Raw genomic sequence first — 144,179 nt, 5'->3', positions numbered from 1 at the left:
TTTGCATCGTCTGGTCGATCCACAAGTTCCCAAACTAAATTCCGGTTGAATTCATTGAGTTCTTCTTACATTGCGATGACCCATTGAGTGGATTTCAGAGCTTCTTCAATGTCCTTGGGCTCTGTAGATGATAAGAAACAGCTGAAGTTCTTATCTTCGTTGATGCAGTTCTGGTTGATGTCGAAGACGAGGTTGCACATTGATCTTCGAGTCTTCACACCGTCTGATGGTTCTCCGATGATGTTCTCTTTTGAGTGGAGTTCAAACCATCTTCGATACTTCTTGATCTCTTCTAGCGAGGATGGAGGTTCTTCAATCAGTATGGTTCTGAGTCCTTCAGCAGTTTCTCGAGCAGGGGAGTGTTGAACTGGTGTTGCTTCAGCAGGTTCAACTTGTTCTTCGGCTGTCGGAGTTCCCCTTGACTGATGCCATCTGCAGCGGCTCCAGTCTGAGCTTCTGACCTTTAACTGATCTTCTGATACTGAAGCTCCAGTATCCTCTTCTTTTCCTGGTCCCCACACCAAGACTGTAGAAGGTTCGGTGTTTTTCATTTCAGTTCTGGAAACTTCAGTGTTCTCAACACTTCTTTCAGTTTCCTATTTCCTGATATCATCAGTAGACTCATCAAAAATAACATGTGGTGTTTCTTCAACACAAAGAGTTTGAGAATTACACACTCGATAGGCTTTGCTGGATCGTTCAATTCCAGAGTATCTAAGAAAGATTCTTGGATCAGCTTTGCTATCAAATGTGTTTAATTTTCTTTTGTCATTGTTGTGAATGAAACACCGAGAATCGAAAGCATGAAAATATGAGATTGAAGGCTTCTTGTTCTTCCATAGCTCGTATGGAATTTTCCCATGTCTTTGAGTGAGGAATGAGCGATTTTGCGTGTAGCATGCGTTGTTAACTGCTTCGGCCCAAAACTTCAAAGGGAGTTTTGATTCGGCTAGCATCGTCCTTGCTGCTTCCTTCAAAGACCTGTTTCTTCTTTCTGCTACTCCGTTTGCTGAGGAGTTCTTGCTGCAGAAGTTTGATGACTGATTCCTCGTTCCTCGCAGTAGTCACAAATGACGACATTGAGGAATTCAGTCCCTCGATCTGATCTGATGCTGATGATGCTGACTTCCTTTTCAACGATAAGTCTTCTCAGCAGCTTTGGCAATTCCAGCAATGTCTCTCTCTTGTTGTAGAGAAAGATGACCCAAGTATATCGAGAATAGTCATCCACGACAACTAAGGTATACTTCCTACCGTTGTAACTTCTGGGATAGATTGGGCCAAACAAATCCATGTGAAGTAGTTGAAGAATTCATCCAGAGGAGTGTCCTGACTTTGACTTGATAGACGTCATTGTTTGCTTTCCTCTTTGACATGCTTCATATTCTTGCTTCTTCTGGAACACAATAGAGGATAAGCCCTCTACCAGTTGATGTTTAGCAAGCTTGTTGATCGTTTTGAAGTTGAGGTGGTTGAGTCTTCTGTGCCACAGCCAATTGAGCTCCGAACTGCTTTTGCTAATGAGACATGTTTTTGGAGGGTTGTCTTCCCATGAGACGACGTAGAGACTTTCTTGTCCGATCCCTCTCGAAACCACCTTCCTCTGACTGTTCCTGAAAGTGAATTCATCATTTTTGATCTTCACTGCGAATCCGCTGTCACCAAATTGACTCAGACAACAAATTATGTTTTAGTCCAGAAACATAGCTAACATTACTGATACTGGCATTACCCATGTCGAGTACACCATAGCCTTTTGTTTCTCCGATTGAGTTGTCTTCGAATGCAACTTTTGATCCAGCTTTTTCAACATATTGAGTTAGATATTCTTTGTAGCCCGTCATGTGCTTCGAATCAGCCGCTATCCAGGTACCATGTTCTGATTAAGGCTTTAGCATCTTCCTTCTTTTTATGTTTCCTGTTTTTGCCCTGCAAGGAAGAGTTAATTTAGGTACCCAATCAATGTTTGGGTCCTTCATTTTTAGCTCGTGTTCCTTTTGCAACCCATATCTGCTTCAGAACTGGTCTCGGTGTTGATCTCTTGCGCTTTGCTGGTTGTCTGACTGAAGTAGTTGGTGCTTCAGTTGGCACATGAGCGATCTTTGTTGAGTTTTTCTTTTGGGAGCCTCACTCTTGTAAAAGCTTTGTCTGGTGCGGTACTGAGGTCTCATTTGCTCCATTGAGTATCTTCTTTGAGATACGTGAGTCATTCTTGACTGATGGAGACTTGACTAATGATTTGGAACATGAGTCTTATGATGTCCAGTTGCTTGCTGTAGTGGTTGACATTTGGCTCGTCTGGACTTATCATAGCTTTGTCTCCATAGATATTCTTCTATTCGGAACTGAACTGATTTCAGTTTCTGACTGCTACTGTTGTTCTTCCCCCTGGACTGGTGAGGAAGATTCTGCTTCAGTCCCGATGTTCCTTCCCCATTCTTTGACTGAAATCTACTTTCCAGTCTTCTCAGTAGAATGAACTGGTTGGGGACCTCCTTGGCTCGTCTGTAGCTTTGTGGAGGAGGAACATTTCTTCTTGCCATCAGTCTTCGCTTCCGAGTTTCTTCCATATCATGATCTCTTGACTCTTCTGAAGTGTTGTCTTTAGAAGCGTCAGTTGCTTCTTTGATCACGATATTCTTTCCTTTATCAGCAGGAGCAACCTTTCCTCCGATGCTTTCAACAAGGGCTTTTGAAGGAGAAAGTTGGTCATCATGGGAGATTTCATCATGCAGTCCTTCACAGTTTCTTCCAATTTGTGATTGAGCCTCTTGATTTCATGAGACTCTCTGTCACATTCTGATGAAGAAATTCTGAGCTTTTCTTCCAGTCGACTATTTTCCATGATCAGTCCATCAAGACAAGTTTCATCCAGAAAGTAGATGATTGTCTGATTCTTGATTCTTTCTTCATTGATCTCCTTTTCTATTTTTTGATTCTGCTTGAGGAGATCTTCGAACATTTTCCTTAACTGACAGTGATCAGTCATGAGCTGATCGTACTCGTCAGTTTCATCGACTGAGCTTTCTCCAAATTCTGAGAGATCTCCCGTAAACACCAAGGAGTTATCAGTATAAGGAGTTTTTGAGTAAGAGTTTACCTCTGGCCCATTCATTCCGTTGTCGTAGCTGTTGTCGACCACGCTTTCGGTATCATTGGCCATCAGGGCTTGGCTCTCATCATCTGAGCTGGTAGAGTTGAAGCCGGATGATTCTGATGCATCTTCGGAAGATCCTGCATCGTCAGCAACCATCGCTTTCTTCTTCGCATATTTGCTTTCTCTCTTGGCTTTCAGCTTGTTACGCTCAGACTGCGTCAATTCAGGGCATTTAGATCGATAGTGCCTTTTCTTCTTGCATACAAACCATTCCACATCTTTTAAGTCAAAAGCGGTTGACTTTCTTTCTCCGCTTCTGTCTGTGGAATATTTGGACTTGCTTTCTCTTTCTTTTCCTTTGTAGTGCTTCTTGTGGAACTTCCTGTACTTGCGAAACTTAGACTCCATCTTATTGAATCTTTCAGTCAACAAAACATATTGACTGAAGAAGTCTTCGGGTTTGAGTTTCGCTGGTTTCTTTGACTGCTTCTTGCTTTATTTTGCTGAGGCCTTCAGCGCAGCTCCTTTTGAGGTTGATGGACCATCTTCGTCTGATACTCCAGCCTTCTTCGTTCCAAGATTTCTCTGAATGTTGAACTCATTTGCCAAGAGATCAGAGTAAAGCTTGTTCGTCGGGAGTCGATTGAATCCTGGCTTGTTCTGATGAGCGATTGAGTAGATCTGCCAATCTCCTCGCGGAAGTGCTCGTAGAATCTTCAGGTTGATTTCTCGTTGTGTGTACTTGTCTTTCGAGATGGATTGAACTTCGTTCAGGATCTGGTTGAATCTGAGTTCCATCTCGTCGACAGATTCATTCTTGAGCATGAGGAAGGAGTCGAATTTTTGACAAGCTATAGATAACTTGTTCTCCTTTATCTCCTCGGATCCGATGCACATTCCCTCAAGAATGTCCCACATCTCCTTTGCAGTTCTGCACTTGATGATCTTGGTGATGTGCTTGTCTGGAACTGTGCCGGAGATGATGCTTTTGGCGAGGTTGTCAAGCTCATCTTGCTTACTTTCTTTTGTGGTGAAGTCAGCCTTTGGCTTGATCTGGACATCATCAAAGGGATCTCTAGATGGGTCTAGAGGAACTCATTTGACTACCTCAGTGATGATGATAGGTCCACTGGTGATGACATCCCACATTCGGCAATGTTGGGCGGTGAGAAAGCTTTCAAGCCGAAACTTCCATATGTCGTATTTTTCAATACTAAATATAGGTAGAGAAGATACTCTGTTGTGGTTAGTCTCCATATAAAAAGAGAGAACAGAAAACAACAGATAGCCTGTGAGTTAAGCACGTTGTCAGTCTTTAGGTTTCTCTTTGCGATTAATCAGTTTTCAGTTTACGAAGGGAAGAACACAAGTAAGAGACTAAATACTGAAAGCTGTAAATAACACAGAGATTTTTACGTGGTTCGGAAAACACTTCTTACATCCACGGTCGGTTGATCAGGTCAACAACTTCACTGGCAAGTGCTTACGGGTGCACTGCAAACCGATGCTCGTGCTTACGGGTGCACAACAAACCTAAATGTATGCTTGCGGGTGCACACAACCGAAACAACCGAAGATCCAATCTTCAGTACCAACACACCTTGTTGGATTTCTCACTCCTAGCACACACTGGGCACTAGGACCTCACGGAGATAGAATACCTTTCTGAACTCCTTTTTCACACAAACACTCATTTCGGTCGGTTGAAGAGAGGTTTGAAAACTTGCCAGCTAAACTTCAAAGAACAAGTTCTTTGTAGTTAGTTTGACCTAGGCTTTGGATAAACAAGGTTTGCCTAAGGTCTAAGAGAATATGTGTAATCAGCAGTGATTGATTTTTGGCTTTGGGATTCTCTTCTTTGATTCAAACTTTGGAGAGTTTAGGCTCTGGGCTGAGTAAGGATTTTGGCAGCGTTTCAGTTTATGTTGTTGAATCGGTGAAGATTGAAGTGATCCTCGAGCGCTATTTATAGGAGAAGTCTTGAATAGATCCGTTGGCGGAGAAGGTCTTCAAGATTTCTTCCGTTAGAGAGTAATTTGAACTTGGGCTGAGGCTTCAATCTTCGAGGTTTTTGATTGGTGAGAATGGCTACTTTGAAGAGCAGGAGATGCGACATCTCTGAAAAGGTAATCACCAAAAAGGAATGGCCTCTGCAGAGAAAGGATGATCCTGAGATCTCTGCATTTAATGCGGTTGTACTCCTGGAGTGTGTGGCTTCCTTTGAACTTTGGAGGTTCAGTCCGAGAAAGAATGTTTAACTGATACTTGACTTTAGTATCAATCCGCTGATTCCACGTGGCACGCATTAAGTAATCAGTCAAAACTGATTCTTCGACTGATGCTTCAGTCGGCAACTTCAGTCTTCAGAACAGCAACTAAACTAGAAAAAGAACTCTAACACTTGAGCTCAAGCAATTCTAGTCTATTACAAAAGAAACCTAATGATTTTGGTATCATCAAAACAAGGATTAGGATATTTCAATAAGTTCCCAACAGTTCCAATACAATACAAATAACTTAAGAATGGATAATTGGCGATCTAATTGTTTCTATTTGAAAACTTAAAGAATGACAATTGATTTCGACGTGTACTCATCAATAATCCAATATCTATAAATTTAATTGTGTCTTGATGCGACGAGTTGACAATATTCCCTTGAGGTTTATTGTACTAGAACCTGTTAGTTGGAATTTATTCTAAGTACAATAATAATGTTAGAGCATTTTAACTATTGGATAATATATTCATTAATTAAAGTTGTAAGATAAGCTTGAATTAATTAATGGATATGGACACGAAAAATAATTAATGAAAATGAATCATATTTGTAATATGGATAAGGATATAGAGTGCAGTATTAATCCTTTATAATGAAATTGATTAATCTTGATTGACTTGAATTTAAGTTATGATAGACTTATATTTATTCAAGCTTATCAGGAGGTCTTATCCTAATTATCATAGTAATCCCTAAGCGTAGCCCATCAACACCTATAAATAGGAGATAAGAGAGAACACAATTTCGTCACCTTCACCCCCTATACCTAGGGATCGAAGAACTGTGCTCTCTCCAGCTCTAGAGGATTTTGTGCTTCTTTGTTGGGAACTTAATGGAATATCCTAATCCTTGTTTTGATGGTACCAAAATCCATAGGCCTTGATTGTAATAGATTAGAACTGTTCGAATTCAAGTGTTAGAGTTCTTTTCTAGTTTAGTTTGCTGTTCTGAAGACTGAAGACTGAAGTTGCCAACTGAAGTATCAGTTGAAGAATCAGTCCGAAACTGATTACTTAATGCGTGCCACATAGATTCAGCGGACTGATACTAAAGTCAAGTATCAGTTAAACATTCTTCCTCGCACTGAACCTCCAACGTTCAAAGGAAGCCACGTACTCCAAAAGTACAGCCACATTAAATGCTGAGATCTCAGGATCATCCTTCTCTGCAGAGGTCATTCCTATTTGGTGGCTACTTTATCGTAGACGTCACATCTCCTGCTCCTCAACATAGCCGTTCCTACCAAACTAGGAACCTCGAAGATTGAAGCCTCAGCCCAAATTCAAAAAGCTCTCCAACGAAAGAAATCTTGAAGACGTTATCCGCCAATGGATCTATTCAAGACCTCTCCTATAAATAGCGCTCGATGATCACTTCAATCTTCACCGATTCAACGACATAAGCTGAAACTCTGCCAAAATTGTTTCTCAGCCAAAGCTTAACATCTCCAAAGCTTGAATCGAAGAAGAGAATACCAACGCCAAAAATTAGTCACTGCTGATTACATATATTCTCTTAGACCTTAGGCAAACCCCTGTTTACCCAGAACCTAGGTCAAAACTAACTCCAAAGAACTTGTTCTTTGAAGTTTAGTTGGTAAGATTTCAAACCTCCCTTCGACCGATAAAATCGAGTGTTTGAGTTGAAAAGGAGTTCAGGAAGGTACTCTGACTCCGTGAGATCCTAGTGCCAGTTCGTGTTAGGAGTGAGAAATCCAACAAGAGTGAAGTTGTTGGTACTGAAGATTGGATCTTCAGTTGATTCGGTTGTGTGCACCCGGCTAAGCACACGGATAGGTTTGCAGTGCACCCGTAAGCACTTGCAGAGTGAAGTTGTTGGTCTGATCAACCGACCGTGGATGTAGGAAGTATTTTCCGAACCACGTAAAAATCTATGTGTTATTTACAGCTTTCAGTTTTACTTTCCTACTTGTGTTCTTACATTTGATAAACTGAATACTGATTAAATACAAAGAGAAACCTAAGACTAACAACGTGCTCAACAAAGGCTATTAGGAAACAAAAGTATTTTCGTTGCGTATGTTATCAGTCTGACTGATCTATCATCTGATAGTCAGGAAGATTTATAACATCTCTGTTTTAGCAAACTCGACTGAAGCCTTAACGTGCATCAGTTAAGTTCCAGTGACTTAACTGATAACTCATTACTGAAGAGTAATTCAGTATCAGTCGTCAACCCTGTTTGGTCAAAACTTTTTTCAGTAAACAGGCGTCTTAGTTTGTGTGTAAAGTTTCGTTTTGATCTCTATCTTGAGATCCCTCTAATTTCTTAAAAATAGCCTATAGGTGTATTTCCCCCCCCTCCCATACACCTATTCGAGACTCTCCGGACCTAACAATTGGTATTAGAGCAGGTTGTTCGCAATAACATTCTATTTTTGATTAGGTTCTAATTGAACTAGATCCTTTTTCTCAAAGGTCTCGAAAAACTTTTCTCTTTCTATGAGCGATGACTTTGTTCAAACCTAACGAGATTGTGCCCAGACCATGTCATCTTTATTTTTGATGTTTTCTTTGTTTTATTTTAGCTTCTAGTTTATAAGCAAAGTCTTTTGTTTCTAGCGCTGTGACCAAAGTGATACACCAATTAAAGTGATTGATTATGAACGTGACAAGAGAGAATAATACACCAACTACTCATGGGATCGACTCTGTACTTACCACTAACGGTATGGGTTGAGAAATTATCGTCACTTAATCACGTCACATTCTCTAAATTTCAATCACCATCAATCCCTATGTTCAATATCAAATAGAAAAGCAAAAAGATAATCTTCAAAAAAATAATTTCTAACTATAGCATATATGTAAAATTACGAAAATACCCCTATAAAAATTGCAAAATTTCAAGGGGGGCCAGTGACCTCATTGCCCCCGGCTCCATCCATGGGTCCAACCATTCAACCTCTTCAATATTTAATTAATTTATCTCTCTTCCACATCATTAATATTCTATCCAACCAAACCACATTTATTTTTATGGTTTATCAATGACCACTTCAACCACCTAAAACCATAACATTTTACATAATTTTTTTTATTACTTATAATTACTCTCTCCGTCTAATTCTAATAGGTTCATTTTTTTAGCACAGAGATTAAAATACTTACTTTTTTCGAGGAAAGTGGTGTGGTCCATATCAATTAAGTACATTTTTTTACTCAAAATGTAAAACGAGCCTATTCTAGTGGGATGTCCCAAAAAAAAAGACGAGCTTACATAAATTGAAAAATTATAAAAATAAAAAAATGACAAAATACTAAATATTCAAACATTACAAATTAAGAATGAAAATTACAACAATCGAAATACGAAATTAAAAATTTATAACCCATTCTTCAAACAAATGAAAAACTACATATTTAATTACCATGTGGCAGTATCTATAATTTAATGTAACATACAAATCCATTTAAAATAATAATAAAATTTAATAATTATAATAGAATAAATAAAAGAGAGAGAAAACAAGCAATGATCAAAGAAAATAAAATAATTAAAATATTACAAACGGACAAAAGGTAAACAAAAAGAGGATGGTTGGTCACTTATGAACCATGGGTGGTCTCCTATCTTGCATTTTTCATTTTTCTTTTTTTAATGTTTTCCCATGTAGCGGTCACATGAAAAAAGCTCGTTGTTACACATAATCTTAGAAAGTTCACTCAAATTTGAGCATTGGATCAAGTTTTTCATAATTTATATAGAGCATTTTTAATATAAACTTAACAATGTGGACATTTTTAAGTATTAACACTTGATATTATTATTATTATTATTATTATTATTATTATTATTATTATTATTATTATTATTATTATTATTATTATTATTATTTTAGTTACTCTTGTGGTATACTCCCTACAACCCATTATTGTTATCTCACTTACCATTTTGGGCTGTTTCATTATTATTGTCTCATTTTCAGAGAAGGTACTTACAATTAACTCTTCAAAAGGTACGAGTCCTATCACTTTTAAACAATTTTACACTTTTTAAATATGTTATGTAATTACAAATTAGTGTATTTTTTTATTGCAAACTAAAACCCCAAATTAACAAAAGTAGAAGCTTAAATTCAAAAAATTAATTAAATTAGATGGAGGCCAACTTAAAAGGACCAAACTAGATGGAGCCCAAACTTAAATGGAGACCAACCTAAAAATTAAATGGAGCCCAAAATCAATGAAAAAAGAAAAAAAAAAAAAAAAAAAACTAATGGAGGCCTAACTAACGAGGAAAACCTAATAAAGCCCAAGATAAAAAATAAAAAACTAAAAATAAAATAATCCAACTATAAAAGGCAAATGAAAGCCGCCCTAATTTTTGTTTTCAATAAATTACACAAATAAATAAATAAAAATTAAAGACTGTACGACAATGGACTCAAATCTATAACTTCAGGTCTTGGGTATTAATCACCTACCGCTAGACCAACACACGCACACAAGCCGTCCTAAATCTTTCTTCTTCTTCAACATGCGCTTCACCTCTGCATTTCTTCTTCCTCTTTTTTTTTTCTTTCTCTTCTGTATCTTTCTTCTACTGCTTGGGTCTTCTTTTTCCTCTATCTTTTTCTTAATTTCTATGAACAATAGGGATGAGTTTGCAATTTCTAAAAAAATAACAAAGTGAGTTGAGGAGATGAAGAATTGTCGACGCAAAATGGTATTGTATTGTTCAAAATGTGGTTCCAAACTCATTTTGAATTTGAGTTAGCATCACTATTAGAGCAAATTTGATATTGCAAAATGAGTTTTACAGTACCATTGAAGATGATTTTAATATCTTCACCTTAATTTAACAATAAAACACACATTTTTATAAATTTTCACATCAACTACAAATTATTTTCAGCTTATTCCTTACCTCCCTAATAAAAGTTGATTTTTAGTTGGGCTACAAAAAATCCTAGCGGATCAAATATATTCTAGCCCACCATGGGCGTGTTTCAGTATTTTGACACCTTTAGCGGTGCATATTTGTATTTCTGTTTTTTTAAGAAGATTAATAACATTTTTTTTATTTTCCTCCATAATGACTTGAAATTTCGATTTAATAATCGGAGTGAAAGCATAAATAAGTTATGTTTTGTTGTCAAAAAATTCTACTAACTTATACTCTTTTCGTCCCACTTATCTTGGCATATTTACTTTTGACAGGGAGATTAAGAATAAAAGGTGATGAGTGTAAAGTGTGCATGAACCACTTATTTTATGTGTGTAGTACTATTTTTGAAAAGTGCTATTGTAAACGGAACAAGGTAAAAAAGGAAAGTATGTCAAGATAAGTGGGACGAATAGAGTAACTTATATATTTCCCTTATGAACCCTTTATATATAGATCTCCTATAAATTATACTTAATTTAAAAATGATGAAAGATAAAAGGTAAGACTAAAAAATAATTATTAAAATTATTTGAAAATATATTTTCCTAAAGACAAATATATCTAAATAACTCAATTAATGTGAGCATAAAACAGATTCATATTATCGTTATTATCTAAAAGTTTCAAACATGCTGGTGTTGCTCTTTGGTCTACCTTCCCCTTTCTTGGTTGTGTTGGTTTGGTTTGCTGTAGTTTTTCTTGTTTCTGGTTTGTGTGGCCAGGCCTCCTAAAGGCAATGGTTCGGCCGGAGCTTCTGAGGGGCTTACTCCGCTCACCGCCAGTTCTCTTTTTCCTCTTTAAGGGATCCTCCATTGGGTTTACCTTAAAGAGGTTTTAATGAGGTCCGGCCCTCAGTTGCGTCTGTACTCTCATGGGTTTAGGTTCACATTTTAGTTTTTTAATAAAATTTCTATTTAAGCAAAAAGTCTCAAACAATATTTTTTACTTGAATATGATATTAATTAGTTTGTCACGAATGTAATCGTTAAAATTGGCTAAACCGACCCAAGCTAGTCTACATAGAACGTGTTTGATTTTACTTATAAGACACTATTGATAAAATAATTCACTTTAATCAAGTGTTTGTTTTGTATGATTGGGCTTGTGATCATCTAATAGGGTGATTCTAAAATTGAGTGAATTATTTAATCACCTCTCCAGACTTATCTATCTCATCCAGAAAACCAAAAGCCCCTTATACAATGTGGCACTCTCATGGGTATAAATTCAAACGAATAACCTAGGGGAAAAATGAGCTTTTAGTTTTAATATATGTTCTTTTGTATTGTTCAATTATATTATCTCTTCTTCTTATTCTCTCTCTAAACTCTTTGTCTTTTTCTCATCTTCTTTTGATATATCAAAGTTTTTATGAAGGAGAAGACCGCATTTTGAGAAACATTGTAAATTTATTTATATCGATTTCGATAAAAAAGGATAACTCTATCCATAAGCCCCCATTTTACTCAGTATATTCCACAATAATAATAATATATAATTATATATTTACTACTTAACCATATAGCACATATCCCAAGCTAAATACCTAAATGATATCTCATAGCCCCAAATAATGAATAATGTCATCGTTTAGTACTAATACGACTGATTAGATCTGAAGCTTCATCTCGTCGGAATCATCGAAACCACATTCGGCATGGCGAACCTCCTCGCCCATCCCTTTGACGGATTTGTTTCATATTACATCATCCAAATATTCAGAAATGTTGGGTCCCGGAGGATCACTGAACATGTGTATGGGGGGGAATACACCTGTAGGCTATTTTTACCAAAAACCTAACTTTTACAAATAACTGAAGAGTATCGACTGATACTGAAAAGGTTGACTGATGTGAGTAGTTAAAGAATACTTCAGTTGTAAAGTGGTTGTAGACTGATACTGAAGTAACTTCAGTATTTTGATTCGGTCAAGCATAGATTTTTAACTGATATTCACGTCAGGCTTCAGTCTAGATTTCATAAACAGATGAGTGTTACGAATCTTACTGATTATCCGAAGATTTATCAGTTAGACTAATAACACTAGCAACGGAAAATAAAACTTAGTTCAAATAGCCTTTAGAAAGTTTGTCACTTAAAGAAATCCTTAGTTTCTCTTTTCAGTTAAGCAAGTTCAGTTGTAAAGCAATTTTAGTATAGATAAAGAATAACTGAAAGCAGATAAAGAACACAAGGATTTTTACGTGGTTCGGAACAAGTTCCTACGTCCGCGGCCAGCTGATCAAACTGACAAACACTCTGGGCTTGTGCTTACGGGTACACAACAAACCTTAGACTGAAAATACTAATTTTCAGTACCAACGCACTGGGTTGGATTTCTCGCTCTTCTCTTAGCACGCTAAGACAACAATGTCTTTGCAGCGCTTAGCTAAGATCTCTGAGTCAGAACACTGGTCAGAACTCCTCTCCTCTCAAACTCTCTTTTCGCTCGGTTGAAAAGGGTTCGAAATACCAACTAAATCGGGGACTTAGGTTTTGGATTTTACAAAGTATTTTCCTAAGATACTAAGAGAATATATGAAACAAGTAAACTGATTTTGGCTTTGAAAATTCTCTTCTTCGATTCAAACTTTTGAAAGTAGTGAAAGGCTGAGTTGCAAATTTGGCAGAGGTTCAGCTTGTGCGTTCGAATTGGCGAAGATTGTGGTGTGCCTCGAGCTCTATTTATAGGCGAAGTCTTGAATAGATCTGTTGACTGAGATGGTCTTCAAGAATTCGTCCGTTGTGTGAGTAGATTTGAATTTGGCTGAGGCTACAATCTTCGAAGTTCCTAATGTGGGGAAGAACGACGTCTCAGGTACAGCAGGTAAGGCGCCTCTGAAAAGTTTGCACCAAAAAAGAATGCCTCTGCAGAGAAATGACGATCTTCAAAATCTCTGCATTTAATGCGGCTTGTACTTGTGTGTACGTGGCTTCCTTTTAACTTAAGAGTTTCAGTCCGAGGAAGAATATCAACTGATACTTGACTTGAGTATCAGTCCGCTAAATCCACGTGGCCAGCATTAATACTTCAGTCATAACTGATACTTCAGTGAGACTCTCGTTCAGTCAAAACATCAGTATTTGACTTGGTCTTTTCTCAGTTATCTTCAGTTGGGGTCTTCAGTCTTCAGTCCTCTGGTGTTCAGTCTTTAGAACTGCAGTCTAACTACAAAACATGAACTCTAACACTTGAATTCGAAGGTTCTAGTCTATTACAGGAAGATCTAACAGTTTTGGTATCATCAAAACTAGGGATATGATATTTCATTAAGTTCCCAACAAGGAACGAGAGGAAGATTGTGGATGTTGCAGAGCCACTTTCGAGGTAATCCTTTTCGTCTCTAGGAGATCGCAGGGAGTCATCTCCAAGTTTGCCGACGTAGGAAAACTTCGGATCGGGATTTACACATTTGCTCTTTTTCTCAAGTTCAAAATACACGGCGGATGGGTTGTAGTATATGGGGATAATTATACTATATTGCACTTTGTCGGTCATGTTGGTGCATTTCCCGCGATGGGGAAGCATGATTCTGAGCAATACACTATTTGAAGATTACGAGGTATCATCTAATTTGGGATCTGAATTATAGGAGAAAATAATAAATTTATAATTACTCCCTCCGTCCACGAAATAAAGGCCTACTTGCCTTTTTGGGATGTCCACAAAAACAAGGCCTACCTATTTTTGGTAAGTTTTTATTCATATTTTAATTGGTGGGTCCCAATAATCAATACACTTTTTCTCCACTCAACTAATAAATAATACACTTTGTGGGTCCCTTTCTCCACTCAATCAATAAACAATACATTTTGTGGGACCCTTTCTCCACTCAACTAATAAAAATACACTTTTTCTTAAAACCCGTGTTTTGACATGTAGGCCTTTATTTCGTGGACGGAGGGAGTATTTATTATTATTATTTTAGATGAGGGGCTATATTTAATAAAATGAAGGGCCGAGAATAGAATATATTCCTATAAAAATAGTTAAAAGCAAGTTCTTGATCCAAAATTAAATTATACTTCAATAAAAAAACAAGTTCCATTTAAATCCTACTTCATGCAGCAACCACAATATTCCAAAAGCCATTGGGGCCTAAACAAAATTAAACGTAAGGCTTCAGCACGTTATTATGTTTCAGAAGTCCAAAACTTCCCAAGCCCACAAAAGTTATTCTCCAAATAAAAAGTTATATTTTGCCCAAAACTAAAACTCAATTTTCTTAGCAGGGGGTAAAACTCAAATTTCAAAAGTTAAGGCCCTAAAATAAACTCCAAATTTCGTTTCTCTAAGTAGGGGGCATAACTACAGGCTCCCTCAAATTCAATAATATAAAACTAAGCATGAAAATTAAGATAGTATTATTTTATTTTATTTTTTACTTGAGGAGGGGGAGTGCGGTGGGGTTTGAACCATAGACCTCACTGTTCGTAGATTGGAGTTCGCACTGTTTGGTGTTCTCTTGGGGACAAAATTAAGATAGTATTATGCTTCAAGTTTTGTTTTATGTTCTTATAGTCGACAATGGAGTTAGCGAATTTCTTTGATTTGGACCTTTTATTATCATTTCTTTTAATTTGACGTGCGAAGTCTATTAGTTAAAATATCTACTAAATATCCATAGTAGAGAACTAATATGGGCTCTTAAAAATAGTTCCCATAATTTAGAGGGTGTTTGAGTGAGCTTATAAGCTCTTCAAAATAGCTTATAAATTGTTTAGAAACTTATATGTTTTTTCAAAGTGTTTGACAAAATAAGCTCCTAAGCAGCTTATAAGTTCCAAAAATAAGTTCCAAGAGCTTATAAGCTCCCCAAAAAATAAGTTTATTTACCCCAACTTATTTTTTCCTAATCTTCTATGCAACAATAATTTTTCAAATGTTTTTCAACTATAATTTATTATTTATATCATAAATCATTCAAGTTCATTTCTCTTCGATTTTCTCTCTCTAAAAACATATTTTCTCTCTCTAGCTTATAAGCTCAATTATCCAAACACTTTCATAACTTATAAGCTCTTAAGAAACTACAACTTATAAACTCTTGAAACATCTTATAAGCTATTGGACTTTATAAGCTTAGCCAAACAGCCTCTTAAGAGTCTTTACCACTATACGGGAGAGCGGATGAGAGAGCCTCCATCCGGGTTCTTAAATTTTATTTTCTATTTTATCTTTATTTTTAATGTTACTTTTAATTAAATTTTAACATTAAATTTAATAATATAAATTTCATAAATTTAACACATTCAAAAAATAAAACAAAAAAATTAACACATTGAAAAATTTAATAATTTTCATTTCTATTTTATCTTATTTTAAATGTATTTCTAGATTAAAAATAATTAAAAAGTGAAGTGAAAAGTTAGAATTAAATTTTTTTGGAAACTGCATTAAATTGATATTATATTGAATCTCACATTGAAAAATATATGATTCTGTACAATGTGTAGTACACTATAAATAATGAAGTTACATTATGCTCTTATATTATTTGATAGGTAGTATGAAATAATGTGTGATATATTTGATTGAGATATTTTTTTATTATATATTATATTTGATATATTGTATTAAAATATTTGAAATATATAGTTCATTGTTTGATATAATGTAAATAATGGTATAATTTTGATTTGTATTATGTGTATCATCTCCATAGATGGTATACAAAATCACTAAAATCTATATAATATTTTCGGACTTTTAATTTATAAAAGCATGTCTATTTTGTACCAAACAAGATATTATGATGTTATACATCTTATATTAAGGGTAAGCCTTCGGGCGGTGATCATTATTTTATTAACAATGAAAACTGCAACTCACACGGCGCAATTATAGTAATAAATAGCAAGTAGAGTATCGTCTTCATAGGGACTCATAAGCGAAATAGCTCTGAGTACTATCAATTTAAACTATCACAGTAGATAGTCAAGCAGAATAGGAAGTAATGAATTAAGATAAAAACAAAATGAACGAAAATCGAATATAAATTTAGAGAATAAAAATCAAATGATAAAACGACTGATCATAGGGAAGTAAAGTCATTAACCAAATTCACATAATCAATTTATTAATTCTATTTACCAGTTTAATGTAGTTATGATGAGAGATCACACATTTAATCAAATATTCTCGTCAGAGCAACAAAGATCGTAGATTAATAAATTATCTATCTTCGCCAGGTCTCAAGAAAATCTACTAACTCCCAAAAGCACCTAAGAATAGCTCCCTATGATCCACCTAACTCCGCCATGTCTCAATGTTAAAATCATATCACACATTCATGAATCCGCTAAACAGTTATCTCCGGTAGGCCTCAAACCAAATAGCTAAACATGCAAATTATTGATCAGACAATCCACAAAAAATTAAGCACCAGAAATTATGAATCATAAACTGGAAGGCAAAAAGGTATTAACAAATTAATCACATGAGTTCAGTTAACTATTTACAAACCCTAGAATCACATTAAAAATCTAGCCAGACATCAGAAAATAAATCAAAAGCATAATAAATAAGAAAGCAATAAAAATAAATAAACTTGATAAAATCCAGAAAGCAATCTGAACAACAGCTTGAATGCAGAAACCATCAAATTATTTCCTATAAATTAACATCATAAGAATATTAAAAACCATGGAAAAATGAGTGTTATCAGGCGGTTCAATTTGACACTGAACCGAACTCGAAAAACTCGAAACCTGAAGTGGGTCTAAAATATCAAACAAAACCGCACCACCAAACTGCAATTTTGTTATTCGGTTTGGCTAAAAGTGTTTTTTTTAATACAATACAATATTTATAACATCAATACATATTTCTAAATCAGTAAACTTTAAAATTTTAATTCTTATTTTTTATAAAAAATGATATTAATAATTAGAATATACATAGATATATATGAAAAACGGTTTGAGGTTTAATCCGAACTCGCTCAAATTATATATATATATATATATATATATATATATATATATACACACACACACAGATTAGATATGTTGAGTGCTTTTTTGAGCGACAATCTTAAGCACCAATCTTTATTCTATTTTAATTTAATTCCTTATCTTTTTATTCTACTTTTTATTAATTTCCTTTATTATTAATAATACATATCTTTATAGTTGATATGCAGATATGATATCTAATTCGTGGTCTTCTTCTTTTTTTCTCTTGACGCGCGCCGCCTCATCATACTCCTCTCTCCCAATATCGCCTGTCTCCATCTTGTCGACGATCACGACTCATTATTGGATGTGATACCGACCCCCCTCAGTACTCCTCACCTTCACCCGCAACAACGAAGCTTGACGTAGGAGATTTCTCTTCGGAGGCCCTGCTCTGCAGCGAAACTTGATGACAGATTCTTTCTGTTCTAGGTCTGTTCTGCAGCACAAGTTTGTCATTTGCTTTCTATTTTATTGTGATCTTTCTTTTATTTTCTTAAATTTCAAGTATGATGGTTAAACATGATTTTTTCACAATAGGATTGTTAGGTCCTGAGGGTCTCGAATATGTGTATTTGGGGGGGGGGATACACCTATGGGCTATTTTAATAAACTCCTCAATCAGAGGGATCTCAGACATGGATCTAAACGAAACTTTACACGCATACAAAGACACCTGTTCAACTGAAAACAGTTTTGACCAAACAGGGTTGACGACTGATACTGAAAACTCTTCAGTAGGGAGTTATCAGTTAAGTTGCTGGAACTTAACTAATGCACGTAAGGGCTTCAATCGAGTTTGCTAAAACAGAGTTGATAACACTCTTCCTGACTATCAGAAGATAGATCAGTCATACTGATATCATACGCAGCGGAAATTAAACTTAGTTTCGCAATAGCCTCGGTGGAGCGCGTTGTTGGTCTTTAGGTTTCTCTTTGCAGTTAATCAGTGTTCAGTTTATCAATTGAAATAACACAAGTAAGAAAATAAAACTGAAAGTTGTAAACAACACAAAGACTTTTACGTGGTTCGGAAAAACCCTTTCCTACATCCACGGTCGGTTGATCAGACCAACAATCCACTCTGCAAGTGCTTAACAGGTGCACTGCAAACCAAACCGTGTGCTTGCCGGGTGCACACAACCGTACCACTGAAGAAAACCCTTCTTCAGTACCCACGCTTCACTCGCGTCGAATTTCTCTTGCTCAGCACAACCCGTGCTAAGACTTCTCACTCAGAGTCAGAGTACCTTCCTGAACTCCAAATCACTCAAACACACTTTTGGGGTGGAGGTTTGAACGAGTGCCAACTATACTACAAAGAACAAGTTCTTTGAAGCAAGTTTGACCTTTGGCTTCTGGGTAAACAGAGATTTGCCTAAGGTCTAAGAGAATATGTGTAATCAGCAGTGACTGATTTTGGCTTTGAAATTTTCTTCTTCGATTCAAGCTTTGGGGAGGTTAAGCTTTAGGCTGAGTAGCAATTTCGGCAGAGCTTCAGCTTATGTCGTTGAATCGGTGAAGGTTGAAGTGATCCTCGAGCGCTATTTGTAGGAGAACTCTTGAATAGATTCGTTGGCGTAGAACGTCATCAAGATTTCTTTCGTTGGAGAGCAATTCGAATTTGGGCTGAGGCTTCAATCTTCGAGGTTCCTTATCTGGGTGGAAATGGCTCTCTTGATGGACATGATATGTGATGTCTCTGAAAAGTAACCACCAGATAGGAATGACCTCTGCAGAGATAAGATCCTAAGATCTCTGCATTTAATGCGGCTGTACTTTGTGAGTACGTGGTTTCCTCTGAACGTTGGAAGATCAGTCCGATGAGGAATGTTCAACTGATACTTGACTTTAGTATCAGTCCAATGCGCGCATTAAGTAATCAGTTCCTAACTGATTCTTCAACTGATACTTCAGTTGGTATCTGCAGTCTTCAGTCTTCAGTCTTCAGTCTTCGACACCGCAAGCTAAACTAGAACTGAACTCTAACACTTGAGTTCAAAACAATTCTAGTCTATTACAAATACGACCGATGAATTTTTGTATCATCAAAACAAGGATTAGGATATTCCACAAGGTTCCCAACAATTTCCCCCTTTTTGATGATGCCAAAACCACACATCTGTTCTAGACAACAAAAAGACTGAACTCACAGTAGAAGTTCTAAAACTGGGGTGAAAACAGTTCCCCCTTAACAATAGAACCTAAAAACTTGTACTTAGAGTTAAGAACGAAACAGTTCTAAAACAGAACAAGGAGAAGATAGAAAAACATAATCAGAGCCTGGACAAAGAGTCATTGTCTTAAGGTTGAGATCAAAAAGAAGTTCTTTTCATTAATAAAATACTGATAAGCCATCAGTCGAGGTACAGAGCAAGACTTACATTGGAGTAAAAAAGAAAAACAAAAACAACATGGGAAACCCATGGACTCCAGCAGTCTGCTTGGCTGCGCCTTGAACTTCTTGATCTTCATCTTCTGTCTTCGTGTTTTCATGTTCCTAAGCTTGTTCCACTCTCACTTGTTTTCCGTTGAGTTGAGGTCTTTTCCTTTTGGGTAATCTTCCTCATGATCATCGGATGAAATCAGATGATCATGTTGCTTAACCAACTTAAGTTCGGTTCAGAAGGTTTTTCTTTTTTCCCCCTTTTTGGCAACATCAAAAAGGAAGGACGAACCTAAGAAGGAAGCGAAGAGCATGCTAAGGTAAGTTTGTATGAGGAAGATATTGGGGTTATTGGGGATGCAGAAGGCGAAGGCTTAGAAGGAGGTTAGGAAGAAGAGTGAGATGATGAGGGAGACAAGAAGAGAAGCAGAGGTTTTGAGAGGTGAGGAAACATCAATTCAGTGGTAGTTGTGAGGGTTCCACTGTTGACGTAGCGCCGGTTGACAACGAGCTCCTGCTCATTGTTGTTGCTCCGCATCGAAGCTTCACAAAAGGCGAGAGGCCTTTCGGAGAAGTCGATGAAGTCTGTCCTATTTCAGACAGGTACTTCAAACCGATGCACCGGGCATGAGGATGGAAGACACTCGCTTCGCTAGATACAAGTGAGGGTAGAGCAAACTTTGACGTCGGAGAGACGTTGAGATCCAGTGGAAAGGTCCGGTGAAGACCAAGTATGTGAGCGTCATTCTCCCACTCCATGACTTTGCAGTCATAGATTTCTCCTTTAGTCGGAACAAAATTTCTCTGCAACTTTGAAGGTTTGAAAATATTCTCACAGTGAAGGCTGTGGAGAGTTGTTAGTTTATGCAGAAAAAGAGTGAAGACAACATGGTATAAAAAGACAAGATGTGTACCACGTAAGAAGATGAAAAGTTTTTCGAAAACTGTGCCTAAAATGTTTTTTAAAGAAATTTTCATGTCCGCCGTCACTGCAGGGGACTGAGACTTCAAAAAGGTGAGAGGCATCATTGCATTCTGTCATGTCAATGAGGTTCTCAAGAAATTTTATCACAGAGGCAAAAGGGGTTGGAAAGATTTTTGGCAAAAGATCAGGACAAGTTCAATCAAAACAGATTTTCCCTTTTTAAAAACACTTGTCCTTCAACTGTTGGACTAACCACAGGAGTTGTGAGCAGCAGCTTCCGGCAGCAACATATTCAGCTTCAGTTGCGGAGGTGGCGACTGAAGTCTGCTTCTTTGAAAACCATGAGATGAGCTTGTTGCCTAGGAATTGACATGTTCCGGAGGTTGATTTGCGATCAAGCTTGCATCCACCGAAGTCTGAGTCTGAGTATCCGGTGAGCTTGATGTCGTCGTCTGCTGGATACCACAATCCTAAATTAGGTGTGCCTTTGAGATATCGATGTATACGCTTTGCTGCATCCAAATGAGCTTCCTTTGGATCTGATTGATATCTTGCACATACTCCGACTGCAAATGAGATGTCTGGTCTGCTCGCAGTCAAATACAGCAAAGATCCAATGATTTTTCTGTACTTTGTCGAAGAGACAGATTTTTCTTCTGAACCTGGATCAACTTTCCAGTTTGTGTTCATTGGGATCTTGACTGATTTCATGTGCTGAATACCGAACTTGGCTATTAGTTCCTTGGCATACTTGGACTGACTGATCAGTATTCCTTCGTTGGTCTGCTTGACTTGCAATCCGAGAAAGAAATTCATTTCTCCCATCATGGACATTTGGAACTTGTTGGTCATGATGTCAGCAAACTTCTTGCACATGCGTTCGGATTTGGATCCGAAAATTATGTCATCGACATAAATCTGAACAAGCAAGAGATCTTCTCCTTCTTTGAGAGTGAACAGAGTTCTGTCCACAGATCCTTTCTTGAAACCTTGTTCAACAAGATACTCCGAGAGAGTATCATACCACGCTCTTAGTGCTTGCTTCAATCCATAGAGCGCTTTCTTCAGCTTGTACACCTTTTCTGGTCCTGCAACCTCAAAGCCTGGAGGTTGTTCCACATAAACTTCATCTGTGTGCACTCCATTGAGAAATGCACACTTGACATCCATTTGGTGTACCTTGAAACCTTTATGAGCTGCGAAGGCTAAGAAGAGTCTAACTGCTTCCAATCTGGCAACTGGAGCGAACGTCTCGTCGTAGTCGATTCCTTCTTCTTAACTGTATCCTTGTGCTACAAGCCTTGCTTTATTTCTCACAATGTTTTCTTCTTCGTCTTTCTTGTTTTTGAAAATCCATTTCAAACCAATCACCTTTGCATCGTCTGGTCGATCCACAAGCTCCCAAACTGAATTCCGGTTGAAGTCATTGAGTTCTTCTTGCATTGTGATGACCCATTGAGTAGACTTCAGAGCTTCTTCAACATCCTTGGGCTTTGTAGATGATAAGAAACAGCTGAAAATCTTATCTTCGTTGATGCAGTTCTGATTGATGTCAAAGATGAGGTTTCACATTGATCTCCGAGTCTTAACGCCATCTGATGGTTCTCCAATGATGTTTTCCTTTGAGTGGAGTTCAAACCATCTTCGATACTTCTTGATCTCTTCTGGAGATAGTGGGGCTTCTTCGGTCATAATGGTTCTGAAGTGTTGAGCACCTTCTGGAGCAGGGGAGAGTTGAGCTGGAGCTGCGTCTGCATGTTCAACTCCGAGGAGGAATGTTCAACTGATACTTGACTTTAGTATCAGTCAAATGCGCGCATTAAGTAATCAGTTCCTAACTGATTCTTCAATTGATACTTCAGTTGGTATCTGCAGTCTTCAGTCTTCAGTCCTTCGTTCTTCAGTCTTCAGTCTTCAGTCTTCGACACCACAAGCTAAACTACAACCGAACTCTAACACTTGAGTTCAAAACAATTCTAGTCTATTACAAATACGACCTATGATTTTTGGTATCATCAAAACAAGGATTAGGATATTTCACAAGGTTCCCAACAAGGATCAAAAGGTATCTATCTTATTTACTTTCTAAACAACGATTGTTGAGGTTTTCTAATTTTATTTCCATGTTTTTATCCCTTTTTGTCTTGTAATGTGAACTTTAGAAAAGTCTTCCTACGATGAACTTAGTTTAATTCAAGTAGTTATATCATATTGGTAAAATGAATGCTTTATACATTTAGAGTAAAATTGATTGACATCTTATTAATTTGTTTGTATTATTGTGCAGCAATGGGAGAAAATATTAATAATGATGAGTTATATATTCCTCAAGTTGCGGAAGATAGAATGCCAAAAGCGGGAATGAAATTTTTATCAGTGTTGGCGGCATTTTCATTCTACAACCAATATGCACGAGAAGCGGGCTTTAGAGCTAGAATAAGCAATAGCAAGAAGAATAAGGTGACAAATGAAATTTTTTGGAAATAAATTGTTTGCTTCAAAGAAGTCCATACAGATCAGTCGCAATCTAATAAACGAGAGGTAAATGGTCAGCCAAAAACGGTAAGAGCTCGTGGAGAAGTTAGAACTAATTGCAAGGCAAAGATTTCTCTCATCAAACAACAAACTGGATCTGATTGGATTATCAATAATTTCGTGGAAGCTCATAATCATGCACTTTGTAGTCCTTCAAAAGTGCATTTGCTACGCTCCCATCGCAGTGTTTCAATTGCAAAGAAAGCATTGACTCAACAATTTTCAGAAGCCAATATACCAACTTGTCAGCAAATGCGATTATTAGAGATAGAGTATGGTGGACCTGAACATGTAGGTTGCACAGAAAGGGATATTAGAAACATTGAGCAAGAGTTACGAGATGAATAGAAGGGAGTCGACGCCCAAACTTTGATTGAGTTCTTTGCATTTGAAAAAGATAAGAATCCGACATTTTTCTTTGACTATGAGACTGATTCGAATAAGAAGTTTTATGAGGTGCTTTTGGGCATATCCTAAATCAAGAAGGCAATATAGTGTATTTGGTGATGTGGTTGTCTTTGATTCCACATATAATACCAATAAATACGGGATGATTTTTGCGCCGTTGGTAGGAGTTAATCATCATCACCGAACAATTGTTTTTGGTTGTGGGTTTTTAAGTGACGAGAAGACGAAATCTTTCATTTGGTTGCTTAATAAGTGGATGGAAGCTATGCCAACAGGTGCTCCGAAAGTAATAATCACTGATTAGGATCCTGCTATGACAAAAGCAATTGCACAAGTTTTGCCGTTTACTGTTCATCGATATTGCTTGTGGCATATCTTGAACAAATTCCCAGACAAAGTTTCCCCAGTGACTTTACGAGATCATTATCAAAACATAAAGAATGTTATAATGAATTCTACCTCTGCCGATGAATTCGAGCAATCTTGGAAAGATGTGATTAAGTGTGCTAATTTGGAGCTAAATGATTGGATATCATTGATGTATGGTCTACGTCAAAAGTGAGTTTCAATATATTTTAGTCATGTGTTTTGTGCCGGTATGTCAAGCAGTCAGAGAGCTGAAAGTTCACATGCTTTTTTCAAAAGGTATGTCTCAAATAGAAACTCATTGATGGATTTCATCACACGATTCAATAGGGCTCTAAGAAATCAAAGGCACAATGAGTTGATTGCTGACCACATTTACATGAATGAACGTCCAAAAATCAGGACAAATTGGCCCATGGAAACTCAAATGGTTCAAGTATATACAAAAAAGAAATGGTTGGAGTTCCAGAGTGAAATTAGTCAAAGTCATGGCTACTATGTGCAGCAGACATCTACAACAGATGAGTTAGTGATTTATAATGTGTTTGGTTCTCAAAGTTGGTCGTCCTCCTTACCAAGGCTGCTTACAAATGACAAAAGAAGAGACCATATATCATGTAGTTGTAGGAAATTTGAGTTTGAAGGTATTCCGTGCTGACATATGTTAGCTTTCTTTCGGATTACCCAAGTATTTGAGGTACCTGAAAAATATATACTGAAGCGTTGGACACGAGAAGCAAAGATTGGTGAAATATATGCCATAGATGACCAAAATATTAATGATACTCCAATGAGGTCTTTAATGTCGCGCCACTCTATGTTACTATCTAAAGCTTCTTTTTTAGTTGATGATGCATCTTTGACAGATAAGGGTACAAGATTTTTGGATGAACAGTTGAATCTCTTACAAAGTAACATTAAAGAGACGAACATTGCTCCAAATTTTACTGAAAGAAGTCAAAGGAGGACAAGTTTAGAAAGAGATAAATAATATTAATGACCCGTCTGAAATAAGAACAAAAGGATGCGGGAAGAGGCTTCAATCATCAAAGGAGAAATCAGCTTCAAAATCTAGGGCATGTCATGGATGTGGGCATCGCAGAGTTTCACATGATAAAAGAAATTGCCCAATTTTGCATGATGGGTATGTGAAAAGTAATTATATTTTACTGTTTATATTTATTAGTTAATTAATTTTGCTACAGTTTTGTCATATATAGAAATTTGATGTTTTTCAGGTCAAATATATATGATCATCACAGCAATAATGACAATGCAAATTAATGAAGAAGATTTTGTGTGCATGGCTGGTATAATTTATATGACTTGCATATTATTGATGATCTCTTTATAGGATTATAAATAATGATAATTAGAGTGATTAATTATTTTATTACCATGTGCAGGGTGTATATGTAGTTGCTCCTAATGAGGGAAGTTGAAGCTGAGAATTTGGTATGAGTTTGAGATTGTCACTGCTTGAAGAGATCAAGGCTCTTTATTTAAGATAAGAATTGACAAATTCAAGACTCTGGATTAGTCTGAGAAATTAGTTACAAAGACACTTGCAGCACGTAATGGTTAAAATGGGCAGTCTTTATGTAGTTGATTATTCTTGCAATCTGTCACGGTTATCTTTAAGTAACAATTCAACGGTCCTCGTATCACAACACGCACTATTGTTGCTCCCCTAGAACGGTTGAAACTTTTACTTCAAGTTGTCATGAAGGCTACTCGGTATGCTTGATTTCTTTTACATGTGCCATAGTTTGCTTCAGTTTGGTTATCAACTACACCAACATACTAAGAATTCAGACAATGCTAATTAATTAGATTTTCTAGGAATCCTTACAAAGACTTGCTTTAGTGTAGCAGAAACGGGTAGTGCAGAGAGTTTTTGCTTATATTTGCTTAAAGCAAAATACTTTAGACTTGTTTCTCCCACTTTTAACTCATATTTTTGAACTACAAAAAAGGCTCATTAATGCAGACTTCTTTTCCTTAAACATAATGATGAATTTTGAGTTAGTTAAACTAAAGTGAAGTTCATGTCACAAAATCGCCACTTGTGTTTTGGTTATCTTCTACCTAAATTGCATCTGGACCAGCCTATTGAAGAATAAAATTAGTTTTTAAATATCTTAGGATTAATGACCAAAACATTAAGAACTGCATTAGTGAATGAAATGATTGTAGCAATATCTACTGACTAAACACTAGCAAGAGCTAACAACTAATGATAGCACGAACTTCTCTTTCGGATAAAAGAAAAATGAACGATGAACGACGGTGATTAAAAAGCAAATAATTGAAATTTTATTAAGAAACAGAAAACAAAAGGCCAAAAACACTTGAAGGTTGCGGCACACAACCACAACTTGCACAAAGGCTTCAATCTAATTAATTAGTATATCAAATTTATTGCGTACGCCAAGTGATCGACAAAAGGCCTCAAAGAAAAATTTCCAGCAACTTCAACACCCTTGAAATGAACGACCCAACTCAGCCACAAAAAATCTTAATCAGCTACGTCATCTCTAATGCCACCCATCCCATGACAAACAGGACCTGGAACAGAAAGAATCTGTCATCAAGTTTCGCTGCAGAACAGGGCCTCTGAAGAGAAATCTCCAACGTCAAGCTTCGTTGTTGCGGGTAAAGGTGAAGAGTACTGAGGGGGGTCGGTATCACAGCCAATAATGAGTCATGATCGCCGCTGAGATGGAGAGAGGCGATATTGGAGAGGAATATGATGAGGCGGCGCGCGTCAAGAGAAAAAAAGAAGACCACGAATTGGATATCATATCTGCATATCAACTATAAAGATATGTATTATTAATAATAAAGAAAATTAATAAAAAGTAGAATAAAAAGATAAGGAATTAAATTAAAATAGAATAAAGATTGGTGGTTAAGATAGTCGCTCAAAAGAGCGCTCAGCGCACACACACACACACACACACACACACACACACACACACACACATATATATATATATATATATATATATATATATATATATATATACATGCATCGGTTTGATTTGGTTTGACGATTTCGGTTCAAGTTTGTCCATCCCTAAGAGCATCCGCATTGGTGTTACATGATAGCTTACTTTATGAGGGAGGGACCACATGGTGTAAAGAGGCTGCATTGGGGTTACATGATAGCTTACATGATAGTTTTAGTTTTGATTTTTCCATTTTTCATTTAAGTTTAATTTCATAAATTTAAATTACACAATTTACTTCAAATTTAAATTGCATTAATTTTGAAATCCTAAAAAAAATTCAAAATTCAAATATTCAATTTTTTTTTAAAGGGGCGTGTAAAACACGCGCCTTATTTTCAACGGTTGTGAGGGCTACACATTAGAACGTGTAGCCCTCGTGTAAGTGTTTGCTGCATCGGTTACACGATAGCAGCCTTACACGTGTAGGCTGCTATCGTGTAACCGTTGCAGATGCTCTAATAATCATTCGTACCAAACAAACTTTTATTTTCCAATTACAGATAAATAATTTTATTTGTCTTATTTATTTTTGGATTAATGGCATGCAAAATCACGAACTTGGGCATATTTAGGTTTTAACCTCTAATAAAATATTCTGCTTATAAAATCTTGAACTTTTAGTTGTTTATGATTTTAATCTCTAACAAAATATTATGTCTGTGAAACCACAAACTTTTTCTAGTTTTAATTTATAACAAAAGATTATGCCTGTAAAACCACAAACTTTTTTTTTTTATTTTAACTACGAGAACAATATCCGATCACATACATGATATGTTAATCTTACGTGACTTATAACTAGCTGATGTGGCTAATAAATGTTGAACGACGTCGTTTCATACTTTAAAATGAATAAATTAAATTTACCCTAGTTGCAATCACACAGAATGTACACTAATTAAATCTATGTACGTGGTTGGATATTGTTCACATAGTTAAAATCATAAATAATTATGTTAACTAGTGATCATGCATGCAACTAAACGGAGAAGTATTTTACAATTATTAAAGCTGGAGGGACTTATATGCAAAGTCAGATAAAGGCTGTTGCAAAGCTACAGAAATACTATCTTGTTGGGAACCTTGTGGAATATCCTAATCCTTGTTTTGATGATACCAAAATTCATAGGACTTAATTGTAATAGACTAGAATTGTTTTGAACTCAAGTGTTAGAGTTCGTTTCTAGTTTAGCTTGCGGTGTCGAAGACTGAAGACTGAAGAACGAATGACTGAAGACTGAAGACTGCAGATACCAACTGAAGTATCAGTTGAAGAATCAGTTGAAGACTGATTACTTAATGCGCGCAATGGATTGATACTAAAGTCAAGTATCAGTTGAATATTCCTCCTCGGACTGATCTTCAAACGTTCAGAGAAAGCCACGTACTCACAAAGTACAGCCGCATTAAATGCAGAGATCTCAGGATCTTATCTCTGCAGAGGTCATTCCTATCTGGTGGTTACTTTTCAAAGACGTCACATCTCCTGTCCATCAAAGAGAGCCGTTTCCACCCAGAAAAGGAACCTCGAAGATTGAAGCCTCAGCCCAAATTCGAATTGCTCTCCAACGGAAGAAATCTTAAGGACGATCTACGCCAATGGATCTATTCAAGAGTTCTCCTACAAATAGCACTCGAGGATCACTTCAACCTTCACCGATTCAACGACATAAGCTGAAGCTCTGCCGAAATTGCTACTCAGCCTAAAGCTTAACCTCTCCAAAGCTTGAATCGAAGAAGAGAATTCCAAAGCCAAAATCAGTCACTGCTGATTACACACATTCTCTTAGACCTTAGGCAAACCTCTGTTTACCAGAAGCCAAAGGTCAAACTTGCTTCAAAGAACTTGTTCTTTGTAAGTATAGTTGGCACTCGTTCAAACCTCCCCCCATAAGAGTGTTTTGAGTGATTCGGAGGTCAGAAGGGTTTTCTGTCTCTGAGAGTCTTAGTGCGGGTTGTGCTAAGCAAGAGAAATCCGACGCGAGTGAAGCGTGGGTACTGAAGAAGGATTTTCTTCAGTGGTACGGTTGTGTGCACCCGGCAAGCACACGGTTCGATTTGCAGTGCACCTGTTAAGCACTTGCGGAGTGGATTGTTGGTCTGATCAACCAACCGTGGATGTAGGAAAGGATTTTTCCGAACCACGTAAAAGTCTCTGTGTTGTTTACAGTTTTCAGTTTTACATTCTTACTTGTGTTATTTCAATTGATAAACTGAACACTGATTAACTGGAAAGAGAAACCTAATAACCAACAACGTGCTCCATCGAGGCTATTGCGAAACTAAGTTTAATTTCCGCTGCGTATGATATCAGTCTGACTGATCTATCTTCTGATAGTCAGGAAGAGTGTTATCATCTCTGTTTTTAGCAAACTCGACTGAAGGCCTTACTTGCATCAGTTAAGTTCCAGCAACTTAACTGATAACTCTTTACTGAAGAGCTTTCAGTATCAGTCGTCAACCCTGTTTGGTCAAAACTGATTTCAGTAAAACAGGCGTCTTTGTTTGCATGTAAAGTTTCGTTTTGATCTCTGACTGAGATCCCTCTGATTGAGGATTTGATTAAAATAGCCCATAGGTGTATTTTCCCCCCGCCCCATACACCTATTCGAGACCCTCAGGACCTAACATATCTATTGCGACAGTTTTTGGAGCTCAATAGCTTAGTCTTCAAGCTAGCTTTTAGGAGAGTCTTTTATCTATATTTGTAGTCTGATCTTCAGAGTATAAGTAGGTGTATTTTACTTCTCATTTAGTTTTGTTGGTTGTAGAGCAAGAAGAGCGAAACTTAGGTTACTTGAGAGCTTTGAGAAAGAGTGTTCTATCTGCGATTTGAGAGTTTCTTTTCATTGCTGATTTTGAGAGATTGTAGAGTGATTTTTTTCCTCATTTGTTCATATCAATAAAGAGATTGTGTTGACCTGCCCGTGGACGTAGATTAGAGAGGATCGAACCACGTAAACAAGTGTGTTCTTGTCTTTCAATTTTTGCCACAAAGTTTACTGTTTCATTGAATTGCTGTGAAGATTTCTTCGGTTTACAAATTGACGCCGTCTGTGGGAATCACTTGGAACGAACCAGAGCTGAAGAAATTTTGCGATGGCGGTGCGATTTGATGTGGAGAAGTAATCTGGAAAGAATGATTTTGGTCTTTGGCGCATAAAGATGAAAGCTATGCTTATCCAACAAGGTATGGCCAGTGCGTTGAATCCTGATTTGGCAAAGAAAGAAACTGATGTCAAGATCGATCAACAGATGAAGGAGATGTTGGAGAAGGCGCATAACACGATCATTCTATGCCTAACTGATAAAGTCTTGAGAGAAGTCTCAAGAGAAACCACTGCAGTTGGTGTGTGGAACAAGCTAGAGAGATTGTATATGACTAAGTCATTAGCAAACCGGCTGTTCATGAAACAAAAGCTCTATTCCTACAAGTTCTTGGAGGACAAAGGAATCAGTGAGCGGCTTGATGAATTCAACAAATCTTTGGATGATTTGGAGAATATATATGTGAGTCTAGAAGATGAAGATAAGGCAATCATTTTGTTCAATGATCTGCCTAAATCTTTTGATCAACTAAAAGATGCAATGATCTATGGTAGAGTGGACTCAATCACACTGGAGGAAGTTCAGTTGGCACTCAAAGCCAAGGAACTACAGAAATTGAACACCAATGTTCAAGATCCCAATGCCCAAAGCTTAAATGTGAAGAAGTTCAAGGGAAAAAAGGGCAAGAAAACTGGTGCAGACAACAATAAGCAAGGCCAATCAAAGCAAAAAGAAGCTGATCAGAAGGAAACAAGAACATGTCACTGGTGCAAGAAGCCTGACCACCTCAAGAAGAACTATTTTGCATGGAAAAAGACTCAGGCTGAGAAAGAAAATGCAAGCTCTGTTGATGTTGCAGAAGGAATAGAGACTGCAGAAGTTCTGAATATCATTGAAGGGCCCATTGAAGACTCATGGATCATGAATCGACTCATGGATCATGGATTCAGGATGCAGTTTTCACATGTGCCCTAGCAAGTCATGGTTCCAGCAGCTCATTGAGGAAGATCAAGGATCGGTTCTTCTTGGAAACAATCAGGTTTGCAAGGTGAAAGGTATTGGCACTATCAAATTAAGAATGCATGATAAATCTATAAAAATATTGTCTGATGTTAGGTTTATACCTGGTTTGAAGAGAAACCTGATTTCTCTTGGCATGCTAGAATCAAAGGGTTATTCATTCCTGTCTGAAAATGGTCATTTATCTGTTATTAAAAACTCTAATGTGATTATGATAGGGAATAGGAAGAATAGCCTGTACTACCTAGATGCTGAAACTATTCATGGAAATTCTCATGCTATTGAAAATCTTGATTTATGGCATAAAAGATTAGGCTATGTTAGTGAATTAGGCATGAAAGAACTGAATAAACAAGGACTTATTGATATAGATAAACATCATAAACTTGAGATATGTGAATCTTGTGCTCTTGGTAAGAGCAAGAAAGTTTCTTACCCCACTGGAAAACATACATCCAAAGCCCCACTAGAATATGCTCATAGTGATCTGTGGGGGCCTTCACAAACTACTAATGTAGGTGGAGGTAGATATTTCTTGAGTATCATTGATGATTACTCAAGAAAACTTTGGATATATGTTTTAAAGGATAAAACATAAGCTTTTGATAAATTTAAGGAATGGTGCAAAGAAGTGGAGGTGGAAAAGGGAACTAATTTGAAATGTTTAAGGACTGACAATGGTCTTGAGTTTCTTTCTAAGAGTTTTCAGGTTTTCTGCAAAGAAAAATGAATGAAAAGACACAGGACTGTACCAGGCCATCCCCAACAAAATGGAATGGCTGAAAGAATGAACAGGACAATCTTAGAAAGGGTAAGATGTATGTTGTGAATTATGGGCTGCCCAAGAAGTTTTGGGGTAAAGCAGCATATACTGATGTTGTCTTAATCAACAAATGTCCCTCATCATCAATCAATAATGAACACCTGACTTCAGGTGGTATGGCAGTGCAGGTAACTATTCTAACCTTAAACTTTTTGGTTGTAAAGCCTATGCTCATATTAAACAGGATAAACTAAAGGCTAGAGCTCTCAAGTGTGTGATGTTTGGTTTCCAAAAGGGTGTTAAGGGCTATAGATTATGGTGCATGCATAGAACCAGGAAAGCAGAAAATCATCATAAGTAGAGATGTTAAAGTTCAATGAGGATGACATGTCATTCATAGATAAAGAGAAAGTTAAGCTTCTACCAAAGGACAAGGAAATGAGAATATCAGTGTGAAGGTCGAGCTAGCTGACTCTAATGAAGGAGAGTCATCTGATATAGAACAAGAGAATGATCAAGGAAACAATGGTGATGATATTGATGATCTGAGGGATTATAAGTTGGCTAGAGATAGAAATAGATGAACTATCAAACCTTCATCTAGATATGCAGAAGCAGACATGATACACTATGTTTTTAATGTTGCTGAGGAAATAGAATATTCTGAGCCAAGTAGTTATAAAGAAGCAGTTACTTGCAAAGAGAAAGATAAATGGATAGAGGCTATGAATGAAGAGATATCTTCATTACTCAAGAATGGAACCTGGATACTTGTGAAAAAGCCAAAGTCTCAAAAGGCAGTTAGTTGCAAATGGATTTTTAAAAAGAAGGTTGAGACTAGTAAAGTAACAAGGATAAGGTATAAGACTAGATTAGTGGCTCGAGGTTTCACTCAAAAGGAGGGAGTTGACTTCAATGAAGTGTTTTCTCTTGTAGTTAAGCATAGTTTCATTAGGATTATTCTTGCAGTGGTTGCTCAGAATGACTGGGAATTGCAACAATTGGATGTAAAAATAGCTTTTTTGCATGGAGATCTAGAATAAACAATTTATATGATACAGCCTGAGGGTTTCATCATAGAGGGTGAAGAACATAAAGTGTGTTTGCTAAAGAAGAGTTTATATGGTCTTAAGCAAAGTAGCAGGCAATGGTATAAAAGGTTTGATGATTATATGACTAGAATTGGTTTTAAAAGGTTTGATTATGACAATTGTGTTTACATAAAGGAAAGAAATGGTTCTATTGTAGCTTACTTATTACTATATGTAGATGATATGCTTATTGCAGGAGCCAATAAAGATGAGATACAAAATTTTAAACAAGATTTGCAGAATGAGTTTGACATGGAAGATTTAGGTGATGCAAAGAGGATTCTTGGCATGGATATACTGAGATGTAGAAAGAAGAAAGAGTTGAAGCTTGTTAAACATGATTATATTCTGAAGATAGTTAAAAAGTTTAGAATGATGGAAACAAGATCAGTTTCAGTTCCTATAGCTCAACACTTCAAGCTATCTACGGATCAGAAACCTAAAACTGAAGAAGAAAGAAAGGAGATGAGTCATATTCCTTATTGCTAACATAGTGGGTAGTATTATGTACACCATGATTTGTACAAAGCCTGATTTAGCACATGCAATCAGTGTAGCTAGTAGGTATATGTCAGATCATGGGAAGACTCACTGGCAAGCATTAAAGTGGATACTTAGGTACATGAAAAGAACTGCAGGATATGCTATAGTTTTCAGAAGAAATGAGGATTATAAGCAAGATGCTCTCATTGGTTTTTGTGATTCTGATTATGCTGCAAATCTTGATACAAGGAAATCTCAATCTGGATATGTTTCAACATTTGTGGATCAGCTATAAGTTGGAAATCATCACTACAGTCAGTTGTTGCTCTATCAACAACAGAGGCAGAATATATTGCTCTTACAGAGACAGTTAAGGAGAGCATATGGTTAAGAGGCATTATCAAAGATTTTGGTATTGATCAAAGCTCAGTTGTGATAAATTGTGACAGCCAAAGTGCTTTATATCTTTCCAAACATCAGGTATTTCATGAAAGGTCCAAGCACATTGATGTTAGGTTGCATTTTATAAGAGATGAGATAGAGAAAGGTGTTGTTAAGGTGAAGAAGGTTGCTACTGAACACAACGCAGCTGATATGCTTACTAAGTCACTCCCAGCTACCAAATTTAAATATTATTTGGAGCTGATAGGAGTTTTACCTCAATAAGTTTTTTTAGGGGGTGCTCTGTAATGGAGCTTATCTGGCAGGGAAGCTCTGATTTGCTTTATTGATGTTCCATGCATGCTCAAGGTGGAGATTTGTTAACTGGTGACCATGCATGCAACTAAACGGAGGAGTATTTTACAATTATTAAAGCTGGAGAGACTTATATGCAAAGTCAGATAAAGGCTGTTGCAAAGCAACATAATTTCTGTTATCTGCTGCGACAGTTTTCGGAGCTCAATAGCTTAGTCTTCAAGCTAGCTTTTAAGAGAGTATTTTATCTGTATTTATAGTCCGATCTTCAGAGTATAAGTAGGTGTATTTTACTTCTCATGTAGTTTTGTTGGTTGTAGAGCAAGAAGAGCGAAACATAGGTTACTTGAGAGCTTTGAGAAAGAGTATTTTATCTGCGATTTGAGAGTTTTTTTTCATTGCTGATTTTGAGAGATTGTAGAGTGATTTTGTTTCCTCGTTTGTTCATATCAATAAAGAGATTGTGTTGACCTTCCCGTGGACGTAGATCCGAGAGGATCAAACCACGTAAACAAGTGTGTTCTTGTCTTTCAATTTTTGCCACAAAGTTTACTGTTTCATTGAATTGCTGCGAAGATTTCTTCGGTTTACAAATTAATTGTTCATGATTTTACACGAATTTTTTTGTTAAAGGTTAAAATCAAAATGTATCTAAATTTTATGATTTTACATAAAGAATGTTTTGTTAAAGATTAAAATTTAAATATGCCAAAAAAAAATCGTGGTTTTACGACCATTAACTATCTTTTTTGACAAATTTTAGACATTTCAACCTTTGCGATTTTGGGCTCAGTATATCCTACACTCAACTACCTATACTTCATATATTAAGATGATGACACATGTACACTCTTAATTCCTATTTTCATGTAATATCAAATTGACCCCTCATAATAACAGATAAACACAAGAACCCTCATACAATTTTCAATATAGACAGAAAAACCCAACATCATTTCTCTATAATTATAAAATCATGCAATTAATAAAATATGGCCCAACATGCTTCCGTAACACTTCAAAATAATTCAAGACATAAATCAACAGTATACCTTCTGACTAATGGTCGCCTTCAGGAGTCAGTTCTCTTCGCGTTTTACGGACCTTCCGCCCTCCAGGCTCTTGTCCAACCACGCACTCGCAAGAGATGGTTGCAACCTTTCTCCTTCACTGTGTTTCGTCGTCGAATATTTTTGTTGATAAATGAAAAGAAAATATTTTTACTAAACCGAAAGTTGGGCAAAACAAAGCGTTAAAAGAGGAATTATAAAATACTTAATTTATTTCATAATAATCTCCTTTAGGGAGGAGACTAACTTGTTTAGCTACTCATTGGTAGCTAATACTTGTATACATAAAATAAAAAGAAACTAAAACTAGAATTGAAAAATTTTGAAAAGCAAAATTGAAAAATACAAGGATAATTTTCTAGAGAGAGAGTGTGTTGTGTGAGAGTGTTGATGATTTTCGATGATCTCTTCTCTCCAGAGCCTTTGTTTATATAGAGGTTTGATCCCCTCTATAATTGCTTGGTAGTTGGCCTTGGATTCCTTCTTCGTGGCCAGCTAACTTGGATGGTGACGGCTACCTTCCTTTGTCGGCCATAATTGCCGACACTAGTTAGTGCCTTCACATGGAATTGAACCTTCCTTTATCTTTTTGTGATAATGGTTGGTGAGGTCCAGCTACTTTTTTCTCCACTCGGCCTTGTCTTTCGCTTTCGGTGAGTGGTGCTTTTCTGGTCCCATACTCCATTATTCAGCTTGATAATGATGTGAGGGGCCAGCCTGCAACTTTTCCACCATCCTTTGTTTTCTTTTGATGAGTGGAACTTCTGTAGAATTACCCACTTTGGTCAGTGGGTAGTTGGCCTGCATTATTGTCCACCCACTTTCGTCGTTTCTCTTTTAGTGGGTGGTCCTCCTGTCCTGAGTCACATGACTCCCTTTTCTTTGTCGGGCCCCTTACTTTTTTGGTGCTCGCGGTGCTCGTCCATGTGGAGTCTTGTGCTCCTGATACTCGTCAGACCGGAACTTCTTTTTGTTAGGCTTTGGAAAGAAGCCTTTGCCGAACTCCGGTTCCTTCTGCGTGGGACACTCCGTGCAGATATGGTCTACCCAATGGCCTAGATGAGCCATGTTGCAGAACTTGTTGATAAAAATGCATTTTTATCTCTTGGTGTGTCATTTTTGATGCTTAGTTGTGAGGATTTTGTGTGTTTGATGGTCTATTTGAGCTTATATTCGTTTATGGTAAAGAACTTGTTACTTGCTTGTGTTTGAACGAATTTTCAGAAATAATGAAGCAGAATTTGGAAGAATTGGCTGAAATACAAGTTGTAGTTCGTCTTGAGAGAAGTTCGTGAGCGCAAACGGATCATAAATCGGAGTTCGGACGAGAGAGAACGAGCCAAAACAAAATTGCTGCGCAAAGCTGTCAGGAGTTCTGTTTCGTCACGCGGGCCAGCCATGCGGCCGCGCGACGTGGCCGCGCGAGTCGCCATATTTCCACCCAAAATTCATTTTTTTTTAGCGATTTTGGGTATTTTTGAGAGCTACAAGACCTAGGGCATATAAATACTCCCCGAGAACTTATTCTCTGCAACCTTTTATCACTTTGTATCATATTTTACTTTTCCTGAGAGCTGAGAGAGACGGAGAACGGAGCGAGAGCAAGAACTGAAGATTCTCAATTCTACTACGGTTTTTCTTGTTGATGTTTATTTGTTTTATTGAGATATTGATTTTTAGTCATATGTCTATGTGTGGCTAGAATCTCTTTTTCCCAGGGTTTAGAGAGTAAACATGATTTGAATTTCTGACTGTTTGATTCAATTAATTGAGATTGTTATTCCTTTTTATGTTCTTGTTATTATTGTTTGCTTTATTGATTGGCCACCAATTTAGCATAATCATAGGTTTTAATTTGAGATCGGGAGATGATAATTATTACCTGAACTAAGAACATAGAACACATATATTTAATTCTAAAGGGAATTGATATTTGTGAGGGCGTTAATCCTATGAGCTTTTAGGAGTTGCATGTTAGAAGTGCGATCCGAGGACGGTAGCCTTGCATGTAATCAACGGTTTGTATGCCACGGGAGTGGGTATAGACTAGTTTTGAGATTGCCTTAGGAATCATCTGATTAATTGAATTGAACATGTTAGTTAGGAGAATCTGTTGAAACCTTTACCTTGGGAAATATTCTCTTATCTGTTTTTCTGTTTCAAAGCTTGATTTATTTTGTTTCCAGTATTTATTTATTTTTTAGTTTTAAAAACAAAACTCTTAATTTCGATTATCCAGATAAAGGATTATAATTTAGGATAGGAATTGGTTAAATCAGTCTCTGTGGAATACAACCTTGCTTGCTACTGTACACAATTGCACCCGTACACTTGCGGCGTGTTAAATAAAATAGCGAACACTTGTGACGGGTTTCTTTGCTTCCCGCTATCTTGTTTCGCCAGAGTGTCTGCCTCTTTTCTTCGAAGGCCTTCTCCGCGAAGCTTGTAGTTTTTCCTGTCATTGAATTTAACAAGAAAGATCCAAGTCCTGCGTTATGAGAGAACTTGAATTGGTACTTTACTTTGTCCATCTCTGTGAGACAGACCCATAGTCCCCATGCACGTCTTATGGAGATTTGATCCTCCGTAAATGTCGTGACGATGGAAACTTCATGATCAGGTGCCTTAACTCGGTTTAAGGCCTCCGTATCAGGTCTCCGAAGCTTAATGAAATGGAAAGCTTCATGATTCCCTTTGCCTGCTGGTTCTGGAGCTGCACTGAGAAAGTATAACTCCAGGACGTCTCCCCTGTTTAGAGACGGATTGTTTGACCAAGCATCATATACCGTTTCTTGGATCCACTTTGGTAGACCCCTGATCTCGCTGAATGCTGGCGATATAGTATAAACTGAGGCTAGTGCCCCAAATTCATACCACTCCTTGACCTCCTGAGGATTGGTTCCGGTGGTCATCCATACCCGAGGATATTTTTCTCTGACATCAACCCGACAATAGCTCGGATTAAGTCCCTTTCTGGTGTTGAGTTTCTCCCACCTGGACTGATACATCTGCCAAACAGGAAAAATTTCAATAATATTAGTATCAATCTTAGATTTGCCCGTCAATGGCCTAAGATTGATCTCTCCCTCTTTTTCCCCAGAGGTGGAGGGTTGACATGTTGGTTCGGGCTTTGAAGCCTTAGCAACAACTTTTCCTTGAGGATCTGGTTTTGACACCTTCGCCTTAGGACTCGTGCTAGGGGTATTTGAATCCCCTGCTACAGGTAATCCGGCCTGTACGGTAATGCCTGCTTCGATCATGGGAGCCATGATCCCGCGCAGGAGCGGCTTGTGGGTTGCCTCATTAAGACTTAACATCTTTTTGAGACATTCTCGTATTCGGTTGGGCACTTTGGATACATCATCCGTTTGTATCCTTCCCGCTTGTTTGGCATGGAGTAAGCACTCTTGCCATTCTTGTTGTAGCATCTCCAGGTCGTCCAGGAGCTGCCTCTGGTTTTCCATGATGGCGTCAACCTCAGTTGGCTCCATCCCTTGTTAAGAAATCTGCAAGAACATTTTCATCAAATTTCAAAATGACAATATTAAAATCATAATATTGGCACTCAGCTTGCCATCTAAGTAATCTAGCATTTTCAGGTTTAGATTCTATTTTCTTGGTTAAAAAAGCCTTAACATTAGTGTTATCGACTTTCAAAGTAAATTTCTTTGCTAGTAAGAACAGCGGCCATTTTTCGAACGCCTTTCTGACTGCATAGAATTCTTTCTCGTTGATGTGCCATCGCACAGCTTCACTGTCGAAAAAGAGACCGCTACAATATCTGCAAGGTTTTTCTCCATAAGGGGTGATTTTTGTGAGCACGGCCGCCCACCAAGAATCACTCGCGTCAGTGTAGAGGACCAGGTCATCCTCGTCTTGTAGTATTGAAAGTTTTAGGAGATTTTTGCAAATCTCCTATAACTTCTTCATACCCTCCTGATGCTCCTCCTTCCATATGAATGAAACATCTTTCTTCAGTAGTGGACTGAATATTTTCCTTTGCTCCGCAAGATTCTTAATAAACATTCCTGCAAAGTTAACAACTCCGAGAAAACTTTGGAGCTGCTTCTTTTCCTTGAGATCCTCCGGGAAATTCTGAACCTTTTCCACAATATGATCTTGTAGAATTATTCCAGATTCATCGATCTCAATCCCCAGAAACTCCATCTTCTGGGTGGTTATGACTGCCTTCTTTTCAGACAGCACTAGTCCTTCTTGTTAACAAACATCTGCAAAGATCTCCAGATGCCTGACATGTTCATGAATGTTCTTTGATGCAATAAGAATGTCATCAATATAAACAAACATAAACGAAGAATAATCCTTGAAGAGATTATCCATCTTTCTTTGGAATATCTGAGGCGCGTTGGCTAACCCCATTGGCATGACATTCCAGACATAATGTCCTTGTGGAGTTGAGAAGGCTGTGAACTTCTTACTCCCTTCCTCCATGCGAATCTGGTAAAATCCTGATTTGCAATCGAACTTTGAGAATACCCTTGCACTTCTGATGCAGTTGATAAGGTGTTCTCTGCTTGGGATAAAATATCCATCAAACTCAAGAATGTCATTAATCCCTTTGTAATTAATGACCAATCTCGGTTTTCCTCGCTTGATCTCCCCATGATTTCGTACTAGAAATCCAGGACTGCTCTAAGGCGAATTCCCTGGTTCGATCAACTTCAAATCAAGGTGTTCCTTGATTATACTTCTCATATCCTGTTGATCTTGAGTGTTCATCAGGATAGGTCTGAACCTCACAAACTCATGCTCCTTTCCAGTTTTAACTTTCAAAGTAGCTTTGAGTTGATTCTTGTCCCACCATGCCAAAGGATTCTCATGGTAACACTTCTGGATCCTCCTTTTGACGTCGGCTATGGACACATGTTCTTCTTTATTGATATCTTTGTGTGATATCAGGGAGACTTTGAGGATTTGAGTTTCCTCCTCGGAGAGATCTGGGAATCCCTCGGTCCTGCATTTGAGCAAAATATCTCTGAATCTCCGTTGATCCTTCATTTGTTGTCTCCGGAGTCTGCCATCATCACCACGCTTGCTGCGGAATTTTAATGGCATCGAGCGATTAAAAGCTCCTTCGAGCCTTTGCACAATGATCTTGTGGTCACAATTGGTTGTGAACACTAGCCTTCTGGCCTCATTGTCCTGTGTGTACCGCTTGAAGTTTTGCAGCAAATTATTCCCGAATAATATATCTGCGCCGATATCATGGAAATATATCAGTGGGGTCTTGACCTTGTACCAAGGTGTCTGTCCTGCGCCTCCGATCAATATTTCCGTCTGTTTTACTCCCTTTGATAGGAGTAAAATCTTTTTGGAGAAGTCCCTTCCCGCAATTCGAGGCAGTTCTTCTTCAACTACTGCTGGAAAGACTCCTCGTTTTGCTGTACAGATTCCTACTCCTGAATCCACATAAGCAGCAAAATATTCTGCTTTGAATTTCTCATATAACATCCCTACAGAGATGTATATAGAGAATGGACTTGTCATTGGATCATCAATCTTTTGCGTCCGATTGTGATCTCCATTCCGCCTGCTTTCCATGACCAAGGCTGATATTTGTCAAGGAAATCTCGTCCTAAGATCAGGACGTCAGCTTCTTGCCCGGCTTGGCCTTCGACTTGGATTTCAAAGCCTCCGACCTCCAGAATTCCGATATATCGGTTGCTTTCTGGATTCGCCAAATAATACAACGTGCTACAAGGAAACTGATTTTCCCTGTTAGTAGTATCAAATCTTGTGGAAACCCTTCTCCATCCTTCGGGGCATTTGAGCTTGACTCTTATGTCCGGAACTGGTGTTTCCTGAATTGTCCTTCTCTCATATGAATGAGAGAAACTTCTTGTTATAGGCCCTGAAGTTAGCCTATTTCCCTAGAATGATAGCATTGGTGCTCCCAATCTGAGACTCTGATTGTGGTTTAGCACCTGCTTGTCTCCTACTTCGATATCGATTTCCCTGATTTGGGGAATCTCCACTCGGTTCGGATTGACCGCCTTGGCTACTTCTTTGAATATTTTTGGAACTTCAATAAATTGTTTTCCCAGAAATAACTCTGTGTGGTGGGAATTTGATAGGGCATACGAAACTTGATAAGTTAACGAGTATGGCCTATTTCCTCCCGTCATAAGGTCCTTCCTTTTGTAGTCCTGATAAAGTGTCAGGGCTTGGCTGAAGGATGAATCTTGTAGATTATAAGCGATATGTGGGTAAAGCTCGGTTATAATCTTCTTGGCATAGAGATTGCCTGAGAAAGCTCCAAGAACTGAATCTTTGGCATCTCTAATCCTTTTGTCGCAGAGTGCAACATCAATCGGTTGATCTGTCCCTGGTGAGAGGGCAGATTTAATTACCAACTGAATGGCTCCGATATGAATCCATTTCATCGTACTAGCGACTTCTGGCTTCATTCTTTTGAGATCCCGCCGTATATCTTCGGCTGGAACAAGTTGGATCTCCACCTGATTACTTGTAATCTCGATTGGAAGCGCCAATTCTCGACTGGTAACGCCGAAATAGACATGATGCCTCCTTTTGAATGGACTCAAGCTAGATAAAACTTGATTCATTCTTCCACTAGAAAACCCTTGGTAAGTTTGTACCTCCTCGGTTTCCTTCTTGAGTTTTTTCACGAGCTTTTTCACCACCTCTTCTTGTGGAATCAGAAAATGGCTGGTAAATCCTTTCTGATCCTCCGTCTGAGTGTGGAAAACCTCGTTTTCCTCTTTAGTCTGACTCGTTCCCGGTTGATCCATTGGTCCAATCTGAACCTAAATCTTCAGAGCTTTGCTCCGCAAGATTCTTAATAAACATTCCTGCAAAGTTAACAACTCCGAGAAAACTTTGGAGCTGCTTCTTTTCCTTGAGATCCTCCGGGAAATTCTGAACCTTTTCCACAATATGATCTTGTAGAATTATTCCAGATTCATCGATCTCAATCCCCAGAAACTCCATCTTCTGGGTGGTTATGACTGCCTTCTTTTCAGACAGCACTAGTCCTTCTTGTTAACAAACATCTGCAAAGATCTCCAGATGCCTGACATGTTCATGAACCGGGATATATCTTCGAACTGATACACGGGTATCAATTCCTGGTGATAGATAGCGTCTTCGATATCCGGTGTGGATTCGAATCTTCTTATCTGGTTGTCTGGACAATTGGTTGAAATATGCCCCTTTGCACCGCACGTCCAGCAGTTGCAATCTTTAAAACTTTCATTTGTTTTGGCTTGGGTTCGCCTGAAAGTTTTTCTTGCCGGGATTCGCTTTTGGGATGAAAACCGGCTCCTTGATGGTCCGCTCCGTTGGCCTGATTTGTAGGAGCGTGCCTTCTGTCTGGTCCACATAGTTCTCGGCTTCCAAGAACTCCTCCTTCATCTTTTTTCATAGGGTTGATACCTATGTTTCTTTCGATTCTTCCGTTGATATAGCAACTCAGCTCCAATCTCTGTTGGAAGATCAATGTTGTCGCACATCAATGGAGATCTTTTGTTGAGTCTTCTCAATTTCTTGAGATTTCTCTGGTCTGCTGCCTTCTGACACCATTCAGACAGCTTCCTGTGAACATATGACATCCTTCTTGATGCACTATCAAGAGAATAATCTCCTGATGATACGTACTCATTGATGAGCATCTCTCTCCATGGACTCGGAAACTTTGTGAAGAATAGGTCCATGGCGGTTTGATCATCAATTACCCCCATATGGGAATATAGGGTGTACATGCGCAAAAATTCATTGAGCTTTTGGCTCTAGCACCACCAATCTTAGATTGTAAAGTGCCTGTCGATATTTTTTGCGCTTTTCCTCGGCTGAACCTTCGAAAAAACCCATTCCAAGAAAATGGACTTTAATCTGTTGGGTAGCCCCCTCAAGGATTTCTGAAACTGATGTTTTGTTAAATAGCTCATTCTTCCCCTCGGTTGCCGCATTATCCCAGAATTGTTTTGCCATGCCTGCAAAACTTGCCTCGAAGATTTTGACAAACTCCTCTTTGTCATAGTCTATCGTGGCAATTACGATCTTCGTTGCTGAAGCCCATTCGTCGATGAGTCCTTCCCAATCTTTGAAACTGGCTTCATCGAGGTTGAGAATCAATCCGTATGGATGGATTGGTTCAAGTGTGGCCTTTCCTACAGGAGTATCCCGCATCTGAGGCCTGCGTCGTCTGGTTCGTTGATATTGGCTCGAATCTTCTTGAGCCCCACCTTTCTTTGACGACCCTGCTTGTTGATGCTCAGCTTTGGGCACCTCTCCTCCTTGGTTCATCTTTAGATCAACCATATTGAGGTTAGCAAAAGATTCTGCTAATTCTTGTAGATCTTCTAATCCGATTCGATCAAGGTTATTCATATTGTTTTCCTTTCACGAATCGAATTATGTCCTCCGGCTGCAACTCCTTGGGCGCTGCATTTAACGGTAGTGGATACGTCGGGTCTTTGGACCATTTATTCCGAATTCTTCCGGAACATGGTTTTCGCCGTTCGATGTCCTCCACCCTCTTCTTGATATCACACAAGAGGTTTAGAATTTCCTCCTGCTTGAGTGATATTTTGCTCATTTCCATCGGTAGTTCATGCAGCTTGACGCCATAATATTCCACCGTTCTTTGGATCTCCCGCAAGTTGGCGTTGTCGGAAGAATTTGGCTCGATCTTTTGGTAGCTTGGATAAGCTACTCCCGCCTTATCCTTCTGTTCCATCAAATGTGATATTGATGGAGGTTGGCTCTGGCTCGTCTGTTTGCCGATTTGGCCTCGGGATTCTCCAATAGGGCATCAAGATATCCCTGGATGTTCGTGATAATCTCACGAACAGTCTCCTCGTCCTCGGTAAGGTTGAGCATAAGTGCTCTCCAACACCATCGTAATTCACCCATTAGATGACTAGTCTCTCTTTCCAAGATTTGGAAAGATATCCTGTATACAAGACATCTCGGACACTCGTCCGGATCCATACCAATTTAATGGAGTCTCCTCCCACATAGGTTAATCATAAAATAAATTAAATATAATATAATTTCTCAATTAAAACCCGCTCTGATACCATTTTAGGCGAAGCGCAAGGATGCAATAGATTTTACAAAATTTTCAGAGTTACAATTTGGATTTTCTGTGCCCTTTTGCAAAGTAAGGGGTTCATAGTGTAAATAAATATTTTTTGAAAGGGTCAAATCAAAATTTCATGAAATTGGGGAAAAAGATGGTGTCCACTTGTCAAGATCTTAATAGAGGAGTGTAGAGAGTTGGATGTAGGATAGACTTTACCGCGATTTTGGGAGGGTCAAAAGTCTGTTGAATAAATTCTGACAATGTCACCAATTTATATAGAAATTTTATCACATCTAAGCGTATTTATATTCCTCCATTTAAAAAGAGCTGTTTTCTACATATTTTTATAAAAATTAAGTAATTTTTGCAAATATCTCAAGAAAAGTGGATAGTTTATCCATTAACACATATAAAAAAAATAAAAATAAAAAAAAATCTTCATCTCAAATAAAATGATGATTTTTGTTTAATTGTTCGGCACATCAGCTTCTCGGTCACCGGATTAATAAATTGAGAGGTTTAAATTGCTACAGATGTTCTATCTAAAAGATTTGGTAGAAATTGCAAATTACCTCACAAGTGTGGGTATTAAATTACAATTAACCTTTAAAAAATCAATATTTTTTTGACATTAAGCTGTATTTTCCCAAAAATATTAAAATAAAAAAGAAAAAGAGATTTATAGGATCTATCATGTCGAGACGGAGAGAAGAGAGTCAGAAATCTCAAGGACTCAACGCTGCCACGTAAAACCCCGATGTTTCAGTTCTCCGACACCAACCCGAAATAGCCGGAAAATCCAAAGGATAAATCCCCCAAAACCGCAATAGTAAAAAATGATTTCCACCTCAACCTTATCCTTGTCGAACATCCCGCCCACGCCGTCGCCGGCCGCCATCTCCGACCTAAAACCGATCTCCCCGACCGCCTCCCCCGACCCTCCGTCTTCGCCGGATTCTCTCTCGCGCCGCATCAAATCGAGCCCGCAGCTGAACCGTTGGTCCAGGGCTCGCGCCGTACGGTCCGGCCGGAAATTGAGCCGCCCGGTGGAGAGATCTGCCGATGAGATGACTGCCTCCGACTCTCCGGCGAGGCTGGTCTCCGACGGTGGTGGGAGTGAGCTCTCGCCTCGCAACGATGGCGGGCGTGACGGCGAGCCGTTAGCCGCCGCTAAGTCGATATACATGGTTTCTGACGGCACGGGGTGGACGGTGGAGCACTCCGTTACCGCCGCGTTGGGGCAGTTCGAGCACTGCTTGGTGGATCGGGTCTGCCCGATTAGTACCCATTTGTTTTCGGGGGTAAGTTGGTCTTTTTCACTCGTGTGGGTGTGGGTGTGGGTCCCTTCATTAACTAACTGCTTCACTTATTGAAAATGCTTTGTCTCTGTGTTGAAGATTTGGCATTTTCATGTTAACCTTTTATTAATACTCGAATTCGAATTGTTAAGTTTGTCTGTTAAGTATGAATTGCAGTTAGAGAGACTCTGGTGGAATTCTGACTATGATTAATGAGTTCAATTTCGACCAAATGCTTATTAATAAATGATTGACAAATTGTTAAGAGAATCTCGTCGTATCGTGTCCGTGTCCTTATTGTGTCGACGTAATAAGGATATGATAATTTTGTGCTAGGTTTGTGTATGATCTTGTTGCTTTTGTACAACATAATCTTTTATTGCTATTTTATTCTTTTCTAGTTAGAGTTTGAATTTACCGTGTTGTATCAGCACGATTGACATCGTGTCGCCTTCGTGTTCGTGTCGTATCCGTATTTCTATAAAACGTGTTGTGCTCATGTTCATGTGTTGAACAGAGTCTCAATGGATTTTGTTCGTGTTTGTCCTCATTCTATCGTGTCGTTATCGTATCGATACAATAATGACAGGACTTGTGATTTTTCAGCCTTAATTAGGAGAAGTGCGGATAGTTTTAATGATCAATATGAGATGAGAGATATTGCATATTTTTCCAAAATTTCAACAAAAAGAACCTTCAACAGTTTCATGTTTGAATTTTTATTTGGTGCAAAATACATTGACGTTGTAATCATACTTGGACTTACAGTTGTCATTTCCTGATTCTGACATAACTTATTTTTCTTCGGGATGCTTATCCTATTAGCATTGTAGTTTGCTCCAAGAATTTAGAAGCAAGTACATCAAAACTAGGAGTAATTTTCCCTAAATACACGAAATGTTCACCTAATTCTGATTTTGTACATGAACCAAAAATCTACTATCTACTATAAGTACACGAAGTTCCAATTGTTCTGATTTTTCACGTAGTTGTCGATTGCCCTCAAATTAATGTTATGTAGATTCCTGAAATGTCTACATATGCTTAAATAGCCAATGCACTATACAACATAGTTGGATGTATATGTCACTTCAATTTGTCATGATGAAAGTTTGAAATAATACAAACTGAAACTTCGTGCCATGAAGAAAGTTTGAAATAATACTTATTGAAACTTTATGCATTTGGAGGGCGGAGTCTTAGTTCACATACAAAATTAGAATTAGAATTGAATGAAAGTTTGTGTGTTTAATTAGGCACAATCACCCCTTAAAACTATCTTGATTTTTACTCCAGCTGTGTTTTTGAAGATCGATGATGTAGATCGATTGATGGAGGTGATCGCGCAAGCCGCCAAGGAGGGCGCCATGGTGGTCTACACTCTTGCCGATCCTTCAATCGCCGAATCAGCGAGGCAAGCATGCGTGCTGTGGGGCGTCACATCTCTCGACGTGCTAAGCCCAATAACCGAAGCAGTCGCCTCCCACCTCGGCGTCTCACCCTCCGGCCTCCCCCGCTGGGCTCCGGGGCGGACCACCCCGCTCGGGGAGGACTACTTTCGCAGGATCGAGGCCATTGAATTCACCATCAAGCAGGACGACGGAGCCCTGCCCCGAAACCTCCACCAGGCCGACATCGTCCTCACGGGCGTGTCCCGCACCGGGAAGACACCGCTGTCCATATACCTCGCCCAGAAGGGGTACCGGGTGGCGAACGTGCCGATTGTAATGAACGTGCGCCTCCCGGAGACCCTCTTCGAGGTCGACCCGGAGAAGGTCTTCGCCCTCACGATCAACCCCGTTGCGTTGCGGACAATCAGACGGGCGAGGGCCAAGACCTTGGGGTTGAGTGATAGTATGATGAGTTGCAGCTATTCGGAGATGGACTATGTCAAGCAAGAGCTTGAGTTTGCTAGCAAGATTTTTCAGCAGAATCCCATTTGGCCTGTGATAGGTGAGTGAGTGATGCAAGTTTTTAGAGTTGGTTTCGAGCTTGTTAGTTACAATCTTGATTGGTTTGATTTTTGTGTGATGCTTTGATATTGCAGAGGTTACAGCGAAAGCGATTGAAGAAACTGCTGCGATTGTGCTGAGGCTTTACCATGATAGGAAGAATAGATGTTCGATGCCTAGGATTTCGAAACGATACTAATTTTTCTCTTTATTTTACTATGAAATGCGTAATAAATTGTCAGAACTTTGTAAGTTTTGAAAATGGGATATTGGCCGTAAATATACAAATCTTTAGTCCATTCATGAATGGTACGTGAGGTTTAATTTTAGTATTACTATATATAAATCTTTAATTTGTTATGATATTATCATAAAACTATAAATTCTCCAAATTTAGAGCTGATGTAGAAGTCGAGATTTGCCTATATAAACTAATTGTCCTACGAACAATGTTACGTTTTTACCAAGTAAACAAAACATTGTGTGTTTGATTATTCCAAAATTATTGTATATAATTTTTTAAAGTTGTTTGTAATTAATGTCAATTAGGATTAATTTTATATTAAAAATATTTTATTTTACAATAAATATTATAAATATAGTGAGATTAATAGGTTTTTTTAGGGAATAGTGAAATTAATAGTGGGATGCAAATAATCATAAGTTGGGACAAATGATCCCATTTGAATTTATTCTTATAATCAAACTAGAGATGATCCCATCTTGATAAAAAAAAATACTACTTGAAATTCGTAATTAAGTTTGAAAATTTAGCATGAGTTTCAATTTCACCATCCAATAACTCAAATTTTTTAAGTTCGATGGGCAAGGACAAGTTACAGTTAAAAAGCTCTGAACGATGGTTTGAAATTCGTTAAGAATATTTTCTATTAGAAAATATCCTTTTTTGGTGTATGTTGGAAACATATCTAAGGTTTCTTCCAACAGCCTTATATGGTGTTGAAGAATCAAGATGTTGCTGTGGTTTTTAGTTGTGTACGTTGTTGTCTCATAAGCATTTTTTGTGCATGTGAAAGATAGGTTTTCTTTTATGTTCTTATGATTGAGTTATAATTTGTTTAGTTTGGAACCTTGAGAGTTTCTCTATTTCTTTGTTGAGATTGGGTGGTGAGTGTACATAATCACATCCAAGCAGTGCATGATGCATTCGTTGCTAGCTTTCATCATGGGTCGAGTTTTGTGTAACAATCTGATTCCAAACTTGACGGCTACAGACTCGCACGCTCCCCGAGAAAATTCTCAGGAGGTCACCGGTCCTGGAATTGCTCTAATCCAAGTACGTTTAATTTTGGAGTTTCTTCCATGTGGTCATCAGAAAAGAAGATGTATCTTGTTAATATGAGTAGCACTTATCAAATCATTTAAGTTCTCATCGAATATGCAATCACATACCTGCATATTCTCGGAATCCCTCTCTTTTTGGTGTGTTTCAGTTCGTTCATGTACCACTTCACTTCGAAGAACTTATTGGAGCTGTTATTTTTCAGTTCGTTCATGTACCCATTCGCTTCGAAGTACTTCGTCAATGATTTGCTCTACAATTTGGGTTTGATCTTTTTCAATCATCACACCAATACACATGATAATGTTATTATGAATTGAAGTGGAAAAAAAATAAGTTATCAGGAAAATAATTCATGTTACAGAAAAAATTATACACCCTCAAAAGCATATAAAAAGAGTGGAAAAAATGTTAAAGTACATGTTTTCCACCATCTTTTTACATTAAGGGTGCGTTTACTTTGATGGATAAATTTATCATTGGAAAAGGAAGGATAACAAAAATTTATGCCTTTAAATGTCTCCATTCTTTTCCAATATTTGACACAAAAGAGAAGTTCATCATTTTTCATTCCTTATTTTCACTTCAAGGATGAATAATATTATCCACTCAAAAATGGAGGGATAATATTATCAATTTTTGAAATGGAAATAACGATGGAAAAATGGTGAACTTCTCTTTTGTGTCAAATGTTGGGAAAAAAATGAGATATTTAAAAGCATAAATTTTTATTATCCCTTATTTTTCAGTGATAAATTTATCCATTAAAATAAACGCACCCTAAAGAGAATGCATTGCTTTGATAAATTTTCAACCAAAACAATTGAGCACACCCTCTATATATATACTTCGATTATTAGCTTATGCAGTTGAGATCCCTATTCGATTTTTTTTTTTTTTTTTTTTTTGAGGAACTGTTCGAATTTCATAAATGCAGGTTATATCCCATTTTTGCTTGTGGCCTACCCACATGAATTTATACGTCTTCAACAGAAGGGAGAAATCAACATTTTAGTTACAACAGATACTAAACAAAAATCAATGAAATTAATTTCTACATCGATGCTTATAAAAGTAATAATATCCATCATGTGCCTTTCGTTCCTTCTAACTGGAATATAAACATTCGAAATTCTCCATGAACAGATCCGTGTGTTCAGATCAACATCTGCTGCTTTTCTGATGAAGCGTCGTTCACATGATTCTGAGGTGCATAGTGATGGAGGTGAAGGTCGTCAATTTAGGCCATTATCGTTCCCGTTGAGCTTCCCCATCGACAATGTGAAGTAGATCAAGAGAACAGTTCCCATGCTCGACCTGGACCAAGCAGGATAAGCTTTAAAAAGTGATTGACAAAAGAAATTCTTAAACAATTTATACAATATAAAAATAAGCTCCAACGGATTACAAGGTCCCAAAAAATAAATTTCTCAACCTAATTTATTTTTTTATTTTATAAAAATAGGGTTGGTTACCTGTAAATACATGAAGTATACCTTAATTCGCCTTTAATTTTAATCAATAGTATTATTTTTTTTTCTCAATTAATACATATATTTTGAACCTTTTGAAATTCGGCTCAAACCCTCGAAGTTTATTGCGCGACTTTTTTTTCATATGAGCTAACTATAACGAAGAATAAAAGGAGATAATGTTTGGGCGTCCACGTAACAAAATTCTAGCGCCCACATAGGATAAAACATTGCCGGAATTTTAATTGGGGCAGAATACGAAAAACTTCAAAGTTAATATATGTATTAATTGATAAAAACATAGTGTAGATTAAAAATCAAATATCGGTATACTTTGTGTATTCACGTACAATTAATAAATCCTAAAAATAACTCTACTATAATTTGTTACTTTTATTATATACCCTTTCAATTTCATCTCTCTTCAATTTTCTCTATTTAGCTAAGATTTTCTCTTTCTAACTCACAATTTTCTCTATATCTTATAAGATCAATTATCTAAATAATCTAAAAACTTATAAACTCTCGATACCTTACATCTTATAAGTTGTTGGAGCTTATTAAGCTCTCCAAATTAACCTTAACCAAACAGTACTCTAAATTTGTAAACTTTTCTGCACAAAATGTGTCATGTTTTGTTCAAACAAATGATAGAGTGAGTTTCTTACAGTGTGGCGAAGAAGACAACTACTCTTCTGGGATCAAGGAAGCGGCATTGGGCAGAATGGCGGTGCCCGAATCTCTTGCCGCCGTGCTTGGTTTCGGCCGAAGGGCTGCTCAGGCTTCCCTTCTTGATGGTGATTTGGTGATGATGGATTTTGGGGCTGGTGGCGCGGTCGGAGGTGTCGTGTGCCACCACCACTACTAGTGGTGAAGTAGCTGCAAACAAATAAAATTGAATTATTGTTAATATATATATCAAAATATTCACTTTGCTATTGTAAAAAAAAATACTTATATAGATTAGAAAAAGATAAAAATAAATAAAAATTGACATTTTTTTAAACTTAAAGTATTGTTTTACCCTTGCTTCATGTGAATTTACCTTAATTTACAATTAAGTAGCTTCGCGGTTATTAATTATTATAATAATAAAAATAAAATTGTAAGAATGACTACTTTTTTATTTTTAGTAATTATTCCTTCCATCCCCAAAGAATGTAGCCGTTTGTCAACAAACACAAATTTTATTAAATGTTTGGTAAATATTTTTTGAGTGAAGAAATAATGTCATAATGTGTCAGTAAATTTTTGATAGAAGCTTCTTGATTGGAGAATGTGCAGCTTGGAGAGTGATTTTTTTCTCAGTAAATAATGAGTAAATGTGAGATTTAATTATAAAGGTTGAGTGTCTCAAAAAGGAAACTACTATATTCTAATGGAAAATGAAATTTTCCATTAGATGAAAGAGTCTATAAGACACAACTTATGAATTGTCTATTTTACCCATGTTATATATTTATTATTATATTTATAAAATATAGATCTATTTTGATATATATTTATTTGTCATCCAAATCTATAAAAAATACTTTATATCTATAGCTATTGATAAGGCTTATAAATAAATATATCCACCCAATAAATTATTTAAACATAATAATGAATTAATTGATTTTTTTAAATAATAAATTATCAATTAAAATAACATTAATTACAACGTACGTTCTTTCTGCTAGTTACTATAAAAGTATATATCTTATCAATTATTATTGTACATGTAATATGATTACTTACTTTTAAGCATACTTTAGTACTTTAGTAATTTAAAATATAAAAGTATATGTTCTTATCAATCATTATTGTACATGTAATATCATTTCTTATTTCTGAGCATACTTTATTAATTTAAAATATATAGGTTTGTGATTTGTGATGTTTGATAGTATCTGTTTTATTTAAATTAGGGTTAATAGTGTTTTATGATCCGAACTTTCAACGTTTTTCACAAAATATCCCGAAATTTTATTTTCTCTTAAAAAACCTTAACTTTCAGTTTTTTCCACAAAATATCCCGCTATACAAAATTCGATGACGGAAAGATGATAAAAAAAAAAAACCCCGAACTTTCAGCGTTTTCTAACAATGGTGGCTCTCAATATTGCTTTACAACAATGGCGGTTCCCAAAATATTTCTTTCGACGAGATAATTCATCTTTTTGTCGGCGGTTCCCATAAAATATGACATTTTGTGAAAAACGCTGAAAGTTCGTGACATAAAACACTTTTAACCCTTTAAATTATGATGAAAACTAATCTTTTGTTATAGTTAATTATAATATTTGAAAGTTAAAACTCTCTCCGTCCCTCAAACATCTTCGCTCTTTCTATTTCGGACCGTCCCCAAAACATCTTCTAACCTATTTTTAGAAATAATTACATTCACTATTACTCTTACAATCTTCATTTTTTGTGGAATCTATTTTCCACTCATCAAATACACAATTAATTTTTATTAAAACTCGCGTCACCTTCCCTTAAAAAAATGTTTCGGGGAGGGAGGGGACTTACTTACTTTTATCCTGACCTATATAACTAGTCAATACTCACACACGAATCGATTCACAACTGAAGAGAACATGTGTATCCTCTGAAGTATTTTGAGTCCATTAATAGAAACAACATCATTTAATAATCATCATGTACTACAATCAATTATGCTTTCTACTCTTTCGTCGTTTTATGTAATTCATCAGAGGTATCCGACACGCACTATTATGGCTTATATGAATCCAAGTTTTTCATAGAAAATTCTAATACTTTTAGTTAGAGTTACATGTTCACATACGATCAGTCACACACATGTAGGTGTGTGCATCGGTTTAAAACCGAAATTGATCGATCCAAAAATTTTCAAATCGAAACCAAATTAATTAAAACTGAACCAATTGACTAAATTAGAAAAATCAATCAAAATTGAATAACTAATAATTGATCGGTTGCAGTCGTGTTTTAAACCGACCGATCCTTTAGCGGGCACAACATCATAAACTCGTGCCGATGAGGAATGGCAGGCGCAGGCGCCTCGGTGGTCCTCCTCGGCTTCGGCACTTAGCAGGAAGGAGAGGTATGTGGTTGGTTGCTGCTGTTGGCGGTGAAGGGGGAGGCAGCGCACTCAAGGTGGCTACGAAAGGGATGGAAGGGGGAGGAAGGGTGGAGGCGGCTGCATCGAAGGACTGAGGGAAGGTGTCGTTGTCCGTGTCACTCCCTCCTAAGAATTTGTTTTATAGACGAAGGGAGTAATATATTAGCTAAGCTGAACTTATTAAATGAGCTGAACTTGGTCGTCAAATTCTAGGACTTTTAGGGGTGTTTACTTTGAAGGATCAGGTTTGATAGATAAAATTAGTAAGATTAATTTCTTATTTACTTAGATGATTGAAATTTTGGGATATCGATTTTATCATTTAAACTAATTTTGCTTGATTCATGCAAAGTAAAATGCCCACTTAGCATAGTATTTTATCATTTGCAGTTTGTTATGGTAAAATTATTAAAATGATAAAAGATTATGATTAACAATCAGTAATAATTATAGTACATTAATTCGAAATACGTATTAGTCACTAAATACCAAATTGGCCGACATAAATCTTGTCCTCTTTCTACCAACCGAAAAAGGGAGATACATGTATATAGTCTATTTAAATAGTACTAGCTAGATATCTTAGATAAGCATATACACATTACAAATATCGTCTATTTGAATAGTACTAGTCTACTAGATATCTTAGATAAGAACATACGACATTACATATATCTTATGCTATATTACAAATATATGTTTCATAAATATATACGAACAATTATTGTATAACTGATTAATACCAATTGATTTATAATTAAATGCATGAATTATTTTACAGTTTGACAGATATCAAGATATCCTATCAAATACCATTTGGAAAAAAAAACAACTAATGGAGTTTCGGGTTAACTTTCCAAAATGCTACAAATAATGAAAAGTTTATTCATATTTATAAGAGGATCAAATATATTACTTTTTTCTCTTGGTTAACTAGAATCAATCTATCATATTTTATTTTTGTATATATAATGAATTCTTATCATAAAAGTAATATTATGTGTAAGCAGGGACGGATCCAGAATTTTTTTGTCATGGGGGCACAAAATAAGTACTTCATATATATAAAATATGTTAAAAAAAAATTACTACATAATAATTCAAGTCTATTATAATTGAAACCTTCGACAATAAAAATTTATATTATAATTAATAAAAAATATATAAACTATAATAAAAATTATAATTACATAATTTTGGGATTACAGAATTTTATAAAAAATTATATTATAATTAATGAAACTATATTATAATTATAGAATTTTGGGATTGAGAATAATAAGATATAATAAAATTTATATTAATATACATATATAATTAATATATATAGAAAATGTTGTGGGGGCACGTGCCCCCGTACCGGGAGCCATGGATCCGTCTCTGTGTGTAAGCAATAATATTATTATTAATATATTTAAATAAGCGAAAAGGATCAAATAAAAACTTTTTCCTATGTGATAAGTAAAACCAATCTGGACCATTTATGTGTGCGTGTGTTGTTCTAGTGGTAATCTGGTTAAATGTATGATGCTAAAAAGTTTCAGATTGTCATGCGATTCTTAAAAAAAAATTGTTCTTCCATAAAAATTGTAACATTGCAGTATATATATAAAAAATTAACATTAACCTAAAATAAGCAATACCATAAAAAAGTATTATGCACATGTAACTCTCCATGCATATGTATATACATAAAGAAGCAATAATTTATAATAGTAATTGCTATGGAAAAAGTTATTTTTTAAACTAACTCCATCATTTCTGACTACGTTAACTTATATGATCAAGGTTTTATGTGAACTTTCCCGAAATAATGTATATGTAAAAGTTATGTTATTAAAATGGTTATTTTGTCTTTTCTAGAACAACCATTATACTCCCTCCGTCCACAATTTAATGCCCTGTTTGGCTTTAAAAAACTGTCCACAAATTAATGCCCTGTTTTGCTTTTTGTACCCTTTTACTCTCCTACTTTTTCTATATTTACTACCCTTTGCCACTAATGGACCCACCTTCAAACACCTTTTTCACTTTTATATTCTATATTTACTACACTTTATCACTTTATCACTTTAGTCAACTACTTTATCACTTTAGTCAACTACCCTTATATTTCATCCACATCACCTTTTTTAGCTTTCTTAGTCTCCGTGCCAGGACCCAAGTAGGGCATTAATTTGTGGACGGAGGGAGTATTGTTTTAGAAAAGCAAAAGATATAACATTGTTTTAGGTTTCTTTAGTAAAAGAGAAAGGAATGTAATTCTCTCTTATTATAGTGGTTACCTCTACTTGAAGCTTCTACCGCCGCCGCGGCTGCGGCGGCGGTTGGGTTGATTTTCTTATCGGCGGCGCCACTGGTGGGTCCTTTTCTTGAATGATTAATGCTCTGTAATAATACACGTAACAATAGTTTGATGATCGAACTGGGTTTTTTTTTTTTTCATAATTATTGGAATTAATCAAACAGAAGTTTAAAATTGCTACAAAGAAATGGAATTAAAATGAGAGGAAAACATACAGTGATTCTTGAATTGCCTCTTTCTGTAAGATGAGAGAATGCTTCGATATCTACCACAAATCCATCAGAAACTGATATTTCCTCTACTCCAGCTCTCATTTTGTCAAAATCCATCTGAGCCTCTATTTTTTTTTCTTTTTTAATTTTTTGTTACAAATATATTTATGCATGTATGCATATATATATATACAGGGACGGAAGGCGAGGGATGTAATGAGGGGACCCCGGCCCCCATTGAATTATAGAATAAAAAAGAGGGTGTTTCTGTAATTCTATCTATTGTTTTAGAGAAATAATATTATATCTACACATATATTAATATTCCCCATCTCATAAATTCCTTTTCTCCATCAAACTTTTTGCAATAAATTTTTGTGTGAATTTGTTATTTTTTCTTACTATTGTTGACTTATCTTATGTCTAAGAGCGAAGTTTGATTTTAATGTTTATTACAATCCTCAAGTTAAAAATACTCAAGTTAAAGTAAAATCATGGACAATTAATAATGAAAACTATTATTATTATTATTATTATTATTAAACTCCTTAAAAAAATGAAAACTAATTTACTTTTTTAGAAAATGAAGCAATCTTAAAAAAATGCATAGAGGTAACTCTTATATGTTTCCAATATATTTGTTGTTAAATTTTTCCGATGCCATACTTCAACAAATTTAGGTCCCCAAATAATAAACCTTGGATCCGCGCCCCCGTATTACATTGGTATGTTAAAAATAAATTAAGACAACTGTATAATTTATTACTTAAGCTTGACCTTGTTCAATTCATTATGTATACAGTTAATTAATTAATTAATATTATGCTACATCCGTCCCATTTTAATAGATTCGTTTTTCTTTTTGGGACGTCACATTAGAATAGACGTGTTTTTCATTTTGAGTAAAAAAAATATACTTAATCAAAAGAAGTGAGTCTATTAGTGAGATAGAAATTTTGATTATTGGTTTATTGTTTAATATTTTTTTTTATGTGAAACATCAAACCATATGTGCTATATAGTTCTAACAGTTCAACTCAAAAAAATAAAAATAAATAAATAAATAGTTCTAATTAACAGTTCAGTTTATAATTTTTTTCTTGTGCAATACATAATTACTTTGAGTATAAATACAAATTTATAAATGTTAGCAATTAAGCATTTCCAAAGTATGAAATCTACAATAAGTAGCAGATTTCAAGGTAATTTTTATTATACTAATGATTTTTAATTCTAGAATATAATTAACATAACAAAAATAATAAGTCTTGATCTTGAAGCTTGATTAATTACTAGTTAGTTTTTCTTGAAGGTCCTAATTAATTAGGTTTAGCAGCTTCTAATTTTGCAGATATTTTCTTCAGAAACAATAATCAGGTGATTGAAGCCGAGGAAAATGGGAAAGGGCCAATGGAGTAAGACGCGTTTGGCTGGTTGCTAGTTTGCGTATGAAATCAAGAAATGAAAATTCTACTTTCCACAAAGTACTCAAGAAAGAAGGACGAAAACCAAACACGTCCCAATTTGTCAACTAGTGGAGACACATGTCCCAATTCATATAAATGATGATAGCTATAAATGTATTTTCTTGCGAGAATCAAATTAAGCTTCATTATGCTCGGTCCACATAAATAGTTCTGCTAAAAATTATTGTATACCATCTAAATCTTGAAGAATATTTTACCCAGCTCAAACAAAAAAAGTAATTTCTACATCAATTATTTTGTTTTCATTTTAAGAAGAATCAAATTTGGGAATTTCGAGTTCGATTGCGGAATGTTTGATTTGGACTTTTTGGCAGAGAAAATGGACATTTCACATTTGAGTCTGTCTCTTTCTACTACAGATTTGTATGAGTTACATGTGACTTATCTTAATAATGCTTTTTGAACGATGTTCCCGTGGAATGTATTTCATTTTGTGCAATAATTGGAGTTGTGAGCATTTTGAATCTCGATTTAATAATAATAATAATAATAATAATAATAATAATAATAATAATAATAATAATACTAATACTATATTTAGCTGAACATGTCGACGTAAACGAAACATGTTTGAAATTGATATGACTTGTTAGTTTGTGTGAGCGAATCCGTTAATACATTGTTGAGATAGATCAAATATATTAGATGATAAATTCGATATTTCACAATATCTTTCAATATTTTTAACTAGTTATAATTAGGTTTACTTATTGTGGTTTGTTTTCTACTAATAATTAAGGTGTACAATATATATATATATATATATATATATATATATATATAGGGTGTGGTTCTAGAGAGAACTACATTATTTGTGAGAACGGGAGAACCATCAAATCTAATGCATCCACTGTAAAAATTAATGCATTCGCTGTTAAAATTAATGCACTAAAAAAATTAAAAAAAATGCTCCCTTCAGGATTCGAACCCAAGATCTGCATTCATCCAACAAGATGATGCATCCACCGTAGATCTTGATGATCGAATGGCTGAAAATGGTTCTCCGGTTTTCTTTTATTTATGGTTCTTTCCTGAACCTCTCCCTATATATATATATTCATAAGATCTTAATATTATTTTTGATATAAAATATTATGTCCTTTATAAACAAATAGTCTCAAACTATTATACAAATTTGTTTGATAATGTATATGTAATACAAAAACATAACATATAATTATAATACACCTTATCAAACAGTGAATTAGGTATGATAAATATTTTAATACCTATTATTAAACATGATATTGATATGTTATATATTTAAAAATATCTTAATTAAATATGTCACGTACGCTTTATGTAACTTATCAAATGAGCCCTTGATATTTTCCGTTTCCTTATAGAAGAGTTATGTACTGACCATAAATTAATATATATATATATATATATATATATATATATATATATATATATAATAATAACATTTGTATTTTAGTGTCAATGAGTAGGGATGTCAATCAGACCAGTCCATCGGATTTTCGAGCTAGCCCTATAGGGTTCCGGGTTAATCGAGTGCGGGCTAATCGGGCTGGAGATTTTTTCGGATTGTAAATCTTCAACCCTAACCCTAAACATTCGGGTTTCCGCGGGCTAGCCCATCGGGCTAATCAAGTTAAAGGCGTAGAAATAAAATTATCATTTGTATTTTATTATTCTTAATGATCTAATGTATAATGTATAAAATATGCATAGATATTAAAGATATAAATTATATAGCAAAGCATGAAATGTAAAAATATAATATATTCAAGATTACATAACATATAAAATATTTTTTTTAAATTATATAAAATAAGTTAATAACAATAAAATGTTCAACTTTGTTAAAAAAATAAAAATAAAATATTCAACAATACTTTGAAATTAAAGAAAAAAAGCATCTAAAAAAATCTCAAACCCTAAAAGCCTAAACTCTAATGTATTTTAAAATTCAATTAAAAGAAAAATCAGTAGCCCAACGGGCTGGCCTGCTTCAACCCGCCAGCCCGATTAGCCCGATTTATAATCGGGTTGCGATTTTTCAACCCTAACCCTCTAATTTTAACGGGTTATTCGGGTCGGCCCACGAGTTTCGGGCTGAATTGACATCCCTATCAATGAGGCCTAGCTCAAGCCTCAAAGTTGAGGCACTTAAAGACTCTCCTTTGTGAGAGGTCTTGGGTTCAATCTCGGCTGCGTGCGGATCATTTTTCCACTTTTATGTGGGTAGTGGTCTCGTTTGTGTGCTGGTTACTTATTAATTATATAATAGATACCTACTGTAAAAAAAAAACATTAGAATTTTAGTAAATATATTAGCTCACTTTTTCATGCATTTAAATGTACTTCATGAGTCATGTCAACCGACCAAATTTTCAATTTGATAATGCTCTACTGGAATACTATAGAGAGTCCGAAATTATATCCCCTACTTGAAAGATAAACGTTTGAAGATGAGCTATTAGGCATGAAAGTCTTATTGGACTATGATTTTAGAAGTGGGCCTTGTGCTCTTGATGTTTTTTTCATTGGGCCTTCAATTAATATAGTAGTTTATTTAAATGGGCCCAACCCTTAAAAAAGACCCAATCTTATAATAAATGTAATTATATTCAGTGGTCACAAATTATAAAATTACACGGAAGACCCATTATTGCAACAGATTTAGAAACCCGGGCATACATTTATCATTTACTCCTTTCAAAAAGAGTTAATTGCTAATTAAATTTGAAACTTTCGATCTTTGTGCAAATTAAATTTATTTTTAAAAGGGGTAATTGCCTGTAAATTCCTAACGTATACTCGGAATTGGTTTTTGCACCTTTTTTTATTTTTCTTCTTTTAAATACCTAACCATTAGTTTTTGTCTGAAATTTATCCGATCACCGGTTTTTTCTTACACCGGCGCCGGAAATGCCACTGTGGCAGCCGGAATCCACACTGTAGCAGCCGGAATTCACCACTTGGCTCATTTGTGACACGTGGCAAAAAAATATGAAAAAAATTGAAATAAAAAATACATGTGGAAAAAAAATAAAAATAAAAAATAAAAGAAAAGGAAAATCACCCCCCCAATCGTCCTTTCTCCCTTCCCCACCCCAAACCCTAACTCTCCCTTCCCCCACCCGGCGCCGCCCCCTGCCACCTCCACCACTGCCGGCGCCGCCACCCACCGCTACCACCACCAACGCTCCACCGCCTGGAGCAGCGGAGGAAGTCGATCGCCGCCGCCGTCCTCCGGAGCAGCAGACCAGCCTCCACTTCGTGGTAGTGCACGAGCAAGGCGCACGACTGTAACAGCCCGGCTCCAGACTTGACGGCTGTCCCCACAGACCAATACAAGTCTTTTCTAGCGTGTTTTGTCCTCACTCGCACGCTCCCTGAGAAACTTCCCAGGGGGTCACCCATCCCGGAATTGCTCCAAGCCAAGCACGCTTAACCTTCGAGTTTCTTCCGTGTGGGCACCAGAAAAGAAGATGCATCTTATTGATATGAGTAGCACCTATCAAATCACTTAAGCTCTCCTCGAATATGCAGTCCCATACCTGCATATTCTTGGAATCCCTCTCGTTCGGGTGTGTTTCGGTTCATCCCTGCACCCCTCCGCTTGGAAGTCTTAACCGGAGCCGCTCATTGTCCGTGTCTCTTTTGCACCGGCGATCACCCCGCACTTCGTCCCCGGGCGTCACAGCGACCAAGCGGCGGAGCAGCAGACCAGCCTCCACTTCGTGGTGGACTTCCGGCCTCCCCCTCCCCAGATCTCGTCGGTCTCCCACTCCCCATACCGCAACGACCTTTGCCTCCCCCATCCCCAGATCCCGCCGACCTCAGCCGCCCCCTCCCCCTCTCACCTGACTTTCCCTCTTTCTCTTCACATCTCACCAGTTCCAATTTCTCCGAATTGAAGCGGCGAAGCGCGGGGGAATTGGTGGTGGCGATGGTGGTGGTGGCGCAGCAGGGGGCGGCGCGAATTGGTGGAGAATTGCGGATCTAGGGCACAAATTGTTGCCCTTTGTGCGCTTCCGTCTGTGCTTGCGAATGTGGTGAGAACGGTGTGGGGGTGGTGCCGGCAATGGTGGCGGCATGGGCGGTGGCGGGTTGGGGACTGGGGAGGGGCAGACGGGATCTGGGGATAGGGGAGGGACAGGTCGTTGCGGTCTGGGGAGTGGGAGACCGACGAGATCTGGGGATGGGAGAGGGCCGATGGGTCTGGGAATGGGGGAAGGGGTGGCCGGCGCTGGCGTATGGTGGCGGCGGGCGGCGCCGGCGGGTGGGGGGAAAGGGGGAAGAGGTGAATAAGGTTGGGGAAGATGATGAGTTGGAAATTTTCTTCTTTTTTTTTTAATTTTTTTTGCCACATGTAAAAATTATGTTTAGGTGTCAATTCCGGTTGCCATCTCATCTATTCCGGCAGCCACAGTGGCATTTCCGGCGTCGGCGTTAGAAAAAATCGGTGATCGGACAAATTCGAGACAAAAATGAAAGATTAGGTATTTAAAAGTAGAAAAATAAAAAAAGGTGCAAAAACCAATTCCGTGTAAACGTTAGGAATTTACAAGCAATTACCCCCTTTTAAAATGATTCAATAAAATGTGTGAATATGTGGATTCATAATAAGTTGGGGGTAAAGGAACTTATAAGCTCGATGAGCTTATTTTTTGAGCTTATAAGTTATTTAAGAGTTTATTTTGCCAAATACTTTGAAGGGGCTTATAAACTCCTATAAACAGCTTATATGTTGTTTTAAAGAGCTTATAAGCTCAACCGAACACCCTTTGAGTTTAAACTTCATCTGACGTTGAAACTCATAAGTAATTGAAAGCTTTTAAATCTCATTGTATAGATTATCCTCTCATGTTGTTAATAAAGGAACCATGTGAGGAGTTTATTGTTAAGATCTCATAGGATAATATTTTAAATAGTAATATGCAAATTTCAATTCATAACTACCACACATAATATATACTACAAGCAAGATCATACAGAAAATGTAATGACCCAACTTCCCAAACAAAAGAAATAAGAAAATAATGTGATATGAGCAGATCAATTATGAAGATTTACCCAAAAGATTAGGTATCTGTGTTTTGAAGAGATTAATAAAATAAAGATAAAATAAAATAAATGAATGGGCATTGAGCGACATAATCGATTAACAACATTCAACTTTCCAGGAGCGCATAAGTTTAGTTTCGTGACTCTGATCATAATCAACGATGGCTTCATTAATTGAAATACGAATTAAGAGTATAAGCTCAACAAGATAATATTTTACCATATAATATAAGTTCTTAGTTTAGGGGATTGAAAGACAAGATAGCAAGCTAGTCGTTTAGCGGAAGCAAAAGACAGCGTGGAACCCTAGCCTCAGCTCAGCCCCGTCTGCACCAACCGATCAACCTGAAAATATTTGAAAATAATTTGGGCTAAGTACTAGTGTACTCAGTGGGCATGAGTTTCTAAATTATTTTATGAAATAATCAAAGCAGTTTATCCAATATCACAATCATGACTCAGAAGGTTTTAAAATAGAAATACACTTCTAAGCATGACAACACATTTTTCTCGTTGAGGGCCCCATGTAACGTTCGATTGTTACTCGCTGCTTATGATCCCGGGCCTTTAACCACCGTCGGATTGCTTACCGCCGCTTAAGTGAACCCGGGACGCTACCCAGACGGAACACGTCATCATTTGTGCTTGGAACGTGTCCAGGAGCACCCTTATAACGCCTGCTTAGCTTCGTTAGTGCCCAAATGGCGATCAACCCATCGAGCAACTAACCTTGTGTACACAATCCTCATTTAACGTGTTAGGCCAAATGAGAATCTCGATCGATGCTTATGCGAGAATTAAACAATTACAGAACGCACATAAAAACATTTATATTGGATAAACAAATATTTTCATGAAATATCAGAGCTTATATAACTCAAGATACATTTTACCAAAATATAGCCCACCTGGATAGGCAAAGCCTGAAGATCATACACATATAAACCTGTCTTGGGAAAGCAGCGCTAACCCACCTGGTCACAAAGAGTACAAGAAATTCTATTCTTAATAGGCCTCGAGGTATCATTCTAATTTCTAAGTAAATGGAATTGCTAACTATTGATACACTTTGCCCGGTTTAATAATCTCCTTGAGTGAATTCATAAACTTTTAATACATAGTAATTAATAACTTAATTAAGATAATTAATAATAAATTTAACACTTATAAGATATTTAATATAAAAGCTAATCTTTTAAGAAAATTAATAAAACTAATTAAAACACTAGTAGGCTCAATTAGAGAAATGATTAGAGCCCAAGAAATTAATGCAATAGACTTGTTCAAATCAAATGAGCCCAAATATAATAAAACACAGCCCATCAAATAAATGAAATGAATCAGCCACTCTGATTAATATAAATCGGCCCATTGATTTTAATAAGTGAGAGCCCAAATCTGAAGACCAATTTGAAAAAAAAGTCAAACTAAAACGAAGAAAATAATACTCCATAAACACCTCTCTCACTTTCCCACTCTCAAAAATCGGCTCTCTCTCTCTCTCTCCCAAAATCACCGCCCCTCTTCTCCCTCCAAGATCCGCCGCCGCCTGCTCCAACCCCGGCGATAATCGCCGACTCCGATGTCTCCCCTCACTCGTCGCCTTCCCTATCTCACCACCCTCTCTCTTAACCACCGCCCTCTCTCCATCTACCACATGCAGCCTGCCTCACCGCCGGAATCCTCCCACGTCGTCGCTCATTTCCCTCACCACCTCGTATCTGCCTCTCTCGAACCGGAGCCCCACCCCCAAAGAGGAGAAAACAGACGCTGACTTAAGAACCCGATTTTAAGGGTAAACAAATGGGGTTCGAAAATATATATAGACTCGATTTCTGTTCTTGTTTGTTTTGTACTGATTCTTCTCTTTCTTTGTTTAATAAAAACGAAAATGTTGTTGTGTGAATGAGTCTCAGAATTTGCGGAATTGCCTTCTGTCAAGTTCTTGTCCGGATGTAGAGATAAAGAGGATACATGTTATGAGATAAAGATTGGAAGAAGAGTGAACCTTGTTCAGTATTTCTCTTTTGGTTTCTTGTTTCTGGCTGCTTGATTGGGCGTATTTATACGCATTTATTTGGGGGGTTTTGGTAGGATTTTTGTGTTTAATTCGTGTTAAATATCGTCTTTGGATATGAATTATGGTCTTATATGAATTTTGATGGTATTTGATAGGTTTTGGAGAAAAGTATTGATTTTGAGAACAGTTTTGAAGTGGTAAGCTGTGAAGATCGAATGCTGTCACATTGATAATTGAGCTAGGGTGGACTTAATTGATTGCTGGAATTTTTATTCATCTTTTAGCTATTGGAAAAATTGGTTTAATTGGGTTTTATTTATTTAATTTTATGTTTAGTATTTTCTATATTTTCTTCTCAAAATTTCGTGGGTTACTTGCAGGCTTTAATTAGATAAATTCTCGCCAGTCCCTTGGGAGACGATCTTGCTTATTGCTGTTTGCGCAGTGTGGGCATACCGGCTGATAGGGTTGGTAAACCGGTGCCGGTTTTTCAGTTAAAACCGTAACCAAACCGGAAAAACCGGTTATCGGTTAATCGATAACCGGTTTTTCCGGTCCGGTTCGGTTACCGGTTAGCATTCTCACAGTAAACCGGTTAATCGGTTTAACCGGTCGGTTAATCGGTTAAACCGATTAACCGGTTTTTTTTAAATTAATTAATTAATTAATTAATTAAACATTAGTTAGTCATTTAGGGTATCCACAGCCGCACTTCCAATTTCCAAACCGTTCCATCCACAGCCGCTCTAAGCCTCTCGCCTCCCATCCTATCTTGTTCGTATGTTCCCATCCCCGCCTCCCATCGGCACCGGCGCCGGCACCGCTGCCTCTCCCATCGGCAGGCGGCAGACCCAGACTCCCAGCAACGCTCGACCAGCAGCAGCAGCTCGTCCCAGCAGCAGCAGCGCTCGAGCTCGAGCCGCCTGAGCTCAGTTCCAGTTCCGGCGTCTCGCCTCCAGATCAGATCTGGCGTCTCGCCTCCGCCCCTCAGATCAGCTCTCGCCCTCTCTCACACCAACAACCTTTCTCCCTCTCTGTCTCCTTGCCGTCGCATATGCAGCCGCGACCCCGCCGCCGCCGCCGCCACTTTTCAGTCCCGGCGTCGGCTCGTGAACAGCCACCGACCCTTCTTCAACAGTCATCAAAAACCCCAAAATTCCTCCAATTTCAGAAAACCCCTCTCCCTAAATCAAATCCCTAATTTACTTCTTCTTCTACCCTCGCTGTGAACAGCCACCGGCCCTTCTTCTCTCGGCGAACGGTGAGAATCGCCGGCGCCTTCTCCTCTCCTCCCCACGGCCGTCGCCTTCTTCCCTCTTCTCTCTTTCCCCACCTACCAACTCCCGCTCCCTTCCCCCACTTTGTTGGCAGATAACCCACAACAGCATGTAATTAACCGGTTAATTCGGTTAATCGATTAACCGATCCAGTTAATCGGACCGGTTAATCGGTTAACCAAATCAAAAACCGGTTCGGTTTTCGGTTAGTAATTTTGATGTTAATCGGTTCCGGTTAACCGGTAAATCGGTTCGGTTAAAACCGAACCGACCGGTTTACCAGCCCTACCGGCTGACTGCCGGATATTTTTGGTGTAAAACGACGCACCAAATTTTGGCGCCGTTACTGGGGAGTGTTTCTCTTTTTGCTTTTCGTTTCTTTTTTCTATTCTCTTTTAGTTGTCTGTTGTTGTTTCCTTTTGGTCTGTCATACTCTCACACAATGAGGACATTGTGTTGTCCAAGTGTGGGGGGTGTCTTTGTTCTTTGTTTTGTTCGTTTTTGCCTTGTTGCTCTGTTGGTTTTCGAGTCAGTTTCGAGTCCTTTGGCAATGTTATGATGGATGATGTGAAGAGTTGAGATTATGATATTGGATTTGGTATGATAGACTGTTGCTCTTGTGATGAAATCATGCATATGTTCGTAGGTATTCTTGTATGAGAAAAACGTAGGTATTCTTGTATGAGAAAAACGTGCAAACTTTGATCAAAATACTTGAAGCCTACTAAATTGTGAGGATTGAGCCTTAATGAGCACACATGACTAGCTCCAATTGTTTCTTTGATGAGTGATTGATTCGAACTTCTATGTTGAATTTCTGGTTTGCCCTGTTGCCATAGTCAAGACTAAGTTTGCGAATTTAATGCATGAAAATGATTAAGGCATTTAGGAATAACCATTGTTTGGCGTGAACATATTATCCAAACCTTCACTATTCTCTTAGTGAGCCTGTTTGTGCCTAATTTGCTCCTGTTTTGTTTGATTAAAAGCCACATATATTGAGCCTTAGCCTATTTTAGCCTGCTTTTGTCCCGTGAAAACATGTGAATGCACTAGGTTATGACGACATGAGAGATGAGTGCTCTTATCATTTTAGTGTGTTGAGTGATGATTCATTGATGCTATGGGATATATATGTTGTTGAAATAATAATAATAATAATAATAATAATAATATTAATAAAAAAAAATATATAAAAAGGGTTGATTTGGGTGTATTTTGATCATTTTCGCAGGTTTGGGGTCATTCTAAAAAATATGTGAAGTTGAGGGCCGCATTGAAGTTACTTAAGAGTTGGGGGACCAATGTGCAAAATCTGGAATTAGGGTTTTATTTTGACTTCAGTCAAAATTCCTCCCCAAATTCTCCCCACGTTTCCCCTCCAATTCCGCCGTTGCACCCCCTATTCCCGCTGCTCCGGTCGACCACCACTCTTCCGGCCACAGCAGCGCCGCCGTGACCGACGCTGCGCTTCCATTCCCGCCGCTGGGATCCCATTCGCGCATAGAACCACCACGCCCACCACCACCTGCTGCCAGTTCCTCCCTCAATCGCGCGTCACTAGCTTTCACCTCCACGCGACACCGCCGAGGGCGCGCCGTCTGCCGGCACGAGCCTTCACCTTTTTCGACCATCTCTTGCCGCTCACCGCTGCAAGTTCAGGCCACCATGGCCCCTAAGAAGAAAAAGCGCCCATCCCGCAAGCCGAGGCCACCATCTCCCTCTCCCGTCCAACACACCGAAGAAGCGCCGTCTGCCAGCGCGATTCCGGCCCTTCCAGCCACCGGAACCCTCCTTTCCACCACGGAGGTGCCTCCGGCCGATGCTTTAGCCATCGTTGTGTTCTCACCGCCATCGACATGTGAGACCAGACCATCTGCCGATGTTCCGGTTTCTCCGACGTTCCGGTTTCTCCATCACCGTCTACTTCAAGGAAGAGACGTCGGAAGGTGGCCATTCCTAAGCCAAAGAAGCTACGCAAATCTACCAGCGGGAAAGCCAAGCTCCCCACGTCTAGTAAGGCGAAGGCAGGAGCTACGACCTCCACCCCTTTGAGGCGGATCAACCGCCAGCATGCTCGACCTATCACGATCGACACCCGCGTGCATGAAATTGCATCTACCTCCGATTCTGAAGACGAAAAGTACGAGCAGGGAGCTGAGGATGAACAGGCGGAACAAGACGAAGAGTACGAGCAGGAAGAGGAGGAGCAAGCTGAGATGGGGCCGCGCCAGAAGCCCAAGCGCCGGAAACCAGCTGTCCCTCACAGCCGGTTCACCGCCAACAAAGTCGGCGCGAGGTATGAATGCAATGTAAAACGCCCGCTGACTGCTCCTCGTTTGTTTGATTGGAATAATCTGCATGTGTTAGGGGTAAATGAGGAAATAAAAAGACACTTCACAAGTATTGGGTGGTCCCCACTCTTGACTTGCGATGAGCCTCTTTATTTCCGGTTGGTGCTTGATTTTATTTCTTCATTCCAGTTCAGTTCGCATTTGCATCTAGATCATGCTCAGGCTATTACATTTTTACTGAATCAGGATTGGCATCATATGTCTGTGAATGAACTGAATGTATGGTTAGGATTTGAAACAGACGAATCTGTGGTTAGTGATGAGTATGTGTCTGCCCTCTATGCTTTACCTGTTGATTTCTCCACATCCATTGATGCAACATGGGCTGCACTTTCCACTGAGTTAGTTTACAGGAAGGGCTGTTCCCGTAGTGCGAACATCTCTGACCCAACTTTGCGTGTATGTCATCGCTTCCTTTCCTATAATCTGTTTTAACATGTGGATTCAATGCATATTGTTACTCATAGTGAAATCTTTCTGTTGGATTGCATGCGGAGACAAGTGAAAGTCAATTGTGGGTATTGGGTAGCTTTACAATGGCGCGCGTGCGCCAATAGGTTGGTAGGACGCATTGCACTTGGGGGTTAGTCACACGGTTAGCTCGTGCCTTGCACCACACTTTTTTATCACAAGAGCAACAGCCTATCATACCAAATCCAATATCATAATCTCAACTCTTCACATCATCCATCATAACATTGCCAAAGGACTCGAAACTGACTTGAAAACCCACAGAGCAACAAGGCAAAAACAAACAAAACAAAAAACAAAGACACCCCCCACACTTGGACAACACAATGTCCTCATTGTGTGAGAGTATGACAGACCAAAAGAAAATAACAGCAGACAACTAAAAGAGAACAGAAAAAAGAAACGAAAAGCAAAAAAAGAAACACTTCCCTGAACGGTAATCAAGAAGGTGAAGGAGGGCGCAGTCCGAGAGCTTGCTTCACCGCTGCCAATCGTGTGCTCAAATCCACCGCCCATTGCGGTGGATGAGTGTCAAAATGGGTGCACAAATCAGTGCGCAGAGTGTGAAGGCACGAGCTAACCGTTTGACTAACCCCCCAAGTGCAATGCGTCCTACCAACCTATTGGCCCCCGCGCGCCATTGTAAAGCTACCCAATACCCACAATTGACTTTCACTTGTCTCTGCATGCAATCCAACAGACAGATTTCACTATGAGTAACAATATGCATTGAATCCACACGTCCAAACAGATTATAGGAAAGGAAGCGATGACATAGACGCAAAGCTGGGTCAGAGATGTTCGCACTACGGGAACAGCCCTTCCTGTAAACTAACTCAGTGGAAAGTGCAGCCCATGTTGCATCAATGGATGTGGAGAAATCAACAGGTAAAGCACAGAGGACAGACACATACTCATCACTAACCACAGATTCGTCTGTTTCAAATCCTAACCATACATTCAGTTCATTCACAGACATATGATGCCAATCCTGATTCAGTAAAAATGTAATAGCCTGAGGATGATCTAGAGGCAAATGCGAACTGAACTGGAATGAAGAAATAAATTCAAGCACCAACCGGAAATAAAGAGGCTCATCGCAAGTCAAGAGTGGGGACCACCCAATACTTGCGAAGTGCCTTTTTATTTCCTCATTTAACCCTAACACATGCAGATTATTCAAACAAACGAGGAGCAGTCAACGGGCGTTTTACATTGCATTCATACCTCGCGCCGACTTTGTTGGCGGTGAACCGGCTGTGAGGGACAGCTGGTTTCCGGCGCTTGGGCTTCTGGCACGGCCCCGTCTCAGCTTGCTCCTCTTCCTGCTCGTACTCTTCGTCTTGTTCCGCCTGTTCATCCTCAGCTCCCTGCTCGTACTCTTCGTCTTCAGAATCGGAGGTAGATGCAATTTCATGCACGCGGGTGTCGATCGTGATAGGTCGAGCATGCTGGCGGTTGCTCCGCCTCAAAGGGGTGGAGGTCGTAGCTCATGCCTTCGCCTTACTAGACGTGGGGAGCTTGGCTTTCCCGCTGGTAGATTTGCGTAGCTTCTTTGGCTTAGGAATGGCCACCTTTCGACGTTTCTTCCTTGAGGTAGACGGTGATGGAGAAACCGAAACGTCGGAGATGGTGGCTGAGGCGGAGGGCTCGACAGATGGTCCGGTCTCACACGTCGGTGGCGGTGAGAACACAATGATGGCTAAAGCATCGGCCGGAGGCACCTCAGTGGTGGAAATGAGGGTTCCGGTGGCTGGAAGGACCAGAATCGCGCTGGCAGACGGCGCTTCCTCGGTGTGTTGGACGGGAGAGGGAGATGGTGGCCTCGGCTTGCGGGATGGGCGCTTCTTCTTCTTAGGGGCCATGGTGGCCTGAACTTGCAGCGGTAGGAGATGGTCGGAAAAGGTGAAGGCTCGCGCCCTCGGCTGTGTCGCGTGGAGGTGAAAGCTGGTGACGCGCGGTTGAGGGAGGAACTGGCAGCAGGTGGTGGCGGGCGTGGTGGTTTTGTGCGCGAATGGGATCCCAGCGGCGGGAATGGGGGCGCAGCGTCGGTCACGGAGGCGCTGCTGTGGCCGGAAGAGTGGTGGTCGGCCGGAGCAGCGGCGGAATTGGAGGGAAAACGTGGGGAGAATTTGGGGAGGAATTTTGACTGAAGTCAAAATAAAACCCTAATTCCAGATTTTGCACATTGGTCTCCCAACTCTTAAGTAACTTCAATGCGGCCCCCAGCTTCACATATTATTTATATATATATATATATTTATTAATATTATTATTATTTTTTTTAGAGAAAAGCGAAAATAAACAAAAACAAGGGCAAGAAAAATTAGGTTGCCTCTCTATGAGCGTCTTTGTTTAACGTCCTTGGCTGGACAGAAAAGAAATTCAAAATCCTTAGACGATGGTTGGAGACGTCAGGCTGAGCGCATTGAACGACTCCATCTCGACTCCGGCATAATATGGCTTGAGTAATTGTCCATTAACCTTAAAACTCTTTCGTGTTTCGAGGCTTCGGATTTCCACAGCTCCATGAGGACTCACACTAACAACTTCAAACGGGCCCAACCAACGAGATTTCAATTTTCCTGGCATAATCCTTAAGCGTGCGTTAAACAAGAGAACCTTCTGCCCAACTTCAAAGGATTTCCTTCGAATGTATTTGTCATGTAGAAATTTGGTTCGTTCCTTGTAACGACTTGCATGATCATACGCCTCCAATCGAATCTCCTCTAATTCTTGCAGTTGAAATTTCCGCTCTTTGCCAACAACTCTCATCTAAACAGAATTCCTTCACGGCCCAAAAAGCTTTATGCTCCATCTCAACAGGTAGATGACATTGCTTCCCAAAAATCAGCCGGTACGGAGACATACCAATCGGTGACTTGAATGCAGTGCGGTATGCCCATACCGCATCGTCCAGTCTCAAACTCCAATCCTTTCGTCTCGGGTTGACTATTTTACCAAGGATGCTCTTGATTTCTCGGTTAGAAACTTCAGCCTGACCGTTGGATTGGGAATGATATGCAGTGGCAACTCGATGGTGGACTCCATATTTCTTGAAAAGTGCTTCCAAAGTGCGGTTGCAAAAATGGGTTCCTTGATCGCTAATGATGGCACGTGGCACTCTAAATCTGTTAAAAATATTAGCTTTAAGGAACCCTGCAACAACTTTAGAGTCATTAGTGTGGGTGGCCTTCACTTCCACCCACTTCGAAACATAATCAACAGCCAAAAGAATGTAAGAATTTCCAAAAGAACTAGGAAACGGCCCCATAAAATCCATCCCCCAAACGTCAAAGATTTCACAGACCAAAATAGGAACTTGAGGCATTTCATTGCGAGAAGAAATATTACCTGTTCTTTGGCACTTGTCACAATTTTTGTAGAAATTGTAAGAATCCTTAAAAATAGTTTCCCAATAAAAACCACAATCAAGAATCTTACGTACCGTTCTTTTGGGACCAAAGTGACCTCCACAAGCATGAGCATGGCAAAAATTCAAAATGGAATGAATCTCCTCATCAGGGATGCAACGTCGTATCACTTGATCCGCACAAGTCTTCCACAAATAAGGATCATCCCATATGAAGTATTTTGCTTGGCTCCTCAACTTATTCTTACGGGCTGTCTCCATTCCCTTAGGAAAAACTCCAGCAGTTAGAAAATTAACCAAATCAGCATACCAAGGAGTGTTACCGTCGATGTGCAGCAGCTGTTCGTCTGGAAAGTCGTCTGGTATGGGCATACCGTCTGACACAGTCTGCAATTTGCTCAAATGGTCAGCTACCAAGTTCTCGGCTCCCTTTTTATCTTTAATCTCCAAGTCAAATTCCTGCAAAAGCAGAATCCAACGGATCAAGCGAGGCTTAGATTCTTTCTTAGAGAGCAAATGCTTAAGAGCTGCATGGTCAGAGTACACAACAACTTTAGAACCAATCAAATAGGATCTAAATTTTTCACAAGCAAAAACGATGGCTAAAAGCTCCTTTTCCGTGGTTGTGTAATTGCATTGAGCCGAGTTGAGAGTTTTGGAAGCATAGTAAATCACATGGCTCTCTTTCCCAACTTTCTGCCCTAGCACTGCTCCAACGGCGTAGTCGCTTGCATCGCACATGATTTCAAAAGGTTCTCCCCAAATTGGTGGCTGAATGATGGGGGCATAAGTGAGTCTACTCTTCAACAAATCAAAGGCCTCCTTGCACTTGTCATCGAACACAAAAGACACATCTTGATGAAGCAACCTAGTGAGAGGTTTAGCAGTCTTTGCGAAGTCTTTTATGAAGCGCCTATAAAAACCTGCATGGCCTAAGAAAGCACGAATCTCTTTCACATTAGAAGGATAAGGTAACTTAACAATCAAATCAATTTTCGCCTTATCAACTTCTACTCCTCTTGCAGAAATCACATGCCCAAGAACAATCCCCTCTCTCACCATAAAGTGATATTTCTCAAAGTTCAACACCAAATTAGTGTCGACACATCTCTGCAAAACTTGCTCAAGATTAGTCAAGCAATGGTCAAAAGAGTCTCCATGCACGGTAAAATCATCCATGAAAATTTCTATGCAACTTTCAATCATGTCAGAAAATAGGCTCATCATACAACGCTGAAAAGTACCAGGAGCATTACATAATCCAAACGGCATACGACGCCATGCAAAAGTGCCAAAAGCACAAGTAAAAGTGGTTTTCTCTTGATCTTCCTGAGCTACAAAAATTTGAAAATATCCAGAGTAGCCATCAAGAAAACAAAAGAATTCCTTACCAGCTAATCGCTCAAGCATCTCATCAATGAAAGGTAATGGAAAATGATCCTTCCTAGTGGCATCATTCAACTTCCTAAAATCAATGCACATGCGCCAACCAGTTTGCAACCTCATGGGAATCAACTCATTATTCTCATTCTTGACCAATTGAAAACCAGACTTCTTAGGAACCACATGAACAGGACTGACCCATGCACTATCAGAAATCGGATAAATAATCCCTAAATCAAACCATTTAACACTACTAGAAAAACGCTCATAGATAACGGATTTTATCCGTTATCTATGAGCAAAAAAACCGTTGTGTATAGTGGTGTTATCTATGATACGTATCATAGACAACGGTTAAAAAACCGTTATGTATGTGAGAATAGATAACGGTAAGAGACGCTCATACATAACGGTATGAAACCGTTATCTATAATGATTATACATAACGGTTTATACCGTTATGTATGAGGATTTTTCCGTTATGTATTAGAATTTTTTTTATTTTTTTTAATCATAGTTAACAGTTTTTTGCACTTTTTATAACGGTTTTAACCGTTATCTTTGATAGAAATACATAACGATTTTTTGCACTTTTTATAACGGTTTTTTGCACTTTTTATAACGATTTTAACCGTTATCTTTGATAGAAATACATAACGATTTTTTGCACTTTTTATAACTGTTTTTTGCACCTTTTATAACTGTAATATATTTTTTAAAATTTTCCTGTTATTTGTCTCGAAAATTAAATTAATAATTCTAAAACAACAAAATGACATTGACATCGGTAACATATATTATATAACATCCAAAATATTCATACATTATCTCCAGATCACAAAATACTCGTAACTGGGCAGGAGCTTTACAATATATCAGAAAACATCTTGAAACTTATTTGACAAATCTAATCTCAAAACTTGTTCCTCTTTTGACACTCGTTTGCATTCGTCCTGAAAAAAGCAAACAACAAGTATAATTAGAAAGGCAAACAAGTTTTACTAATGCCATGTAACTTAAACTTCGAAGCAAAGAACTACTGGCTAAGCTATTTTGAACATTTTGTGCTTAGAAACATTGGGTCTAACGAGAAAGAGAATCATGGACCACTTGGCAAGAAGCATGAGCTTCAACAAGATATCAGGGCTCATACCTTGTACTTTTCTTTAATATCAGAAGCTGATACGGCTATTTCTAGCTGAAGTTTTGTCCCTTCCTCAGATGTAAGCAACTGCAGAATTTTTCCACAAATAAGCACAATAAGAATATTGGCCTCACAATTTACCTGAACAAGGCCATGAGGAGCTGCAGCAACAACGGCATGAGGCATAGACTGGTTAGCAGTTGACATCCAACCTGCAATCGCACTAGGAGGGGGAGAAACAACAGGCTGGCAAGGCTGCAAAAAGAAAGAAAGGCTAAGGTGCCAATAAATGACAGAGAGAATTAGCAGAGCTAAAGTCCAAATTGTATGCCAAGACCGTTTTGTCACCTCTGGTTGATAGATTAGCATGTAAACTCATGTAATGTCTCAGATAGAAAAGATAGGAAGATTATATTCTTACCTCAATTTGCTCCATGCTTTTACTCTTTTCAAGCTCCCTTGCATAGTTCACGCCTAGCAAGTAGCACACTCCAGTGTTCTGTTCGTCCTACATAATGTTAAAAAATTAACTATCATTAGAAAGAAGAATAACAACTATATGCAACTAGGAGACGGAATGCTGGAGGTCATAGTAAAAAGTACCTGATTCACTTCCATCCTGTTAATCCTAGAATCATGACAAGAAAGTGTTTAAACTTTAGTTTCTGACCCACCAATCAACCATAAAAAAGCATCACTAAATTAGAAAAATATCCAAAAAGAGACAAATTGAAGTTACGAGGAGGGGAGAGATTAGTTACCATCATCTGAATTGTACGAGTAACATCCTCGATTTCTAAACTAATCGATGTCATATCACCTCGCAGTACAGACACCTGTTCAAATTTTACAGTCAGTAACTTGACAGGCTCAGGAAAAATAAGCGACAAACATGAGCCACTAACAAGTTACTCATTTTGCCTCACCTCCTCTTTCGTTGCTGTTGTATTATCAGCAACAAATTACCAGCCGTGAACAGTAATAATCGCATAAATATGCAATCACTCAAATGCAGTACTTGCCATGCAATACAAAAATAAGGAACATAAAGCTTATAGATTTATGCATGGGTTAACAAAATGCTGCAATTGCACCCAGTACCTGGTCTAAGTGATGTATCGATGCATAACAAGTCATGACAAGAATGAATGAATGATTCAATTATGTAAAAGATCATACTTGCAACATGCAGTCCTTCATCAAAAACCAAAGAAAACTAAGTATCACATTGCAATAACAAATAAAAATACTGAGGAACATTATGCCATCACCACAATGAAAAGTACTCAGAATTTAAAAGCTTACCGAAATGGAGGAGTAAACATTATCAAGCTGTTTAGCTATAGAAGAACATGCATCATTTAAGCCACCCCTTGTTGCAAACATCATATCAGAAATCTTCCAGCCCTTCAAGTGGATAAATATTTAAAAGTAGTGTCAATCAGCCAAGAAAGTAGAGGTGGTGAAATCTCCATGAAGTACGTAAAATGTTTCCATATGCAACATGACAGTACAAAAAGAAAAGTCACTTAAAAACAATGGTGGGTATAACCATGCATACTTCCAATCCTAACGAGTAAAAAGTTTTTAAGAGATGTATTTATTTATATGCAAACACTACATCGCACAAGATATTCAAGTAACAAAATGCTCAAAGTAGAAATAATATCTCAAGGTCTCAACATATGCTATTAAACGAATGACTGGATACTACTATGTTTACCAAGAGAGCTAAAGGCTCATACCAACAAGAATCTACCAAGGGTTCTCCAGTATAAGCAACAAAGCACCTTTTATTGATCTGTAGTTTAGCATGTAAACTCATGTAATGTCTCAGCTTAATTAAGATTGCATCATTGACAAATTAACCAACAATCAGTTTGCATCAAACACATCCAAACCTAGGTTTCATCCTAGGGGTTGCATGTCAATACAAACAAGCAATCGAAAACCAACTAATAACCCACAATCATAACCCCAAGTAAGCATCACAATGCCTCAGCATCCAAATAAGAAACAATCAGATTGCATCATTGACAAATTAACCAACAATCAGTTTGCATCAAACACATCCAAACTTAGGTTTCATCCTAGGGGTTGCATGTCAATACAAACAAGCAATCGAAAACCAGCAAATAACTCATAATCATAACCGCACATAGTTAGGGTTCATCCAAACCAACAATCACAACCTCAGATTCCAAATAACCAAAACTCAAAGAGTGATAGAACCAACAATTATCTGAGCTGGATTGAGAGAAACTAGGGCTCGATCTGTGAGCAGAGGAAGGACTTTAGCTGTGTTGCAATCTCCGACCAAGGGAGATGCGACGGCATCAAGCCAGGGCGGCGACCGGCGATTTCAGACAGAAAAGCTAGGGTTCGACTTCTTTCCTTCAATTGTGCGCTTCCAGTGAGGGATTAGAGAGGGAAACCGACACAAAGAGAAAAAGAGGGATAGAACGGTGAAAATCAGTCGCCAGATTTTACAGAAGCAGCGCCGGAGTTTCAGAGAATGATTCATCAGCGGCGGCGGCTCAGACCTCTGCAGTTCGCGGAAGAGAAAGGGATAGGGGGCCTCAGCGGCGAGGATGGCGGCGAGGACAGCGGCGCGAATAGCTATGCGGCGGCGAGGACCACCGCCTAGTTTGAAGGGAGTAAGGCGGTAGAAGAGAGAAGGAAGAGGAGAGAACGGTGAGAGAGAGAGAGAGATTTGGGGAGGAGATGAGACGCAGCGAGGGTGGGCGGCAGTGGCGCGAGGCAGCAGCGAGGGTGGGCGGCGACGGGCCGGCGCGGGGCAGCGGCGCCGGCGGCGGAGTCGAGAGGGAAGAGAGAGAGTCGAGAGACAGACGAACAAAAACTAGGGCTTGTAGCTTTGGGGGTTAATTTCTAAATTTCCTAAATAAAATCTATTCCTTTTTTCTTTTCTTTTTTTTCACTTTTAATATTTAATTTTTGGTATTTAGATTTCTAATTTAGATTTTATATGGAGTAAGTGTTACTTAATAATAAAATAAAAAAAATGTTATGATTTTTTTATTTTTCAAAGTCTATATTTAGGAATAAATTCAGATTTTAGGATAAATAATTTATTTGTTATTTTTAATATAATATAATATAATATAATATTATTTTTAAAAAATTAATAAAAAAAATTATACATAACAGTTTTTATAGACGCTCATACATAACGGTTCAAAAACCGTTGTAAATAACTCTTATACATAACGGTTCTTTAACGTTATGAATAATTGTTATAAAAGATGGTCATAGATAACGGTGGCTTAACGGTTTTTTAATACCGTTATGTATGCAACTAATAGATAACGAAAAAACATAACGGTTTTTGAAAAACCGTTATCTATGCATATAGACAACAGTACATAGATAACGAATTTTTTCAAAACCGTTATCTATTCCTAAAAGTGCGCTCATACATAACGGTTTTTGAAAAAAACCGTTATCTATGCACTGTTATGTATGTAAACTTTTGTAGTAGTGTAAGAATTTCTTTAAGCACAACTTCTTTCATGACAGGGTTCAATTTTCTTTGAGGATCCCTAGACGGCTTACTATTAGGCTCAAGTAAGATTCTTAGCATGCAAGTTGAGGGACTAATACCTTTGATATCGGCTATAGTCCATCCAATGGCAGATTTATGCATCTTAAGAAGACTTACCAACCTTACCTCTTGTTCTGCACTGAGTTCATTGCTGATGATCACTGGCAGCGTGTCATTCTCTCCCAAAAACACATATTTCAGATGTTGGGGCAGTACCTTCAAGTCCAGCTTCGATGGCTTCACAACAGAGGGCAAAATCGGTTCTGTGCTGGTCGGTATGGGCATCCTGCTCGACAGGTGCCGAACTGGAATTTCTTTCGTTGAGTACAACTGCATGATAATCACTCTAATGGCTTCATTCTCCTCAGTTTTGGTGTTCTCTTCAGTTAGGGAACTGAAAATAACCTGCTCAAGCTCATCCTCCCTGAAATTCTCAACAAATTCCTCAACCAAAGGGTCAATAACATCAATCATGAACACAGATTCAGGATCCTCAACATGCTTCATAGCCTCAAAAATATTAAATGTGACAACATCTCCATCAAATTCAAGGCTAAGCATTCCACTATCCACATCAATTTTTGCCTTAGCAGTTTTCATGAATGGTCTCCCTAAAAGAATCAAAGATTGCTTAGCAGAGGCAGAATCATCCATATCAACAATATAAAAATCCACAGGAAAAATCAAATCATTGACCTTGACAAGGACATCCTCAACAACACCTTCGGGATATGCAGTAGACCTATCAGCTAGCTGAATGATAACACGAGTGTCTTTCAATGGTCCTAACTGCAAATCCTTATACACAGAATAAGGCATGACATTTATGGATGCTCCTAAATCTAACATGGCTCTCTCAACAGTCTTATTACCTATAATGCATGGAATGGTGAACATACCGGGATCTCGACACTTTTGGGGCAATTTTCTTTGAAGAACAACAGAAACATTCTTTTGGGGCAATTTTCTTTGAAGAACAGCAGAAACATTCTCACTCACTCGAATTCTTGCATCATTCCCAAACTTCATTTTCTTAGAGCAAACTCTTTCAAAAACTTTGCGTACCTGGGAACTTGCTTAATTGCATCAAGCAAGGGCAAGTTTATTTCTACCTTCTTGAAAATTTCCAGAATATCCTTCTCTTCTTCAATTCTCTTGTTCTGAGCCAGCCTAGAAGGAAAAGGTGGTGCAATCAATGATTGAGGAATTGAAACCTTAGGTTTTCCACTTACCTTAGAAGAACTAGGCTCGGTGGATTCTGGTGACTCCTCACTAATTGCATCGTTCTTGGCTTCATCGGGCTTTTCTTCTTTATCCTGCTGCTTAGGTTGTGGCTCAACTAGAATTCTCCCACTTCTTGTAGTTAATGCACTTGCATTTTCCTTGGGATTCATCTCTGTGACAGAAGGAAGTCGGCCTTGATTCGCCTGCAGCTTGTTCATCTGAGTGGCTAACTGCGTGATTTATGTGCCCATACTACTCAACGCTGCCTGAGTTTCATGTTGGAATGCCTGCTGACTTTGCACCAAATTCTTCACAATTTCACTGCTCTGGGCAAGGCTCTTCATGATATTGTTCATATTGGGTGCAGAACTCGGTGCAGGTCGTGCGGTATGGGCATACTGTCCAGCCTGCGGCGGATTCGGCGCGTACATCCCTGGTTCCTGCTGTCTCCACCTAAAATTAGGGTGATTTCTCCACCCTGGATTGTAGGTGTTGGAAAAGGGGTCGTTTCGCCTTGGCCTTTGTGCGTTCATCTCTTGTCTCATCGGCGGATCCCATGCACGCTTGCTCAGTATTATTATCCTGCAAAGATGGACATGCATCAGTATGATGATTATTTTCAAAGCAAATTCCACATTGAACGTGTTGAGTTTTAGAGACAGCAAGTCCTCTAACTAAAGAGGTGAGAGCATCAATTTTCTCGTTCATGTTGGAATCTTCTACTTTTTGCATTGGTCTGTATAGATCATCATCCTCATCCTCATATTGTTGGCCATTTGAAACCATGTCAATGATGAGTTGCTTTGCTTCGTCCAAAGTTTTATTGGTCAAGCTTCCACCACAAGCAGCGTCAACAATTTTCCTATCAAAAGAAGACATACCACGATAAAAATAGTTAGTAAGCAATTGGTAGTCAGAAAATCCATGATCAGGACACTTGCGACACATCTGTTGGAATCTCTCACAATAATCGGCTAGACTCTCCGCCTTCTTCTGTTTAATGCTGCTAATGGCCATTCTCAAATTTGCAGCTCTGGATTCAGGAAAGAATTTTCGCAAGAATTGTTCTTCTAAATCTCCCCAAGTTCTAATCGAACCAGGAGGAAGATCAAAAAGCCAATCTCTCGCTCTACCCTGCAAAGTATGAGAAAAAGTCAATAGCCTCAAATTATTTTCAGTAAAACCATGAGGGCGTAGAGTTGAGCAAACTAGATCAAATTCAGCCAGATGCTTGTGTGCACTCTCTCAAGGTAAATCACCGAACTTGGGTAGCACTTGAATGAAACCATGCCGTATTTCAGCGTTGCCATTAATGGCAGGAAGGACAATGCACAAAGGGCGATTGTTTCTATGACGGCCTAACTCTCTGATTAGTTGAGGTCTCTCCTGTCGAGGATCCACAATCTCTTTATCCTCCTCATCACTGCTGCGTCTTATTATCTGAAAAACAAAAAATATGATGAAGGCGAAATATTTATGAGTTTTGTGTTGGTGGAAAAGATAAAAGTAAGGTTGGTGAAAGAAGTTTAGGACAAGGATTTTATTAAGAATCTTATCTGGGTTGGTTTTGTTTATTGAAGGTCCTTGTTTCTGCAAGCAAGAAAGCAAATGGTGTATGAATACTAAAAGTAAAATATTATAGAGAAATGAAGATGAAAGTGAAAGAAGAAGAATGTTTCACCTGGTGCGGAAACTGGCGCAGCTTTGGTGAGGTGAAAATGAAGGTCTTAGTTTTTAAATAGGATAGGTAGATAAGTTTGGAAAATGTGGCTGAAACGTGGCTGAGTGTAGGCCAAATGCCACATAATATAAAAGTGTCTGTTGAAAAAAAATATCTGGTACCTTTTCAAAAAAAAAAAATATCTGGTACAGTGAAACTTGAGAAGAAGGTTTGATATAGTGAATATTGGACTTTTCAGCTTCCTCAATCGACACACTCGCTATTTTGGGCTATTAATAATCTTACAAATTTTTAGGCTGCAGGCCCAAAATAACAACAACAACAACATCAACAACAACAACAACAACAATATTTGTGACGGGCTCAAGGCCTTTGATCAATAAAATAATACTAATGAACTTCAATTTATAAAATCTCTTTGAAATAATATAATTTATTAAATATTGGGCGTGTATCAATGGTATTTTAATTTTAAAGGTCTTCTATGTTTCATATGAAAAGGACGGGATGTCACAGAAAATCGAGTCTAGCATGTTCCTAGAGTTTGATCACTAACCTTCAATTGCAGTAGCCTTATTTTTAAATGTAAATTCTAATTAATTAAAAATCTTTTAGTTTATTCCCTCGTGCAGCTCGAACGTTGGATGGACAACGAACTGACGATCCTAATAGCCGGGAGATAGGCGTAGAACCAAATGATGGTACCCGTGTGAGGAGTTTCATCCCTAGAATCTCATATGATAATATTCTAAATATTCATGCATACTTAATTCTTAGAACTACCACATAACAAATACAACAATCAGGGGTAAAATGGAACAATAAAGCCCCAGCATTCTCATGGAGATTGATTTACATACCATGTTGTAGTATATGCCTTTTGAATAACTTTAGCAACTGTGAATTCGACTTATGAATCTTCTTACTTATTCTCTTCTAAAGCTTGAAAGTTGGATGGACAATGAACTGATAAGCCTAATTGTTAGGAGACGAGCACAAAAATAACAAGAACTGAAGAAAGCAATTTTCAATCCTATTGCTTATAGGGGGCGGAAAGTCTGCTTCTAATAGTGTATGATTTTATGCATGTGTTCCATCTCCTCTATTTATAGGTGTTAATGGCTAAGCATAGAAATTTCTAAGAAGATTAGGATTAGATCTCCTGATAGACTTCAATTATTTTAAGTTGATCCTAACTTAAATTAAAGAATTAATATTACACTATCTATTTAGATTTGAAAGGAAAGAACCCTTGGAAGATAGTGCTTTTACGCTGCTCCCTAGCTCCCCCTTTCAGTAAGAGATATCGCATTTTATTAATAGTGGGGAAGGCTTTTCGCTCGAGGAAATCAAAAATAGGAATATGACTCATTTTCATTAAATTATTACCGTATTTAAGATAGAGCATGTCTATTCATTAATTTAAGCTTCCTGATAACTATAATTAATTAATCGATTATCTAAGGGTGTGTTTGCTTTTTATCCCTCTAAATGGAGGGATAATATAATGATCAGGTATAAATTTATCACTTAAAGTGGGGACCACATCTGTTATATCTTATTTGGTTTGAAGGATAATATATTTATTCACTCCTTATAAAGTGGTATAAAATTATACCACCATTTCTTAGGTATAAAATTATCCATTTCCCAAGGGATAAGGGGCTGCTCGAAAAATTATACAATCTGCCCGAATTTTTTTATACATCAAAGCAGACGAAGTATAAGGTGGTAAATGTAGTTTATCTCTCCCTTATACCTCAAAGCAAACACGCCCAAAGAGTATAATTGTTCTAACATAATTATTGTACCTGGAGTTAATTCCAATCAGTCGAGTTCTAATATAATAAAGGGTAAAGGTGCAAATAGGCCCCTGAACTTGACACCCTTTGAGTAGGGGTGAGCATTCAGTTATATGGTTCGGTTTTTGCTAAAACCAAACCAAACCATATTTTAGTTCGGTTTAAAAAAAAAACCGAACCGAACCGAATTAACCGAACAAACCGAACCGAATTAACCGAAATTTTTATAATTAAAACCGAACCGAACCGAAAAACCGAATTAATCCGAAGAAAACCAAAAATTTCGAGAAAAAACCGAAAAAACCGAAATTTTCGAAAAAAAAACCGAAAATTCCAAAAAAAACTATAAAATTAAAAAAATATTAGAAGTTAGATATTATAAAATTATAATTAAAATATTATTTATATATATATATTTATATATTATAAATATAATTCGGTTTTTCGGTTTTGTTCCGTTTTAAAAAATCCGAACCGAAAAACCGAAATTTTATAGAAAAAAAAACCGAACCGAACCGAAAAACCGAAAAAACCGAACCATATTTTAAAATTTCGGTTTGGATCGGTTCGGTTGTTCGGTTTCGGATTTTTTGCTCACCCCTACCTTTGAGCGTTTACCCCCCCAGGATCGGTCAAGGAGCGTTGACCTCCCTGAACTCCTGAAAAAAAGGAGCAATTAAACCCCTCCGTGTAACGGAGGCCAGACGCCGTTCGCTCAAAGGCGGAGGAGCCGCCGAAGCTGGGGTGGCATCGAAGGATGACTGCAATGTGACCGTCAAAGGCGGAAGAACCACCGACAATGGCGAGCCTTCAGGAGAGACATGCGGCGGCAGCGGCGACCTGCGAGTCTGTTTCTCGCCAGATGGAAGCGGAGGAGAATCCCAGCGATGATGACGACTCGCGGAGACTAACCGGAGAGAACGTACGCCAACTGATGAGGTGAGACCTCGCTGATCTTTGGAACAGCTGCGGCGGCGGCACTGTTTGAGAGGAATTAAGATCTCGGTTGGGACGAAGAGAGAGAAACAAGGAAGAGGTGAAGTGAGGCGCGACTTCGCTGGTCCTTCAGACAGAAGAGCAGACATAGAACAATGACCTCTCGCCGGGCCTCCAGCAACAGCGGCGGCAGTGGTTTTAATGGTGAGAAAGATTAGGGCTTCTTCTGCTCCTTCATTGTTTTGAGAGGGAGGAGAACGAACGGCGACAATCAGTCACCAGAATCTTAGAACCTCGCCGGGGGATTTAAACGGGAGAAGAGACCGACCTTGTGCGTCTCGAAATTAAGGGAAAAGCTAGGGCTCGATCTTTGTCTTGTTGAAAGGAATCAATGGAGATGCGAGGTGAAGAGAGATCGAGGGGCGCCGGATTTCAGAGGCGAGGCGCGGCCTCGACGGTGGTTGGACTAATCAGGCGACGGTAGAGCTCGCAGAGAGAGAGAGAGAGGGAGAGAGAGAGAGCGAACGATGTTTGACCTCCGTTACACGAAGGGGTTTAATTGCTCCTTTTTTCAGGAGTTCAGGGAGGTCAACGCTCCTTGACCGATCCTGTGGGGGGGGGGGTAAACGCTCAAAGGGTGTCAAGTTCAGGGGCCTATTTGCACCGTTGCCCTATAATAAACCTTATGAGCACCTCACGGGGTCATCATCAACTTAACTCTCCAAGACACGATTTTATATAATAAAATAACAACACTTCTTGATATTAAATTACAACTGCCCTAAATATCGAAGAATATTGGATTATAATTATCCCCACCATGATAAATCGAAGTAGTGTGTAATAAAACCTTATATGCACAATATTATTAATATAAATTAAGAAATACTCCCGGTACCCCTGAAAATTGTGGTCTTATTACGAATATGATACATCCTTGAAAATTGTTTCCTTATTTTAAAATGACCCCACAAACTTTCCCACTCGCTATTTACAAAAAGACCCAATGTTCACTCAAAACACAACTACACACTTTTTCCTAAAACCTGTGTCATCTCCTTTGGACCATAATTTTTAGGGACGTATGGAGTAATGATTTTCCGAGATCTTGTTTTAAATATCGTTATCCATTTAGAACTTATCTCACTATGAATTTAGGTTCAGTGCTATAGCCGCACAAATATCTACATTTAGCCAAGACAAGCTAAATTCACAACTTAGATACTTCAGTTATTACCAATAGATTGTTCAAATCTATTTAGAATGTGAACTTACATTATTCTATAACATATATCCATGTGATCTTCTGGATCGTCGAGCACAACATGATCTTAATTATAGATGTTACACAATGCAATATAACTTAGGGCTGCCATGGGCCAACTAGGCCCGGCGGTTCGGCCCGAAAGTCACCGGGCTAGAATACGGGCTGTAACTAGGCTGTATAATTCCTACAGCAAGCATCTCTGCGACAAGGCGCTCCATCTCATCTTTTTGAGCGTGATTATATCGGTACGGGCGTACCGATACGGGTTGTGTGCCAGGCTGCAACTCAATATGGTGGTCTTGTGCCCGTGACGGTGGCAGTCCGGTCGGCAGCCTGGAGACTGTTGGAAAAGATGAAATGATAGCGGACAGATCTGCCCGTTTTGCATCTGAGAGACCCTCCGATATTCTGAATTGGTCTAATACTGATCTACCCGACATCGACCATAACCACCAACACATGTCCCATTTTTCCAAGACTGCAGTTGTCGCCGTTCACAGACTCAACGAGATAATGAAGGATTCCCCACTAGTTTCTGCTGTCGTCCATGCAAGGTGAATTGCATCGATATTTTAGCCCAGTTAGCCTTAACCTCGCCTAAGGTGGCGAGCCAAGAAACTCCCAATATGATATCCACGCTGCTCAAGGAAAACACATAACCCGATATAGGATATAGTTTAGAATTCAAAACAAGGGGAAAATCCTTACATATCCCGCTAGTATTTACTCGTGAGCCGTCTCCCAGAACAACAGAAAATGCGGTTGCCTTTTGCACTGGCCAATTCAACTCCTCTACTGTTCTCTCTGAAATAAAGCAATGGGTGGCTCCACTATCGACCATCACCACTAGTCGGCGACCCTCGACCTCACCCACCAATTTCATTGTTTGCGGGCCGTCGAAACCAAAAGTGGTAACTACAGATAGTTGCATATCAGCCGATTCATCCGCCTCTACCTTCGGTGTTTGGTTCTCGAGTACAGGGGAGTCATCGAGAGGTTCGTCTGATTCCTCTCCAATCAAGACATTCAAAGTTTTGGGCGGACAGCTATGCGTTGGGCTATATCTCTGCCCGCACCGAAAGTATGTGCCAGCTGCCAAAAATTTTGCGGGTTTTTCGGAGTAAAGGAAGCCGATGAACCAATCGACGAGTTACTTGTCCGCGCATATGGTCTGGCTGTAGTGCTCAAGGGCGGGCGCGGGCTGTATACTGGCCGGGAGAAGTTACTCGAAGTAGAAATAGGACACGAAGAAGTTGTAGCAAACGGTGTAGCATGATCCAATTTCCGAGCAGTTTGTATAGCCGCTGAATAATCCTTAATGACTGTATCCTATATCTGTGTGCGCAATTCTCTCTTCAACCCGCTTAGGAAAAATCCCATATAATGGATATCTGAGAAGTCTGGAATCTGGGAAACTCGATTTTCGAAGGCTGCTATGTAATCCTCCAATGAGCCCGTTTGCTTGACCGAGGCTAAGGATTCGTAGATATTCAAAATTGATTCGTCGCCAAAACGGATCAACAATTCCTCTGTAAATGTTGGCCAATCAATTTGAGGAATTCTCCTCCTCAACAACTGATAGCATGACATCGCTGGGCCCGCCATCGCGATCATGGCAAGTTTCAACTTCTGATTTTCGGGTGTCTCATGAACCAGAAAATATTGCTCCACTCGTGTCAGCCATGCTCGAGAGTCGGGGCCATCAAAACTGGGCAAATCCATCTTCTGCACTGGTGTCGCTGATGGTGGTGTGTTTTTTATCAAGTCATGGCTCATGTCGCTGGAGTCACCCTTGAAAGACCCATCGATGAATAGCTTTGCCAATATGGCGTCCATCTTGGTAAGCAGCACTTTTTGATCTGATGCCGCTGCATCTTGTTTTGCTTCCAATATGTGAAACGCGCCGCTCAACTCTTCAACCACTTTCTTTATCTGATCCAGACGAGATTCTGCGCTGCGGGTTGTCACCACCATCTTTCGATTCCACGTTCACCGCACCAAATTGATAGAGGTAAGATGATTGAATAGAAATACTCATGAATAATATAAAGAACTTCTTTCACGAGGTGCTGTCCCTAATTCCCTTAATCTCTGGATACGCTCCAGACAAAACTAATCTAACTTAAATAAGAAAACCCTAAAGGCTCATGCTGGAACACAGCCCATGCACTTAAGCCCAGACTGATTTTAATTAAACTAAAAGCCCGTGCTGGAACACAGCCCAAACACTTAAGCCCAAACTGACTTTAAATAATTAAAAGAAAAATACTGAATAACTCAAAACTAATAATTAACCACATTATGCGCTCCACGTGTATAAACTCTCCACGCAGGTTTCAGACTCTCACTATCATTGGGAGTAAAATTAAAGAAAAAAAATTAATAGTTTCGATCCGAATAAGACTCACTCACTGACATTCCTAGTGTTAAGGGCAAAATTGGAAGATCAAAAAAATATACATCATGGGAAAATTTTATCACACCTGCAGGTCATGATAATATTATCATGATTTGGGATGAAAATGTGGAAAAAGGGGCTGCCCGGGAAAATTTTCCCTCGTGCCCGGAGAAAATTTGCTAACAAAGAGAACACATGAAAAAGATGAAAAATAAGAAAAATTATTTATTTTCCATCCTTTTCCCACAAAGAGAACGCACCCTGAGAGGAAATTATGAACTGACTAAGTCAAGTTGTCAGTTGTGGAAAGATTATCAGCAACCTAAGTTTATAAAGCGAGAGTTAGTGATCAGCTGAGTAAGTCTGTTAGCGCAACGATTATTAAGTTAGTTATTTTCATGGAAGCTAAGTTCCAACGTTGATCATTCTTGATCAGTTTCTTTTCTCTGGCCAAAATTCGATATTTATAAATTTTGTCGCTAAAAATGTTAAATAATGAAAATATACGACCAAAATCGATATTTATAATGACTGAAAATTTGATCGTTAAAAAACGGAACAATCATCCAAATAACGATCACTCAAATTGATCGTTAATCATTTTAACAACTGAATTTTTATTCTTAACGATCAGACTCTTAATTCAGGAGTCAACCGTAGATCTTGATGATCTAAGGGCTGAAAATCATTTATATTTTATACACTTAAGAGTGTTTTTATTATAGCCCTCTCCTATATATATATATATATATATATATATATATATATATATATTATATATTGGTAAATATACTAAGCTATATATTTAACTATTTATAGTTAATTTATTAAAATCTTACAATTTCACATTTACCAATTTCATACAGGAATTAATATTACACAAGTATACGTTATTTCAAAGATCATACTCAATTTACCAAAAACCAAAATCCTTGAATTAATATATAATTGCTAGAACTAAACTTTTAGTTATTGATCTACAAAAAAAAGTGGAGAAATCACTGTATTTATTTTAGTATCGCACATGCATGCTTACCGTATACAAGTCATCGGAATCATATACCTTCTCCACCTCAAACATTTCTTTTCTAACTACTTTGATTTAGGGTTTGTCACATGCAATAGTTCAACCTTAGCTCCCAAGCAACCTACCTTCCATCTCATCAAACACATCTAAACCAAATCGCTAGATTCCTTTCTTTCCATGCACACTCATCAAATCAATCAACACAAACATTCCCTCAAAAAATTCTCTTTATCCCAATTACAAAATCCAACAACAAACAAACTACAATCTTCACTTTCATCACCGCCACCACCACTGCCACTGCCACCGCCACCACCGCAGAAAAGAAAAAGAAAAAAGAAAAAAAGATGTGGTCCGAAGGCCGAGTTCCTGCCCATCCCACGGCGGAGGAGCGGCCCATGAAGCGGCACCACACGGCCCGCTACTACGTCCACCGCGTGAAGGAGAGCCTCACCACCCGCGTCTCGAAGCTCATCTGCGCCGTCGTCTTAGGCCTCCTCTTCCTCATCGGCATCATCTCCTTCATCCTGTGGCTCAGCCTCCGCCCCCACCGCCCCCGCTTCTTCGTCGAGGGCTTCTCCATCCCGGCCGGAAACTCCTTCATATTCTACAACGTCACGGCCCGGAACTCGAACCAGAACATCGGCGTCTACTACGACTCGGTGGAGGTGGCGGTGTTCTACCAGGACGACCAGAGGCTGGGCGGCGCGCAGGTGCTCTATCCGTTCTACCAGGAGCCGAAGAACACGACGGTGATCGCCGGAGCGCTGGGCGGCGCCGCCCTGAACGCGACCGGCCGGGCGTGGGAGCAGATCGCTGCGGACCGGGCGCGAGGGGAAGCGGTTTTCACGGTTCAGATCACGTCGGTTATCCGGTTCAAGATCTCGAGTTGGGACAGCAAGCGGCATAGGATGCATGCGAATTGTCCGGTTCGTGTTGGACCGGACGGTTCGATATTGCGGAGTTACAGTGACAAGAGATGTCCGGTTTACTTCAACTAGTATTGGACTAGTGTAATGTTCTCCGCTTTTTTCAATTCGGATTTTGAATTATTGTTGTTATTGTTGTTTTGTTTTGGGTTACTGGATTCAATTTAAAATGTATTCATAGTAATTAATTTGTGTTGTCAAGTAGGGACATATTTATTGTACGTACATCTTAAATTTCTAGGTATTTGTTAATTTAAAGGTATAAGTATAGTTTGTGTCTTCAATTTTCGTATTTTTTTTTTCAATATTCCTAAGTTTTGTGTTTATCTTTCAAAAAATCAGAATTCGCTAAGGGAATGATGAATCACTTGCTAGATTCTTGCATGGATTACGTTGGATTTATTTAATCACCTAAGCATCAAAGCAAGGATGTAATTATAATAAGGGCAATGACTGGAGATACCCAGCGTTAAGGCGCATCAACTTCTTTTTTTTTTATCGGGCAAAGTCATGTTAGATGTTAGTAACACTACAAAAAAAGCGCTGATTACCGACGGCTAAATGCCGTCGGTAAAAAAAGACGGCCGCCGGTAAATAGTGTTACCGGCGGCGATAACGGCGGCAATCTCCCGCCGCTAAACGGTTCGTCGGCAACGACAATAACGGCGGCGAACATCCGCCGTCGGCAGTTAACGGCGGCGCTGCCGCCGGAATTGTCGCCGTTAAACGGCGGAGCCTAGCCGGAGAAATAGCGGCGGCAGACACCGCCGCTAGTTACCGAGGGCTATCTTGCCGTCGGTAGAGAGCCACCGGAGTCCGGCTGACCCTGCCGGAAAACTACCGACGGCGAGTACCGCCGCTAACTAGCGGCGGCGAATCGCCGTCGGTAAAAATCTACCGCCGGCCGGTGGTTCACGCCGGAGGATGGCCGGGTATTTACCGAGGGGAAATTGCCGTCGGTAACTACCGACGGCGTTTTGCCCACGGTAATAGTTTTTATTTTATATTTTTATTTTATTTTATTTTATTTTATTTATTTATTTATTTTATTGTATATTGTATATCCACAATTTATTTCCGTATTTATACGGTATTGCATACTTTAGACGAACTTCCCAGTCGGCGACCCGACTTCCCAGTGGGTCACCCATCTTGCTTGTGCTATGTGTCAAGCACGCTTAACTTTGAAATTCTTTTCGAGTGATCACCAGTACAGAACACTCGTATTATTGATATATCTACATCTATTAATTCATTTAAATGCTATATACTCACTCATATAATTATAATCTTTGAATATGTGGAGATAATACCTTAAATATGTTGTTAATTAGTGAGCGAGTTCGTTTCGGTCCTTATTTTTATCGTCGGTAAAATATTTAATTAATATTTAATAATTAATTAATTAATTAATTAATTTTTTTTTTTTTTTTAACATTAATACACCAAAAGTGTTTTAATTTGGTTATTATAATGTGATTTGAATTTATTTGTTTATGTTAAATGCAATCATCATCATCATTGCCATAAATATATAAAACATTTATAGTTTTAATAATTAAAGCACTTGAAATATATAGTTCAATAAAACATAAATTTGAAAAGAAAGTGCAAATGTAATTTTGTTTGAAAACATAAACATAAGTCTAAGCATCATCATCATCATCATCATCGGCATCAGGGTGTGGAGGTGGCGGAGCCTTATACATCATCATAAACGCCTCCAATTGAGCCACGCGGTCCTGCATCTGTTGGCGTTCTGCTTGCTCTGCCGCCATGCGCTCCTCTATCTGTTGGCGTTGTGCTTGCTCTGCCGCCAATCGCTCCTCCAGCGTGGAGATCCGTGTCTCATAAAGCTGCTGAGACACCGCAGAAGTGCCCGTGCTGCGGATAGACCCCCTACTAGCCTGACTCTGCCCGGCACTCCCGACGCCGTAGATCCGTGACCTATCAATTTGCACCACCTCCAAATACACCTCGTCTAGCCGCTCCTGTCGTCCTGTGGCAGCGGCCAGTCGATGAACCTCGGCCTAATACATACATAACAATGCATAATTGTTAGAAAATAAATACATTCACTAAATATTTGAATAAACTTAAACACTTACGTCAATTCTAGCATCTCTCTCCGACGTATAACTTCCGTCGGCGTACGTGTGGAGGCGGAGGAAGGTGGCATAGTTCGGTGCATCCTGGGGAGTACCAGGATCCAAGCTCTGTATATGCATTTATATAAGATAAATAAGTTATATTAGTCAATATATTAATTTAATTTATATACTTAATTATTTGTTAATTACATACCATATACTGCTGCAGGATACGAGTCGACTGGGACCCGCCCACGTGCCTACTGATCCCTGTACCCTCCCCATCGGGCTCGGACATCCGGTTGGCACGAGCTCGAGTTGAAACAGCCTCAACCTCGGGCTGATGCCAGTAATCCCGGAGTCCAGTCCAGAAATCGGGAGTCATCCAGACGGGCCTAGACATCTCTCTCCCTTGGCTGATACACTGCTTGAGAGTTGACTTGTAGTCGCTCATCATGTCGGAGTACCTTTTGCGGGCTTTTGTCTCCCACATGATCCTCACGTCATGCTCATCCTCGGGCTTCCACGTAAACTCTTTCTGTTGAAAGAAAGAGAATTAATTTAATATCAAACATTTTAACAATTTAATATGATATATTTATATGTATTATAAATTTAATTGTACCTGTAATTCATCAAAAAATTTATCCTTCATCGCCGGGGGCGTCAACTTCCATGTGTACCCGCCTGTGTTTTCAAACATCTTAAATGTGCACGTGCAAGCTTTGGACAGGCCAGTGGGCTCCAACAAAACACTGTGTACAAGTAATTTTGTCACTTAATCATGGTGTACGAGAAACAGTAATTTTAACTAATGTACTTACCCAGTCTCAGGATGCCTCTGAAATACCGTCCTCCCATCAGGTGCCTTAACCTCTCTCTCTCTGATAGCGGCAGCTGTAGGGCCCCTAGGCCTTCTAGCCCGTGAACTACTAGAAGCATTGGGAGTCTCGGGAGTCCCAGAAATATGCGTCCCAGACCCATCAGATGTATCTGCTGTAGCTTCTGGCGCATTAACGCCAGATTGCCTCCCAAATCCCAACAAACCTCGAGAGGTAGACATGATGCCTGTTGCATACAATTAAATTAACAAACGCTTTCACGAAACGTAACATTAACAGTAACTAACAAACATAAACATAAACATAACAAATTTGCAATCAAATTCAACCAAAATGTGCATTTACATTTATTCATAAGCATCACTACTATCATCATCACTATCGTTAGATGTCAACGGGGAATCATCGTCTTCTGCTTCATCGTCATCTTCAATCTCAACGACTCCACCGAGGGGATGAAGGAGAAGTGGTTGTTCAATGCCTACACTTGTGTGAGTAGGCATAATAGTAACCACTTCTTCTTGAAATGGTTGATCTAATGTTGATGTAGATGCTGCAGTAGACACTTCAACCTTAGATCTTGCGTTGACTTTGCATGCTGACCACCAATTTTTCTTTGATTGGTTCGTACTGGGATAGGGACAGTAAAACACTTGAACTACTTGACTCGCCAAAACAAAGGGATCATACTTCCTATATCTTCGTGTGTGGTTCAGTGAAACTAACTTGAAGTCTGTATCAATAGAAGTTCCCTGAGCCGACAAATCAAACCATTCACAGTTGAACAAGACTGTCTGCTTAATTGGATACCCCGGATACTCCAGCACGTAAACCTCTTGCAGACGCCCATAAAAGTCTAGCACATCTCTATCACTACCATAGACCGAACCTTTTATGCAAACGCCACTGTTCACAGTCGCACTCTCTCTATCATGATCAGTTGTGTGAAACCTGTAGCCATTCACGAAATAGCCGGAGTATGTTTCAATCTCCCTTAATGGTCCAGCTGCAAGCGACCTAATATAAGGGTTCAACTCGTCGTTACAAGGACGACAAACCTGTTTCACACAAATATCATTTAAGTTTGCTAGCCAATTTTAGAGTAAGTAAATGTATATTTAACATAAATTTATCGTCTCTTACGTAATGGTTAAACCACAGAATAAACTCGTTGTGAAACGCGACTTCAAACTCTGCATCAGTCATGTAAGGATTTGCATATCGTTTTTCCTCCTTGAAGATCCTTGGATACAAAGAATCAAATAAATATGTTAACACCTATATATGATGAACACTTCTTATACGTAAATTGAACGAGAATACTCACTTGCTATATGTCTCTGCAACCTCTGCACAATTGCTCAAAATATACATGTGTGCAGCATGCCATTCGCGCTCATCCATGTATCTCTTCGTCCCTCGGCCAAGTGAACGCCCAATAGGTTTGAATATGGCGAGACAAAGAGGATCATCATTTTCAGCAACGGGCATCTCAATATTGCGAGGCAAAGTTGTCCACTTTGTAGATATTTGATCTTCAAAGTAAAACGAAGAGAAGGTTGACATTTCTGCATGTAAGTATGCATTGGCGATGGACGCCTCAACCTTGGCTTTGTTCTTTATATGATTTTTTAATGTCCTCAAATATCTTTCAAAAGGATACATCCACCGATATTGCACTGGACCAGCCAATCGTGCCTCATCTGCCAAATGAACTGGTAGGTGCTCCATTGAATCAAATAAACTAGGCGGGAAGATACGCTCAAGTTTGCAAAGAGTAACAGCTATCTTCTCACTCAGTATTCTCATGTCATATATGGCCACGTTGCGGGATGTTAATTCTCTGAAGAAGAAACTTAACTCTGTAATTGCCTCCCAAACATTCTTAGGAAGAAGTTCTTTAAATGCAACAGGCAGAAGGATTTGCATGAACACGTGACAGTCGTGACTTTTCATGTTGTGCATCTTCAGGGCGTTCATGTCAACGCATCTACTAATATTTGACACGTACCCATCGGGAAACTTAAGACTCTTGATCCATTGGAGTAAGATCTTCTTCTCTTCCCTGTCAAGCGTATAACATGCTTTCGGATACCCTCGAGTTCCATCCACTTTCTTCAACTCTTTCCGCTTGCAGAAGGTGTTCAATTCTTCTCTAGATTTTTCTGTATCTTTTGTCTTCCCCTTCACATTCAGGACAGTATTAAACACGTTATCAAACACATTTTTCTCAATGTGCATAACATCCAGATTATGTCGAATCAAAAGATATCTCCAATAGGGTAGATCCCAAAATATGCTTTTCTTTTTCCACCCTACATCTTGATATTTGGCGAGTTGAGCGTTCCTGCCATCGAAGTCTTCGGTAACCTTCACGAAGCCTAACCCCTCGATTTGATTCAAGATTTGTATTCCTGATCTTTGTTCTGGTGGACCAACATTGCATGTCTTATTCCTCAAGAATGAAGTTTTGTTTCTCCTAAACACATGGTTAGGAGGTAAGAACTTCCGATGATTATCAAACCACGATTGTTTTCCACTCATCGGCAAAGTGAATGCTTCTGTATTCTCCATGCAATGTGGACATGCCAATTTCCCAGCTGTACCCCACCCAGACAACATAGCGTACGCTGGAAAATCACTGATAGTCCATATCAGAGCTGCTCGCATCTGGAAATTTTGCTTCAACGATATGTCGTAAGTGTTCACACCAACCTCCCACAGAGATTTTAACTCGTGTATCAATGGCTGTAAGAATACGTCCAACTTCATCTTTGGGTTTGATGGGCCAGGCACGAGGACTGTGAGGAACATGAATTGTTCTTTCATGCACAACCACGGAGGCAGGTTATACGGCGTGACAATAACTGGCCAAGAAGAATATTGACGCCCTGATTGTGCAAATGGGGCAAAACCATCTGTAGAGAGGCCCAACCTCACATTTCTAATCTCATCGGCGAATCCAGGAAAGACTGAATTCAAATGTTTCCATGCCGGAGAGTCGGCCGGGTGGCGCATTATCCCATCGTCTGTGGAGGTCGCATGCCACCGCATATGTTCAGCAGTTGCAGGAGATGCAAACAATCTCTGCAATCGGGGCGTCAAGGGAAAATAGTGCATCTGTTTAGCGGGCACTTGTTTCTTTCTGCGACTCCCAGATGCACGCAAGCTGTCCTTATATCGTGATTGGTCACAGAACATACAACTATGTAGCTCACTAGTTTCCCCCCAATACAACATGCAGTTATTAACACAGCAATCGATCTTCTCTACTGGCAAACCCAAACCACGTAGATTTCTTTTCGTACTATAGAAGTCTTCTGGACAGTTGTTACCCTCTGGTAAAGCAGCTTTCATCATCGAAGACATCTGATTGTAAGTCCTCTCTGACATGTGGCTTTCAGTCTTTATGCTCATGAATTGAGTCATCCAACTTAATTGTGAGTACGTGTCACATCCTGCGTACAATGGAGTATCCGCTGCATCCAACATATTATAAATCTGTTGAGCGTCATTATTGGGCGGCTGCTCCAGATTTGGAGGATCTTGATAATTACTAGGTCCAGCATGGTCATGCACCATCCTTTCGTAGTTATTATATAATCCATCATCCTCATTCATTATAGCATGTTCTCTCGGCATAGACAGCGGTGCTTCCCCGTGACAAACCCAAACTTTGTAATTCAGGACAAATCCACGCCTACTAACATGTTCTCTGACCGTAGGTACATCTAAATACGCTTGATTCTTGCACTTCTTACACGGGCACCTAATGTTACCTTGTCCATCTGTGTACGCCGTTTGATTGAACGCCCACTCAAGGAAAAACTCAAGCCCCGTTTCAAATGCGGTACGATCATTGTATCTCGCGTACATCCACGTACGATTATCACTCATTCTTGCAAATTCTAATTGAAAAAAACAAATAAAACATAATAAATTACTTGAAATCTAACAAAATTTCGACAGCATAACCCCACTATCCTAACTACCAAGTGCTCGACTCTACCAGCAACTATAGTGACCATAGTGGTCCTAATTTACTAAGGCTATACTAGGTCTACCCGACCCCCCAATGTCGAAGCAATAATACAATACAAATAAAAGCAATAAAAATCATGGTAATTAAATTAAAAACAATCATTTGTAGGGAGAAGATCCTTAAGAAATAATCAATTTCTATCCCAAAGGGAGAAGATCCTTAAGAAATTGATTAAATCTATCCCACAATATATATATATATATATATATATATATATATATATATATATATAATAATATAACATTTCATAAACACATAGCACATAACATTGAATTTAACAAAATTATCCAACATATATAAATTATTCTAACAAACAACTTAAACTAATTGATTAAAATTAATATAATTTAAAATTAATCATGCTTCATAATTTAAAATTTAACTAACAACATCATATATTAAATGGATTAATATAATTTAAAATTAATCATGCTTCATATAATTTAATTATAAACAAAATCTATTATAAATTAATTAACTATATATAACAAATAATTAAATCTATTTAATTAATATATAATTAAATACATAAATAAATTCATAATTAAATAATTAAATAAATAAATTAGAGAGCGTACGGTGGTGGTTTCCGGTGGGTGTCGTGAAGAAGGCGGTGAAACGAGGTCGTCGAACTACAATAAATAATATAAGTGAAATTATATAATTATATATATATAATTAAAATTAATTAGATATATATATATATATATATATCTAGAGAGAGAGAGAGAGAGAGAGAGAGATACCTGCTGGGTCGGCGGCGGTCGGCGGCGGTCGGCGGCGGCGGAGGCGGCGGCGAAGGAAGAGCAGCAGCAGCAGGGGAGGGGCTGGGGGGGTAGTTTCTGTTCGCGTGGGGGGGTTGGTTGCGGCGCAGATACTGAAAAAATGGGCAAACCCGCTGCCCTATATTTTAAAGGTTACCGACGGCAAATGCCGCCGCTATATAGCGGCGGGGATTTTGCCGCCGCTAAGTCTATAAATTTAATTAAATAATGCGTATTTTAACATTAACGACGGCGACGCCGCCGTTACATACCGGCGGCGAGTTTGCCGTCGGTAACTGGCCGGTAATTTCGAAATTTCGGGTCGCCTGCAATGCCGCCGCCTTGCCGCCGTTATCTACCGACGGCAAAATCGCCGCCGGTAGTTTTCGCCGGTAAATACGCGCTTTTTTGTAGTGTAATTAGTTCCCCATCCACTCCAAGAACCACCTTATCTCTCCATTCACCAAATCCACCTTATATCTCCAATCTCCAATTCGCTACCAAGAGGGATCGAACCCGGGTCACTTCACTTAAGTGAGGACCCGGTGGCCAGTGGGCTAAGCCCCCTGGTTTAAGGCGCATCAACTACATCATATAACACCAATTAAATTGCTGAGTACTCTATCACGAAATGATAAAAAGAAACGAGTTATAAAAGGCAGCATAAAAAGTAATGAATCCTACGAAATGTAGATAATCCGATGGCTCTCTTGTTTGCATCTGTTCCCGACACATGATGCAGTTGCTGCTAACACTGCGCCCGCTTCAGCACATTGTTCTTAATTTGTGCATAAGTTAATGTTCCGACATTCTTATTCTTGCTATATACTTGATCATATTGTCAAGGTTTTGATCCAACACATGGTTTTGAAGATGTTCCTATACAGAAAGATTAGGAATGATTTTGAGGCCTCTTTGACAATTTATATGACAAAAAAGGAAGAGTAGATGATGCGTTCCATGTTTTTTTTTTTTTTTTTGTTTAAAGGTCAGCAGAACAAATTAGGAGGAGTTTATGAGCTTTGTTACCAGGGACGGAGCCAGGAATTAAGTTCGGGGGGGCTGAACTTGCCGCCCCCGAGAAATTTTTTTTGGGCATTCTGTATATTTAAGGTATTTTTTTATTAAAATACGAGCATAATACTAATAATAACGAACAATATTTTCATAGATTATATAGTTTCAATATATCACAAAACTTTTTTTGGACATTCCGTATATTTAAGACATTTTTTTATTAAAAGGCAAGCATAATAATAATAATAATAATAATAATAACAAACAACATGTTCATAGATTATATATTTTCTATATATTACAAATTAGTTTCAATACATTATAATTTTTTTTAGCATTTCATACATATTAGGCATTTTTTATCAAAAGACAAGTATAATAGTAATAATAACAAACAATATTTCATAGATTATATAGTTTTAAATAACAAAATTATCCTTAAATTAAGTATATATGAGAGAATATAATAACCAAATACTCTTTTATAAAACAAAATTATTTTATAATAGGTATAAACATATATCTATATATATTTTAAAATTAAAAATTTAAAAAAAAAACTCAAAATTTGGGAGGGGGCTCTAGCCCCCCCCCCCCCCCCCCCGGCTCCGTCCCTGGTTGTTACTGCTTGATTTTTCTGGTTTAGTTTTATCTATATAAATGACAAATTACTGGGGATATTGTTAGTGTATGTTTATAGACTAACTTGAAATTCCTCATTATATGTAAATAAAGTTTGTGTTTCAAAGTGCTTTATGAGGTATGTGTGCTATTGTGAGTGCCATGACGCAGTCTATAATATATATGGTCGTTTCACAAAGACGTCGTTTAGCTTCACGCAAATAAATGTGTCATGTGCCCACAGCTATACTAGTTAGCAACAAGTTTAGGGTTGAATCCATAGGAAATTTATTGTAATTTATTTGGTTATGGTGTCACTACAAAAGGGTTGATTTCTCTCACCTGCTATGAATACTCTCGTGGGCAAAACTATATATAACGAAAATTGAACTGAAATAGTAAATTGATTTGATCAAAAGATAAAAAAAAACTTGACTTGGACTTGACTCATTAAACATTAACGTTACTCGATCATAGGTGCAATCATATTCACTACATGCATACATCAATTGGTTATAGGTCAAAAGCAATAACGCCTCCTATTGTCACGAGTCATGCACGCTAAAGCCCTTAGCCCAATCTTTCCTTTCACTGTATAAGTCCAAAAATTATCAGTTAATGGATTTAATTGTTCTGCCCATAACACCTCCCTACATTGGCCTCTCTCTTGAAAGGGTTATGCCAAAAAAGCATTAAGATTTAGAAAGACCCTTCGACCTCTTGAATGGGCAAGGCCATGGATCGTGACTCTCCAACACCAGTTGTACTCTTTGGATGCTGAAATTCCTTTCGTCTTATGCCCAAAGCTTACTTGTGTTGAAAACACCTTAACCAATTAGTAATAAGTTAATTAATCAAGTTGCCCAATCGTTTGAATCAAACCTATTGCATCAGGAACATATCCATGCAATTATTATGAGTTCAAATGTCCATGCTTAAATCATTTTGCTCAAATCAGTAATAAACTTAGCTAGGCATAAATGAAAAAAAAAAGGTAAAACAAATATTAGAAAACATACTTGAATTGAAATAAAAACCAAAACCTAGAAATTGTATTTATGGCCAAAAGTGTCGCACAAAACATGAACATAAATAAAGATAGTATGCCCAACACGGGCGACTTCTTACTTTCCTCACAATCTTTTGAAGTTACAAGCACAACAACATGGTCTCTCAATGGTACCATCTGGCGTGAAGCCTTCAGGTATTTATAGGCATGATCTGAGCTCTAGAAGGACCAGCCCATAGAGAGTCGCCTAGAGCAAGGAGTCTTTCATCATCACGATTCATCCATATCTTCAGGCCTAATCTTGCATATTCGAATCTTTATGGATAGGATAGAGGTTTAACCATATCGATCGACCTCTTCATGGATGATCATCACCTTCTGCACTGATTAAGCGCCCACACGTCAGTCCTACTGCGTAAATCTGTTGAGCTATCTTTTGCCTCGGACCTTTCATCCAATGCAATTGGATTACGTGCGGTACTTTGGCCAAAAGCCTGAGTCATTTGGCCACTTTTACTTCAGACTTTTGGTCTTCAATTTCGGTTGTTTCGTGCCTCGAAATGCCTCTGGTTTGATATCCATACCTCTCTTGCGAAATGCAGCAGCATTATGCCCTACCTGCATATCATGCCAAAAAACGGGCTCTCTTCCGAACTATGCCCTCCCAGGATAATTAGGCTTATTTTATACGCATATTTTGAGTGTTTCAGTATGATTTCTATGCTTAATTTATGTTATGTGTCATCTTTTTGGTATGAATTCAGATCTTTAAAGGTTTATAATAATTTTTGATAGATTTTGAGGAACAAGTCCGTTTTTGGAAGATTTTGGAAGTCTTTAGTTGTGAAGAAACAAAGTTGTGCGCGTATAATGGACGAATGTCCATACCGCCTAAATATCCGAACTGAATTGATTTTTTGTTGAAGTGGCGAGAAGAGAGATTACGTGGCTGCCTACTTTGACTTTTGTTGGGCTAAACTATACTCTCTTCATCCACAAAAAATAGTCTTAGAGGCTAGAAGGGGACGACACGGTTTTAATAAAAATGGTTAGTATATTATGAGTGGAGAAAGGGTCTCACTTAAAAAGTAATGTTAATAATGATAATTAATTGTATTGTGAGTGGAGAAGATGGCCCATCATGTGATAGAAATTTGCCAAAAATAAAAATAGACTAATTTTTGTGGACATCCCAAAATGATAAAAAAAAATAAACTATATTTCATCAGACGCCTTCTTCCTCTTCCGCTATGCTCTCTCTCTCTCTCCACCATCTTCTTCTCTGCCGCGCCGCCTCCTCCGACACACACACACACACATAGAGATAGATACTAAAGGTGAGTATATAATTGTATATGTAATTTTAATTGTTGTTACTATTATTGATACGATTCTTTTTTGGTCGATGTGAAGCTCCTTTTTTTGGTATGTTTAGGTTTATTGTTTCGAGTCGAAGCTCGACTACTTTCAGCTAATTCAATCTTATTCCTATTTTTGGGCTAATGATCTCGAAATTTTACGCGTTTTCCAATTAGTCGTAATTGGAAATGACGGTTGGTAGCTCACATGAATAATAAGAAGAAAAGATTTATACAAAACTTTTGGATCTGCGAGAATCCAAATTTTATGCGAGACACGTTAAAATTCAGATGAAATCCTCTGTCCCACTTTTTAGTGTGTTCCACCATATACCATTTTTAATTTGTTATAATTTTTAATTATATTTTCTTCAATTTTAATTTCTTATGCTTTAATATAATAAAAAGATAATTAACAAGGGTTCACTCATCCTATTAGGTTTTATAATTATTTGTTTTATATTTATTTGAATTAATAATGGATTATTTGGGTTCATTAATTCAAAGTTAGGGTATATATTTTTTTTAAAATTTCAATTTTTTAGTAATAAATATTAATTAGAGTTTATAACAATTATAAAATAGATAAATTAAAAGTGGTACACGGTGGTATACTCTAAATAGTGGGATAGAGGATCCCATCCGGTTAAACTTGGGAGAAAAAATTAAATTCAATTTGATTTAATTAATAGAAACAAAAAATAACTGATAGAGAAATTGATGTGGATTTAATCAAATATGTGAGGTTGCATGCTGTCAATTGGTGTGGAGGTGAGTTTTGTGCCGTTAATGTTCTTCAATTCACAATCAATTCGATGAATTCACAACTGAATCGCTAGTGTTAGTTGTGATTCGAGTTTTATAGCTCGAATTCACAACACTGTTTCTAGTTGTGAATTTTATTTTTAAAACTTCACAACTAGCGATAGTGTTGGTTTTGAATTCGAACTTTAAAGTTTGAATTCACAATAAATAGTTGTGGAATTGAGTTTTAAACAGCTTGTGTTGGTTGAGAATTAATTCAAATTTTAAAATTGGAATTCACAACTAGAAATAATGCTAGTCGTGAATTCGAGTTTTAAACCTTGAATTCACAGTTAGAAATAGTGTTAGTTGTGAATTCAAACTTTAAATTTCGAATTCACAACCAACATCATTTCTAGTTGTGAATTGAAGCTTTAAAACTCGAATTCACGACTAGTTATATTATTGGTTGTGAATTATAGCTCAAAAATTCGATTTCACAATTAAAAAACAATGAATAATTTTTAAATTTTGTATGTGATGGATAAAATGATAAGTGTAATTAATTTTTTGAATTTTTATTTTAATAAATAATTTTTATTTTTATTATTCCAAAATGAACATTTTCAAAGTTCACTCTTCGTGCATGGTTCCTACTTTATATTACACACTCCGCATCACTCGTCTCACCACATGTAACAGCCTATCTTTCAGTAACAATGACAAGTGTACATTTCTAATGCTCCTTTTCCCCATCACTTTCGTGCATTTGATTGAAATGATGAGGGATAATTTATTTCATTGAGTTGATGACCTGTCATTAATTAATTAATCAATTATTGCATGATTATTATTGTTTTATATGATAGCGCATAGCTTTCCTCGATCGACACTACCTCAATTTGATATATACATTGAATCAGCAGTACTTCAGCCGTGAAACTTTGAACATTACTTACCAAATATAAAAATGTAACTGGGACTAAAAACAAAAACAAATCTGGGATTGGCATGTTGAGAAAAGCCACATTATCAAAATCAACACTTGGATCAAAACATTAAATTATAAACTAAATTAGTGAGAAATTTAATCCTTGAAATATCGGAGAATCTTCGCAAATTCATTACTCCATTCGTCCCACGAATCTTGACACGTTTGGTTTCGACACGAGAATTAAGGAATTGTAGATTAGTGTTTTAAGTGTGTAGTTAATAAAGTATAAAAGTGATAAAGTAGGAGATAGAAGGTGATAAAAGTGATAAAGTAGGAGAGAGAAGTTACCTTATTTGAAAATGTGTCAAGATTCATGGGACGGATGGAGTACTAATTAAATTTAAGAATCATACCCTATATATATACTTCAGCTTAACTTTAGACACATGCGTTGTTGCCATTAAATTTAAATTCGAATAGGAGAAAAGTATATATGGCTCATGTATTGATTCCACGAAGGAAGAATTTCAATATCATTTTCAAATCGATAATGCTTCAAGCTGCTCACTTGTATGATTTGAACGTTAAGTCCGTTTTTTTTTTTTGTTGATAAATTATAGAAGTAAATAAAGAAATTTAAAGACAGTATGATGGTAAACTCGAACTCAAGATTCAGACCTTGTACATTAATCACTTACTACTAGTCCAACACATGCACATACTATTAAGTCCTTTGCACCTACTTAAAAAGTTCAATGAAACAACAAATGAATATAAATAATTTAGACCACCACATTTCGCACTTAACTAGACAATGTAGCAACTGAATCAATGATGTCTACTCAAGTTATCGTGAGTTGTTCTACATGACCATAAATGTCACTTTGTTAAGTGTTTTTTTTTTTTTGATAAGTTTATTATGGGAAAATGAGAATAATAAAAAAAATTGCCTTTAAATATCTCCTTTCTTTTCCCTCATCCTTATTATACCTCCTTGAAGTGAAAATGATGAATGAGAAATGATGAAATTCTATTTTGTAGGAAATAAGGAAAAAGAAATAAGGCATTTGAAGAGAATTTTTTTTGTTATCCCTCATTTTTTCATGATAAATTTATCAATTAAAGAGAACACACCCTAAGAGCACGACACTAACTTAGTTAGCACTATCATTTCGCTGAACTGGCTCTCTGATAACAGGTCAAAAAGTTTTCGTATACGTGTATTCCTCTCCATACGCTCGTCAGATTCGTTTCAGGACCATCAATGACTAATTTTTATATATTACTTCATTTGTCCCCAAAAAATCATGTAAGAAATGGGCAAGAGTTTTAATAAAAGTGGTTGAGTGTATTTTGAATGAAGAAATGATCTCGCCTTACAAGCAATGTTAAGATTGATTAATTAATTGTATAGTGAGTGGAGACAATAGCTCACCATATGATAAAATAGATAAATAAGTTGATATATTGATGGTAATATATTGTGGAATATAGTATTTATATATAAATGAAAAGAAACTAATTTTTGTGAATGTATTAAATGACAAAAATATACTCTCTTCGTCCATGAAAAGATGTCTTAAGGGACACGAGTTTTAAGAAAATTTTGTGTTGTTTATTTAGTTAGTTGAGAAAGGGGCTCATAAATTAAGAAAAGTGGAAAAAGTTAATTAAGTTAGTGAGTGGAAAAAAAAAACTCACAAATTATTACTAAAAATAAATTAAAATATCTTTTTGTGGGTACAGTCTAAAATGGTAAATTAGGATATTTTTCATAGGCGGAGAGAGTATTATTTTTGGAGGATGAACAGGGTATTAAGTTTATTTATTACTTTGATTGACGGAAATTAACAATTTATAATTTTCACTCATATATATAATGCATTTTCACTTATTCCATCGCCGAGCAACTAATGGAGATCGATCACAACAGCCCCAGGCACGAGGGCACCCGCCACCTACAAAAGAACTGTAGGTCGCTCCAAAACACCGTTGTCCCAAGGAGGAGCTTCCACCAAAAGGCCGAATGCTTCCTAAGGGAAGCATCAGCCATGTTCCGCTTCCCATTATCAAGCCGTATGCCCAACTCTCCCCATCATAAAAACGCTGTTGAAAGCAGCATGCACAATGAGAAAAAACCCCAACTAAGAATTCCCATGATCTCCACTAGACCAAAACTCCACCGAAACCTACTCATCCCAAAACTCTCTCAAAACATGTGGGAAAGCAGCGCGGATTTGCCCATGGCAATCAAAGAACCATGCGAATGTGAGGACATATCCAAACGTGCAACATGTTTAATCTCATCTATTTCGTGAGGCTACCACCCCACAACGCGATCATGATTCGTCATAATATCAGCCACTTTATTGCCCTCACGATAAATATGTGTAACATGCAGCTTAAACGACGCCAACAAACCCAAAACATTCTCCCATAACGCAATAAATCTCCAAGGCACATTTTTAGAACGTTCCTGAAGAAGGCCAACAACATAAGAACAGTCGGATTCCACCCAAAGATAATTCCAGCCCCTCGCATGAGAATTCTAATGGCAGAGATCACCGCCATCAACTCCGCCTCAAACACATAACCCAGACCATGCTTGTAATGGAAGCAACCTCTCACCCAACCCCGATGATCTCTAAAAACACCGCCAGAACCAATTGTCTCAAGGCGCCCCCAAAGTAGACCCAACAGTGTTTACTTTCATCCACGGTCCCATAGTAGGCCACCAGCTAACCGAGATAAACTCCGGAAGGGGTAGCTCTGCCTTTGACGCCGATATTGGGCAAGACAACGTAATCAGACCTGACATTATTCATATGACCCAGGTGTTTGAAATTCGTGTCCATCTCCAGAAAAGCAACTTTCACAACATGAAGAACGTGTCCATTGGCCTGGAGTTTTGTTATCACCAATTGGACTGTCATTGTGGAATTGGTGATGGGTTTTTTAGCCCAGTTTTTACCTGCGCTTTGCTCTTTTCTTTTTGCTTGTGATTCCAGTGGGATTTGGTTTTGTTGGTTTTTAGTTGGTGTTTTTTCGAGTGGCGAAGGTGTCCGGACTAACTTAGGGGCGATGGTTAGGCCGGAGCTCCTGAAATTCTCCCACCCTTCGCTGTTGTGCTTCTCTTTTGCGTTTTTTTAGACGGGTACTCTTTTTCTTTGCTAAGGATTTTTCCACTGGGTTTTCCTTAGCAAGGTTTTAATGAGGCCCGGCCCTTAGTCTGCTTTTTTATGCTTTCAAGGGTTTTCTTAGGTTTTTTATATTTTTATAAAATCGTTATTAAATAATAATAGTGCATTTTCACAGTAATAAGTTACTTTTTCAGAATATGCTCTTAAAAAGTATTTTGTCATATAATATATCATCATAGTGAGTAAGACAAAACATAATTCTTTTTTTTTTCTTTATTAACGCAACAAATTGTTACACAATATTAAACCCGTAATCGAATTGTGTACGCCTCTATGAATTGTCACCACAAGCCCACAACATATCCACAGAGAAAACCACAAAATGCAGAGAACCAAAGTAACGAAGCACAAATTCCCAACACTCCTTTTCCTTGTCATCTTCACCACCACCTTCGATATTTCCCATGCAAAATCCATTTCTCAACATCTCCTCTTCCACCAAACCCTAAATTCAACTCATCCATGGCTGAAACTCCCCCAATTTCCGCAAGTCCACATCCAATCCCTCCTCGCCGGAATCCTCTCCTTCCTCGCGGCCGCAGTCTCCAGCGCCGGCGGAATCGGCGGCGGCGGCCTATTCATCCCCATCCTCACCATCGCCGCCGGATTAGACCTGAAGACGGCGTCGAGCTACTCGGCGTTCATGGTCACCGGTGGCTCGATCGCCAACGTGGGCTGCCATATGGTGTCCCGGCGGCGCACCGCCGGGATCGACTACGACATAGCGCTGCTGTCGGAGCCGTGCATGCTGCTGGGGGTGAGCTGCGGGGTCATCTTGAATGTGATGCTGCCGGAGTGGCTCATCACCATTTCTTTCGCCATATTTCTCGCCTTCTGCACCTTCAAAACCTGCAAATCGGGGGTCTTTTTCTGGAATTTGGAGTCGGAGATAGGGCGGAATCGGGATCGGGAGATCGAGGGTGGCGAATGTAAAGTTCCACTGTTGAGAGATGAAAAGGGGAAATCGGAGATTCCATGGGTGAAGGTGGGGATGCTGCTTCTCATCTGGTTTTCCTTCTTTGTCTTGTATCTGCTTCGAGGAAACAGCCACGGACAAGTAAGACTATTTATTTATTTTTAATTTAATTGTATGTTCGAGCCTCACTTTAGTTGAGTTGGCATGTTGTGGTCACCAGTTTTTGTCGTTATATTATGCTGTCTAGTGTCTTGTGTCCGTTCAACAAAGATTGTGGAAAAAGAATTAATCCCAAAGCTTGAGCAATATTTTATATATATATATATAATTTTTGTTTTCAACTACTATATTTAATATATAAAATATTACTTCATTCGTCCACCAAGATTATATAAAATTGTTTGGGCACAAGATTTAATAAAATTGGTGATGATTTTGATGTAGTCGAGGAGTTCCACCACTCTATGAGATGTGTGGTTGAAATTGAATTTGGGGTGAGTTTTTTGTAAATAAAGAGTATTAATAAGGATAAAATATTAAAAATGATGGTGGACCATTGCCTTAAAAGGAAAGTGACATAATCTTGGCGGACGTCCGATATAGTAATTTTTACATAATCTTGGCGGACGGAGGGAGTAATTTCTTAAGATTCATGCTGAAAAAAAATAAAAATAGCTCAAGCTTCGTTGGACTGAGGAAGTATTAAAAATGATGAAAATATGAAAAATAAGAGTAAATGAAATATTTATAAGTGATGGATATAATTCAAAAATAGGTAAAAAATTCTTTTGTAGACTTTCCAAAAAAAGTAAAAAGTTATTTCATGGACGGGGGAGTATATATTCTTGACTGATAGCTATCAAATCGTTGACTTTTATTACTGATAGCTGTCAAATCGGTTAAATGTGTAAGACTTTAATCACAAACCAAGTAAATCTATCAACAATTAAGGATAAAATAGATACTTTACATAATTAGGACATAAAATACTTAAATTTATAACTTAGGACATTTTTACTATAAAACTTAAGAAAGTGGACATTTCCATTCAAACGATGGAGATTTACTCCACTTTTGGAAAATAGATATGTCCTTATAGTAGACACTTACCATAAATGGTCAATATAAATATAATGAAACACGATGAAAGATTGGATAATGCTCTCCAGCATAAATATACACGTGGCACTTTTAGGTTAATAATTGAGTTAATGTGACAAGTACTTTATGGGAATATATTATATAGACTAATGTTAAATATTGATATCTTTTTTTAAAACCGATAAAATATTGATATTATATATATACATATATAATACCTTGAAAATTTAATCCGATCAGTTTAATTTTATATAACCTGGTTTGAAGTATTGCTATGGAGAAATCGATAATTATTCTCATAATCGTATTACAGTAATTTCTTTATATTTTCTAATTTTAATTTGGAGTTCATAAATTTATTATAATATAGTGTCCTGTAGTATTTTATGAAATAATCAATCAATGTTCTCATTATCCTTACAATTGTAGTAATTTCTTTCTATTTTTTGATTTTTTTATTTCAATTCACTAATTTATGATAATATAATTATAGTAATTCAATTTTATTTCTAATTTAATAAATAATCAAAGAATGTCATTATTCTATTTATTATAATTATTTGGTTATATTTTGTACTATTTTGGTTTTATCTTCTTGCGATTTTAAATTTTTTATTTCGATAATATTAAGTTGTTATTCATTTTTGTGCTTTCAAGGGTTTTTTTAATAAAGCCTTCATTTAAATATACTCTAATTAAATCTACGTATGTGGCCGTATATTGTTCCCATAGTTAAAATCAGTAGTAATAAAAAATTTGTGAGTTTACAGGTATAATCTCTTATCAAAAGTTAAATTCATGAATATGTTCAAAATTTATGTTTTTAAAGGTAAAATCTTTTGTTAGAAGCTAAAAGCAGAATATGCCTAAAATTCATAATTTTACTGTCATAAATCCTTTCATTTTTTTAAAAAAAATTAATAGGACGAATGATTTGAGGTAATACTTTTTATTTATAAATATTTACGCATGTGATAATATGACCAAACAGTTTTTCTCTAAAATAAATATCAAGATGTGACAGAGACATTAAAAATTGTTGGATATCCCATCGGAACCCCGAAGGATAGAGTTGGGACCCTTATTTACACTTATTTTACAAATGTCTAACAGATAATGCTTTTCATTGGATCGATTGGCGCATGCACTTAGTTATGTCGGCTGACTATATTGATATTATATAGTAAGACAACTAGTTACATGTCTACTATTTTATAAAATATTTTGTTCTATAGTAGACAAAGATAGATTATAGTGTATTTAAGGGAGATACCATAAAATATTTTGCTCTATAGTGGACCGATAATAATGTATTTAACGGAGATACTACGTCACATAAAAGATCAAGTCCTTATCTTGAACTGCTAGCTAGATTAAAGAAAGCATAATATAAAAATTAGATTTAACTAAATTTGTCTTTTCTATTGCAATTAGTTTATTCGGTTCTAGTTTGCACCAAAGAACGATTAAAAAAATAATATATTACCCACTTCACCCCTAAAAATAGTCCTAAGAGGAAATGACACAAATTTTAATAAAAATGATAAAATAATGTACCAAGAGTGCATAAATGGTCTAAACTAAAAGGTAATATTAATAATGATAATTAATTGTCTTGTAATTTGTGAGTCGATAAAAAGGTCCACCATATATATAATAGCACAGGTAAATAAGTTTATATATTAAGGGTAATATGTTGTGGAATAGTCTCTATATAAATGAAAAGAGACTATTTTTTGTGGACGTGCCAAAATGACAATTTTTCAGGGACAATAGGAGTATAATATATTATATCTATCTTTTATTTTTACTATTGATATAAAATGTGTATTTTTACTTTTTTTATTATTAAAATCGTGCTTATTTTAATTTGTAAGGATGGTTTACTAATTTAATGTATATATATATATATATATATATATATATATATAAAGATAAGACGCATGTGTTGTATCTAAAATTCTTCAAAATTTTATACTCCCTCCGTCCCAAACGAAATGTCATGTTTTCCTTTATGGGCTGTCCCAAACGAAATGTCCTATCCTTTTTTGGCAATACACTCTCTCTCTATACTTAATATTTAACTAATTTCCACCAACCCACTTTATCTACTTTATACACATTTCTTAATCTCCGTGCCAAAAAGAAATGAGACATTTCGTTTGGGACGGAGGGAGTAATATATATATATATATATTATTTAAATTAATACTTTATGTGTATTCATGCAATATCCTACTAGTTAACATAAATGACACAACTAAAAAATTATTTAAACCATGTTATATTTTGCTCGATCTATTTATTTCATTTGTCATTGATATTCTTGCATCATGAATGTACATCACATGAATTAATTGAAATAGTGGATAAAACATTTTGCTAAATACAGGATGCCAGATGCATGGTGAATCATTATGTGACGGGTTACTTTCAAGTCTATGGGCCACGGAATCATAAGCCCATTACATTTTATGAAAAGATAAAAAAAAATACTCCCTCCGTCCACGAAATGAGTACTCATTTGGGGGTGGCACGGGTTTTAAGAAATTGATTAAGTGTGTGTAAGTGGAATAAGGGACCCACTTTTATTGTGAGTGGGATGTGTGGGGTACACTTACCAAAAAAGGAAATGGGTACTCATTTGGTGGACGGACCAAAAAGGAAATATGGGTACTCATTTCGTGGACGGAGGGAGTATGTATATATCACATGGGCATGGGCATATTCTTAAAGAGAGATTCGGATATGTATGCGTGACAGAAGAAAGAACCTGCATAAAGTAAGCATTCAAAATAATCCAAAGAATTAGTGTTAATTGGTATGCAAAAATAGTGTTAAAGAAAATTGTGGGCACCATCTTAGGGTGGTTTGCCAAAATAGACCATTTTTTTTTATTTACAAAATTAGGCCAATTATTTTAAATTTCAACGTTTTTTTGTCACATTTAGCCCCAATTTGATATTTATGGGCCACATTTTGAGCTATATTCAAGCCTAGATGTGACCCAAACTAGCTTGATTAGACTCAAATGTAGCTCACAGAGGCCGAAATATAAAATAATTGATGCAAGTTCGAAAAAAATGGCCTATTTTTGCAAACGTCCTAAATAGTGGCTTAAAAAAAATTGAACTCCTTTTGATGAGACATAAACTATCCACTTTTATAAAAATTTGGAAAATATCTACTTTAAGTGAAGGAACAAAACAGAGCCCTTGAATGTTACTAACTTTAATTTAATTAAGCTAGAATTGCCAAAAGTTTGGCAAATCTTGTTTAATTAATGGGGGTCAAAGTGTGTGTGAAACTAGTTTTACTACTGCAACTTTGGAGGGGTAAAACATATGACAATCAATTATACTAGTAGTCTAGTATCAAAGTATCATTATGAGAGTTTCACTAATTTTTACTCCAATTTTATCACAAGCATGGTTTTTTGTTCCTTGATAGAAAAATGAGTATTTTCTACATGTTTTTACAGAGTACTAGTGCAAAATTTAGTTACTATAATCTAATTCTAGTGATGTGCTCATTTAAGTTTGAATGCTTGTAGGGAATCATCAACATTGAGTCATGTGGAAAGGGATATTGGATAATCTCATCACTTCAAATCCCACTTGCACTCATCTTCACCACATGGATCCTGCATTGCAGAAAGACTGTCAAAACCACTGCAGCGATATTAGAAGAGGTGCTTAATTTACTTTTAATTTTCTATTGATCATCATCATTTAGAGCAAGAAGATTTTTATGTGTCTCACATTAAGGCTAATATGTTTTGTTCAAACATAAGGAAAATGGAGTCGAAATGAGATTTTTGGCGTCTGGAAAGCTCTTCTTTCCTGTGATGGCACTATTCGCTGGGGTTCTTGGAGGAGTGTTCGGCATTGGAGGCGGTATGCTTATAAGTCCACTTCTTCTCCAAATAGGAACAGAACCTCAAGTAAGTTCAGATCGATTAATATTAAGGTTCGATCATATTTTGTATTCCCAACTTTCAACATTTTCTAGAAAATGTCCCCTACTAAACGTCGTTTTTTGGAAACATTTCGATTTTTGTCTCATTTTATAGTATTCGACGGTGAAATGATGAGTCATCTTGCTGAATTCTTAAATGGATCTTTTTTCCACCTGATCCACTAAAAGACGTCGTTTAATAAAAAATATCCATCTAACTCTGCTCTCTCTCTCTCTCTCTTTTCCTGAGTTTTTCTGATGAGCTCATAAGAGAGACCACATTTCAAGTGGAATTTTTAATTTTTCAGTAAAACGGCAATATTTAGTGGGTGAGGTGATGAAAAAGAATCCACCTAAGAATTTGGCGGAAAGACTCATCATTCTATGGCCGAATTCTCTAAAGCGGGATATAAATAAATAAAAAAATTACAAAAATTGAGGGATTTTTTTAATAGAAAACGTTAGAATATTAGGGACAGTTTCTGCAAACGTTGAAAGTTGAGAACACAAAATATAATTAACCCTTACTTAATTAAGCTCGAGTTTCAATCACATTGTTAACATTTCAATTACTCCATGCTGCATTAATATGAAGTTGAATGAGACATTGGATTTGTGTTTAGGCGACAGCAGCGACATGTTCCTTCATGGTGTTCTTCTCCTCAATCATGTCAGCAATGCAGTACCTCTTGTTAGGCATGGAGCACGTGGATGGCGCGGTGGCCTACGCAGCAGTTTGCTTTGTCGCCTCCCTCGTTGGCCTGACCTTAGCACGACGGGCAGTTTTGAAGCACGGGAGGGCGTCTCTGATAGTGTTCGCGGTAGGTATGGTGATGGCTTTGAGTACTATTCTCATCACCGGTTTTGGAGCTGTTGATGTGTGGAGTGATTACACAAGTGGGAAGAGCATGGGGTTCAAGAAACCTTGCTAATGTGTTTGAGAATCCAAGTTATGAGAGATTCTGAGTTGAATCATGTTGCTATGGCAAAAAAACAGACAAGTTCTCCTAGTGACTATAGCTTGAAGAATTTTGGGACTTTCTATCTTTTGTTTGTGGTCACTGCTCAATGCACAATCCTCTAATATTGTTAATCCGAATACAGTTTAGAAAAAGCATCATGTATGAAAAGTCATGTATTCATAATATACATGACATTCACTGCAAAGTGACATATATGTGCGTTAATTTAAATATGCTTACTAAACAAACCATCATTTTTTTTAATAAACTAAAGAAACCGTCATTAATTGTATTATTTTTTACATTTCGTATAAAACATCGAGTATATTTAAAACAAGCGCCATATATGTGCATTAATAAATGTTATAGATGACAGTTATGCAAGTTGCATGTCATGTAAATTAGTAAACAAACTGTCATTGATTATATTATTCTTGACCTTTGATGTAAAATATTAAGGGAAAATCTTAGTTATAGTTCTTGTTATATATAGAGGTTTTGAGTCCAAAATATAGAGGTTTAAAATACGAATCAACTGATGCCCTTCCAAGTTCCAATCATAATTAGGGGTGGCACGGTACGGTATACCTTATTAAATCGACCATACCTTATACCTTATCTTTACCTCCGGTATGGAGAAAATTCATACCTTTACCTTACCTTTACCTACGGTATACCTTAGTTCGGTATACCTTAAGTACGGTATGGAGAATATACAAAACCTTTACCGTACCTTTATTTCGGTATACCTTACCGAATTTCGGTATACCGTACTTTCACGGTATACCGCACTTTAACGGTATACCAAAATAATCGGTATTATCAAAATCGAAAAAATTCAATTGGTATACCGTACTTTATATTCGCATACTTGTATGCATTCATGTAATATATAATAAATTATATAAATGTTATAAGTTACATATAATTTATATGTTAGAAGTAATATTATTTACTATAATACTAATATTATAACTATGCTATTATATATGTAACTATTATAAGTTAGATGTATAATTTTTTGTAAAACAATAATTTTAGTTATATATTATAACTATACTATAATACCAAAATAAATAATTTTATTTTATTGTATAACTTATACTATATACTATATTTTATTTGTTTTTGTATCATTTGATAATATTTATAAATTTATAAGTTATATAGTATATACTATATACTATATAGATGTTACAAGTTATATGAGATTTATAAGTTAGATGTAATCTATGTTATAATATAATATCAATATTAATTATAGCTATGCTATTATATACTTAGATGTTACACGTCAGATGTATAATTTATTGTAGAACAATAATCTTAGTTATATAATGTAGAATATTATATTATAACTGTACAATAATCTTAGTTATATAATATATAATATTATATTATAACTGTGTTATGATATCAATATAAATAATTCAGTTATATTAAATTATAGTATAACTTACATACTATATTATATTTTATTCACTTTTGTATCATTTGATGATATTTATATTTGCATACTTGTATGCATTCATGTAATATATAGTAAATTATATAGATGTTATAAGTTACATATAATTTATATGTTAGACGTAATATTATTTATAATATAATACTAATATTATAACTATGCTATTATATATGTAACTATTATAAGTTAGATGTATAATCTATTGTAAAACAATAATTTTAGTTATATATTATAACTATACTATAATATCAAAATAAACAATTTTATTTTATTGTATGACTTATACTATATACTATATTTTATTTATTTTTGTATCATTTGATGATATTTATAAATTCATGTACAATTGTATATATTCACATAATATAGATTATATACATCATTTTATAAAATTTATAAATATTTTTAAAAATATAGACACAAAAATAAATATTATATATTTTAAAACTATAGATTTTGATACGATATATACCGCGATTTTCGGTATACCAATATATACGGACAACTGCGGTATATCAGAATAAGGTATTGTACCTTATTACCGGTATATATCGAATATTAAGGTATACCGGAATAAGGTATGATACCGCATCACCGGTATATGCAGTAATATTCGGTATACCAGTAATACGGTATCATACCGTATTCTGGTATATACCTTTAATACGGTATTTATTGATTTTTTTGGTATATACCGCGGTATCGGTATACACCGGTATATCCCGGTATTTGAAAAATCCATACCTTTACCTTACCGTAAATCTTCGGTACGGTATCATACCTTACCAAAAAAACCGGTATACCTTAAATTCGGTATTTTACGGTACGGTATGGCCGGTATACCGAGTTTTCGGTATATTTTTCCAGCCCTAATCATAATACATCATTATTTCAATTTAGTGATTAAAAGTCGATTTAGGTAGTTAACAAATATTATTTCCCTTATTTGCTTACATTATTTAGAAGCAGCTAGAATGCATCATGTTACACTTTTAACTTATAAGTGCATCTAATTTCTTTCACTAGGTCCACCACTTGGAGGTCCGTGGTCGCAAGGTGGGCCTCCATTGGGAGTCTTTGGAGGCCCATCACCACTGCCCGGAGGGCTTTCAGTTGGAGGAGTCCCATCACTCGGAGGCCCTTCGCTCGGAGGATCTTCACTAGGAGGCTCGTCACTGCCAGCCGGAGGGCCTTCACCCGGAGGACTACCACTGCTATCTGGTGGACCTCCACCTGGAGGTCCGTCGCCACCGGCTCCACCTCTGCCTTCACCTCCTCCTCCCCCGTTACAATCCTTAGTACATTTGCATTTTAAGACTTTGCACCGTCCATTCAAAAATCCTTCTTTCTCACAAATATTTGCACAATTTCTGTTACTCAAGCAAGCACCCCTGAATAATCTGCTAGGTGCCTCACATAGAGCAGCCTCACCTAGCATTGTCATCATCTCCTCTGCATTCATGTCATAAACAAAATAAATGAGCAACAAATTAATTTTAGTTTCTCATTTAAATAATAATGACCTTTTGTATTAATCGTGGAGTTCATGGATCAAATCCCATTGTTCCCTTTCACCGAGTTAAAAAAAATATAGTAAACAAAAATAGTACTTCCTCCGTCTACAGTAAGTGTGGTGCGGATGAGAGAGCGCAAGTTATAAGAAAATACTGATAAATGTGTATATAGAGGAGAAAGACACACACTAAAGTTATTTTGTTATGTAATTATAAATGATTTGTGAGATGAATTTTTAGTAAATATTGTGTAGGAATGTCATACTCCCTCCATTCCATAAAAATATGTATAGTTTTTCTTTTTCGTTCGTTCTATAAAAATATGCATACCCCATTTATAATAATAATTTTCTCATTAAACATTACAGTAATGTGAGACCCTTCCTCAACTCACACTACACTTTACATGATTTTTTAAAACCCGCGCTATTCCATATTATACGTATTTTTATGAGACGAAATGTGTAATATATAAAGATCCACTCTTATCATGGATGGATGGAGCAAAACATTTCTAAACACATAAACAATACTCTCTCCTGTTCAAAATAAATGTCGTTCTAGCTTTGTACACACAAATCAAGAAAATTTCTTTTTGCCAAATGTTACCTTTTACTATATGTTATGAAGTTTTAATTAAGGAAGAGCGAAGAATGTTAGTTTTTAAGTGAGCTACTAGGGTAATAATGGAATTAGGAGAGGAACAAACTAGAATGACATTTATTTTGGAAAAAAAATTTAGGAAAAAAAATTTAAAAACGTTCAAAACGACATTATTTTGAATGAATCATACTTAACGACCATAGATTAGGGATAGACAATGTTTAGTAGATCCAGAGTGTAAGCAACAAAAAAAAACATCTTGGTGAGAGGGATATTGTTATCACTCCTTTTCTCATCCATCAAAGTGAACGCACCCTTGGAGTTTGAGACCTTGAGAAGCCAATTTTCATATGCATAGATTTGATGGTGAGGGTTTTACACATCGATTTGTAGTTAAATTAAAATTTGAGGACCTAGAAAACTTAATACTTACGTAAAAGCATTAAAAAAAAAGAAAAAAAAAACAACTTACGTAAAAGTAAGAGATGAAGAAGCAGAAGAAATTTTCGAAGCCTAAAACCCATGTTGGTAGAGAAGATTGGAATCGAAGGATGATATAACACGGACATTGTGCAGAGGATTTTATAGTGGAAGAAGTTGTGCGCGCAAAATGATTTTCCCAATTAAGGGAAATTTGCATTTACCACAATTTATCATAATTTTTACACTAAAAATTTATATTTTCACCAAACCACAGATCTCAAGTAGTAATTGTTAATTCGGTTTACCCTTAAAAAACTTGATTAGGTTTAGACGGGCTTATAAAAGGGCCCGAGTTTAAAGAGATGTGCTTAATTATGAAATGTTGATTACTCCAAAAAAAATCAAAGGAAATTAATTAGGTCCATTGGCTTAAGTGAACTTATTGAGAATGGAACGGATTAGGTCATTAGGAGGGTTTTTTTTATGAAATATTAATTATGAAATGTTGATTGCTCAGGCTTCGCGGAACAATCCGAGAAAGAGTATTGTTCAATCTTTGCGGGATAGATGGAGTATTTGTTTTGTTAAGAAATTATGCAATAAATTTTAGTATTTTATTTTATTAAGTACTTCTATTTCTATATTTTTTTTGAAGGGAAATGCAGTTATATTTTGTTAAAATTGCAACTTCTAGAAATTTACATTCTTTTGGAAAGTATTGATATATGTATCATTGTTGTGTTTGGTTTGAGTGACAAGACATGATAAAATAATCAACCTTAATTAAGTGTTTGGTTTGAATGATTGAGCCCCTGATTGATAATTTGGCTCGCATCTAATCATTCAATTGAATGATTATTTATCACCCAAAGTTAGTGGATTATTTAATCACTCCTCCAATCTTATCTATCTCATCCATCAAATCGAACGGCTTAGTATGTAACATAATTTACTCGACAATCCCCCATAATTTAAAGTTATTTGCAATTTAGTAACTCAACCCGACCTGACCGATTGAGTCAATTTAGTAATATCGAAAAAAATCAGCTGTAATTGGATTTGGGCCATGATTCTTTACACCAATACTCGGCTTCATATCCAAAGCGAACCTTCATTATCCGCATTAGTTTTCGAAATTTCCAAAGGGTGATTCTATTCATAACCCCATTTTACTCTTTGTAGCCTCTTATTTAAAATAATAACATAAAATAATTAAAAGTTTACTGTTTTACCCTATTCTTTATAGCCTTTAAATTAAATTATAAATTTATCATAATATTCTTAAAATTTTAAACGTTTTCCTCATCTTCTTCATCCCCAAGAAACTCATCACTATTTACCCTTGTTGTTTGGGATTATATTGGGGCTTGCAGTTTGGGATTGGCACACCTCAAATCCAGCCCAAAATTATCTAATTGATTCAACGTTGAATTCCAATTCGGTCGATTACAGAAGATCGACAAGCAATGCAGAGCTAATTTGAGCCTTCTCCTCCGGTGGAGGGCGTGAAAAGAATTCAAATTCTTAAGGATTAGTGAGATTGATTTGTAATTAATATTGAATTGATACTATCAGCAAATTTGCATTCGATTACAAATTTTATAAATAAGAAAAAATCCAAGAAAAATGCAAATGATGTTAACAAGGAAAATTGGAAATTAGAGTAGATTTGAGAACAAAAGATGGGAGAGTGCAAACTTGTTTGGAGAAATCAAAGCTAGAGTGTGGAGTTGGGGTAGAATTTTTGGATTTGTTAACGATGGAGTTGGGATTCATAGGTGGATGTCGAATGATGAACCATCGATGATTTTGTAATCTTCTTGGTACTACTGGTGCCTTTTCGTTATATAATATTTACTTTCCTTATCAAAAAAAAAAAAAAGGAAAATTGGAAATTAGTTCTGTAGAGCCCCTTTGAAACCTCGCCCTAGTAAAAATGTGATTTAAAATCCTTAAAAAGTACGACAAAATGAAAGGATTTAGTTGATGTTATCGTTCATATGCTTGAATATCTGCAGAGTCATCTGTCTCATGGCGGCTAACTGAAGTTAGGGAGATGTCAATCTAGCCCGAAACCCGTGGGTTGACCCGATTAACCCACCACTCGAGATGATTAGGGTTGAATATTTTCAACCCGATTAGCCCGTAACTGAATAGCCCGGCACCCGATAGGGCCGGCCCGACTAACCTGATGGGCTAGCCCGAAATTCGAATACTTAATATTAAATATTTAGACATAAAAAAATGACAAAATATTATAAAGTCTCATCACACTTTTCTGTATTTTTGAGATGCTTTGCTTCTATGAATTCAAACTATTGTTGGATATTTTATTATTTTTTCGTTAACAAAGCTGAACATTTTATTGTTATCAACTTATTTTATATGTTATGCAATCTTGATGTTTTTCAATATCTTATATTTTTGCATTTTATGCTTGCTATATAATTTATAACTTTGATTTCTATGTATATTTTATACATTATACATTAGATCATTAAAAATAACAAAATACAAATGATTATTTTATTTTACACATTTAAGTCGACTAGCTCGATGGGCTAGCCCGAAACCCGAACGTTTAGGGTTAGGGTTGAAAATTTATAACCCGACAAAATCCTCAACCCGATTAGCCCACACCCGATTAACCCGAAACTCGATAGGGCTGGCCCGAAATCCGATGAATTGGCCCGATTGACATCTCTAACTGAAGTTATCAACGATAAATTTGGACGTGACACATCAAGGTGGAGGGAGGTGGTGGAGGAGATGGGCAAGAGGCTGCAGAGTGGGGCTTCATCCACTTCGTTCACAGATTCCCTAAAAATAATGCATTCATGGTTTTTATTTTTTCTCTCAAATATTGGATTAGTAACTTTTTGGTCCTTAAAGTGTGGGGGCTGGGGGCGGGGGTTATAAATGATGTTCTTCATTGTTGAGATACGTGGAGATTAAAAATTAGATTTTGTGCACATATGAATATAAGTTGTTAATTTATTTGAAACTGAGGGTAAATTAGTTTATATATTTATCATTATTTATTATTTATTAAATAATGGACTATGAAAAGTAAAATGGAGGCTATTAATAGAATTACCCATTTCCAAAATGTACAAATGGTTATCATTATATCTTTTTTTCCCGTGAAAGGGTGGAAGAATACGAGTGAATTCTGTTGGGATTAAAAGAGAGGATAATTTTTATTTAAATTATTGAATTTTTTATTCCACTTTTGATTTTGTCTGACTTTTAAAATGTATAGAGCTTTAAGAGCCGAGTGGAAGCTAAACAATAAAGAGTGAAAAAAGTGTACCAATTTAGCTATTTCATGCGTGAAATAGAAAGTGAGGCAACAGGAAATCCTCATGAGATAGCCACAGCTCTTAGGTCATGATCGTTTCCTCAACAAGACCTGCAAAACAAGCCCGAAGGAGTTCTCCGGTGAGAGACTACAATACTTAAGTAATATATTCAATAAGCATAATAAAAGAACGATTAACAGAGATATGGTGGTTGTTCTTGAGTGCTCGTTAAGAAAGAGTTACGATAGAATATAATAAGTAAAATAAAATGTTAGTGCTGTGACTGAAATAAGGGTCTCATTTTATGATAATGTGCATTAATTTAAGTGGAATAGGTTCCACTTTTTATGGGATTTTGCGTAGTAATTTTACTAAAAATAGAAATGAGAGCATGAAATTGAAGAACAAACTAAATGACAAATGTGTTGGATTTGTATACTGAAAGCAAGAACGTTTTATGCTTGTATACAATGATTCCTGTTTTCACTATTTAATCTCCTATCTGATTGGGTTCATGATTGCATATGTACTTTATCTCTATATAAGTAGATTATATGGTGTGTTGTAGATCACAGAAGACCATATAATTGGATTAACTTTAAGAGATATAATATGATCACAACCGAAATAACTCTAGGACAAGTTATTGGTTTAGGTTGCGGTATAGATGGAAGTAGTTTGTCTTGACTACTTATCTATACTGGTACGTAATACGTATTGATAGGACCACAGTGAGATATATTCTTCTATCTGACTTAAGTGAAGAATTAGAGATCTCGGTGACTTATAAGATCTTAATACTAATAAGATGTCAGATATATATGTTGGTTTGCATATCACTTTGACTTACTATGAGCGAGAGTTATATAGTAACTTGAGTACTCTGTATCTTGGGTGATAGCAGTTAATATATGATATCTGATTATCTGTATTGGTACTCGTATCCGTATAGGATAATGACATCCCCTTAAGGAGCTCAATAATGTTTATTGCGCTAAACCCTGCAGGTTGATTAAGTTCAGGCGCGATAATAAGGTTTGAGTGGTACTGCTTAAGGATTACAAAGAGATTAATTAATTTGGGCTGTCAGAGCTCTAATTAATTAATGGATGTCGGATATTTTAAATATGAGGATTTAATAAGTCTAAATACAAGCCCCGACTCATCACCGGTAATAAAGGGGTAAGTCAATATTGGTTCCCTAGTGGAATGAACTAATATTTATAAATTAATTATGGTCTGGGCTGACCATAGATAAATTAATTTATTTGAGGCCCATCTTTATTCCTTGTATTTGGTCCCTGGACTGACCCAAAGCCTCCCAGCCCAGAGAAAGGCAGAAATCGCCCAACACCCTAGAAACTGGCGCCTCCCCCCTTCTGTATTTTTTACTACAGCTGTCAGTTCTTAGGAAATACACACACTAATAATAATTAGGGTTTGAGAACTGAGAGAGGCGCAGGAAACGTGGGAAGCTTTCTGTCTTGGGTTTTCTCACAGCTCGTTGTCCATCCAACGGTGAGACTAGAGCGGGATACAGTCTAGAAGATCAGAACTGGAGTTGTTCGATACGATCATCAATCATCTGTGCATCCAATTCACAAGTAAGTAAATCCTAACACCTGTGTGCAGTTGTTAAATTCATAGGAGCATGTTAGGATTAATCGTTGTATGATAGATTAATAATAATCCAAGAAACGATCATCGGGCAAACGGAACGTTAATTCAATTTTATATTCCTTCAATTGGTATCAGAGCCCAGGATTAATTTCTTGGCTCTATTATTAATTTATGTACGATTAATAATGTGCGTTGTTTTTACTGCTGTTGTTCTTCGTGGTCTGTTGATTCGTGGAATACGTCGTTTGACGTTGTAATTGTTTTTCACCGCGAGAAAATCTGTGGTTAGATTAGGATTTCAAATTGTATTTGTTTTTCCGTTGTAATCTGTAAAACTGGTGGACGAGACATCTACGACGACGAATCAACAACGAAAGAAAGGTGGTAGGAGGTGACGTGTCGGATACGGTGCGGCAGGGGTTGCCGGCGCCGAGGGCAGCGCGCGCACGAGCGCTTGCGCGCCGTGCGTCGCGCGCGCCTGGTCGTGCGCCGTGCACGCTGCTGCTGCACGGGCTGCTGCACGCTGGGCGAGGCGAGGGCTGGGCATGGCGAGCGACGGGGAAGCAGCCGGCAGGGGCGGTGCGCGCCCGGGGCCGCGCCTGCGCGCTCTGCGCGCTGCGCGCCCGGCGGGCGGCGCGCTGCCGCTGCTGTTGTCGCACGCTGGAGCTGCTGCCGCCGTCTGCTGCTGCTGCGCCTGTGCTGGAGACGCCGAGGCCGAGCCAGGCGGCTGCTGTCGCTGCTGCACGCTGAGGTTGCTGCGAGCGCCGGGGCGCTGCGTGCGCCGGGCTTCTGCAGCGCCGGGTGGCTGCTGTGCGGCGGGGAAGGTGCCAAGGGAGGCGGCGGCGCCTAGGGGGTCCCAAACCCTAGGTGGCCGAGTCCACCAAACTCTAGGGGGCCCAAACCCTAGTTTTTCCAAAGACGGGCCTATGTGTTCGGGCCGAGTTTTGTTTTGTTTTGGGCTAGTTTTTATTTTATTTTTCTTTAAAAATAGAATAGTTTTGGGATTCCACGAATGGGTCACGAAGAATTTTAATTCTTTTATTACTGTTCTTTGCATGCCGTGGTGTTAATCCTTTTTGCTCTTAACTTGCTTTTGTTTGTCTCCGCTTGTTAATATATTTTATTAACTGCGCTTAGACAAGCATGATAGTAGGTTTATCGTTTTCTTAAGCATGTTTTTAGAATTCTGCGAGCATGTTTTACATGTTGCGTTCTAGAAAAGTATGATTAGGATTATGTGCTTGAGCATGTTCAAACCTTTTGAAGTTAAAAAGACTAAGCAGTATTAATAATTTTAAGCAATTAAAATTATTTTTAGACCTCCACATGCGGTCTCTAGACAAAGTGATTAACAATGTGAGTAAACGTCCACCCATCGTGGCTTACTTCACATTTGTTTTTCATAAGTTTGTCAGAAGAGGTTTCTATAAAAATATTTAAACCATTAAAGTAGTGGGAGTTATGCAGTAAACGTCCACCCATCGTGGCTTACTTGTATAGTTTTCACAAGTACTTTGGAGAATGGAATTAAATAAGATAACCAAGAAAATTAAATTGAAAGCGACATGGTCCGCGTGAGTATGTTAATTTCGAGAATTTAATTTTCAAAGTTAAATTGTGGTCATTGCTTAGATATCATTTCAAGTACAATGTACAACTCCCCATCGGAGTCCCTTCTTGATAATAATATGGTCTAGTTAAGGTGCCAACTATTAATTTCCTTTGTCAATACATTAAGTTGACATGGATGGAAATTAAATGACTAGGTTAATAGTCTGGTTGAGGAGTTTATGTGTAAACGTCCACCCTTCGTGGCTTGCACATGGAATTCTTTGGGCGGTTGGAGGTTTCACTAATATTGTTTTTATCAAAAGGTTACAATATTATTGTTACGAACTATATGCGTTCATGTTCTTACATGTTTAAATTGTTTACTTTCAGATATGTCTATGTCTCCAATTATTAATATACTAGCAAACAATCCTCTCACCGGTCCTAACTATACCGAATGGAAACGCCACATAATGTATATTCTTGACGCTGATGAGCACAGTTTTGTGCTTACCACTCCACGTCCCGCGGCCTTAACTGATCAGTCAACTGATGCGGAACGTGAGGCGCATAGGAGGTGGCACAAGTCAAATAATATGGCCAAGTGCTATATTATGATGACTATGTCGCAAACTTTGCAACTCCAGCATCAGGGCATGGACGATGCGACTACGATCATGTTAAATCTCACTGAGGTTTATGGGGAGTCCGAAAGATCTGCCCGCTTTAACATCATGAGAGAAATCTTAGCATGTGTTATGAGCGAAGGCAGTTCTGTGCACGATCATGTCATGCATATGATAAATTTGTTTGACATGCTTGATCTGCTAGGAGGGGGTATCGAAGGCGAAGCCAAAGTCGATATCATCCTCAACACTCTCCCCAAATCCTATGAGAACTTTCGTCTCAACGTCGTTATGAGCAAGGCCAACTATACTCTCAATGAGTTGTTGAATGCTCTAGTTACGGCGGAGGGAGTCATGGGCACGCGAAAAGGGAAAGAGGTTCTTGTCGCTGCCAAGGGATCTACTTCTTCGTCGAAAGGCAGAAAAAAGAAGTGGAAGGGTCCAAAAGGCAAGAATGACAACGAAGCTAGTGGGAGTGGCAAAGCCAAAGTGGACGGCCCTAGCGGCGGCGTGAAGAAGCCGACGGGAAAATGGAAGTGCTTCAAGTGCGGCAAGACTGGGCATTGGAAGAAAGATTGTCCGATGCTCAAGGCAAAAGGACAAGGTACGTCACAAGTTTTAGTAACTGAGACATGTTTAGCTTCGTTTTCTACTCATTCATGGGTAGTGGATACGGGGGCAACTGATCATGTTTGTTACACCTTGCAGGGCTTCAAGCCGACAAGGGAGCTGGAAAGTGATGAGATCACCATCTCCATGGGCAATGCGTCGAAGGTCGCAGCTGTTGCTATTGGAGATTTATCTTTATGTTTTGGTGATGACATTTTAGTTTTGAGAGATATTTTATATGTGCCGGATTTTTGGCAGAACATAATTTTTGTTTTAAAATTGTTTTTGGATGGATATTCTGTTACTTTTGATAGAGGCGTCTCTATCATGAAAAATAACATGACTATTTGTTCTGGAATTTTGAACAACTCTCTCTATACTGTTACATGTCCAATTAAAAATTATGTCCATGTTGCATCTACATCACAAATCTGTCCTAATCCGAATAAGAGGAAGTATTATTCTCATGAACAATATACGCATGTGTGGCACCTAAGGTTAGGCCACATCAATCTAAACAGGATCCAAAGGCTCGTTTCAAATGGAGTCTTGAAAGACTTTCAAGCTGTTCCATTTAGAACCTGCGAATCCTGTATAGAAGGAAAGATGACGGCAAGGCCTTTCAAGGCCAAGGGGAATAGGGCCTCACATGTGTTAGAATTGATTCACTCTGACTTGTGTGGACCAATGTCCACAAAGGCTCGTGGAGGGTATGAGTATTTCGTCACTTTCATTGACGATTACTCAAGATATGAGTATATTTACCTACTTCAACGCAAGTCTGAATGCTTTGAGAAATTCAAAGAATTCAAGGCGGAGGTGGAGAAGAGATTGGGTAAATCTATCAAGTCATTGCGGTCTGATCGCGGTGGCGAATACCTCGGGAACGAGTTCTTGCAATACTTGTCAGACTCAGGGATTACATCCCAATTGACTGCACCGGGTACTCCCCAACAGAACGGTGTAGCGGAGAGAAGAAACAGAACTCTTATGGAAATGGTACGATCTATGATGAGTTATGCATCGTTGCCTATCTCGTTTTGGAGATATGCCTTGGAAACAACGGTTTATTTGCTGAATCAGGTACCGTCCAAATCGGTTCCTAAAACTCCTATCGAGTTATGGTCAGGGCGTCAGCCCAGCTTGTACCATATAAAGATATGGGGTTGTCCTGCATACGTGCTAGACAAGGAAGCGAAGAAATTGGAGCCTAGATGCGAATTAATGCTGTTTATAGGATATCCTAAGGGAACGAGAGGTGGTTATTTTTATAATCCTAAGGATCAGAAAGTCGTTGTTAGCACCAACGCACGATTCTTGGAACAGGATTATGTAGATAACCACAAGTCAAAGTCCGAGATTGTCCTTCAAGAAATCGAAGGCAATGGACAGGCGATTCCATCACCCCAGCCAAGTGTGCAAATGAATGCACCACAGGATACTGCACAAACCATTGTCACAACTGTACCACCACCGCTTCGTCGTAGTGGGAGGGTTGTTGTTCAACCCGATCGATTTATGTTCTTGGGAGAATCTTCGGATCTTCTTCCTGTTGATGAACAAAAGGATGTCGACCCTGATAACTATAGACAAGCGATTAAAGATCTAGATGCGGATTCTTGGTACGACGCCATGGTTTCTGAAATAGAATCCATGACTGCTATGGGAGTATACGAGAAAACTGAACTACCTGATGGCTTTGAAGCTATAGGTAGTAGGTGGGTATACAAGAGAAAGCGAGATTCAGATGGCGAAGTCGCAGCTTTTAAAGCTAGACTGGTGGCGAAAGGCTATACCCAAGAACATGGTATAGATTATGATGAAACTTTTTTGCCGGTTGCCATGCTTAAGTCTATCCGAATACTCCTTGCCATAGCAGCCCACATGAACCTTGAGATTTGGCAAATGGATGTCAAAACCGCTTTTCTAAACGGTTTCCTTGAAGAAGGAAGGGACATCTATATGCAGCAACCCGAAGGGTTTGTGAAGAAGGGCGAAGAGCATCTTGTTTGGAAGTTGAAGAAGTTCATTTATGGACTTAAGCAAGCTTCGAGGTCATGGAACAAGCGTTTTGACGAAGTGATTAAATCCTATGGATTTACTCGCTGTGAAAACGAGAGTTGCGTGTACCGTTTAGATGCCGATGGTGACGTGGTTTTCCTTGCACTTTATGTAGATGATATCCTCCTCATTGGCAACAATGTTGAGCTATTATCGGATATAAAGAAGTGGTTATCCGAACAGTTTCAAATGAAGGACTTAGGAGATGCAGCGTACATCCTGGGGATCAAGGTTGTCCGTGATCGCCAGAAAAGGATGTTGAGCTTATCTCAAGTGACCTACATTGATACTGTGATTGCTCGTTTTAGCATGCAAAATGCCAAGAAAGGCTTGCTACCTTTCAGACATGGCATTCCTCTGTCTAAGGACATGTGTCCTAAGACGCCTAGTGAGGTTGAGAAGATGAGGAAGATACCCTATGCTTCCGCCGTAGGTAGCCTCATGTATGCAATGCTTTGCACGAGACCTGATATTTGCTATGTCGTTGGCATGGTTGCAAGATATCAGTCGAACCCTGGACCAGGACACTGGACTGCGGTAAAGCATATTCTCAAGTACCTGAAGAGGACTCGAGATTATAGGCTAGTTTACCAGTCAGACAGTCTATCTCCTTTGGGTTACACCGATTCGGATTTCCAGGCTGACCGGGATGAGAAGAGATCTACATCTGGATATGTGTTTACCTTGGGAGGTGGAGCCGTATCATGGTGGAGTGCAAAGCAGAAGTGCATTGCAGACTCCACCATGGAAGCCGAGTATGTAGCTGCTTTCGAAGCTGCTAAAGAGGTTGTATGGTTCCGGAACTACCTCTTGGATCTAGGAGTGGTACCTAATTTGCCTAAGAGTATCATAATTTATTGTGATAACTCGGGTGCAGTGGCAAATTCTAAGGAACCCAGGAGCCACAAGGCGACCAAACACATAGAGAGAAAGTACCACATCATACGAGAAATCGTAAGCAGAGGAGATGTGCTAGTTGAGAAGATTAACACTTTGGAGAATTTAGCTGATCCTTTCACGAAGAGCTTACCGCAAAAGGCCTACGAGAAGCATGCTCGAGGAATGGGGCTGCGGTTGATGCCACCCACTTAGAGAAAAACTTTCAGTATAAGTGGGAGAAGAAGTAAAGAGTGAAGTGGATGTTGTAATAGCTAGTATTTAGACACATTGTATACTAAAAGTTTTGCTTTAGTATAAGTGGGAGATTGTTGGATTTGTATACTGAAAGCAAGAACGTTTTATGCTTGTATACAATGATTCCTGTTTTCACTATTTAATCTCCTATCTGATTGGGTTCATGATTGCATATGTATGTTCTTTATCTCTATATAAGTAGATTATATGGTGTGTTGTAGATCACAGAAGACCATATAATTGAATTAACCTTAAGAGATATAATATGATCACAACCGAAATAACTCTAGGACAAGTTATTGGTTTAGGTTGCGGTATAGATGGAAGTAGTTTGTCTTGACTACTTATCTATACTGGTACGTAATACGTATTGATAGGACCACAGTGAGATATATTCTTCTATCTGACTTAAGTGAAGAATTAGAGATCTCGGTGACTTATAAGATCTTAATACTAATAAGATGTCAGATATATATGTTGGTTTGCCTATCACTTTGACTTACTATGAGCGAGAGTTATATAGTAACTTGAGTACTCTGTATCTTGGGTGATAGCAGTTAATATATGATATCTGATTATCTGTATTGGTACTCGTATCCGTATAGGATAATGACATCCCCTTAAGGAGCTCAATAATGTTTATTGCGCTAAACCCTGCAGGTTGATTAAGTTCAGGCGCGATAATAAGGTTTGAGTGGTACTGCTTAAGGATTATGGTGAAACGAGAAACCAACACCTAAACTAGAAAGCAGTAAACGACACCGGATTTACGTGGTTCGGTCGAGAAGACCTACGTCCACGGGGTGTTGGGGGTTTTTCCACTATACTTCGAGAGAATTACATTTTACAAGAGATGAATGAATAATGAGATGAGATCCTCCTCTAACCTACTACTAAGTCTCTATTTATAAGCATGTAAATAAAGCCTTAGGGCCTCAAGCCCATTCCCTAAGATAATTGGGCTTAAGCCCCTTTAACACATTGAAGGGTAAGATAGTAATTTTGGTTTTACGCGGGAGACCTCCCCGCGCTTTTAGTGACTCCTCTGGTGAAAATGTCTTCTCTGGCGATGGCGTCTTCTCTGGCGATGTTGATGTCTCTGGCGGAGGTGACTCCTCTGGCGAGGATGACCTCTCTGGCAAACACGACTCCTCTAGCGAGGATGACCTCTCTGGCAAATACGCCTCCTCTGGCGAGGATGACTTCTCTGTCAGATGCGATTCCTCTGGCGAGGATGACTTCTCTGGTTTACACCATTTCCCTACTATGCACATATCACTCCTCATCAACCACTCCCCCCTCTGGTCTGGTTGAACCGGGTATTTTTCGTGTTCAACCAGCGAAGTATCGTTAAAGCCAGCGCTGTGCTGTTTTCCTTAATCCCTGCAAATCATGAAGACATAAAAGTTTTAATATTATAAGAAAGCAAAGATAAGCATTTTCCCCTTGACTTTGGAATTGTAGTCCCAAGTTAGATTTCCTTCTTGTTTGTTGAATGTTGACAAAGATAGATAATTTCCATTTCTTTGGGCGCATAAGAAGACCAGCGCTGAGAATACCCCATATTGAATACTTTGCATAGATAAGTAATATAAATACTTTGTGTTGGATGAATCAGAAGACCGTTGCAAGAATACCCGAATAACATAGGAAAACCCATGTCGAAGTTGGGAAATATGATACTCTGATCATGTAAGAAAGCCCGTCATAAATATTTGTCGAGTCTGAACAATATACCCTGTTGTTGAGCGCGTAAAAAATCCAGCGCGTGAGAAGACCAATAGATAACAGTAGCATGCCAAAAGGCGGCTTATTCCTCGCTGAGCAGCGATTAGAATAGATCAAAACAGCCCATAGAGCAGAGACGCAAAATAGTGTAGCCCGTAGAGTAGAACAGAGAAATACCCAGCACGATCAGAGCAGAGAAATGTTTATCAGCTCAGAGAACTGCCCGTCAGAACAGAGAAATACATATCAGATCAGAGAAATCCTTGTCAGAACAGCCCGGTCAGAACAGAAAAATACATATCAGATCAGAGAAATTCCCATCAGAACAGCCCGGTCAGAGCAGAGAAATACATCAGCCCGGTCAGAGCAGAGAAGTACCCCAGCCCGGTCAGAGCAGAGAAGTTCCCCAGCCCGATCAGAGCAGAGAAATACATATCAGAGCGGCCCGGTCAAAGCAGAGAAATACCCCAGCCCGGTTAGAGCAGATAAATACCCTTTCAGAGCAGAGAAATGCCTTCAGAGCAGCCCGATCAGAGCAGAGAAATACCTTCAGAACAGCCCGATCAGAGCAGAGAAATGCCCCTCAAAGCAGAGAAATGCCTTCAGAGCAGCCCGATCAGAGCAGAGAAATACTCTTTCAGAGCAGAGAAATACCTTCAGAGCAGCCCGATCAGAGCAGAGAAATACCCTTTCAGAGCAGAGAAATACCTTCAGAGCAGCCCGATCAGAGCATAGACATGCCCTTTCAGAGCAGAACATTAAAGTCATGGCGGAGCATTGAAATCCCGACAGAGGATTGAAATCCCGGTAGAGCATTGAAATCCCGATAGAGGATTGAGATCCCGGAAGAGCATTGAAATCCCGACAGAGGATTGAGATCCCGGTAGAGCATTGAAATCCCGACAGAGGATTGAAATCCCGGAAGAGCATTGAAATCCCGACAAAGGATTGAGATCCCGGTAGAGCATTGAAATCCCGATAGAGGATTGAGATCCCGGAAGAGCATTGAAATCCCGACAGAGGATTGAGATCCCGGTAGAGCATTGAAATCCCGACAGAGGATTGAAATCCCGGAAGAGCATTGAAATCCCGACAAAGGATTGAGATCCCGGTAGAGCATTGAAATCCCGACAGAGGATTGAAATCCCGGCAGAGCATTGAGATCACGGACGGTGGCTGAGCATTGGGATCACTGCAAAGCAGTGAAATCACGGTAGGGCAGTGAAATCACAGCAGAGCAGTGAAATCATGGCGGAGCATTCCTCAGCTGCTTCCCTCCTTTGTATGCAATTCCTTTGCTGCTTCCCTCCTTTGCTGCTTCCCATCCAAGCTTGAGCACTCTGCGCGGAGCATGGAAGACCCGGGGGGTGCAACCAACTTTCGCGGCTTACGATTAAATAGTAACCCTCTGCGCGGAGCATGGAGGACCCGGGGGGTGTAACCAACTTTCGCGGCTTACGATTAAATGAACACCCTGCACGAGGCTTGGCAGACCCGGGGGGTGCACACCACCTCTCGTGACTTACGGTTAAGGACAACCTCTGCGCGGAGCATGGAGGACCCGGGGGGTGTAACCAACTTTCGCGGCTTATGATTATGTGCCACCTCTGCGCGGAGCATGGAAGGCCCGGATGGCGCGACCAACTTTCGCGGCTTACGATTGAATAGTAACCCCCTGCACGGAGCATGGAAGACCCGGGGGGTGCGACCAACTTTCGTGGCTTACGGTTAAAGGTCCACCCTGCACGGAGTTTGGCAGACCCGGGGGATGCACACCACCTTCCATGGCTTACGGTTAAGTGAACACCCTGCACGAGGCTTGGCAGACCCGGGGGGTGCACACCACCTCTCGTGACTTACGGTTAAGGACAACCTCTGCGCGGAGCATGGAGGACCCGGGGGGTGTAACCAACTTTCGCGGCTTACGATTATGTGCCACCTCTGCGCGGAGCATGGAAGGCCCGGTTGGCACGACCAACTTTCGCGGCTTACGATTGAAAGAACACCCTGCACGGAGCATGGAGGACCCGGGGGGTGCCACCAACTTTCGTGGCTTACGGTTAAAGCAACCTCTGCGCGGAGCATGGAAAACCCGGGGGGTGCAACCAACTTTCGCGGCTTATGATTAAGTGCTATCTCTGCGCGGAGCATGGAGGGCCCGGGTGGCGCAACCAACTTTCGCGGCTTACGATTGACAGGAACACCCTGCACGGAGCATGGAGGACCCGGGGGGTGCCACCAACTTTCGTGGCTTACGGTTAAAGCAACCTCTGCGCGGAGCATGGAAAACCCGGGGGGTGCAACCAACTTTCGCGGCTTACGATTAAGTGCTATCTCTGCGCGGAGCATGGAGGGCCCGGATGGCACAACCAACTTTCGCGGCTTACGATTGTCAGGAACCCCTCTGTTCTGGTTGAGCGTGACCCCTCTGCTCTGGTGGAGCGTAATTCCTCTGGTTTGCCCTAGTCTTGCTGAGAAGCAATTTTGAATTTGAAAATTTGGGACTACGGGTATACACCCTACTCCCCCCTCTGGTGACATGTGCAATACTCTGTTATGAACATGTTAAGTGTGTGTGTGTTTGGTGCTCATGCTTGTGATGATTGTGGGAGAGTTAGCATAACTACAGTTCCCAAGTAACATAATTCAAGTTGCATTTCAAGCCCTAGCACATATGCAGAAGGTGTGCAGCTTCGTGTACTTTAGTCAACTCATAATCCCGCCCTAGGCACATATGCAGAAGATGTGCAGCTTCCAAGACATAATTATTATTGCATAAATCCCAGCATAGATCATATAAGTCATGGTTTTGCCCAAGTAAAGAAGTAGAATATTTCCCAAATCCCTATCATACTTACATGTTCCCATAAAAATATCCTAAAAACATAATTTTGCCTAGTAATAAAGCATAATACTCCCCCATCATGCTCACATGCTTCCACGAGATAAAGTTCAGCGAAGTACCTGAATTACCACTTACAAGTGGTTTACCGTTTTCACGTTATGGCGGTTCCCATATTTTGTTCAAAGCTTTCCCAAATTTAATTTCCCTGTGCTACAAGATCTCTTAGGCACAGATATTAGTATAAATATGAAAGCCCCTTTAAGATAGGGCTGCAAAGAGAATTCGAATCCTAGATTACATAATCCACTGCCACAACCTGATTCCCATATTCATATACCGATGAATTCATTCAAATTTTTAAATCCCATCAAAGATCATATAAATCATGATTTTGCCCAATTGATAAAATATCACATATCCCAATCATGCTCCTCCCATTGATAGAGTTCAGCGAAATACCCACTACTAGAAAAACGCTCATAGATAACGGATTTTATCCGTTATCTATGAGCAAAAAAAGCGTTGTGTATAGTGGTGTTATCTATTATAGGTGTCATACACAACGGTTTAAAAACCGTTATCTATGAAGGGAAAAGATAACAGTACAACCACACATACATAACGGTTATAAAACCGTTATCTATGAAGGGAATAGATAACAGTACAACCACACATACATAACGGTTATAAAACCGTTATCTATATTGATTATACATAACGGTTTTCGACTGTTATGTATTATAATTTATCCGTTATCTATTCCATAATATATATTTTTTCATATTATAGTTAACAGTTTTTTATACTTTTTATAACGGTTTTAACCGTTATCTTTGATAGAATACATAACGGTTTTTCACCGTTATGTATTAAGATTTTTCCGTTATGTATTAATTTTTTTTTATTTTTTTTATCATAGTTAACAGTTTTTTGCACTTTTTATAACGGTTTTAACCGTTATCTTTGATAGAATACATAACGGTTTTTTGCACTCTTTATAACGGTTTTTTGCACTTTTTATAACGATTTTTGCACTTTTTATAACGATTTTAACCGTTATCTTTGATTAGAATACATAACGCTTTTTTGCACTTTTTATAACAGTTTTTTGCACTTTTTATAATTGTAGTATATTTTTAAATTTTGCACTTTTTATAAAACGACAAAATGATAAAATCAACAATAACAATATTATATATCATTCAAAATATTCATACATTATTATACAAATGAACCAAATATCAAGTATACATCATCATTGCATATTCCTATTCAAAATTGAAAATACCAACTACCTTATAGCTAAAATAAAAATCTATCATACAATATTTCTATCACCAAATCCTCAAGAACTAGTTAGTCAACCTGCTATGATTCTCTGGTTGTCTTTTGACCTCAAAATAATTGTAAAATGATACCCACAGCTTGACCAATTTCCGACATCAAGCATGAAAGTCCTCCTATCACTTTCTCATCTCCACTCTTAGGAGCTTTGCTGACTTTGTTGCCTGTGTTCATAAAATAAATGTCAAATGGAAGCATGTGAAATCAAAATAGGTTTAAAGTCACACAAGGATCATTGTATTTGTATACGAAATGAATGCAAATATCTCACCAGATTTGGTGGTGAATGTGCGACGGTATGTGTTGACATACTTCCTAACATCATCTTCCTTGTTAAGGTTGAAGAGCTTGCGGATCTTTGAAGCCCTCTTTGGACCTCGCATCTTCTTGTATTTTTGTAGGAAGGCTGTAATGTCAAGCTCTCGATCAAGAAGCTGCCTGTGCAGGGCCTCAGATTCATCTTCTGTTTCATTCATTGCTTCTGTAGAGAACAGAAACAACTTATTATTTCGACTTACACACCTGAAATCAATATCCTAATAAATAGGAAAAGGCGTCGCATGTATATATGCACATCTGCTGTAGTTGTTGAAGCATGTGATGACTATCAAGAAATTGGACTGAGGAAAACTAAAATTGTTAGATGCTTATCCAAATTCTAAAATGTAAGCTAAAAATACTAAATCATATAGCTATATTGGAAGATTAAGAAAACTAGTAAAGTCATAACGGTGGTACCTTGGAGTCGATGGACGAGGGAAGAGGGAGAGTAAAACTTGAGCACGTCTTCTTTCTTCCTTTCCAGTTCATGCAACTTTTCTTGAGCAGCAGCAAGTTCAGTTGTTCGAATGATTCTACACTGAAGCAACAAGAGAAGTAGATATACATCAGAAGGCAGAAGCTGCAACTTTGAGGGCTCGGAGTTCCCATGCAAAATTGTCACAAATGAATATAGAAACACAATTCACCTGATTTCTTAGCTCCACTATGAGTGGTTCTTTTTCCAAATTATCTCCTACAAGTTTATATCAGTGATTTTTTAATATCAGTTCGGTACTCGGTAGTGCACTCTACGTGGAGTTTGAGAGTGCAGCAAACAAAGAACTTACTGGCAAGCTGCAGCGTTTCGTTCCTAAGTTCGTCTCTCACCTGGTTGAGTAAAAATTAGGTGAGAATCTCCGTAATGCATCTCAACTAGCTAAGAAGACTGCTTTAACAGAATATGCAGAAGAAACATAGATATCAGGTGCTCAAGGACCCATGCAACCATTCATACATAGTGCAAGAAAGAGAGAAGTATAGTTTCTAAGTTCAAGGCAGAGGAAAGCAATAAGAATGTGCAGATAAAGTATGAACTATCACCAGAAACTTACCCTGTTGTGAGTTTTGACAGGTTCGAGTGAGAGTAAGAGGTTTTGATAAGAATTCTTGTCGGACAGAAGCTTTCTTAGCTCATCAACACTGAAAACATAAACACAAGAAAAAAGGAATGATAGAAAATACACTAGGAAAATTGTGTAGCATCTCGATCTTCATTTACATATCCGTACAGCCCATATATATATGTTTCCACAAGGAAAGTTGATTGCAAGAAGTTACTGAATTCTTGCGTCCAAATTTTATGCTTATCAAATTGAACATTTATAGTGACATATCAATCTGCCAACATTAATTCCTCATTCAAGTATTCCGAAAGAAACACTAATTAACTTTATCAAGAGATGAATGATAATTGAAAAATGACAGAAATAAGTCAAATAACAAATAATGGAGTGATGAACTAATAGTATAAAGTAATAAAATAGGTTGCTTGCCTTTTGCCTTCTAATAGGGCAATGATGCCTGCTGCCTCTACAGGTGAAACATTTGATAAGGAGTTAGGTCGATCCGTGGGTCGTGTCATGTTTACGCTGCTGGAAGAACCACCAGGTGCCCCCGGGAGCGAAGAGCTGGGTGAACTAACAACAGAAGGCGAACACCATGAATCCGTGGAAATTTGGTGCAGCCGTGACTGAGCTTGCTGTTCTTGCGAGCTCCTAGAATATGCAGTGAAAGAAAAATGAAACAATCACCTACAAGTGTGGAAAAACATCCAACATATAGCACATATTCTCCATGATATTCAATTATTGCGAACAATCTTAAACATATGTTATTGTAGGAGAGATGTCAAGTGTGCGGACCAAGCGGAGGCGCTGCTCCCATTCGGCAACATCTATCTGTAGTAGATGCAGTTGTCCTACTGTGTGGAATGTTTTATGCTCCTGAGTCGCTTCTTTCTCAAACATTATTCTATTATTTCTATTCTTCCCAAAGTTTCACTTAAATTCAAATCATCCAAAGGTTTGGAATATAGAGCACACAAAGTTGAAACGCAGTTTGAAACAATCATAAGCATGGATGATTATGCACAGAAAGTTTAAGCCATTAATGCACTTCGTTCAGCAAATTACACACACACACAAACATACATAATATATACACCCTATATAGGGAATGGTTACAATGAGATCTTAGATTGATATATAGGAGTTGATTTAATGTATCATATGGCTGATATTTATGAGATCTTAGGTGTTGATTTAATGTATCCTATAAAAATTTTACTAATTTTTAAAATATCATTATTCAACACTATATAACTCAATATAAGAAGGAAACTTCATCAAATCAGAAAGCGTAGACATGAATATCTAACTATGTGCAGCGAAATTGGCAGAAGCAACATTCAAAGATAAAATCAGATTCCGCACTGATTTTTCAGAAAGATGAAACCAACAGAACTAAAACTCCATGCCAATTCAAAATGAAAATCACTTTCACCAAAAACAAATCGAGTAGTCATACCAGTTGACTCAATTTCCAGAACGACCGACCTCGAGATGAGAAAAAAAAACTAGCGAAAATTCAAGCCATAAATCCCTAAAATTCGATTCCAAAATGCCCTAAAATTTGCTACCTAATGCACTCTTCAATTTCATTTAGTTGTTACCTGAAGAATGAGGGCGACTGTTGTCGGAGTCAGAGGCTGGAGGCAGGTGCCAGGGGTAGTGGTGGTGCGATTGGAGCGGTGGTGGGCGCTGAGCCGACGATGGAGGTTGCTCTGCCCAAATTCAAAAATTACGCAAAGATAGAAATACATATAGAAAATGGAGAGAGAGAGAGAGAGTATACCGTGGTGGTGGAAGCGAGAGAGGGGTGATGGGGATGGGGGGCGACGCCAGGTTGGAGAAGGTGGCGGCTAGCGGCTGCTCGCCGGAGACAAAGGCGGCGCAGAGAGGAGGTAGAGAGAGGGAGAAGGGGCAAAACTCTTGTTCGACGCCCAATTATCAACCTCATCTGCTCTCGATTGCAAATTAGAGAATTAGGGCTTTCCCCCTTTCCTGCCTCGATTATGTGGAGTTGAGAAGAGAACCGGCCGTAGAACACCATCGGCTCGCCGATCCTCGGACCACCAGCAACGATGGGCGGGCTCTAGGTCGCGTAGCTCGCCGGTCTTCCTGAGATGGCGACGGCTGGGTTGTTTCGAACAGAGAAGAACTAGGGCTCAACCAATCGAATAGAGAAGAACTAGGGCGCGGGGCAGCAGCGAGGGTGGGCGGCGACGGGCCGGTGCAGGGCAGCGGCGCCGGCGGCGGAGTTGAGAGGGGAGAGAGGGAGTCGAGAGACAGGGAGGAGACAGGATTGGATTCAGCGCGGGATTGGAGAAAATTTTTGAAGAGATTGGGGGAAATTTTGAAGAGAAATAAGGATTTGTCTTTTTCTTTTTTTCACTTTTAATATTCAATTTTTGGTATTTAGATTTCTAATTTAGATTTTTAATAAAAAATGTTATGATTTTTTTATTTTTCAAAGTCTATATCTAGGAATAAATTCAGATTTTAGGATAAACAATTTATATGTTATTTTTTAATATAATATAATATAATTTTAAAAAAATTAATAAAAAAAAATTAATAAAAAAAATTATACACAACAGTTTTTAGATACGCTCAAAGATAACGGTTCCAAAACCGTTGTAAATGACTCTTATACATAACGGTTCTTTAACGTTATGAATAAACCGTTATAAAAGATGGTCATAGATAACGGTTACATAACGGTTTTGTAAACCGTTATGTATGCAACTAATAGATAACGCAAAAACATAACGGTTTTTCAAAAACCGTTATCTATGGATATAGACAACAGTACATAGATAACGGATTTTTTCAAAACCGTTATCTATTCCTAAAAGTGCGCTCATAGATAACGGTTTTTGAAAAAAACCGTTATCTATGTACTGTTATGTATGTAAACTTTTGTAGTAGTGACCTGAATTACCACTTACTAGTGGGTTGCCCTGTTTTACATTATGGTATTTACCATAATTGTTCAAATCATTCCTCAAATTTGTTTATCCTGTGCTACAAAAATTCTTGAGCACATATATATTAGTAAAATATGAGGGCCCTTAGAGATAGGGCTGTAAATCAATTAACAAGTAAAGAAGTGTACGCTTTCCTTTTCCCAAGCAACAGTGCCGCCCTAAACATTTATTCCATCGAATAAAAGTTGTGAGAATCCCCAAAAATGACACATAAATTAGAATATTTGTATCCCAATGGCTGAAATTCACAATCCTGAAATCACGATTCTCAAAGAGAAAGTATAATGGATAAACAATAATTATTTGTCAGTGCATATGATATGAAACCACGAATTCAATAATGTCTTTAACCCAAAAAACCATGTCACGATTAATCTCTTTTTTGTGAGTGTGTTCAGCAGCCCTGTCTTGATGCTATAACATTCCCCAAAAGTTGAGCTTAGGACCCGAGCAAGTAACTAGCGGAGCTGTCATTTGTCCCCTTTTGTCAAGAGCTCCCATGAATAAACCATATTTGTCTCGGCCAAGCGATCGTAGTGCTTTCAACTCATAATGTTGAAATACCCGTCTTGGTGGTCCTGAACTCACAATTAATGCGAAATCAAGGCTAAGTTAGTCCAACAAAATGACAGAATTAATCCCCAAAAATCAGAGCAAAAATCATAGCTAAATCACTCCCAAGTTCAGAGTTATATCTCAACAATATCAAGTCCCAAAAACCATATGCAAATAAGTTTCCCAAGCAGCGAATAAATCCTTGCATTAATCAAAACAACATGATCATCATTCCTCTTAACTTTCCCAAAAATCACATAAACATGTGTAGCTATGGAACAGACAAGCACAGTATCAAGACACTAGTATTTGTAAACCCACAAAAAGGTTTTTCTTGGTAAGAAACCAAAAGCATCATGGAGCAGGGGTATCCAAACATGCATGATATTGTAGAGCCTAGCACCATTAATCAACTCCAAGATATAGTTAACTCAACCCCAAGATCATATTGTAGAGCCTAGCAACACTTCACGGGCATATCATGCAACAAGCCAAGCATACACGATCAACACATATCCGAAAGAAGATTTCAATCAACTCAAATATGTAATGAACCCGAGCGTACATACGGGTCTCACGAACAGATTATGATAATACACTTAGCTTATCAGTTATAGGATTTCAAGAATTAGAAATGAAAACGTAGCTGCTTATGTTCCACAGCAGTCTCCAGATCATGGCTTAGCAACCTGCTACAGACCCCCGGCTCATCTTCGAACCCTTTCTCTCCCGGCTTGAACTGGTGGCTGAGGCCAGCACACCCGATCTTCTGTTATCTAAATCTGAACAATAACATAGCTGGGGACTTTGAGATTCCTCCCTCGACAACGTAGCTCCGGCGGAGATTGGCACGCTGTTAAGCCATAATACTAAGGATTTGAGCAAGAATCGTCACAGCGATTGGCTGTTGTTGTCACCGAATCATGACATTACTTTCCCGGCTGCGAGATGACTGTTTGCCATAGCTATAACTCTGGGTTTGCCACAATTCATCTGAGATTTTGGGAATTTTCCTGCTGTTTTTTCCCCCAAAATCAGCTGCCAAAACGGGCCTGAAGTCCATGGGTTCCCCTTGATTGCTGAATCATCATCTACGTCGTAAAACCTAAGTTAGATTTCAAAAAGGCTTCGAAAATGATAGTAGCAGTTCGTAGTAAAGAATCAACACAATTGCAATTTCGATTTTCCTCATTCCCTAATTGATTCAATACCAGATCGAATTTAGAGAAAGGCAGGGATAACTTAGCTTCGATTGGATCTGAATTGGAGATGGTGATGGAAAACGGCGAGCTTCGATTGCTGTTGGTGCAGCGATTGTTGGGCTTCTGGATTTCTTGGATGTCGCGGCGGATGCTGCCGGCGGATATGGAGAATTTTAAATCGAACGCCTGCAAGCTTCGTAGTAGTTCACGGTGGTGAAACCATCGACGAGCTGCGCGGTGATTCACGGTGATGAAGAAGGGGCGGATGATCTCGTAAGAGATAACAGGGGAGGCGACGATAGCCGCCGACTCAAAGAGAGACATCAGCTGCAAATCGAAGAAAATTTCGAGCCTATGTTTTCCAGACTTTGGGATCTTCGATCGGAGAACTTCGTGAGCTGGGATTTTTAAGAAAACTTTCATATGGGTGGAGCTAAAGGTCGATTGGAACTGGAGATGATTTTTTCCGAGCTGTCCCCTCTCCTTCCGCCGGAATCTGGAAATTTTTTGGAAAACCCCTAATCGAGATCTGGAAATTTTTTCTTCTTTCGATGAACAGTGACGAACAGTGATGAACAGTGATGAACAGTGATTGGAAAAATAACGAATCTCACGCCTTAGCTCGATTTTCCCACAGACGGCGCCAGTTGGTGAAACGAGAAACCAACACCTAAACTAGAAAGCAGTAAACGACACCGGATTTACGTGGTTCGGTCGAGAAGACCTACGTCCACGGGGTGTTGGGGGTTTTTCCACTATACTTCGAGAGAATTACATTTTACAAGAGATGAATGAATAATGAGATGAGATCCTCCTCTAACCTACTACTAAGTCTCTATTTATAAGCATGTAAATAAAGCCTTAGGGCCTCAAGCCCATTCCCTAAGATAATTGGGCTTAAGCCCCTTTAACACATTGAAGGGTAAGATAGTAATTTCGGTTTTACGCGGGAGACCTCCCCGCGCTTTTAGTGACTCCTCTGGTGAAAATGTCTTCTCTGGCGATGGCGTCTTCTCTGGCGATGTTGATGTCTCTGGCGGAGGTGACTCCTCTGGTAAGCACGACTCCTCTGGCGAGGATGACCTCTCTGGCAAACACGACTCCTCTGGCGAGGATGACCTCTCTGGCAAATACGCCTCCTCTGGCGAGGATGACTTCTCTGTCAGATGCGATTCCTCTGGCGAGGATGACTTCTCTGGTTTACACCATTTCCCTACTATGCACATATCACTCCTCATCAGATTACAAAGAGATTAATTAATTTAGGCTGTCAGAGCTCTAATTAATTAATGGATGTCGGATATTTTAAATATGAGGATTTAATAAGTCTAAATACAAGCCCCGACTCATCACCGGTAATAAAGGGGTAAGTCAATATTGGTTCTCTAGTGGAATGAACTAATATTTATAAATTAATTATGGTCTGGGCTGACCATAGATAAATTAATTTATTTGAGGCCCATCTTTATTCCTTGTATTTGGTCCCTGGACTGGCCCAAAGCCTCCCAGCCCAGAGAAAGGCAGAAATCGCCCAACACCCTAGAAACTGGCGCCTCCCCCCTTCTGTATTTTTTAATACAGCTGTCAGTTCTCAGAAAATACACACACTAATAATAATTAGGGTTTGAGAACTGAGAGAGGCGCAGGAAACGTGGGAAGCTTTCTGTCTTGGGTTTTCTCACAGCTCGTTGTCCATCCAACGGTGAGACTAGAGCGGGATACAGTCTAGAAGATCAGAACTGGAGTTGTTCGATACGATCATCAATCATCTGTGCATCCAATTCACAAGTAAGTAAATCCTAACACCTGTGTGCAGCTGTTAAATTCATAGGAGCATGTTAGGATTAATCGTTGTATGATAGATTAATAATAATCCAAGAAACGATCATCGGGCAAACGGAACGTTAATTCAATTTAATATTCCTTCAAAATGAGGCATGAAATTGGGGGTTGGAGAGAGCATATGTTTTCGTACGTACTTGTTCTTCTTTTGGTGTTGTCTTATATGAATCGAATAATGAATTGAGCATATGGCTTGAGAGTTGATGTTGGCAAAATTATAAGACATGTTCATAGATGATGAGATCCTCTGTCCCACAATTTAGTGTGTCTTACTTTTAGGGGGGTGTATTAGTTCAAGACTTATATAGATTTTAAAAGTTCGTGGATTTTAAAAGTCTATAGAATTCTCACGGATTTTTCATGATTTTGAATGAATTTTTGGTCGGATTTTTAATGAATTAGCAAGAATTTATCGTGAATTTCTCGGAGTTGAAATCCACAAAGCCAGCGGGCGTGGAGACCTCGCGAGTGCTGCAATTAAAATATGAAATGAGAACAATACTAATTATGTGCCTATAACTCTATAAGGTCTAATATATCTATAAACCACACCAATTTTCTAATCTAATATATGACCCAAAAACTATAACTAAGATTTGCACTATTATGAAAATAGAATTACATAACATAGAACTCATGGGAAATTGTTGTCAATGCATACTTCACTTCATAGTGAAAAGGCGTAATGCATCGACCATTTCTTCCACTATAAAATTCGCAGGTCCCTTTTGAACATAATCACAGTTTCAAACTTCACTTCCAACATGGCTAGCATCCAAAAATTCCAGCTTCTACTTCTCCATCTCTTGCTTTTACGTAAGTATTTCAGTCTTCTCTCTTCTTCTTTTTGGCTTTTAATTGTTTGTAAGTCTTTAGTTATTGAGCATACTCCAATGCATCCTACTGCACGGTTCATCTGTAAATAAATTCAATTAGTGTGTACAATTCCTCAATTAAGGTTAAACGAGGGGTAGTTTTTGTATGCAGCTATCTGTAGGAGATCCTTTATAATTATCTAGGAATTTGTTATGTCTCACCGTGTCTCATTATTTTCTAAATATTTATTATGAAAAAAAAAACATTAATATCTTGATTAATATTTATCTCTAAAAACCAAATTTAATTACAAGACCTTTTTTTTTTACTTGGGGGAGTTGGGGAGGGGGAGCATAGGGGTTTGAACCCGGGACCTCACTGTTTACACACAGGAGGTCGCACTGCTTGGTGTTCCCTTGGGGACTTAATTAAACGGGGGAGCAGTGGGGTTTGACTTATATATATAATTAATTATTAAGGTTAATTGATTAATCTAAAGTTAGGGTATTTAATTATATATATAATAAATAGAAAAAATAATTATAAATCAAAATTAGTTTAGTGAACCTAGCTAGTTAACTATATATATATATATCTTTAAATTATAACAATTAAAACAGATGATCCCATATGCCGTACATTTAAATCTTGTTTTTTTTTTATATGAATATACTTATGTGTATGTTCCAAATCAATGTTTTCCTATTGACAAGTTTGTTGATCATTTGTCTCTTATGTATGGATACGAAACGGCAGAGCAAATGATGGGAATACTGAGCGAAGCTGCTCTGTGTGAGGCGCCGAGCAGATTATTCAGTGGCGCTTGCTTTAGCAGTTCCAATTGTGGGACAATTTGTGAGACTGAAGGATTCGCAATTGGGCGTTGCAAATTCTTCAAGTGCATTTGCAGCAAGGATTGTCATATGGGAGGCGGAGGCGGCGGTCGAGGAGGAGGCGGCGGCGGCCGAGGAGGAGGAGGTGGTGCAGGCGGAGGCGGTGGTGATGACAGCCCACCCGAAGGTCCCTCGGACGGCGGCGAGGGATCTCCTGGTGAAGGTTCACCGGACGATAAACCACGGCTGACATGAATTTTCTGATATAATACTAAATAGACATTATGTCTAGCTTTACTATTAATAATAATGTAAGGAGAAAACCATAATTGAATTATTAAATCTCGACTTTCAATGGATTCTACTGAATAAAGATCATTTTAGCTTTGAATATATCGATCCATATTATTATTATGGAAAAGAAGGGATAAATTGAGCTTTAAATTATTTTTGTACAATGACTTAGAGCATCCGCAATGGGCTTACTTGCCTACTTGATAGTGGGGGACCACATTGAGTAAGTAGTGCTGCATTGGAGTTACTTGATAGCCTACTTGATTTTTTTAGTTTTGATTTTTATGCTTTTCATTTAAATTAATTTTACTCAAATTTAAATAACATATTTTTTCTAATAATTAAAAACTCCATTAAATTAAAAGTCCTAAAAATTACATAAAAATAAAAATTAAAATAACATTAGTAAAATTACATAATTAAAATCCTAGTCTAGACCACGACGCTTGAGCACGTCGGCGACCATGGACGCGTGCAATGACCTTTGTGCGTCCGACATGTGCGTCGTATCCGTGTTGAGGAGAAGGAAATACAACAGCCAATTTTTTTTCAAAATTCAAATTTTTTATTATTATTATTAAGGCGCGTGCATTGCACGCGCCATATCTCTCTCCCCCTTCGTGTATACTCGAGTCTTCGAGCAGGCCTCGAGTAAGGCCACCCCGCAACGCCCTACTCGAGTAAGCGTTCGAGTAGGGTCGTTGCGGGTGCTCTTAGGTGCGTTTAATTTGATCGTAAATTTTTATTGAAAAATGATGGATAAAAAAC

At 38.1% G+C, this 144,179-nt stretch overlaps 9 protein-coding genes across 10 annotated transcripts; 3 read left to right on the top strand and 6 right to left on the bottom strand.

The window, feature by feature from the left end:
* The first annotated feature begins 44,686 nt into the window (after window positions 1-44,686).
* Window positions 44,687-47,665, top strand: LOC131012945 (probable pyruvate, phosphate dikinase regulatory protein, chloroplastic). The gene is made up of 3 exons (XM_057940926.1): window positions 44,687-45,417; window positions 46,725-47,367; window positions 47,462-47,665. Exons 1-3 carry the CDS (start codon window positions 44,953-44,955, stop codon window positions 47,563-47,565), a joined length of 1,212 nt encoding a protein of 403 aa, XP_057796909.1. The 5' UTR covers window positions 44,687-44,952; the 3' UTR covers window positions 47,566-47,665.
* A 1,952-nt stretch (window positions 47,666-49,617) lies between these two features.
* Window positions 49,618-55,972, bottom strand: LOC131012951 (uncharacterized). The gene is made up of 4 exons (XM_057940933.1): window positions 55,747-55,972; window positions 55,512-55,614; window positions 50,810-51,020; window positions 49,618-49,986 (listed from the first exon to the last, which is right to left on the bottom strand). The coding sequence occupies exons 1-4, from the start codon at window positions 55,858-55,860 to the stop codon at window positions 49,905-49,907; spliced, it is 510 nt and encodes a 169-aa protein (XP_057796916.1). The 5' UTR covers window positions 55,861-55,972; the 3' UTR covers window positions 49,618-49,904.
* A 17,946-nt stretch (window positions 55,973-73,918) lies between these two features.
* Window positions 73,919-75,182, bottom strand: LOC131012954 (uncharacterized). The gene is made up of 5 exons (XM_057940935.1): window positions 75,051-75,182; window positions 74,893-74,917; window positions 74,711-74,797; window positions 74,299-74,544; window positions 73,919-74,098 (listed from the first exon to the last, which is right to left on the bottom strand). The coding sequence occupies exons 2-5, from the start codon at window positions 74,905-74,907 to the stop codon at window positions 74,021-74,023; spliced, it is 426 nt and encodes a 141-aa protein (XP_057796918.1). The 5' UTR covers window positions 74,908-74,917; window positions 75,051-75,182; the 3' UTR covers window positions 73,919-74,020.
* On the bottom strand, window positions 74,912-78,880 carry LOC131007965 (uncharacterized). The gene is made up of 5 exons (XM_057934873.1): window positions 77,978-78,880; window positions 75,595-75,696; window positions 75,469-75,483; window positions 75,051-75,125; window positions 74,912-74,917 (listed from the first exon to the last, which is right to left on the bottom strand). Exons 1-5 carry the CDS (start codon window positions 78,878-78,880, stop codon window positions 74,912-74,914), a joined length of 1,101 nt encoding a protein of 366 aa, XP_057790856.1.
* A 9,443-nt stretch (window positions 78,881-88,323) lies between these two features.
* Window positions 88,324-89,402, top strand: LOC131012949 (NDR1/HIN1-like protein 26). The gene has a single exon (XM_057940931.1). The coding sequence runs from the start codon at window positions 88,534-88,536 to the stop codon at window positions 89,185-89,187; it is 654 nt and encodes a 217-aa protein (XP_057796914.1). The 5' UTR covers window positions 88,324-88,533; the 3' UTR covers window positions 89,188-89,402.
* A 1,244-nt stretch (window positions 89,403-90,646) lies between these two features.
* On the bottom strand, window positions 90,647-97,264 carry LOC131012942 (uncharacterized). Of its 2 annotated transcripts, XM_057940917.1 has the most exons (7): window positions 96,836-97,264; window positions 96,668-96,721; window positions 92,030-92,273; window positions 91,831-91,960; window positions 91,420-91,743; window positions 91,224-91,331; window positions 90,647-91,145 (listed from the first exon to the last, which is right to left on the bottom strand). In XM_057940917.1, exons 3-7 carry the CDS (start codon window positions 92,266-92,268, stop codon window positions 90,762-90,764), a joined length of 1,185 nt encoding a protein of 394 aa, XP_057796900.1. In that variant the 5' UTR covers window positions 92,269-92,273; window positions 96,668-96,721; window positions 96,836-97,264; the 3' UTR covers window positions 90,647-90,761. The 2 variants fall into 2 exon arrangements, with proteins under 2 accessions (XP_057796900.1, XP_057796899.1); XM_057940916.1 differs by lacking the exons at window positions 90,647-91,145; window positions 91,224-91,331; window positions 91,420-91,743; ... (1 more) ...; window positions 96,668-96,721; window positions 96,836-97,264 and adding exons at window positions 92,393-93,105; window positions 93,191-93,290; window positions 93,375-95,606 and having other exon boundaries at window positions 92,135-92,273.
* Window positions 97,265-105,880: 8,616 nt separating this feature from the next.
* On the top strand, window positions 105,881-112,824 carry LOC131012941 (sulfite exporter TauE/SafE family protein 2-like). Its single transcript, XM_057940915.1, has 4 exons — window positions 105,881-106,793; window positions 111,307-111,444; window positions 111,547-111,696; window positions 112,334-112,824. The coding sequence occupies exons 1-4, from the start codon at window positions 106,059-106,061 to the stop codon at window positions 112,640-112,642; spliced, it is 1,332 nt and encodes a 443-aa protein (XP_057796898.1). The 5' UTR covers window positions 105,881-106,058; the 3' UTR covers window positions 112,643-112,824.
* Window positions 112,825-115,149: 2,325 nt separating this feature from the next.
* Window positions 115,150-115,602, bottom strand: LOC131007964 (uncharacterized). The gene has a single exon (XM_057934871.1). The coding sequence runs from the start codon at window positions 115,600-115,602 to the stop codon at window positions 115,150-115,152; it is 453 nt and encodes a 150-aa protein (XP_057790854.1).
* A 17,907-nt stretch (window positions 115,603-133,509) lies between these two features.
* Window positions 133,510-140,049, bottom strand: LOC131007963 (uncharacterized). Its single transcript, XM_057934870.1, has 9 exons — window positions 139,636-140,049; window positions 136,493-136,603; window positions 135,315-135,559; window positions 134,874-134,961; window positions 134,610-134,649; window positions 134,469-134,515; window positions 134,239-134,359; window positions 133,772-133,981; window positions 133,510-133,664 (listed from the first exon to the last, which is right to left on the bottom strand). Exons 1-9 carry the CDS (start codon window positions 140,047-140,049, stop codon window positions 133,552-133,554), a joined length of 1,389 nt encoding a protein of 462 aa, XP_057790853.1. The 3' UTR covers window positions 133,510-133,551.
* Between the last annotated feature and the right edge of the window lie 4,130 nt (window positions 140,050-144,179).

Source organism: Salvia miltiorrhiza, chromosome 2 (assembly GCF_028751815.1).
Source record: "Salvia miltiorrhiza cultivar Shanhuang (shh) chromosome 2, IMPLAD_Smil_shh, whole genome shotgun sequence".
NCBI lineage: Eukaryota > Viridiplantae > Streptophyta > Magnoliopsida > Lamiales > Lamiaceae > Salvia > Salvia miltiorrhiza.
This window is presented reverse-complemented; position numbering and strand designations above follow the sequence as displayed.

What these genes read in the sequence shown, in the direction of transcription:
- LOC131012945 (XM_057940926.1), top strand. Translation starts at nt 44,953, where the DNA reads ATGATTTCCACCTCAACCTTATCCTTGTCGAACATCCCGCCCACGCCG. An exon ending in GTACCCATTTGTTTTCGGGG is followed by an intron (nt 45,418 to 46,724) that starts GTAAGTTGGTCT and finishes GTGTTTTTGAAG; the next exon opens with ATCGATGATGTAGATCGATT. An exon ending in TCCCATTTGGCCTGTGATAG is followed by an intron (nt 47,368 to 47,461) that starts GTGAGTGAGTGA and finishes TTGATATTGCAG; the next exon opens with AGGTTACAGCGAAAGCGATT.
- LOC131012951 (XM_057940933.1), bottom strand. Translation starts at nt 55,860, where the DNA reads ATGGATTTTGACAAAATGAGAGCTGGAGTAGAGGAAATATCAGTTTCT. An exon ending in GGTAGAAGCTTCAAGTAGAG is followed by an intron (nt 51,021 to 55,511) that starts GTAACCACTATA and finishes ATTTGTTTGCAG; the next exon opens with CTACTTCACCACTAGTAGTG. An exon ending in GTTGTCTTCTTCGCCACACT is followed by an intron (nt 49,987 to 50,809) that starts GTAAGAAACTCA and finishes TGCTTGGTCCAG; the next exon opens with GTCGAGCATGGGAACTGTTC.
- LOC131012954 (XM_057940935.1), bottom strand. An exon ending in AAAGCATGGAGCAAATTGAG is followed by an intron (nt 74,545 to 74,710) that starts GTAAGAATATAA and finishes TTCTTTTTGCAG; the next exon opens with CCTTGCCAGCCTGTTGTTTC. An exon ending in ATATTAAAGAAAAGTACAAG is followed by an intron (nt 74,099 to 74,298) that starts GTATGAGCCCTG and finishes TGCTTTTTTCAG; the next exon opens with GACGAATGCAAACGAGTGTC.
- LOC131007965 (XM_057934873.1), bottom strand. Translation starts at nt 78,880, where the DNA reads ATGAAGTTTGGGAATGATGCAAGAATTCGAGTGAGTGAGAATGTTTCT. An exon ending in AACTCAGTGCAGAACAAGAG is followed by an intron (nt 75,697 to 77,977) that starts GTAAGGTTGGTA and finishes ATCCACTTGAAG; the next exon opens with GGCTGGAAGATTTCTGATAT.
- LOC131012949 (XM_057940931.1), top strand. Translation starts at nt 88,534, where the DNA reads ATGTGGTCCGAAGGCCGAGTTCCTGCCCATCCCACGGCGGAGGAGCGG.
- LOC131012942 (XM_057940916.1), bottom strand. Translation starts at nt 95,539, where the DNA reads ATGTTGGATGCAGCGGATACTCCATTGTACGCAGGATGTGACACGTAC. An exon ending in GTTGCAGAGACATATAGCAA is followed by an intron (nt 93,291 to 93,374) that starts GTGAGTATTCTC and finishes TTTGTATCCAAG; the next exon opens with GATCTTCAAGGAGGAAAAAC. An exon ending in TTCTGTGGTTTAACCATTAC is followed by an intron (nt 93,106 to 93,190) that starts GTAAGAGACGAT and finishes TGTGTGAAACAG; the next exon opens with GTTTGTCGTCCTTGTAACGA.
- LOC131012941 (XM_057940915.1), top strand. Translation starts at nt 106,059, where the DNA reads ATGCAGAGAACCAAAGTAACGAAGCACAAATTCCCAACACTCCTTTTC. An exon ending in GAGGAAACAGCCACGGACAA is followed by an intron (nt 106,794 to 111,306) that starts GTAAGACTATTT and finishes GAATGCTTGTAG; the next exon opens with GGAATCATCAACATTGAGTC. An exon ending in AAATAGGAACAGAACCTCAA is followed by an intron (nt 111,697 to 112,333) that starts GTAAGTTCAGAT and finishes ATTTGTGTTTAG; the next exon opens with GCGACAGCAGCGACATGTTC.
- LOC131007964 (XM_057934871.1), bottom strand. Translation starts at nt 115,602, where the DNA reads ATGAATGCAGAGGAGATGATGACAATGCTAGGTGAGGCTGCTCTATGT.
- LOC131007963 (XM_057934870.1), bottom strand. Translation starts at nt 140,049, where the DNA reads ATGAAAGTTTTCTTAAAAATCCCAGCTCACGAAGTTCTCCGATCGAAG. An exon ending in CCTCGTCCATCGACTCCAAG is followed by an intron (nt 133,982 to 134,238) that starts GTACCACCGTTA and finishes TGTTCTCTACAG; the next exon opens with AAGCAATGAATGAAACAGAA. An exon ending in CACATTCACCACCAAATCTG is followed by an intron (nt 133,665 to 133,771) that starts GTGAGATATTTG and finishes TTATGAACACAG; the next exon opens with GCAACAAAGTCAGCAAAGCT.